Source organism: Zea mays, chromosome 3 (assembly GCF_902167145.1).
Source record: "Zea mays cultivar B73 chromosome 3, Zm-B73-REFERENCE-NAM-5.0, whole genome shotgun sequence".
In the NCBI taxonomy this organism is placed as follows: Eukaryota; Viridiplantae; Streptophyta; class Magnoliopsida; order Poales; family Poaceae; genus Zea; species Zea mays.
Genome location: NC_050098.1, coordinates 224252386 through 224393193, shown reverse-complemented (window position 1 = coordinate 224393193; position 140808 = coordinate 224252386). Strand labels below are relative to the sequence as shown.

The 140808-nt window shown below is 49.9% G+C and overlaps 7 protein-coding genes, 1 long non-coding RNA gene and 1 pseudogene across 13 annotated transcripts; 6 read left to right on the top strand and 3 right to left on the bottom strand.

Annotated features, from left to right (window-relative positions):
- Positions 1 to 11453: 11453 nt before the first annotated feature.
- Positions 11454 to 13123, top strand: LOC542715 (thiamine biosynthesis 2). The gene is made up of 2 exons (NM_001112227.2): positions 11454 to 12496; positions 12648 to 13123. The coding sequence occupies exons 1-2, from the start codon at positions 11597 to 11599 to the stop codon at positions 12813 to 12815; spliced, it is 1068 nt and encodes a 355-aa protein (NP_001105697.2). The 5' UTR covers positions 11454 to 11596; the 3' UTR covers positions 12816 to 13123.
- Positions 13124 to 38709: 25586 nt separating this feature from the next.
- LOC100274969 (uncharacterized) lies at positions 38710 to 39715 on the top strand. Its single transcript, NM_001149202.1, has one exon. It carries the CDS (start codon positions 38768 to 38770, stop codon positions 39239 to 39241), a length of 474 nt encoding a protein of 157 aa, NP_001142674.1. The 5' UTR covers positions 38710 to 38767; the 3' UTR covers positions 39242 to 39715.
- Positions 39716 to 40409: 694 nt separating this feature from the next.
- On the top strand, positions 40410 to 47573 carry LOC100276801 (uncharacterized). The gene is made up of 5 exons (NM_001150511.2): positions 40410 to 40578; positions 40696 to 40803; positions 46433 to 46600; positions 47204 to 47314; positions 47409 to 47573. The coding sequence occupies exons 1-5, from the start codon at positions 40477 to 40479 to the stop codon at positions 47448 to 47450; spliced, it is 531 nt and encodes a 176-aa protein (NP_001143983.1). The 5' UTR covers positions 40410 to 40476; the 3' UTR covers positions 47451 to 47573.
- A 1950-nt stretch (positions 47574 to 49523) lies between these two features.
- LOC103651500 (uncharacterized) lies at positions 49524 to 52432 on the bottom strand. Of its 2 annotated transcripts, XR_002268240.3 has the most exons (4): positions 51936 to 52432; positions 51745 to 51821; positions 49852 to 51593; positions 49524 to 49780 (listed from the first exon to the last, which is right to left on the bottom strand). It is a non-coding gene; the product is annotated as an uncharacterized lncRNA (long non-coding RNA). The 2 variants fall into 2 exon arrangements; XR_002268239.3 differs by having other exon boundaries at positions 51745 to 52432.
- Positions 52433 to 52815: 383 nt separating this feature from the next.
- LOC100274316 (IAA-amino acid hydrolase ILR1-like 4) lies at positions 52816 to 62926 on the top strand. The gene is made up of 5 exons (NM_001148679.1): positions 52816 to 53342; positions 54325 to 54450; positions 60438 to 60752; positions 61355 to 61483; positions 62286 to 62926. The coding sequence occupies exons 1-5, from the start codon at positions 52977 to 52979 to the stop codon at positions 62700 to 62702; spliced, it is 1353 nt and encodes a 450-aa protein (NP_001142151.1). The 5' UTR covers positions 52816 to 52976; the 3' UTR covers positions 62703 to 62926.
- A 3261-nt stretch (positions 62927 to 66187) lies between these two features.
- LOC100282381 (cysteine sulfinate desulfinase/cysteine desulfurase and related enzymes) lies at positions 66188 to 71950 on the top strand. 2 transcript variants are annotated; one of them, XM_035965850.1, is made up of 6 exons: positions 66188 to 66636; positions 69425 to 69641; positions 69829 to 69945; positions 70062 to 70211; positions 70574 to 70632; positions 71530 to 71950. In XM_035965850.1, the coding sequence occupies exons 2-6, from the start codon at positions 69465 to 69467 to the stop codon at positions 71663 to 71665; spliced, it is 639 nt and encodes a 212-aa protein (XP_035821743.1). In that variant the 5' UTR covers positions 66188 to 66636; positions 69425 to 69464; the 3' UTR covers positions 71666 to 71950. The 2 variants fall into 2 exon arrangements, with proteins under 2 accessions (XP_035821743.1, NP_001355878.1); NM_001368949.1 differs by having other exon boundaries at positions 66293 to 66636; positions 69450 to 69641; positions 71530 to 71785.
- A 4525-nt stretch (positions 71951 to 76475) lies between these two features.
- LOC100275288 (uncharacterized) lies at positions 76476 to 77071 on the bottom strand (annotated as a pseudogene). Its single transcript, NR_156714.1, has one exon. The product of NR_156714.1 is annotated as an uncharacterized protein (transcript).
- Positions 77072 to 103448: 26377 nt separating this feature from the next.
- LOC100274696 (uncharacterized) lies at positions 103449 to 121645 on the bottom strand. Of its 2 annotated transcripts, none has more exons than XM_008674323.3 (26): positions 121406 to 121645; positions 119736 to 119814; positions 119566 to 119648; positions 119145 to 119466; positions 118589 to 118704; positions 117866 to 117971; positions 117226 to 117297; positions 116995 to 117110; positions 115012 to 115144; positions 114709 to 114786; positions 114524 to 114577; positions 114367 to 114437; positions 113876 to 113930; positions 113668 to 113763; positions 113246 to 113374; positions 112603 to 112685; positions 112296 to 112526; positions 112078 to 112210; positions 111896 to 112009; positions 111641 to 111772; positions 109629 to 109685; positions 105084 to 105181; positions 104950 to 105008; positions 104761 to 104872; positions 104584 to 104684; positions 103449 to 104236 (listed from the first exon to the last, which is right to left on the bottom strand). In XM_008674323.3, the coding sequence occupies exons 5-26, from the start codon at positions 118696 to 118698 to the stop codon at positions 104019 to 104021; spliced, it is 2358 nt and encodes a 785-aa protein (XP_008672545.1). In that variant the 5' UTR covers positions 118699 to 118704; positions 119145 to 119466; positions 119566 to 119648; positions 119736 to 119814; positions 121406 to 121645; the 3' UTR covers positions 103449 to 104018. The 2 variants fall into 2 exon arrangements, with proteins under 2 accessions (XP_008672545.1, NP_001142479.2); NM_001149007.2 differs by having other exon boundaries at positions 103450 to 104236; positions 119317 to 119466; positions 121406 to 121513.
- LOC118476772 (uncharacterized) lies at positions 107933 to 109113 on the top strand. 2 transcript variants are annotated; one of them, XM_035966489.1, is made up of 3 exons: positions 107933 to 108089; positions 108171 to 108289; positions 108400 to 109113. In XM_035966489.1, exons 1-3 carry the CDS (start codon positions 107969 to 107971, stop codon positions 108883 to 108885), a joined length of 726 nt encoding a protein of 241 aa, XP_035822382.1. In that variant the 5' UTR covers positions 107933 to 107968; the 3' UTR covers positions 108886 to 109113. The 2 variants fall into 2 exon arrangements, with proteins under 2 accessions (XP_035822382.1, XP_035822381.1); XM_035966488.1 differs by having other exon boundaries at positions 107933 to 108289.
- Positions 121646 to 140808: the final 19163 nt, after the last annotated feature.

The following is a 140808-nucleotide window of genomic DNA, read 5'->3' as shown; positions in this document are numbered from 1 at the left end:
TATTCATCTACTATATCAAAAGAACCAGTTCAACAGTCAGAAAAAGCAACACCGAGTCATCAAAAAGGGGGGTCAACGACAGTTCTTCATTAAGGGGAAGTTAATGAAATTACAAACCAACTCTTTGCGAGTTGGCGCTTCCCTGCTACTACTCTACATTACTACTACTACTAAATTACACTATACTACTCTACATTACTGCTACTTTATTCTAACTACACTATACTAATATCTAAAGACCAGTGGCGTTTAGCCACTGGCCTTGCTGCTGCTGCCCTTGCTGCTGCCGCCTCTGGTGCTGCCCGTGCTGCTGCCGCCTCTGGTGCCGCCCTTGCCGCCGCTGCCCCCGCCGCCGTTGTTGCCGTCGCCGTCGCCATCATCGTCGTCGTCGCCGTCGTCGTCATCGTCATCGTCATCTTCGTCCTCGCCGCCGTCCGAGTCCTCCTCGTCCGAGGAGAACTCAGACTCATCCGAGCCCTCGAGCCCGGATCGCTCGACGGCCCGGATGTACGTCCAGACCTCCGCGGCAATCCCCTGGGAGTCGTCTGAATCATCAGACGACGCCGGGGGAGATACGGGAGCCGGAGATCCCTCGGACTCGGAGGAGAACTCCTCCTCCGAGTATTCCGAGTCACCGAAATCCTCCGACGGTGGAGTCGGCTCACGCTTGCGTTTATTGTTCTTGCCCATGGTGGAAGCTTTGGGAGAGAAGAAAGGGAAGAAGCAGAGAACAGCAAAGGATGCGAAAAAACTAGGGGAGCAAAGGCATTATTTATAGAAAGGAAAGGCAACCGCTCACCTCCAACCGCGGTCACTGAACAGTCGCAAAGCATTCAATAAGCACTTCCACCCATCTGAAGACACGTCAGGCGGCTGACGCCGTTTCATGCAACTCTACACCCATTGGGACTCCAGTCAACAGTGCAAAGGATATGATTACACTCGCCGTCCCGTCACTTTACTACTCAGAAGCGACCGGTAAAAACACTCAGCGTACCAAGACGTCCCTTGCCCACACCCATTGGGGGGGGGACGCCCAGGAATTATCAGTATATTTTTCAAAACGGTCACATCCGTGCAGGGCATGCAGTAAAAACCTCAAGACAAAAATGAGATATTAGTAAGGATCAGAGGAAAGCCAAATATAGCCAGCAAAGTACAAGATATGACCGACAGAAGCGACACAATGACTAGACAGAGAACGTCCATCAAACGTCCAATCAAGTCGCAGAAGCAAATAAATTGCATCACCTAGCAAGATATGGATGGGTTGCAGACTCGGCTGCTAAAGACAAAATAGATGCTGACCTCTGCAGCAAAATATTGATGACATAATGCTGACCTCCAAAGCATAATGCAAATAGCTTCACGCCAATTTTTACAAGCAAAAGGAAGACCTTCGAATGGATTATCCTTAAAAAATCCATTTGAAGGTCAGGGGCTACACCCATTGGGTGCACCTCCGGTGCACCCCATGGATTACCATTCCAAACCAAGAAAGTACCGACCTCTAAGGCGTGAGACAAGATTAAAAGGCCAAACCTCAACCAAAACGCAGGAGCACCAATGGAGATAATCTTTGAGGAAGACCTTCGAGTAGATTGTTTTCTAAAATCTACTCGAAGCTCGGGGGCTACACCCATTGGGTGCACCTCCGGTGCACCCAATGAAGTCCAGAATCTTACAATCCAAAATGCCGACCTCTAAGGCACAAGCACAAAGCTAAACTTTGGTCAGACGAGTGATCAGAGCAAGAGAAGACAGCAGGGAATCACTTCTTGGACCTTGGATCTTTGAGTTGATTACCTCTAAATCAACCCAAAGATCGGGGGCTTGTGGGGGATAGATATCCCCTGGGTCCACTAAAGAAGTAAAAGGCCACACGAAAGGCCCAAGGGCCCAATAATTCGTAAGGTCGTTCTTTCGTGGGCCTGGGGGGGAACAACCAGCAAGGGAGAACGAAATGAGGCCAGATTGGTGCAAACTCGGATGGCCCACATCGTCGAGCAAGCGGCTGCAACGGAGACCCGACTTTCCCGCGCTGGAGCTCCCATGCAACGAAGCCGTGCGAGGATAAGTCGGGGAGGATCACGCAGGATAAACTTGAGAGGTTCTCTATCTTTTAGTTACTTGTAGCTATCATACCCACGTGTACTGCCCCACGGTCGAGTATATAAGGCCTAGGAGGCACCCCTTCAGAACGATCGACTCTATTCTTAGCCACCCACGTAAACTCTCTGTGCCCTCAATCCAGAGAGTCCTCTTGTAACCACGCTCATATACTCACCAGGACGTAGGGTGTTACACACTTCTAAGCGGCCCGAACCTGTAAATCTTGTCCATTGTCCCTCGTGCGATCGGCACGAACCATTTTGCTACAGTCGTTGACACCGTCCTACTCCTAAAAACACCTCGAGGGGCAACCCCGGGTGTGTGGTCGGACCCAAAACACCGACACTCTCGGCACTGGATGATCTCCCCCAGGGGGAAGGATGACACCACAGTTACCGGATGAGACTCGAAGTAGTGTCGCAACTTCCGCCACGTCAGGATCACCGCGTACAGCAGCTTCTGAACTTGTGGGTAGCGGATCTTGGTCTCGGACAGTACCTCGCTGATGAAGTAGACTGGCCTCTGGACGGGCAATGCATGCCCTTCTTCTCATCTCTCAACCACGATCGTGGCGCTAACCACCTGAGTGGTCGTGGCGACGTAGATCAAGAGGGCTTCTCCGGCAGCGGGGGGCACCAAGACGGGCGCGTTGGTGAGGAGCGCCTTCAGGTTCCCGAGGGCTTCCTCGGCCTCAGGGGTCCAAGTGAAGCACTCGGCCTTCCTTAAGAGGCGGTACAGAGGCAGACCTCTTTCGCCGAGGCGTGAGACGAAACGGCTCAGAGCCGCAAGACATCCCATGACTCTCTGTACGCCTTTCAAGTCCTTGATGGGCCCCATGCTGGTGATGGCCGCAATCTTCTTCGGGTTGGCTTCGATGCCCCGCTCGGAGACGATGAACCCCAAGAGCATGCCTCAGGTAACCCCAAAGACACACTTCTCGAGATTAAGCTTCTCGCCTTTCGCCTTGAGACATCGGAATGTCACTTCAAGGTCGGAAAGGAGGTCGGAGGCTTTCCTCGTCTTGACTACGATGTCATCGACGTAGGCCTCGACCGTCCGGCCAATGTGTTCGCCGAACACATGGTTCATGCACCGCTGGTACGTCGCACCCGCATTCCTCAAGCCAAACGGCATGGTGACATAACAGTACATGCCGAAGGGTGTGATGAAAGAAGTCGCGAGCTGGTCGGACTCTTTCATCCTGATTTGGTGATACCCTGAGTAGGCGTCGAGGAAAGACAGGGTTTCGCACCCAGCAGTGGAATCCACGATTTGATCGATGCGAGGCAGAGGGTAGGGAACCTTCGGACATGCTTTGTTTAGACCAGTGTAGTCTACACACATCCGCCATTTCCCTCCTTTCTTTCTCACAAGCACAGGGTTGGCAAGTCATTCGGGATGGAATACCTCTTTGATGAACCCTGTCGCCATTAGCTTGTGGATCTCCTCGCCAATGGCTCTACGCTTTTCTTCGTCGAATCAGCGCAAAGGCTGCTTCACGGGTCAGGCTCCAGCTCGGATATCCAGCGAGTGCTCGGCGACATCCCTCGGTATGCCGGGCATGTCCGAGGGACTCCACGCGAAAACATCGGCGTTTGCGCGGAGAAAGTCGACGATCACTGCTTCCTATTTGGGATTGAGCTCGGAGCCGATCCGGATCTGCTTGGAGGCGTCGCCGCTAGGGTCGAGGGGGACGGATAGGGATGGCAACGGGGAATTCCCCGTCGGGGAATAGCTCCCCATACCCGTCCCCGCGACGAAAAAATTTCTCCGCGGGGATCCCCACGAACGCTTGCGGGGAACATTTCTTCCCCATCCCCGTTCCCCACGAGGATAAATCCCTAACGGGGATCCCCATCCCCATTAAAATTATAATTAATACATATGTTCTTTGTTATTAATGTTAAACATTATCACTTATACACATTGTCAGATGTAAGAAATCATTATGCATACATCAAAATGAACACATTTATACAATTAGTGGTCTCTTGACAAGGTAATTATTTATTTTTGTTGTTAACCGGTACACAAAACATAGTCACGTGCAAGTTAACGGGTCCCCGCGGGGAACGGGGATGGGGAATGCTTCCCCGTCCCCATCCCCGTTTACCCGTCGGGGGATAAACTTTCCCCGTTTATATCCCCGCGGGGGAAGTTTCTTTCCCATCCCCATCCCCTAATGGATGAATTCCCCGTGGGGAATCGGGGATCGGGTCCCCATTGCCATCTCTAGGGACGGACTTAACAGTCTCCGCTGGCTCGAAGTTGCCGGCGTGACGCTTCACGTCTGGCACCTCCTTAGAGAGGCTCTCCAGGTCGGCGATGAGGGCCCCGGACTCGGCGAGGGCCTCGGCGTACTCCACGCACTCCACGTCACATTCGAACGCGTGTTTGTACGTGGGGCCGACAGTGATGACCCCGTTGGGGCCCGACATCTTGAGCTTGAGGTAGGTGTAGTTGGGGACGGTCATGAACTTCGCGTAGCATGGCCTCCCCAATACTGCGTGGTAGGTTCCTTGGAACCCGACCACCTCGAACGTGAGGGTCTCCCTTCGGAAGTTGGAGGGTGTTCCGAAGCAGACGAGAAGGTCGAGTTGTCCGAGGGGCTGGACGCGCTTCCCGGGGATGATCCCGTGGAAAGGCGTAGCGCCTGCCCGGACCGAGGACAGATCAACATGCAGGAGCCCGAGGGTCTCGACGTAGATGATGTTGAGGCTGCTGCCTCCGTCCATGAGGACCTTGGTGAGTCTGACGTCGCCGATGACGTGGTCGACAACGAGCGGGTATTTCCCCGGGCTCGGCACGTGGTCGGGGTGGTCGGCTTGGTCGAAGGTGATGGGCTTGTCGGACCAGTCTAGGTAGACTGGCACCGCCACCTTCACCGAACAGACCTCCCGACGCTCTTGGTTGTGGTGCCGAGACGAGGCGTTTGCCGCTTGCCCGCCGTAGATCATGAAGCAGTCGCGGACCTCGGGGAACTCTCCTGCCTGGTGATCCTTCCTCTTGTCGTCGTCGCGGGCCTTGCCACCCTCCGCGGGTGGCCCGACCCTGTGGAAGTGGCGCCGAAGCATGGCGCACTCCTCAAGAGTGTGCTTGACGGGCCCCTGATGATTGGGGCACAGCTCCTTGAGCATCTTGTCGAAGAGGTTGGCACCTCCGGGGGGTTTCCGAGGGTTCTTGTACTCGGCGGCGGCGACAAGGTCCACGTCGACGGCGTCGTGTTTTGCTTGCGACTTCTTCTTGCCCTTCTTCTTGCCGCCGCGCTGAGTTGACGCCTCGGGGGCATCTACCGGTGGGTGGCCCTGGGGCTGCTTGTCCTTCCGGAAGATAGCCTCAACCGCCTCCTGGCCATAGGCGAACTTGGTGGCGATGTCCATCAGCTCGCTCGCCCTGGTGGGGGTCTTGCGACCCAGCTTGCTCACCAGGTCGCAGCAGGTGGTGCCGGCGAGGAACGCGCCGATGACATCCGAATCGATGATGTTGGGCAGCTCGGTGCGCTGCTTCGAGAATCACCGGATGTAGTCCCGGAGAGACTCTCTCGGCTGCTGCCGGCAGCTTCGGAGGTCCCAGGAGTTCCCAGGGCGCACGTACGTGCCCTGGAAATTGCCGGCGAAGGCTTGGACCAGGTCGTCCCAGTTGGAGATCTGCCCCGGAGGCAGGTGCTCCAACTAGGCACGAGCGGTGTCGGAGAGGAACAGGGGGAGATTGCGGATGATGAGGTTGTCATCGTCAGTCCAACCCAGTTGGCAGGCCAGCCGGTAGTCCGCAAGCCACAGTTCCGGTCTCGTCTCCCCCGAGTACTTTGTGATAGTAGTCGGGGTTCGGAACCGGGTCGGGAACGGCGCCCGTCGTATGGCGCGGCTGAAAGCCTACGGACCGGGTGGTTCGGGCGAGGGACTCCGATACTCCCCGCTGTCGTAGCGTCCCCCACGCCTGGGGTGGTAGCCTCGGCGCACCCTCTCGTCGTGGTGGGCCCGACGGTTGCGGTGATGGTGCTCGTTGCCGAGGCGTCCCGCGGCCACAGGCGCTGTGTTGCGCGTGCGCCCGGTGTGGACCGAGGCTTCCCGCATGAATCGGGAAGTCACGGCGCGATGTTCCGAGGGGTACCCCTGCCTTCGGGAGGCGGAGCTTTCGGCCCGTCGGACCGCGGCGCCCTCCAGGAGATTCTTGAGCTCTCCCTAGATTCGCCGCCCCTCGGTGGTTGATGGCTCTGGCATCGCACGGAGAAGCATTGCTGCTGCAGCCAGGTTCTGGCCGACCCCACTGGAAGCGGGTGGCGGCCTTACCCTGACATCGTCGGCGATGCGGTGCTGGATACCCTGGGGTAGATGGCGCACTTCTCCGGCCGGAGGTTGGCCCGCCCATTCCTGCCCGACGTCCCGGCGGATCGACTCAAGCGCTCCTGCTCCCTCGTCGAGCCTGGCCGACACCCCGCGGATGTGCTCGAGCTGTGGGTCATGACCCCTCGCCGGATCGGGGACCACAGCTAACTCTCGTAGGATGTCAACGTGAGGCACAGGCCTAGGGAGATCACTGTTCTCCGGCATACCAAGATGGTTGCCTTCGGAGGGACCCTCTAGATCGACGTGGAAACATTCGCGACTTGGGCCGCAGTCCTCGTCGCCGAGGCTGCGGCTACCGTCGGAACAGTCGGAAAGGCAGTAGTCGCATGCGGTCATGAAGTCCCGCACGGCACTAGGGTTACCAAGTCCGGAGAAGTCCCAACAGAAGTCGGGCTCGTCATCTTCCTCGAACCCCGAGGGCCCGTAGGTCGAGACGTCCGTCAGCCGGTCCCAGGGTGACCGCATACTATACCCCAGAGGGTTCGGACTCGCCTCTACGAGAGCGCCCGCCAAAGCGAAGCCGCTCGGCGGGTCGAGGCTGAATCCAAGAGGCGTGAGATGGGAATCGATCGGTACCTCTTGGTCGACGGGCGGTGATGAAGTCACGTCAGGGACTGACTGCACCGTCGTCTCAGGTACGAAGGTGACACCCAGCAAGCCTTTCGCGAGCATGCTGGCGTCGTCCGTTTGCTTCGAATTGGCGTGTTGCGGGGAGATGACACTCGCCTTCGTCTCAAACGCGAGGTCGATGCTCGACGCGCCCCCCGTTGGGGCGCCGGCGCCGTCGACTCGCTCGACAGCCGACGAGGTGCCGCCTCCTGCTTGGCCTTGGTTGCCCCGCCTCCTCCTCCGTCGGCGGGGGAGAGGGCGGGGTGAGCTCGAATGTTGTTCTTCCACCACGCGGAGAAGACGTCGTCGATTCCGCCACCGGCGGGCGGGCTGTCGGTCGCCATTGTCGCTGTCGCACGGCGGGGGAAGGAGCATCATGTCGTAGCTGCTGTCGAGGGACATGAACTCAAGACTCCCGAAACGGAGCACCGTCCCGGGCTGGAAAGGTCACTGGAGACTGCCCATCTGGAGCTTGACGGGAAGTTGTTCGTCAACACGCAGCAGGACCCTACCTGGCGCGCCAACTGTCGGCGTTTCGAGACCGGGGGGGTCCCTGGCCCGACGAGTGAAAATGTCGCCGCGTGCCCCAGCCCAGATGGGTCGGCGCGAGACGGAGCGCGAAGGGGGGGAAGAACAGGCGGCCGGAGCGAGAGAGAGAGGTGGAAATCCCGCGACCTTCGTGTTTGTCCCGCGCCCAGGTCGGGTGCGCTTGCAGTAGGGGGTTACAAGCGTCCACGCGGGAGGGGGAGCGAGTGGCCTCACGCGAGCGCCCGTCCCGTCCTCTTTCCCGCGCGGCCAACCCTCTGTAAGAGGGCCCTGGTCCTTCCTTTTATAGGCGCAAGGAGAGGATCCAGGTGTACAATGGGGGTGTAGCAGAGTGCTAACGTGTCTAGCGGAGGAGAGCTAGCGCCCTAAGTACATGCCATCGTGGCAGCCGGAGAGGTTTTGGCACCCAGTTCGTGTGGTGTCGTGGCCGTCGGAGGAGCGCTGGAGCCTGGCGGAAGGACAGCTGTCGGGGCTGTTGAGTCCTTGCTGACGTCCTCTTGCTTCCGTAAGGGGGCTGAGAGCCGCCGTCGTCAGAGAGCGTGCGGGGTGCCATCATTACTTGTCTGGCGGAGCGAGCCAGATGGGACGCCGATCTTGTTCCCCGTGGCCTGAGTCAGCTTGGGGTAGGGTAATGATGGCGCCTCCTGTTGACGTGGTCGGTCCGCGCCCTAGGTTGGGCGATGTGAAGGCTCCTCCGAGGTCGAGGTCGAGTCTGTCTTCCGTGGCCGAGGTCGAGTCCGAGCCCCTGGGTCGGGTGAGGCGGAGACCGTCGGCTGAGGCCAGGGCTGAGTCCGAGCCCTGGGGTCAGGCGAAGCGGAGTTCGTCGTCTTCCGGGGATGAGCCTGAGTCCGAGCCCTGGGGTCGGGCGGATCGAGGTTCGCCGTCTTCCGGGGCTGAGCCCGAGTCCGAGCCCTGGGTCGGGCGGAGCGGAGTTCGCCGTCTTCCGGGGCTGAGCCCAAGTCCGAGCCCTGGGTCGGGCGGAGCGGAGTTCGCCGTCTTCCGGGGCTGAGCCCGAGTCCGAGCCCTGGGTCGGGCGGAGCGGAGTTCGCCGTCTTCCGGGGCTGAGCCCGAGTCCGAGCCCTGGGTCGGGCGGAGCGGAGTTTCCTATGGTGCCTAAGGCTGGGCCTGACTGCCTGTCAGCCTCACTATGTCGAGTGGCACAGCAGTCGGAGCGGCGCAGGCGGCGCTGTCCTTCTGTCAGGCCGGTTAGTGGAGCGACGAAGTGACTGCGGTCACTTCGGCTCTGTCGACTGGAGGACGTGCGTCAGGATAAAGGTGTCAGGCCGCCTTTGCATTAAATGCCCCTGCGATTTGGTCGGTTGGCGTGGCGATTTGGCCAGGGTTGCTTCTTGGTGAAGACTGGGCCTCGGGCGAGCCGGAAGTTCGTTCGTCGCTGGAGGGGGGCCTCGGGCGAGACGGAGATCCTCCAGGGTCGGCTGCCCTTGCCCGATGCTGGGCTCGGGCAAGGCGTGATCGAGTCCCTCGAATAGACCGATCCCTGACTTAGTCGCACCCATCAGGCCTTTGCAGCTTTGTGCTGATGGTGGTTACCAGCTAAGAATTAGTAGTCTTGAGGGTACCCCTAATTATGGTCCCCGACAAAAGTGTTTAGAGTGGTTCGGACCACCAGACCGTAATACCCTACATACATTGTGTGTTGTATTGCTGAGAGTCAAGATGAACTTAGATCCGATAGGGCATGAGGGAGCTTGAACTTTTGTATCGCATGTGCCCTCCTTTTTATTGTGCATTATGTGCTGTCAAAGTGTATGGCATCGCATCAAAATGCTGATCTGGATTCCACGGCAAGCCAAAAAAAACGATGAGCATTGGGGACATTTTCTATTTTAATCCTAAATTGTCAAAATTTTAATTAATTCACTCTTTCCTCCTGCTTGAATACATAATTGGCTAATTCAGTTATTATAATCTAGTAGTTATACGTCGCTCATGCTTGATGCGTCCTGATGAAATATCTAATGTCAAGGTCATTTGGACAGTGGTCCGAAAGATCTAGATGTCGGGGGTCGCGCTCACAACATAGGCAGAAAAGGAGAAATGGACAAAACATCATCCTTTCATAGAAAAGTCCTTTGGATGCAAGGTCGCTTTTATGTCATGAATCATATGGGGCCAAATCAGGGGGGGCTCAGGATTTGGAGGATGATATTCGGAATTTTAGTGGGCATATTTTTTAACCGTCTAAATTTATTATTCATGAGAACGAATAATTATCCATCGGGTATATATATGGTATAATTTGTTATTCACACATATGAGTATAAATATAATAAGGTATCCATTGATAAATTTTTCATGGGTATGGTATATCATATCCATAGCTGTTACCCGATGGGTATTTGATATGAGTACAAATCTATACCTACGATTGTATATGAGTATGAGTATGGATTCAATTTTGTCTCGCATTTATGGATTTGTGAACCATATACTCGTGTCCCAACCGCACAATTGCTATCCCTAGTCATACGGTAGGAAAATGAAAAAGACCGGCAAAAAGCGAAGTTTGGACCAAACATCTGTAAAACAGTGTTATTTTATGTTTTTACAATATTTCAGTGTATAGATATAATATGTATACATATATATAAATTTTGTTACAAAAAATAATGAGTATTTAACTGAATACCTTTGCTTGTAAATGGACCGGGCCAAATCCCAAATATATATGTCGCTCAGATATTTGAGGGGACGTGACCTATTTTGTGGTACAGTTGAGCCCAAGAAGCTTGCGTCGTGTCTCCTGTCTTGGCTGCATGGCATCTTTCTCGCAGGTACAGTTGGTGGGATTTGCTTACGAGGCGTGATAGCTACTTCAACGGTCACAATTTAGAGCTGTTTTTTATGTTGTTCGTTTTAGATTAAAGCCAGAGTAAAGCTGTAGATTAAAGCCAGAGTAAAGCCGATTTATCTCCTGAATTATAGTTCATTTAACTTTTTTTTTGCTAATTTTGACCAACTTATCGTATTTAGTTTTTTTAAAAGATAAAAAATTCAAAACAATATTTAAAGTATGTTATTATATGGTAAACAATATCAGAGTGAAAACTAAAAATAATTATGAATTTTTTTTTAAATAAGACGAGCATACCAAATTTAGGTAAATAAATCACACAAATTATAAATTAGAACAAGAGAGTATAGTCTAATTACAACAGTCAATGATTCACTTATATGGTGTTACAATAAACATTTGCTATTTTTGAATTAATTAGGCATAAAATTTTTGTCTCCGTGTTAAATATTTTGTTGTGTGATTAGTTTTATAATTAGACTATATTTAATACTCGTAATAGACATTTAAAATATTCGATGTGACATGAGGCTAAACTTTATTATGACATATACATTTGAAAATGATGTGAAAATATCACCCGAAGGAGACACAAAGATATGATGATTCACCTGACGAGTGGACGATGTTGAGAGCACCACAGATATTTTGCTTTACCGATGGGCTAAATCAGCCGAGGATCGCCAAGTTGTTATTGGAGGGGTGTTTGGTCGTTAGTCCATCATCATCGTCCACTGGTAGAGAACTGATCTTCAGTACAGTATATAAGTAGGAAAGTTTATGTACACTTGCTCCATAAAAGTATACTACGTCTCGATCTAACTAGTCCACCAATCCACCCTCCAAAATATCTGCATGCACGCCAAGCACCAGCTGCTGCTACAGGTGGGTGCCACGCTGCTGCCAGCGAGCCCAGAGTGCCCCGTGACCAGTCACGCCCGGCCCCATCTGCAAACACGTTACACGTAGCCATGCATATGGCGCCAGCCAAGATATTTGTTGCAGCCGCCTGCCGCCCTCGTCCCGTGCGTCCCCTTCTTAAACCTTGGCAGTGCAAGCCCAGGCAGCCTCATCCCCTCAGTCCTCAGTCCCTCACACACTCACTATACACTGCTCTGCTGCAGCAAGAAGGAAGAAGCTAGCGCCTCCCTAGCTCTCGTTGTCAGCAATGGCCACCACCGCCGCGTCCAGCCTCCTCAAGTCCTCCTTCGCGGGCTCCCGGCTCCCTTCGGCCACGCGCACCACCACCCCGTCGTCCGTGGCCGTGGCCACCCCGCGCGCCGGCGGCGGCCCCATCCGCGCGTCCATCTCCTCCTCCCCCACCCCGCCCTACGACCTGACGTCCTTCCGGTTCAGCCCCATCAAGGAGTCCATCGTGTCCCGCGAGATGACCCGGCGCTACATGACGGACATGATCACCCACGCCGACACCGACGTGGTGATCGTGGGCGCCGGGTCCGCGGGCCTGTCCTGCGCGTACGAGCTGTCCAAGGACCCCACCGTGAGCGTGGCCATCGTGGAGCAGTCCGTGTCCCCGGGCGGCGGCGCGTGGCTGGGCGGGCAGCTGTTCTCGGCCATGGTGGTGCGCAGGCCGGCGCACCTGTTCCTGGACGAGCTGGGCGTGGGCTACGACGAGGCCGAGGACTACGTGGTGGTCAAGCACGCGGCGCTGTTCACGTCCACCGTGATGAGCCGGCTCCTGGCGCGGCCCAACGTGAAGCTGTTCAACGCCGTGGCGGTGGAGGACCTGATCGTGCGGCGGGGGCGCGTCGGCGGCGTGGTCACCAACTGGGCGCTCGTGTCCATGAACCACGACACGCAGTCGTGCATGGACCCCAACGTGATGGAGGCCAAGGTGGTGGTCAGCTCCTGCGGCCACGACGGGCCCTTCGGCGCCACCGGCGTCAAGAGGCTCCAGGACATCGGCATGATCAGCGCCGTGCCCGGGATGAAGGCGCTCGACATGAACGCCGCCGAGGACGAGATCGTGCGCCTCACGCGCGAGGTCGTGCCCGGCATGATCGTCACCGGGATGGAGGTCGCCGAGATCGACGGCGCCCCGAGGATGGTCAGTCATTAATTGAGGAAGACAGCTAGCTAGCTGCTGCTACTCCTTAATTGCCCACCGATTGATTTGATTGGGAAGACAGCTAGCTAGCTGCTGCTACTCCTTAATTATCAATTCACTGATTAATTTGGTGTTGGTTTGCATGACGCAGGGCCCGACGTTCGGCGCCATGATGATCTCCGGCCAGAAGGCGGCGCACCTGGCGCTGAAGGCACTGGGCAGGCCCAACGCCGTGGACGGGACCATCCCCGAGGTGTCGCCGGCGCTGCGCGAGGAGTTCGTGATTGCGTCCAAGGACGACGAGGTCGTGGACGCCTGAGCGAGCATCCACGCGCCAGCATGCAAGCAGCGTCTTATCTGGGCCGGCGCCATCACGGGGTTTCTTCTTTTAATCTGGGACTTTGTTGTTGTTGGACGAATGAATTCCCTTCGATCGGTTAGCTTTAATCTGTCTCGTTAGTGTGTCGTGTTCGTGTAGCACCATGCCACAGCTACGCCATGCCGTGTGCTCTGTCACGTGGGGGCCACTCGTGGGGTCTCCTGCTGCTGTCAGAACGAATAAGAGAAGATGGAATTGTGGTGAAACAATAAAAATGCATGGTTTAAATTGTCTTGTTGGTGTTGCTTCTCTGTTCTGTTCGGCCCAGTAACCGTAATCGCTTTCAAACCGTGACTCGCAGATAGAAGGGCGCCCAGTGCGCCAACGTTTCGCTTCGGCGTAGAGTTGTTGGATCGACAAGAACAAGGACCGCAGCAAGGATTGCTACAGCCCATTACAAGTCTTGGCAAGTTATACAATCCAGACAAATACCGTACGATGCTTTGGCGCACCCGTTTGTCGTTTGGTTTGATACATATGGCTAGCTGGGCCCTATATGTCCGATCACGACAACTCGCTGCGTAAACACTGTAGCAATAGAAAGCAGCCAACGGCATTTGGCTTTTTTGAACATGTTTCTATTTTTTAGAAATTACAAACTGAACCGAATGCTAGTGCTACTACTTTAAAAGGAAATAGCTTTCCCGTGTACAGATTTGAAAGCAATTTGGACGTTGCTTTTTGGTGCTTATCCAACTTCGACGTGTTTATAAAGAGATATGGCAAATAGAAAGTAAACTAGGAATAAAAAATAATTAAGTACTATAATAAATGGTGTAAAAATATTTTAAATAAAAATTCAATAAAAATTGAATTGTATAATTTATTTATTTATTTCTCTACTATATTAAAGCACAAGTTTCAACGGTCGTCCCACGTCAATTTTTTTTAAAAAAAAACCTATATTTTTTAAAATCAACTTGTACTCCTATAATCTCTTATCTACTACTATAATAGGAGAGTTTATGTAAAAATAAGGTTAAATTATGTATAAGTGAGTATTTAAACCTTGGTTGTTGGCTTTATATTCACACCCACCTAATCAATAGAAAACATATATATTGTGCTTTATTAAAACAAAATTTATCCTATGTCATATATATATATATATATATATATATATATATATATATATATATATATATATATATATATATATATATATATATAAACCGTAGCAATGCACGGATATATGACTAGTAATACTTTAATGAAGAGGTACGGTAATAGAAAACACAAATGGAATGTAAAAGAATTAAGTGTTACAATAAATAAAATAAATATATGTTTTAATAAGGTATATATAGCAGGTAGAGTCTAGTTTCAATTGTTAAAGTATTACAAACACAAATGTGAAAATCGGATTTTTAATTAGATACATTAATTAAGAGATATAGTAAAACAAAGTGTATGTAAATAGTATACAGTCTGTTTACAATAGATAGCTCATATGGTTAAATTAAACGACTTTTAGATTTTCTGTAGCAAATAATTTACAACAACTTTTCCATATATATAACTCACAACATTTTTTATAGCTCACATTTGAACCAAACACATTCTAAGGGGTTGTTTGGCAGGAATCTAACTTACAAAAAAACGTTTCTCGATCTGGATTTTCTTGAAAAACAATTTTTAGCCAAGTCCATTTCACATATCTTTTGGCAAAAAGAACTTTCTTTAATTTTATAGAACACCCCTATATTAAAGTGAAATTTGGCCATGTTTTGTACTGTCGGCGTTTCGAACCCGGGGGGTCCCTGGGCCGACGAGTAAATTGTCGCCGCGTGCCCCAGCCCAAATGGGTCGGCGCGAGACGGAGCGCGAAGGGGGGAAGAAGCCGAAGGGAGACAGGCGTGAGAGGTGAAATCCCGCGGCCTTCGTGTTTGTCCCGCGCCTAGGTCGGGTGCGCTTGCAGTAGGGGGTTACAAACGTCCACGCGGGAGGGAGCGAGCGGCCTTGCGCGAGCGCCGTCCCGTCCTTCCCCGCGCGGCCAACCCTCTCTAAGAGGGCCTTGGACCTTCCTTTTATAGGCGTAAGGAAAGGATACAGGTGTACAATGGGGGGTGTAGCAGTGCGCTAACGTGTCTAGCGGAGGGGAGCTAGTGCCCTAAGTACATGTCATCGTGGCAGCCGGAGAGGTTTTGGCACCCGGTTCGTGTGGTGTCGTGGCCGTCGGAGGAGCGCCGGAGCCTGGCGGAAGGACAGCTGTCGGGTCCTTGCTGACGTCCTCTTGCTTCCGTAAGGGGGTTGAGAGCCGCCGTCGTCATAGAGCATGCGGGGCGCCATCATTACTTGTTTGGCAGAGCGAGCCAGATGGGACGCCGGTCTTGTTCCCCGTAGCCTGAGTCAGCTTGGGGTAGGGTAATGATGGCGCCTCCTGCGACGTGGTCGGTCTGAGCCCTAGGTTGGGCGAGGTGGAGGCTCCTCCGAGGTCGAGGTCGAGTATGTCTTCCGAGGCCGAGGTCGAGTCCAAGCCCCTGGGTCGGGCGAGGCGGAGACCGTCGGCTCAGGCCAGGGCTGAGTCCGAGCCCTGGGGTCGGGCGAAGCGGAGTTCGTCGTCTTTCGGGGCTGAGCCCGAGTCCGAGCCCTGGGGTCGGGCGAAGCGGAGTTCGTCGTCTTCCGGGGCCGTTCCCGAGTCCGAGCCCTAGGGTCGGGCGATGCGGAGTTCGTCGTCTTCCGGGGCTGAGCCCGAGTCCGAGCCCTGGGGTCGGGCGATGCGGAGTTCGTCGTCTTCCGGGGCTGAGCCCGAGTTCGAGCCCTGGGGTCGGGCGATGTGGAGTTTCCTATGGCGCCTGAGGCCGGACTTGGCTGCTGTCAGCCTCACTCTGTCGAGTGGCACGACAGTCGGAGCGGCGCAGGTGGCGCTGTCCTCTTGTCAGGCCTGTCAGTGGAGCTGCGAAGTGACTGCGGTCACTTCAGCTCTGTCGACTGGAGGGCGCGCGTCAGGATAAAGGTGTCAGGCCACCTTTGCATTAAACGCCCCTGCGATTCGGTCGATTGGCGTGGCGATTTGGCCAAGGTTGCTTCTTGGTGAAGACTGGGCCTCGGGCGAGCCGAAGGTGTGTCCGTTGTCGTAGGGGGTCCTCGGGCGAGACGTAAATCCTCCAGGGTCGGCTGCCCTTGCCCGAGGCTAGGCTCGGGCGAGACGCGATCGCGTCCCTCGAATGGACCGGTCCTTGACTTAATCGCACCCATCAGGCCTTTGCAGCTTTGTGCTGATGGGGGTTACCAGCTGAGATTTAGGAGTCTTGAGGGTACCCCTAATTATGGACCCCAACAGTAGCCCCTGAGCCTCGAAGGGAGTGTTAATACTCGCTTGGAGGCTTTTGTCGCACTTTTTTGCAAGGGGACCAACCTTTCTCGGTTGCATTTTGTTCCGGTGGGTGCGCACGAGCACACCCGCCGGGTGTAGCCCCCGAGGCCTCGGAGGAGTGGTTTGACTCCTTCGAGGTCTTAATGCATTTCACAATGTTTCGGTCGGTCTGGTCGTTCCCTCATGCGAGCTGGCCGTAGCCCGGGTGCACGGTCGAGTCCCAAGTTCTCGGTCTGGTATGTTGACGTTGTCAACGGTTTGGCCGGAGCCGGGTTTGCGAGAGCAGCCCCCGAGCCTCCGCACAGGGCGAGAGGACGGTCAAGGACAGACTCGACTTTTTTACATACGCCCCTGCGTCGCCTTTCCGCAAGGAGGAGGGGGGAAAAGCGCCATGTTGCCCTTGGAGGGCGCCGAACATGGTGTCTCCAGTGAGCTGCTGATGGGTAATCCGAGTGGACGCTCGTGCCCCATTTGTTAGGGGTCGGCTAGAGGCCCGGAGGCATGCTCCAAAAGTACCTACGGGTGATCTGCCGGACCCGGTCCCCTTTTGACGGGGTCCGAGGGCTCGATGCCTCCCTCTGATGGGATTCCATTACAAGATCATTCCCGCTGGTCTCGAAAATGTCCTAGGGTACCTCGGGAGCGTAGCCCGAGCCTTGGTTATGTATCGAACGTACCTAGGCTCATCCCTCGCTCTATGTCTGAGGCGGCTGTGAACCCTTCGAGGGCCAGCCTACGAACCCCTGATCAGTAGTGGGCGCGGAGCCCGAGTGGCCTAAGGCGGTCGTTGAACCCTTCCGAGGAGCTGGCCTTCGAACCTCTGACCAGTAGTGGGCGCGGAGCCCGAGCGCTCTGAGGCGGCTGTCGAACCCCTCCGAGGGGCCAGCCTTTGAACCTCTGATCAGTAGGGAGGCTCGGGGCCTGTTTCCTTCGCGGAGAAGGATCCCTTTCGGGGTATCCCCCTTTCCCGGTCTCTGTTGTAAGAGAGAGAAAGAGGAAAAGGGAAAGAATACGAAATTGAGATGACGTGGCGCACCTTTTTTGACGCGGTCATTATGGCGAAGGTGAAGCGTCGCTCGCTTCTCCTGCCAAAGGTGCCGCCTGTCCCGCCGCGGAGTTAATGCGACGGGGCGAGTGGTTTGCAGGGCAGCCGTTGCACGTACATGGGCCGTTCGAGGAACGGAACACGGGCGCGTCGTCTTCACGCCGTGAGAGAGGGTTCTCTCGCTGTCCCACGAGGTGACGTGAGCTTGGCTGACGACGTGACCGCTGCTTCTACCCGCCTGCCACCGCCATTACTGCCGACCCATTTTTGGCCGCATGGACCGTCGCGCCTTCTCCCACAGCTGACTGGCCCGTGATCGATGCGCCTGGCTGGCACTGTTGGGTCATACGCAGGGTTGCCTCAAGTCGCGGTACTGGTTCCGCAGTCGAGGAGGAGCGGTAGTGGCGCAAGGGGCGGTGCAGTTGCTCGCACGTAGCAACCGGCGCGTCGGTTGCATGACGTGTGGGCTTGGGCCTCCATGATGGGCGTGTTGGAGTCGAAGGGGTGCGCCCACTTGGCGCGGTTGCATGCCGACTGCATGGCTGTCCGCCCTTTCACCCGCTGGTCTGGGCGAAAGTGGAGGAATGCTTGTAACCGCTGGGCAGTTGCATGCACCGCACGCGGCGGTTTGGCTTCTTCTGCCCTGGGCCAGCTTGCATGACGCGTGGGACCCAGCCCCCGTGTCGCAGGGGGAGGACCTTGGAGCGTGTTGGAGAAGACTCAGCCCGCGATGGCTGAGGATGCAGGTGGGAAGAGTCGCCTTTAAAAGGAGGGTGATCCCCTTGAAAGGCGACCATGTCTTTGCGCTCCCTTATGCATCGCGTCTTTCCACCTTCCGAGCCCCCGGATGGGGAACACCCGCAATCCTTTCGTCTTGTCGTCGGAGGAACGCAACTTCATGGGAGTTGGTGCCTTTCAGCCATCGTTCGACTTCAAGGATTTTCATCAAGCGGCCCGGCCGCATCCCCTCGCTGGTGGTCACCCAAGACGGTGACCACCAGCCCCTGGATGGGGAGAAGCAAGCCGGGTTGCGGCCCCCGCCCCTCCCTCAGCTTCAAGGATGTTCATCATCCTTGCTGGGGCAGAGAGCGAGGCGAGCCGGGGCTCTACCTCCTGCACTGGTTGGCTGGCCACCTCCTCTTCCAGCTTCTGGTGGTGGAAACCATCCTCCAGCTCTGCGGAGGAGGCGTCCTCCAGCCATGCCGGGGAAGGCGAACTGTTGCTACCCAGCTAGGATGCAACATTCCGTCCTCTTCCTCGCTTTCATGGCGAGGACGGAAGCGAGGACCTGCTGGTGCGCTTTGGAGCGGCCCGCGTTCGCCGGTGCGGCGTTGGTGGAGAGGCGGACGCCGCCGTCGGTGCTGACGTGGTGGCAGCCGGGGGAAGCCTCCCCACCGTCGAGGCCATCAGCGCCGCCTACGGGCCGGCCTCCGGCTCTTTGGCTTTGATGTCTGGTTCGCGTCCCTTGAGCGGGGACGCGAACGAGAGCCTTCCGATGGCCGCGTCCGCCCTGGGACCATAGCTGCTGCTGCAGAGGTCGCTGGCGAGTCGCCCGGAGCTTGTCGCCCCGCAGGCTCCCCGGTGTGGAGGTTGTCCATACCCGCGGGGACGGAACCTTTGTTCCGTTTGTGATGGCACCTTGAATGTCGGCGTCATGTTCATTGCGGCTGTCGGGGCCTAAACATGTATGTATTTTCGGCACGAAGCCGTGTTTTTTCTTCATTTCGAGCACTAAGACTCGCCTGTCGGCTATCTGAACCGCTTCACCAAGCGTGGGTCGCCTCGTGCAAAGGTGACGAGTGAGGTATCCGTATCCCGGAGGCGTAGGAATCCCTCAGCTCGGTCGGCCTTGCCGTCCGAGGCTTCTCTTGCTTAGTCAAAGGAAACCCTCGTCCGCTCTTCGATGAGCCGAAGCTAGAGGTAGCGGTGTCAGCACGAACAAAGGCAAAGTTGGCTTCGAAAAGAAGATTTGGTCGGCCGGAGCCTAGCCGAGTCGTCCACTGGCGGGACTAACGCCGGAGTCGAGTTGCCGAAGCCACAAGCCGAGCCGATGTCCTCGAGGGACAGCTGGCTGGGGCTTCGGGGTGACCGGCCCGAGCCATCTGCTCGAGCCGGATTCCTGGAGGAGGCCCTGGCAGTGATGGCTCGGGCGTGGTGCTGATGTCGTCCTTCAGAGTGGAGATCCTCCGACCGCGTCGCCATCCGAGGCTAGGTCGGACCTCGCCGAAGGTGTAGTTGACGCGAGGGTGATGTTGCTCCCTTCAACTATCAAGATCCGAGCCTGCAGGATCGGATTATCTTGTAGTGTGTTTATGTTTTTTGCGGCCGCCGAGGCCCAAACACACCATCGTCGTGTTGTAAAGCTGCGTTTCTTTTCCCCTTGTTTCGAGTATCTTGACTTATTTGTCGGTAACAGAATTGTTTGTGCGAGCGAGAGTTACTTTTCACGGAAGGTGATGAGTGAGGTATCCGTATCCCGGAGGCGTAGGAGTCCCTCGGCTCGGTCGGCCTTGCCGCTTACGCGCACTCTTACTCGTACATAGGGTTCTGTCACCGACGTAGTCGAGAAGGCCCAAAAAATCGTTTCGGCAGAGGAGCTTTCTAGCGTGAAGACTTGTTCGGTCCGCGGAATCACCTATCCGAGCGCGAGTTACTTATCGCAGAAGGTGATGAGTGAGGTATCCGTATCCCGGAAGCGTAGGAGTCCCTCGGCTCGGTCAGCCTTGACTGCTTACGTGTACTCCGTCGTTTTCAGGATCCACTTTCGAAGTAGTCGAAAAGCACGAAAGACATTCTGGCAGAAAAGATCTTTTTCCGAGGAAAATTTCGACGCAGAGGGGGTTCCCCCCTTTTTGCCACCGAGGGAGGGTTGGGCTTTGCCGAGGCAAGGCTGACCCTTCCTTGATGACTAGACTTTGTGTGTGAACGAGGCGTATGAACGACTTGAAAGCATCTTAAGGGTAGAAGCGACGTAGCTGTTGGATGTTCCAAGCGTTGCTGTAGACCTCGCCTTGACTGTTGGCCAGCTTGTATGTTCCGGGCTTCAGAACCTTAGCGACGACGAACGGCCCTTCCCAGGGAGGCGTGAGCATGTGCCGCCCTCGGTGTCTTGTCGCAGCCGAAGCACCAGGTCGCCCACCTGGAGGTCTCAGCACCGAACCCCTCGGGCGTGCTAGCGTCGCAGGGACTGCTGGTACCGCGCCGAGTGTAGTAAGGCCATGTCCCGAGCCTCTCCCAGCTGGTCCAGTAAGTCTTCTCGGTTAGCTTGATTGCTTTGGTCGGCGTAGTCCCTCGTCCTCGGGGAACCGTATTCTAAATCTGTGGGCAAGATGGTCTCGGCCCCATAGACTAGAAAGAACGGTGTGAAGCCCGTGGCTCGGCTCGGCGTTGTCCTCAGACTCCAGACCACCGAGGGGAGTTCCTTCATCCATCGCTTGCCGAACTTGTTGAGGTCGTTGTAGATCCGAGGCTTGAGTCCTTGCAGAATCATGTCGTTGGCACGTTCTACCTGCCCATTCGTCATGGGGTGAGCCACGGCGGCCCAGTCCACCCGGATGTGGTGATCCTCGCAGAAGTCCAGGAACTTTCTGCCGATGAACTGGGTACCGTTGTCGGTGATGATGGAGTTCGGGACCCCAAAGCGATGAATGATGTTGGTGAAGAATGCCACCGCCTGTTCGGACCTGATGCTGTTTAGGGGTCGGACCTCGATCCACATGGAGAATTTGTCGATGGCGACCAACAGGTGCGTGTAGCCCCCGGGTGCCTTCTGCAAGGGGCCGACTAGGTCCAGACCCCACACAGCAAACGACCAGGTGATGGGTATGGTCTGCAGGGCCTGAGCGGGCAGGTGGGTCTGCCTTGCATAGAACTGACACCCTTCGCAGGTGCGGACAATTCTAGTGGCGTCGGCCACTGCCGTCGGCCAGTAGAAACCTTGTCGGAAGGCGTTTCCAACAAGGGCTCGAGGTGCTGCGTGATGGCCGCAAGCCCTCGAGTGTTTCTCTTGTAGGAGCTCCTGGCCTTCGGCGATGGAAATGCATCGCTGGAGGATGCCTGAGGGGCTGCGGTGGTAGAGTTCCTTACCGTCTCCTAGCAAGACGAACGACTTGGCGCGCCGCGCCAACCGCCGAGCTTCGGCTTGGTCGAGGGGTAGCTCTCCTCGGTGGAGATATTACAGGTACGGGGTCTGCCAGTTTCGATTAGGCGTGACCCCGCTCCGCTCCTCCTCGATGCGCAGTGCCTCACCCTCGGGGGCCGAGGGTACCTCAGGTCGAGCCGAGGGTGCCTCGGGCCGAGCCGAGGGTGTCTCGGATTGAGCCGAGGGTGCCTCGGGCTGGACCGAGGCCTTCTCGGGCTCGGGCGTGTCGTCGGTCTTGACGGAGGGTTGATGCAGGTCTCGGGAGAAGACGTCCGGGGGAACCGTTGTTCGCCCCGAGACTATTTTAGCCAGCTCGTCCGCAGTCTCGTTGTGGCGTCGGGCGATGTGGTTGAGCTCGAGCCCGTAGAACTTGTCTTCCAGGCGCCGAACCTCATCGCAGTAGGCTTCCATCTTCGGGTCGCGACAGTGGGAGTTCTTCATAACTTGGTCGATGACGAGCTGCGAGTCACCGCGAGCGTCGAGGCGTCGGACCCCTAGCTCGATGGCGATGCGCAACCCATTGACCAGAGCCTCGTACTCGGCCACATTGTTGGATGCCAGGAAATGGAGGCGTAACACGTAGCGTAGGTGCTTCCCAAGGGGCGAGATGAAGAGCAGGCCTGCGCCTGCTCCTGTCTTCATCAGCGACCCGTCGAAGAACATGGTCCAGAGTTCCGGTTGGATCGGAGCTGTTGGGAGCTGGGTGTCGACCCATTCAGCCACAAAGTCCGCCAAGACCTGGGACTTGATGGCCTTCCGAGGGGCGAACGAGATCGTTTTGCCCATGATTTCCACTGCCCACTTTGCAATTCTACTCGAGGCCTCTCGGCATTGGATGATCTCCCCCAGGGGGAAGGATGACACCACAGTTACCGGATGAGACTCGAAGTAGTGTCGCAACTTCCGCCGCGTTAGGATCACCGCGTACAGCAGCTTCTGAATTTGTGGGTAGCGGATCTTGGTCTCGGACAGTACCTCGCTGATGAAGTAGACTGGCCTCTGAACGGGCAATGCATGCCCCTCTTCTCGTCTCTCAACTACGATCGCGGCGCTAACCACCTGAGTGGTCGCGGCGACATAGATCAAGAGGGCTTCTCCGGCAGCAGGGGGCACCAAGATGGGCGCGTTCGTGAGGAGCGCCTTCAGGTTCCCGAGGGCTTCCTCGGCTTCAGGGGTCCAAGTGAAGCACTCGGCCTTTCTTAAGAGGCGGTATAGAGGTAGGCCTCTTTCGCCGAGGCGCGAGATGAAGCGGCTCAGAGCCGCAAGGCATCCCGTGACTCTCTGTACGCCTTTCAAGTCCTTGATGGGCCCCATGCTGGTAATGGTCGCGATCTTCTCCAGGTTGGCCTCGATGCCCCGCTCGGAGACGATGAACCCCAAGAGCATGCCTCGGGGAACCCCGAAGACACACTTCTCGGGATTGAGCTTCACGCCTTTCGCCTTGAGACATCGGAATGTCACTTCAAGGTCGGAAAGGAGGTCGGAGGCTTTCCTCGTCTTGACTACGATGTCATCGACGTAGGCCTCGACCGTTCGGCCAATGTGTTCGCCGAACATGTGGTTCATGCACCTTTGGTATGTCGCACCCGCATTCCTCAAACCGAACGGCATGGTAACATAGCAGTACATGTCGAAAGGTGTGATGAAAGAAGTCGCGAGCTGGTCGGACTCTTTCATCCTAATTTGGTGATACCCTGAGTAGGCGTCGAGGAAAGACAGGGTTTCGCACCCAGCAGTGGAATCCACGATTTGATCGATGCGAGGCAGAGGGTAGGGAACTTTCGGACATGCTTTGTTTGGACCAGTGTAGTCTACACACATCCGCCATTTCCCTCCTTTCTTTCTCACAAGCACAGGGTTGGCAAGCCATTCGGGATGGAATACCTCTTTGATGAACCCTGCCGCCATTAGCTTGTGGATCTCCTCGCCTATGGCTCTGCGCTTTTCTTCGTCGAATCCGCGCAGAGGCTGCTTCACGGGTCGGGCTCCAGCTCGGATATCCAGCGAGTGCTCGGCGACATCCCTCGGTATGCCGGGCATGTCCGAGGGACTCCACTCGAAAATGTCAGCGTTCGCGCGGAGAAAGTCGACGAGCACTGCTTCCTATTTGGGATCGAGCTCGGAGCCGATTCGGATTTGCTTGGAGGCGTCGTTGCTGGGGTCGAGAGGGACGGATTTAACCGTCTCCGCTGGCTCGAAGTTGCCGGCGTGGCGCTTCACGTCTGGCACCTCCTTAGAGAGGCTCTCCAGGTCGACAATGAGGGCCTCGGATTCGGTGAGGGCCTCGGCATACTCCACGCACTCCACGTCGCATTCGTACGCGTGTCGGTACGTGGGGCCGACGGTGATGACCCCGTTGGGGCCCGGCATCTTGAGCTTGAGGTAGGTGTAGTTGGGGACGACCATGAACTTGGCGTAGCAGGGCCTCCCCAGTACTGCGTGGTAGGTCCCTCGAAACCCGACCACCTCGAACGTGAGGGTCTCCCTTCGGAAGTTGGAGGGTGTCCCAAAGCAGACGGGTAGATCGAGTTGTCCGAGGGGCTGGACGCGTTTCCCGGGGATGATCCCGTGAAAAGGCGCAGCGCCTGCCCGGACCGAGGACAGATCGACACGCAGGAGCCCGAGGGTCTCGGCGTAAATGATGTTGAGGCCGCTGCCTTCGTCCATGAGGACCTTGGTGAGCCTGACGTTGCCGATAACGGGGTCGACAACGAGCGGGTATTTCCCCGGGCTTGGCACGCGGTCGGGGTGGTCGTCTTGGTCGAAGGTGATGGGCTTGTCGAACCAGTCTAGGTAGACTGGCGCCGCCACCTTTACCGAACAGACCTCCCGACGCTCTTGCTTGTGGTGCCGAGCCGAGGCGTTCGCCACTTGCCCACCGTAGATCATGAAGCAGTCGCGGACCTCGGGGAACTCTCCTGCCTTGTGATCTTCCTTCTTATCGTCGCCGCGAGCCCTGCCACCCTCCGCGGGTGGCCCGGCCTTGTGAAAGTGGTGCCGAAGCATGGCACACTTCTCAAGGGGTGCTTGACGGGCCCCTGATGATAGGGGCACGGCTCCTTGAGCATCTTGTCGAAGAGGTTGGCACCTCCGGGAGGTTTCCGAGGGTTCTTGTACTCGGCGGCGGCGACAAGGTCCGCGTCGGCGACGTCGCGTTTCGCTTGCGACTTCTTCTTGCCTTTCTTCTTGGCGCCGCGTTGAGTTGACGCCTCGGGGACATCTTCCGGTGGGCGGCCCTGGGGCTGCTTGTCCTTCCGGAAGATGGCCTCAACCGCCTCCTGGCCAGAGGCGAACTTGGTGGCGATGTCCATCAGCTCGCTCGCCCTGGTGGGGGTCTTGCGTCCCAGCTTGCTCACCAGGTCGCGGCAGGTGGTGCCGGCGAGGAACGCGCCGATGACATCCGAATCGGTGATGTTGGGCAGCTCGGTGCGCTGCTTCGAGAATCGCCGGATGTAGTCCCGGAGAGACTCTCCCGGCTGCTGTCGGCAGCTTCGGAGATCCCAGGAGTTTCCAGGGCGCACGTACGTGCCCTGGAAATTGTCGGCGAAGGCCTGGACCAGGTCGTCCCAATTGGAGATCTGCCCCGGAGGCAGGTGCTCCAGCCAGGCCCGAGCGATATCAGAGAGGAACAGGGGGAGGTTGCGGATGATGAGGTTATCATCGTCCGTTCCACCCAGGTGGCAGGCCAGCCGATAGTCCACGAGCCACAGTTCCGGTCTCGTCTCCCCCGAGTACTTTGTGATAGTAGTCGAGGTTCGGAACCGGGTCGGGAATGGCGCCTGTCGTATGGCGCGGCTGAAAGCCTGCGGACCATGTGGTTCGGGCGAGGGACTCCGATCTTCCCCGCTGTCGTAGCGTCCCCCACGCCTGGGGTGGTAGCCTCGGCGCACCCTCTCGTCGAGGTGGTCCCGACGGTTGCGGTGATGGTGCTCGTTGCCGAGGCGACCCGGGGCCGCAGGAGCTGTGTTGTGCGTGCGCCCGGTGTGGACCGAGGCTTCCCGCATGAATCGGGAAGTCGCGGCGCGATGTTTCAAGGGGCACCCCTGCCTTCGGGAGGCGGAGCTTTCGGCCCGTCGAACCGCGGCGTCCTCTAAGAGATTCTTGAGCTCTCCCTGGATACGCCGCCCCTCGGTGGTTGATGGCTCCGGCATTGCGCGGAGAAGTATTGCCGCTGCAGCCAGGTTCTGGCCGACTCCACGGGAAGTGGGTGGCGGCCTTACCCTGACATCGTCGGCGATGTGGTGCTGGAAGCCCTGGGGGAGATGACGCACTTCTCCGGCCGGAGGTTGGCCCGCCCATTCCTGCCCGATGTCCCGGCGGATCGGCTCAAGTGTTCCTGCCCCCTCGTCGAGCCTGGCCCGCATCTCGCGGATTTGCTCGAGCTGTGGGTCATGACCCCCCACCGGGACGGGGACCACAGCTAGCTCCCGAAGGATGTCAACGCGAGGCACATGCCTAGGGAGATCACCGTTCTCCGGCATACCAAGATGGTTGCCTTCGTCGGGACCCCCTAGATCGACGTGGAAACATTCACGAATTGGGCCGCAGTCCTCGCCGCCGAGGCTGCGGCTACCGTCGGAACAGTCGAAAAGGCAATAGTCGCACGCGGTCATAAAGTCCTGCATGGCACTGGGGTTACCAAGTTCGGAGAAATCCCAACAGAAATCGGGCTCGTCATCTTCCTCGGACCCCGAGGGCCCGTAGGTCGAGACGGCCGTCAGCCGGTCCCAGGGTGACCGCATACGATACCCCAGAGGGTTTGGACTCGCCTCTATGAGAGCGTCCACCAAAGCGAAGTCGCTTGGTGGGTCGAGGCTGAATCCAAAAGGCGCGAGATGGGAATCGGTTGGTACCTCTTGGTCGACGGGCGGTGACGAAGTCACGTCAGGGACTGACTGCACCGTCATCTCAGGTACGAGGGTGACGCCCAGCAAGTCCTTCACGAGCGTGCTGGCGTCGTCCGTTTGCTTGGGGTTGGCGTGTTGCGGGGAGACGGCGCTCGTCTTCGTCTCAGACGCGAGGTCGATGCCCGACGTACCCCCGTTGGGGCGCCGGCGCCGTCGACTCGCTCGACAGCCGACGAGGTGCCGTCTCCTGCTTGGCCTTGGTTGCCCCGCCTCCTCCTCCGTCGGCGGGGGAGGGGATGGTACAAGCCCGAATGTTGTTCTTCCACCACGTGGGGAAGACGTCGTCGATTCCGCCGCCGGCGGGCGGGTTGTCGGCCGCCATTGTCGCTGTCGCGCGGCGGGGGAACGAGTATCATGTCGTAGCTGCCGTCGAGGGACATGAACTCAAGACTCCCGAAACGGAGCACCGTCCCGGGCTGGAAAGGTTGCTGGAGACTGCCCATCTGGAGCTTGACGGGAAGCTGTTCGTCAACACGCAGCAGGCCCCTACCTGGCGCGCCAACTGTCGGCGTTTCGAACCCGGGGGGTCCCTGGGCCGACGAGTAAATTGTCGCCGCGTGTCCCAGCCCAGATGGGTCGGCGCGAGACGGAGCGCGAAGGGGGGAAGAAGCTGGAGGGAGACAGGCGTGAGAGGTGAAATCCCGCAGCCTTCGTGTTTGTCCCGCGCCCAGGTCGGGTGCGCTTGCAGTAGGGGGTTACAAGCATCCACGTGGGAGGGAGCAAGCGGCCTTGCGCGAGCGCCGTCCTGCCCTTCCCCGCGCGGCCAACCCTCTCTAAGAGGGCCCTGGACCTTCCTTTTATAGGCGTAAGGAAAGGATCCAGGTGTACAATGGGGGTGTAACAGTGCGCTAACGTGTCTAGCGGAGGGGAGCAAGTGCCCTAAGTACATGCCATCGTGGCAGCCGGAGAGGTTTTGGCACCCGGTTCGTGTGGTGTCGTGCCCGTCGGAGGAGCGCCGGAGCCTGGCGGAAGGACAGCTGTCGGGGCTGTCGGGTCCTTGCCGACGTCCTCTTACTTCCGTAAGGGGGTTGAGAGCCGCCGCCGTCATAGAGCATGCGGGGCACCATCATTACTTGTTTGGCGGAGCGAGCCAGATGGGACGCCGGTCTTGTTCCCCGTAGCCTGAGTCAGCTTGGGGTAGGGTAATGATGGTGCCTCCTGCGACGTGGTCGGTCTGAGCCCTAGGTTGGGCGAGGTGGAGGCTCCTCCGAGGTCGAGGTCGAGTTTGTCTTCCAAGGCCGAGGTCGAGTCCGAGCCCCTGGGTAGGGCGAGGCGGAGACCGTCGGCTGAGGCCAGGGCTGAGTCCGAGCCCTGGGGTCGGGCGAAGCGGAGTTCGTCATCTTCCGGGGCTGAGCCCGAGTCCGAGCCCTGGGGTCGGGCGAAGCGGAGTTCGTCATCTTCCGGGGCTGAAAGTCGCCTGGAGGGGGTGGATAGGCGAAACCTGAAAATTAAAACTTTATCCCCCAACTAGATCCCTTGATTAGTGGTTAGAACAAGATAAACAGTTATCGGAGTATAAAAGCTAAGTCCTTTGCTTGTAAAGAATGTTGCTTTGAAATAATGTGGAATTGATAATCAATACAACTACTTGATATATGGATAGTAAAGCAAGAAGGCTTAGATGAGAAGAGCAATAAGTCAAGTTTCTTTCTTGCGAAGTTTTGCTTCACTAAATGAGAATTTAACTTGAAGCAACACTAAATGATATTGACAAAGAATAGCGCAAGAAAACTTAGAGAAAGGAAAACAAACAAATCACATGCAATAAACACAAATGACACGGGTGATTTGTTTTACCGAGGTTCGGCCCTCAAAGGCCTAGTCCCCGTGGAGGAGTCCACTTAAGGACGGGTCTTTTTCAACCCTTTCCCTCTCTCCACCGATCACCCAAGGATCGGCGAGCTCTTCTTCTTCTCAAGGATCACTCTTGATCCCGCAAGGACCACCACACTCTTTGGTGTCTCTTGCTAGCTTTTACAAGCCTCCAAAACTTTGGAGGAAGTTCAATGGGAGTCAAAACTCCATGCGCAAATGATCACAAAGATGTAGCACACACTATCTCTCAATGAATCTCACAAGGCACTAGTGCTAAACTCAAATGAGTAGCTCTCTATTGCTTGCTCTCTCTTTTGTGGCACTTGTGTTGGTTGTAGTGATCTAGATCTTGTGTATAGGATGTATCAATGAATATATGTGGTTGGGAGGGCTTGAGTATGTCAACTAGATGACTTGGAATGTTGCTTGGACTCCCTCACTTGAAGTGGCCGGTTGGGGTGGTATTTATAGCCACCAACCTAAATGTAGCCGTTGGAGAAGGCTGCTGGCGATGGGCGCACCGGACAGTCCGGTGCACACCGGACAGTGTCCGGTGCGCCAGCCACGTCATCCTATCTGTTGGGGTTGGAGCTAGTCGACCGTTGGAGGCTTTGTCCTCATGTGGCACCGGACAGTCCGGTGCCCCTTTGATTCTCTGCTCTGACTTCTGCCGCGTGTACTGTTGTGCACTGTTCACTGTCAGAGTCGACCGTTGGCGCGAGGTAGCCGTTGCTCCGCTGGCGCACCGGACAGTCCGGTGAATTTTAGCGGAGCGACCTTCCGTTTTCCCGAAGCTGGCTAGTTCGGAGTCGCTTCTCTCTGGAGCACCGGACACTGTCCGGTGGTGCACCGGACAGTCCGGTGAATTATAGTGGGCTGCGCCTGAGAAACCCGAAGGTGAAGAGTTCGAAGGCAATCCTCCCTGGTGCACCGGACACTGTCCGGTGCCACACCGGACAGTCCGGTGTGCCAGACCAGGGAGCACTTCGGTTTCTTTTTGCTCCTTTGTTTTGAACCCTGTCTTGTTCTTTCTATTGGTTCCTGTTGAATCTTTGACACCTGTAGAACATGCAATCTAGAGCAAACAAGTTAGTTCAATTATTTGTGTTGGACATTCAACCACCAAAATCATTTAGGAGAAGGTTCAAAGCCTATTTCCCTTTCAATCTCCCCCTTTTTGGTGATTGATGCCAACACAAACCAAAGCAAATATATAAGAGCATAATTGAACTAGTTTGCCTAAGGTAAATGCAAAGATTGCTTGGAATTAAACCAATATTGATTTCATAAGATATGCATGAATGGTTTCTTTATATTTTTGACATTTTGGACCACGCTTGCACCACATGTTTTGTTTTTGCAAACGCTTTGGAAATTCTTTTCAAAGACTTTTGCAAATAGTCAAAGGTAAATGAATAAGAATTTTGAGATTTTCTCCCCCTGTTTCAAATGCTTTTTCTTTGACTTAACAAAACTCCCCCTTAATGAAATCCTCCTCTTAGTGTTCAAGAGGGTTTTGATATTAATTTTGAAGAGGGTATACCAATTTGAAATTATATCACAAGTAAGATACCAATTTTGAAAATACTTCTTTAAAACCAAATTGAAAGACTATACCAATTGAAAATTCATCATTTCAAGACTTTTTAAATTTTGAAAATTGGTGGTGGTGCGGTCCTTTTGCTTTGGGCTAATACTTTCTCCCCCTTTGGCATGAATCACCAAAAACAGATACTTTGAGTGAAATATAAGCCCTCTCTATAAGTTGTCTCCCCCTTTGGCAAAAAAATATATATGAGTGAAAGATTATACCAATGGAGAGCTAGTGTGGAGTGATGGCGAAGGATAAATAGTACCGATAGAGTTGAGTGGAAGCCTTGTCTTCGCCGAAGACTCCATTTCCCTTTCAATCTACGACTTAGTATAGAAATATACTTGGAAACATATTAGTAGTAGTCATGGTACGAGAATAATAAGATATATGCATTTGTACCAAAATGAAAGAGATATGATCAAAAGATATGTCAATTAAGCATGATCATAGTTCTATATGATATAGATTTCTCCCCCTAAATATGTGCCTTGAGAGGAATACATATTTTGGCCTTAAATGCCAAGTGCACATAATTAGGTTAATGAGAACAAATCTATATCATAGAGAAAGTGAAGTGCATTGTGCCATAGTATAGGTGTGATGCTCATGACAGATTATGCACTTATGAAAGCATGAAAAAAACTTAAGCATTTTCCCTTAAGGATTTCAAAGAGGCTTAAGGACCATCCACCTTTGGAACAAAGGCAGCTTATCCTCGTTACAAGGTTAAGCTTTAAGCTCTTTGACAATAAGATTACTTCATCCAGTTTTAACAAAGATGCATAAATGCAGGAATGAAAATGTTTTAGAGGTTAAACTAGATATGAAGCAGGGAAAAATGCATGGACATGCTTTCTCTTCCTCTTATACAAGATGTGCAAAGAGTGTACATAAGAGGAAGATTTAGGTACATATGTAAATGATAGGAATTAGTTTTACCCTTTTGTACCTTCACATAGAGACGCTCTCTTCATTGTGCTTGTCCTTAGTCTTAGTTGCTTAAGACCTATACTCAAGACAATATATGAAAATATTTTGCACAAGAGGGAGTTCTTACAACTAGTGATCCTTTTCTAAGTCATAGCTAACATATATCAAGTGAATCACAGATTGCATAAATGAATCATGAATTCTCCTTTTAACTTAGTGCATATCAAGAGAGATATTGATTTGAAAGAATATGAGGCACTAAGTGTCACTTGATGTTATTCTATGATCAAACAAACAATGGATACGATCAAGAGAGTAACATATTGAAATATGAATTAAGCTTAAAATAGGAAAATCCAATAAGCATGCTACTTTAGTAATGAAAGCAACAATCCTTGATAAAAGCGACATTTGATGAGTAGTAGCATACTTCATGAGAAACATTTGTTCTTATGCAAGAGACTATATGAAATTACTAAGATAAAGCAATAGTCTTAACATAATCAAAATGTAAGAATGGACTCCCCCTAAAGATATGCATCAAGTAATTGAAGGAATTGATTTCAATGCATTCACTATTAAAGACATAAAGGGAGGCCCATTATACATCTTGATCGAGGCTTATAAAATTTGCAGTAAACAACCTAAGCCTGGTAATCTCACAATGAAAAAGATTTAGAATGCTTACAACCACACCATTGATTGTTGTGAAGACCTTATTGTCCAAGTAGGTGTTGTTGTCCTTGATGTTCTTCCTTTTTTTTATTTGAGTGTCCTCCCTTGTAGTTGTCTCTTTTTCCTTTCAAACTTATTGAAAATACTCAAGAGAGATGTTAACAGCGCAAAGGAGTATATGATGAAGGATGATTTCTTTAGATAGTTAATATGCACAATTCATCATCCACAAGTCACACAGACATGAAGTAAAATCCTTATTATTAGTGCACATCATTAGAAAAGAGGAATATGCACCTTTTAACATTTTTGATTAATCATAGGAAGTTTACTTCTTCATATTGAATTTTAATATCATACCTTAGAAGCATATCAATATGAAAATAAATACAGCAAAGGCATGAATTAGATTCTAATGGACAAGTGCACTTATGAGAATGTGATTGAATGCACTTCTAGACAAATTTAGTCCAATAAAGAATCTATTCTTCAAGAATGATAATTTAGAGTAAATAACCATTAAAGGGAACTATATTTAATTAAGAGGATGAGTTCCCATACCTTTGCTTTTACCTTTCTTCCTTTGGGCAACGAGTAACCCTTTAGGCTTGTGACCTGCACTTATTCTCTTGTAGATTTTCATATGTAAGCTCAAGAGATATGTTATTAGCAACACAAGCACTAGTTTCCCTTTTTGTAATCATTTTGATAAAGAATGAAAAGTGGATTACTAAAGCATGGAAACTTTATAATATGAACTAGATTAGTCCATGAAGAATGCTTAGTTTTGACTTATAAAACAAGCATAGTTAATTCCTTAAGATTATGGGAATAAATCTAATTCATAACATGGAGAGCGATAAATGTAGAAGAATCATATCCAATTTAAGCAATAAAACATGCAACATAAATTATTGGATTGATTTTTCTTGTTATGATGGATTACGCATTTCCATAGAGAAACTTATTCTCTAAATGTGAGACTACTTGGGTTACTTAGATAAAAACATTAGTCTCACTATTCTAGACATAAAGAAAGATTCCCTTTTTTTTATAAGTGTCCTTAGGATTTGAATTCCTTACATGACACTTTATTCTTTTAAGAACATGTAATCTTTTTCTATATCTAGATCATGGCAACAAAGGATAATTAAAGTAAAATATGCCATGGGAACTTGCAACAAAATAAAGCATGTAGATTGCCATAATATAGAAATGAAGAATATGCAATCTACCATATGAGAGGAATTTCTTCAAAGAATGGTGACATAATTTTAAAAACATCTTAGGTGCTTCCTTTTTCTATGTGACTACACAAGACATATAAGAAATGATAATTTGAGATACTTGCACTTAAAAGTATAAGAGTTACCATCCTTTGACATTCCTCCATGTTGTAGGACTTGATTTTCCGCACATGATGATTCTTTATTTCCTACAACATTAATATCTTCCCGAGATGATATGAGTTTTGAATATAATAAACTGAAATAACTTTGGGTCAATCTTGAATATATAGATCATTTGAAGATTCATAGCTTGAGTTAATAAGAATTGAATTAACTCGCTTAAGCACCCCAAAGCTTCATACCATCTCCTTCTCCTACAAAGCTTGTCAAGCACATTTTGGTACCCATCGCTTGATGGGTCCGTTAAGGTTAGTGAACAAAGATCTAGGAACCCAAGTGTCCTTTGTGCTAGCGCTTGGTAAACTCGTTACCTTTCTAGCACAAGTTGCTATCTTGGGTTGCCTAGTTATATATGAATCAAATGACAAGTTAGGAGTGGAAGAGTTACTAATGGGACAATCCTTGCATTGATGTCCCTTCTTTCGGCATGTGTAGCGTAGGCGTTTTCTAACTTTTGAAGATTTCTACTTTCCTTGTTTGTTGCTTGCTACATGGTTAGTAAAAACTTTCTTTTCTAACATCATGCCTTTTTGTTTTAAATAGGGACAAGATTTAACTAAGTGACCCTTCTTTGAGCATTTAAAACAAAGTCTATCATCCTTGTTAATAATCAAGCCATTAATGTAGGGACATGACCTAATCAAGTGTCCCTCTTCAAAGCATTCACTGCACTTCTTATTTATCTTAGTGTGAAGTGTGGCTTGATCATTACCTTGGATGTTACCTTTTGTGGAGGCGAGGTTGAGGCTTTTGGAGGAGGTATTGAATTTCATCTTTTGTTTCTTTCTCTTGGCAATCCTCAAGTCCTTGACATTTTCTTCAAGGGATGTAGTGCATGCCACGGTTGTTCCCGTCTCAAGCTTCTTCACCATGTGATCACGGTTATCTTGAGAAGGTCGAGCAATGCACTTCCCTTTAAGTTGTGTCAAGCTCATCTTTAGCCTCTCATTTTCTTCTTTGAGCTTTTGATAGGTATCATCATTTGTTCCTGCAAATTATAGCTCAAAGGAAGATTTGCTTGTCGACGGACAACAAGCATTAGCACATGGTAATATAGTTTCTATTTGAATACATGTGCATGATTGAGGTTGTTGGGATTTTAAGTTTTCTATTACAACCTCATGAGCAATGTTTAATATGATATGATCATCTCTAAGATTTTCATGAGAACATAGAAGCATATCATATTTTTGTTGAAAAGCTAGATTTTCAATTTTTAGCTTTTCTACTTGGTCCTTAAGCAAGGTATTCCTATTTACTAATTGAGCGATACAATGTAAAGCATTATCTTGCTCAATTGAAATAGTTTCATACCTTTGGACCAAATCAACATGAGAGCACTTTAGCTCCTCATGTCCTTTAGTCAACTCGTAAAAGTGTAGCATTTTTATGGAGAGAACATCTTCTATCCTTTGACGAGCTTCGCTTTGCTCTCTCGCTCTTTCTAGAAGTTTAAGCATGACCGCCTTATCTTCTTGGTTTAGGCGAGCGTAGAGTTGCAAGAGGCTTCTTTCTTCCTCCTCATCCTCATTTTTGCATTCCCTATCATTTTCATTAGCCACACAACATATGTGGGAATCAAAATGGGAAGACAAACCTTTTGGAGAGGTGGATTCATCGTTTGGTCTCCATCGTTCATTTTCTTCTTCTTCCTTGCAAGGGTTAGTATCACAAATACCAAAGGAAGTAGAAGCACAAAATGGACTATCATAATAGGACTCATCAAATTTGCTTCTAATTCTAGTCCAAATATCATGCGCATCATGGATTGATTCGTCATAATTTGATATGAAGGCACGAAAATCTTCTTTACTAAGAGAATTAGTTAAGATGTCAAAAGCTAGATAGTTTAAGCGATAACATCTTTGATCCTCCTCGGAATTAATTTTTCCATTGAAATTAGAGGGAAAAATACTCTTGTCTATAATTTGTTCTAATCGTGGATCTATGGTTCTAAAAGCATTTATCACACTAGAGGACCATGAGTCATAATTAGAACAATCATCAAATAATACTTCAAGAGTTACCTCCTTTTGAGTTGCGTTCGATGGAGGAGTCTTCTTGTTCTTTTGGGATCCTCTACGAGCCATCACTTCGAGTTGTTAGACTCAAGATGAAGTGCCTAGCTTTGATACCAATTGAAAGTCGCCTAGAGGGGGGGTGGATAGGCGAAACCTGAAAATTAAAACTTTATCCCCCAACTAGATCCCTTGATTAGTGGTTAGAACAAGATAAACAATTATCGGAGTATAAAAGCTAAGTCCTTTGCTTGTAAAGAATGTTGCTTTGAAATAATGTGGAATTGATAATCAATACAACTACTTGATATATGGATAGTAAAGCAAGAAGGCTTAGATGAGAAGAGCAATAAGTCAAGTTTCTTTCTTGCGAAGTTTTGCTTCACTAAATGAGAATTTAACTTGAAGCAACACTAAATGATATTGACAAAGAATAGCGCAAGAAAACTTAGAGAAAGGAAAACAAACAAATCACAAGCAATAAACACAAATGACACGGGTGATTTGTTTTACCGAGGTTCGGCCCTCGAAGGCCTAGTCCCCGTTGAGGAGTCCACTTAAGGACGGGTCTTTTTCAACCCTTTCCCTCTCTCCACCGATCACCCAAGGATCGGCGAGCTCTTCTTCTTCTCAAGAATCACTCTTGATCCCGCAAGGACCACCACGCTCTTTGGTGTCTCTTGCTAGCTTTTACAAGCCTCCAAAACTTTGGAGGAAGTTCAATGGGAGTCAAAACTCCACGCGCAAATGATCACAAAGATGTAGCACACACTATCTCTCAATGAATCTCACAAGGCACTAGTGCTAAACTCAAATGAGTAGCTCTCTATTGCTTGCTCTCTCTTTTGTGGCACTTGTGTTGGTTGTAGTGGTCTAGATCTTATGTATAGGATGTATCAATGAATATATGTGGTTGGGAGGGCTTGAGTATGTCAACTAGATGACTTGGAATGTTGCTCGGACTCCCTCACTTGAAGTGGCCGGTTGGGGTGGTATTTATAGCCACCAACCAAAATGTAGCCGTTGGAGAAGGCTGCTGGCGATGGGCGCACCGGACAGTCCGGTGCACACCGGACAATGTCCGGTGCGCCAGCCACGTCATCCTATCTGTTGGGGTTGGAGCTGGTCGACCGTTGGAGGCTTTGTCCTCATGTGGCACCGGACAGTCCGGTGCCCCTCTGATTCTCTGCTCTGACTTCTGTCGCGTGTACTGTTGCGCACTGTTCACTGTCAGAGTCGACCGTTGACGCGAGGTAGCCGTTGCTCCGCTGGCGCACCGGACAGTCCGGTGAATTTTAGCGGAGCGGCCTTCCGTTTTCCCGAAGCTGGCTAGTTCGGAGTCGCTTCTCTCTGGAGCACCGGACACTGTCTGGTGGTGCACCGGACAGTCCGGTGAATTATAGTGGGCTGCGCCTGAGAAACCCGAAGGTGAAGAGTTCGAAGGCAATCCTCCCTGGTGCACCGGACACTGTCCGGTGCCACACCGGACAGTCCGGTGTGCCAGACCAGGGAGCACTTCGGTTTCTTTTTGCTCCTTTGTTTTGAACCCTGTCTTGTTCTTTCTATTGGTTCCTGTTGAATCTTTGACACCTGTAGAACATGCAATCTAGAGCAAACAAGTTAGTTCAATTATTTGTGTTGGACATTCAACCACCAAAATCATTTAGGAGAAGGTTCAAAGCCTATTTCCCTTTCAGGGGCCGTGCCCGAGTCCGAGCCCTGGGGTCGGGCGATGCGGAGTTCGTCGTCTTCTGGGGCTGAGCCCGAGTCCGAGCCCTGGGGTCGGGCGATGCGGAGTTCGTCGTCTTCCGGGGCTGAGCCCGAGTCCGAGCCCTGGGGTCGGGCGATGCGGAGTTCGTCATCTTCCGGGGCTGAGCCCGAGTCCGAGTCCTGGGGTCGGGCGATGCGGAGTTCGTCGTCTTCCGGGGCTGAGCCCGAGTCCGAGCCCTGGGGTCGGGCGATGCAGAGTTTCCTATGGCGCCTGAGGCCGGACTTGGCTGTTGTCAGCCTCACTCTGTCGAGTGGCACGACAGTCGAAGCGGCGCAGGCGGCGCTGTCCTCTTGTCAGGCCTGTCAGTGGAGCGGCGAAGTGACTGCGGTCACTTTGGCTCTGTCGACTGGAGGGCGCGCGTCAGGATAAAGGTGTCAGACCACCTTTGCATTAAACGCCCCTGCGATTCGGTCGGTTGGCGTGGCGATTTGACCAAGGTTGCTTCTTGGTGAAGACTGGGCCTCGGTCGAGCCGAAGGTGTGTCCATTGCCGTAGGGGGTCCTCGGGCGAGACGTAAATCCTCCGGGGTCGGCTGCCCTTGCCCGAGGCTAGGCTCGGGCGAGGCGCGATCGCGTCCCTCGAATGGACCGATCCTTGACTTAATCGCACCCATCAGGCCTTTGCAACTTTGTGCTGATGGGGGTTACCAGCTGAGATTTAGGAGTCTTGAGGGTACTCCTAATTATGGTCCCCAACATGTACATTCCGGTTTTCCCTGGAAATAACATGGAGGGACATCTCGTTTTGATCAAGGATAGGTTGTGTCCAATAGATCGTGTATATGGTGGTGCAAAATACTATTTTACACTATAAATATCACTCTTTGTAGATTGAAGTTTAAAATAGGAAATATGGTAGGGGATGAGAGATTTGTCGGTTATTCAAATACGACCAAATCCATAGATTAGGTGAGTGTGAATGACGAGGTATGTTGTGTGCGGTCAGACAAGATAAAATTTGTTCTCGTTTTTATACGCTCATGAGACCAGAGACGACGAGGTAGGAGGTATTGAACTATAAATTGCCAAATAGATTGTGTATAGTAGGTCAGCCCAATGCACGACCCATTTAATAGCGCCACGTCTGGATCCTACACGATTTTTATTTTCCAATTTATTAATATATATATAATATTTATGCTTTGTACAACGCAAACCAATACAAAGCCGCCGTTAAACACTTTTTTCTTACGAGAGATGTGGCCGGACTCCCATTTAAACCAACTCCAGCAGCCATTATTGTACTCTGCATCCGCATTTTGCATGGTCTGAGGCAATGTTTATCGCTCTAACAAACTTGAGAGCATCTTCAATTGAATCTTCATTTTTGACTCTGTATTTATCTTTATGATTTCATAAAAATTATACTTTATATATAGCATCTTTATTCCAACAGATTATCTATCTAGTTTGACTAGTCAGGTGGCTAGCCAAATTTGGCTAGTGAGGGAGCCATTTTGGAGAGTCGGATAGCTTAGCGAGTCAGATAGCTAGTCTGTTGGAGAGTTATTTTGTTGTTGAATGGCTAAAATTTGGCTTGATGAGCCATTTAGCTAGTCTCTTGAAGATGCTCTCACATCCTTCTCTCCATAATACATGCCGGACAATCACACACTCATTTCTTATATTTTCTCTCTCCTCTTCGCACAAGTCTTTTAAAGAGGGTAATAAAAAGTCTGCACACATGTGACCTAGCAGCCAACCTAAGAGTATCTTTAAGAGCTTCTAAAAATGACTCCTTAAAATCAGTTTGAAGAGGCATCTAAAAAATAGTGAGGTAGATTTTAATTCTTTCTCCAACAAATCTTTTAAAACGACAGATTGTTCTAGAGAGCCAAAAAACCTTTCATTTGTAGTTATAAATAAATGAGTGAGTTTTAAGAGCTATAAAAAATTTAGGAGCGCTTTAGGGGACTATCGGAGACATGTTTTTGTGGTTTTTTTAAAAAAACTTAATTTAGGTGAGACTTCTATTAAGCTCTTAACAATAGTGAATGAGACGCGGAAGGCGATGGAACGCGCCTCGTACGGCAACCCACGCTTGCTAAAAATACGGATGCAGATCCGTCCTTACTATTTCCGGTGTCAACCGGTGCGTTCCTGTTTTACATAACCTTGCGTTCCTGTTTTACATACTGGTTCGACCGTTGCCTACGAAATCTACCAGCCCATCAACACCGAAAAGGGATCGCGGAGAGGAGGCCCAAGCAACCCAAGCGCTTGCAATCCACTTGACATTTTCTCCTCCTCGTCTCCTCACCTCTCCGCCGCCATGTCCATCCCCGGTAACGGGCACCTTCCCGCGTCCGATTCCCTCCCGGACCACTCCTCCGCCTCTGACTCCGACGCCGATCCGGAATCCGACTACCGGCCAATCACCGCCGCCGACTCCGACTCCGACTCCGACCCCGACTTCGACGCCGCCTTGCCCCACCACCGCATCGAGGAGACAGGAAACGGCGTCTCCGCGCTGGATCTCGCGTCCGACGAGGACGAAGCGGCAGAAGGCGCGGAGGAGGACGATGGGGACGGAGACCCGAGGCCCGGGGCGGCGGCGGCGGCGCGGGCCTTCTCGGAGGACGAGCGTCGCCGCCGCGCCCCGCTGCCCGCGGGCGCCGCGGCGCGGATCGTGGACGCGATGCGCGGCGTCGAGTTCCCCGGCGCGCCGCCGGCGTGGGCGGGCAGCGTCCCCGAGGACCAGTGGCTCGACCGCCTCCAGTCTCTCCGTGCCGGTCGTCCCAACTGATGTGTTGAGCAGATCAGCAGAACACAATGGGTCTTCTTTCGCATCTGATGTGATGGCCGATACAACAGCGTGCAATTTGTATGCCAACTTTGATCTAGTTTATTGTTATTGTTATCGTGACTGGAGGACTGCAGCTCATCGGCCATGAGGTTCATCATCTGTTGGAACTTTGATCTTCTCATCTTGACCCTCTAGGAGGGTCATAAAGTATATGTTTGCAAGCTCAAGACTTTCAGACAAGTTATATCTTCTTATTCTTTAGTATAAATGATGTTCTTGATGGTATCTCAGATGCCAATGTGTCGTAAAATGCGACCGCAAGCATCTGTTATCTTTGCTGAAATGAGGGTACTAGCCCAGTGGGGCAAGGTAAAGACTAAAGAGTGAACTGGATGGCGCTTAAGCATTTCACCTTCCGTGTCATCGTGTTCTTAGTTTATTTGTGGTATACTATTATATGTTTTTTTGCCAAAATTATTGCTTAACTGATGCTTTGTTTGATTGGCTTGATGGACCATCAAAACTTAAGATTTGACTATGGGCAATGCAGACCGGGCACATGTTCTGTTTGATTTACCAAACGGTGGCAGATTTAGCTAAATTTTCTTGTAGTTTGTTGGAGGGTCCATTTACTTTACGATCCTCTCATGTGGGCTTCATAAGTTGGGCCTCCATGACTGATATTAGCTGTATCAATAGCTACCCTATTTTTATAAAGGATTTCTGTTTTTTTAAATGAACTGAGAAAATATTTTTTTTTGGAAAAATAGAGTTGCGAAACTCCTCGGTTATTCTTCCATGCTCATTTTTGTTCAAAGTCGACGGCTGGGTTCGTGTTTTTTTCGTTGCTCTGCCAATCGTTAGTTTTTTTGCACGAAATTATCATCATAAATATAAAAAAACAATGGTCAAAAGTCAGGAGTATGTTTTATTTCTGAATTACGATGAAGTCCATTTCTGCCAACCAAAGGGGCTGTAGGAGTTGGTAATCCCGTCGAATCGGATTCGCGGGCCCCAGGGGCCACTCAGCCAGTACTCAATGACTAAAGTGCCCTCCCAAGTTCCGCAATTCACGCGCGAAGTCATTCTCGTAATCTCGTCCAAAATGTCGCACAAGCACTGTTTCGTCCTTCGTATTGCCCTTCCTATAGCCGCACGCATGGCGAACCGAAGCGAAGCCAAAACGCCCATTCCCCTTCGCCCTCTTCGACCCTAGCAAGAAGACGGCGGCGGAGATGGTGTACTACGCGCTTTTGGTGGGCGCAGAGCTGGACGGCCTCACCAACCTGCAGCCCAGCGGCGGCTGCGACGACCCCAGCTTCCCCTACTACCTCAAGGTCCGTGTCCCCATTCCCTTCTCCTCCCTTGGCTCGATCGGCTCCGGTCCGCCTCATATCGATCGCGAAAGGCGATGATCGGGGTTTGCTCGCCTGTTTATCCTTGCTGGATCGCAGCTCAAGTGCGAGAACTGCGGGGAGGTCACCGCCAAGTCCACCTACGTCACTCTCAGCGAGCAAGTCGACCTGCCCAAGGGACATGGCACCGCTCACCTCGTCCAGAAGGTAGCCTCGCAGAAATCACCTTCCTCCTCCTCATACCTCTGGACGGATGGATTTCGCTTCCCTCTGCAGTGATGTTGGTGTGCTTGATGAGACTGGCATGTGAGGAGTGCTCGGCATTAGATTGGGCGTGGAGACTGGAGAGTTATATTCTGTTTAGTGTTCTAAGTATATATGCTTTTAAGTGAGCAAGGAATGCATTTTTTAGAGGAAATGTGATTGCCCTGTGCTTTTTGTATGATTGATGAATTCATAGTTCTTGTTAGTGTCGATATCAGCTGACTTTCTATTAGGATTTTTGATGAACTAGCATGGTATGTGGACAACAAATGAGATGACCATTGTTTTCAGGTCGGTCGACCAGCTGGTCGTTCCAGAGGACCGACCAGGCGCCTAATCGCGATTAGGGCGACGATTAGGATGCCTAAGGATGCCTAATCGGTCCTGGTCGACCTGTGGTCGTCCCCTAACCGTCCCATATATTTTGGACATATGCATATATAATATGATATATGTATATATAAGCAATACTGCAATAGGCATTATATAAGTCTGAAAGTCTCAGATTGAAACTGAGTAATAGACTGAAAGACAATATAGGCATATAGCACTATAGCAGAACTGAAATTGAAATATTGAATACAAGGCTACAATCAGTAATGCAGTACCTACTACCTAGAGCATATCATCATCCAAGCAAAAAGCAGCAACAGCTTATCCAACAGATTCAGATTCATCAGAATTCAGACATTAGGAAAGGGGGAGAAGGGGGGAACCTTGAGATGAGGAGCTCATCTCGTAGATAGTGTTTTGGAGCTGCTGCTGGTGTTCTAGAGCCGCAGCCTGTGTTCTGGACTCGGCAGAGGAGAGTAAAAGTTTCAAGGGGTGACAAGGGGTGGCGGCGCATTGCCTTTATACTACTGTAGATGGGCCGAAAAAATAGAAGCCCAATAGCCCACTAGAAAACCCTAGCCGCCTGGATAAATCCTGGTCGATTTACCATCTAGTCGGACGACTAATCACCCCTAATCGACGACTAGTCGGACGACCTGGACGACTTGATACTCTAGTCGAGTCGTCCGACTGATCAACCACTACCAGGCGACCTGCCCGACTAATCGTGACTAATCGCGATTTTCGAACGACTTGAAAACAGTGGAGATGACTGATTCCATTGGTTAATTGAGATTCCTTTACTCTTCTGGATTTCCTTCTTTTATGTTATTTATTTAATAGGTTGGGATTGAGTTCTTTGAGGGGTATTGATTTCATGATTAAAATGGGGGATTGAATTGGGTGGATGGGAGGCATGTTTCCGTAAAAGGACAACAACATATAATTGTTCATTTGTTCCTTCTCAAGGGTCATGCTATTTTGCAAACTAGGTTGTCCATGAAAATATATGCTTTAGGATTCACAAGTAATGGGATTTCTTTTTTGTTAATATGATTTCTTGTATTGTGATCATTGGCACGGTGATGGTCTTTCCATTATCGGTTCTTTAGTGATAATATAGTTTATTGGTTTCTCTCATAAGGTTCTGTCTACCTTTATTTAAATCATAGTTATTAAGGCGGTAAGGCGACTGACCTTTTTTTTACCTTTTAGGCGAGGCAACTAATTCAAAGTTAATAAGTAAGCCGATACCAGATTGATAGGATTGCGGATCCTACCGGGAATGTGGCGTAGGGAATAGGGGTGAGGCGCAGGGGACCGACGACGATCACGACGTTGGGCGTCGTGGCTTGGCTCGGTTGAAGGAGAGCAAGAGAATAGAGGGTGCTACAACACTCGCGCTATAGTACCAGCGTTGTTGTTGGATTAGGGCTGCCAGCGAGAGGAGGAAGAAGGGGGTGACGACTAGGGCTCCCAGCTCCCCGAGGGAAGCCGACAACAAATAGGTTGCTTCTGTTTAGTTTCCCTAGGTACAAACTAGGCCATTTATGTAGAGATGGCTTCCTTCTGCTAAGACCGGTTCATAACCAGATCTCCTATTTTTACTCTAATACTTATCCAATTTATCTCTAACTAGATCTCATATTTCTTCTCCCCGATCTGCCTTATCTAATCCTATTTTTACTCCAATAATTATCCAATCTGTCTCTAACTAGATCTCATATTTCTTCTCCCTATTTTGATCTGCCTTATCTAATACTAAAATGATTCCTTATTGGGATCGGTTGGCTGAGCCCTGGCCTCTCCGATCAAAACATCTCTCTCTGCCTGCGAAAACAGCTCGTCCTCGAGCTGAAAGTTGGGTAGAGGCATCGAAAATTCATCCACCCGAATTAGTACTTGCCACAATGTTGTGGTCATTAAGATTTGTTGCAGCAGAGATGTTGGTTGGGATATCGTTGTCCACGAAGTAGGTCGACTCCAAGTAGAAGAGGCGTCGTTGACAGACGTGGCCGCAGACATATGGTTCGTCGCAATTGTAGCAGAGTCCTTGACGCCTGCGTTCTTGTTGTTTAGCTGGAGAGAGACGACGAAACTGGCGAGCAAGGCCGCCGGTTTCTGCAGGGGCTTGCGCACTGCCCAGGTGCTGGAGTGGCATTTGCTGCAGCGGCGCGCCCAGCGGGGCTCGACTTGGCGCAGACTGGCCCTGGCGCGGCGGGGGTTCAATGCCTCGTGCTGTCGGGGTCGGCGGCGACGCAGCTACGTGGGTCTCGAAGGCTCGGGCCAAGTACATGGTCGACTGGAGGTCTTGTGGCTTGCGAAGCTCGATGTTGATGCAGATGTGGTTCGGGATCCCACCCATGAACAACTCGGCCTTCTGGGATGTCAAGAGGTTGCGGGAGTGGCACAACACTGCGTTAAAGCGGTCGACGTAGTCCTGCACTGTGGAGGTGAACGGAAGGCGCACTAACTTGGAGAGGCGTGTACCCCACACGGTTGACTCAAAGCGGAGGGAGCACAGCTCCCGAAAGAGCTCCCATGAGGGCATACCCTCGTCCTACTCAAGGGTATAGTACCATGTCTGGGCTGCGCCTGTGAGGTGGTAGGAGGTCAGCCATGTGCGATCCGAGGCCATCGTCTGTTGTCCTCGGAAGAACTGCTCGCACTGATTGAGCCAATGGAGGGGATCTGCAGAGCCGCCGTAGGTGGCGGAACTCTAGCTTGTATAAGCGCGGTGGGGCGAGGACGAGGTTTGGATCCGGAGCGACGCCGTGGGAATGCGTGGCCGGAATGCCATGGTATCAGACGACCCATCGTACACCAGGGTGCCATCCACCCCACCATAGAATACTCCGCTGGTGCTAGGGTTGGGTGGCACGAATGGGGTTAGGAGCGTCACCATCGTGAATTTGGGGGAGGGTGTCTGGGCGAGGGCGTATGATGGGATGGGCGAGGGCGATGGCGGCATAGATGGGAACTGGATGGGGACGGGGCGTTGGGTGGTCGGATCGAGCCTGGAAGGGGGAGCGGGGCCGATGCCGGTGGTGTCGGCAGTGCATGCTGCGGTGGTGGAAGGGTGGTATGGGACGTGTCCCTAGCTGTGGAAAATCGATGGAGAGGAAGGCGGTGATGGTCGCCACTGAACGACCAAGATCGGCAAACGCCTGGGCCACAGCTTCCAGGGTAAGGGGCGACGTTGTTGAGGGGGATGTGAGGACAGGGGCTGTGGCGGTCAGTGGCGGCGAAGTGGTGGTGGGTGGAGGACTTGACATAGCCGTTACCAGATTGATTGGATTGTGGATCCTATCGGGAATGTGGCATAGGGAATAGGGGTGAGGCGCAGGGGGCCGACTACGATCACGGTGCTGGGGCGCCGTGGCTAGGCTCGGCTGAAGTAGAGCAAGAGAATAGAGGGTGCTACAGCACCCACGCTGTTGTTGGATTAGGGCTGCCAGCGAGAGGAGGAAGAAAGGGGTGGTGGCTAGGGCTCCTAGCTCCCTGAGGGAAGCCGACAACAAATAGGTTGCTTCTATTTTGTTTCCCTAGGTACAAACTAGGCCATTTATATAGAGATGGCTTCCTTCTACTAAGACCAATTCATAACCGGATCTCCTATTTTTACTCCAATACTTATCCAATCTATCTCTAACTAGATCTCCTATTTCTTCTCCCTGATCTGCCTTATCTAATCCTATTTTTACTCCAATACTTATCCAATCTATCTCTAGCTAGATCTCCTATCTCTTCTCCCTAATCTGATCTGCCTTATCTGATACTAAATTGATTCCTTATTAGGATCGGTTGGCTGGGCCCTGGCCTTTCCGATCATAACACCCCCACTCTCCCGCGCCGCCGCCGCGCCTTGCCTTACTCTCGGGAAAGGTGATAGGACGGCTTACGAGTCCAAGCTGGTCGTACCCCTTAAGCGTCGCTTCGACGCCTTAATAACCTTGTTTTAAATATGTTAAGGCTAAAAAACCTTTTCCAATTTCATTTTCAATCATTTAATTTTATTTACTGTTCAAGGCTTTGTTGTTGTTGTTCATTTTATTTACTGTTCAATGCAAACTAGTCTCAGCACTCTTTCATGGTACTGTGCACCTTTATGTTGTTGTAGTTATGTATGCACATAATATGTGCCAGACCTCATAATTCCATTTTTGACTTGGAAGCTTAAGAATTTCTTATTTTGTGTCTTGACAGTAGATGTAGAATCCTCACTATATTTTTTGGTCAAAATAGCTTTTTTGTTCTAGCAACCAGTGATTGCAAGTTGTCCGACTTAATCGCGATTAGTCGGGCTGGTTGCCTTTTTATACTCGATTAGTCGGACGACTCGATTAGCTTGTCTAGTCGTCCTGATCGTCCGACTAGTCGCCGATTAGGGCGATTAGTCGTCAGACTTGTAGTTCCTGATCGCCATTCGCCAACATCTAGGGGTTTTGCTGATATTACTTGGGCCAATGTGGATGAAGTTGTTGGTGCAGCAGAGGGTCTAAGGGGTTGTAACTTGCCTCGTGCTGCTTCTACACGTGTTGCTGCAGTTTCTAGTCATATTATTTCTTATTCTCGGTCTAGAAAGCATCAAAGGGACACAACCCAACAGTCTGAAGGTGATGCAACAGATGAAATGGATGAGGACAATGATGATGAATCTGGATCTGCTGAAGTTGCTGATGCAGGCTTCCATTTGGATGATGATTTGGTTTAGATTATTGTAGGCTTCAAGCAGGCTGTTTGCTGCATTTTTGTTCCTGCTTAGTGCTCATATCTTTTGTGCTATTTATATATATACCTATATAAGTATAACCACTAGTCTAAAAGGTCTAGGACGACCAGGGACCGACTAGAGGTCGACTAGTCGCCCTGGTCGTCGCCTAATCGCGATTAGTCGTCTGGTCGGTCCTAGGGATCAACCAGACGACTTGCAATCATTGCTAGCAACCCACTTCATGAATTGATTAGCGATGATTTCTTAATGGCTTTCTGCTCAATAATCAATTTGGTCTCTCGAGGTTCTTTGTCTAAATTTTCTACTTGAGCTTTCTAATAAAGGCATTAGAGAGGGAAAAACTTGTTCCAATACATATAATAAGGTTCCTTTTTATTTTTTCCATGAGGTATCTAACAAAGGCATAAAAGAGAAAACAAACTGTTTCAGTAAGAGTGTGTCGACTGTATATTTTGTTGTACCATGTAAGTTATGTCCTGTGTATGATGTTTTGTCTTCTCTCAGTGCAAGCTTTGTGGGAGAGATGGAACAATTGTGATGATTCCTGGTCAGGGGACGCCACTTACTATTGAGCAGAGCCAGAAAGAAGAGAAGACTTGTTTGATGGTGTTTGACTGCAGAGGCTATGAACCTGTTGAGTTTTCTTTTGGAGCTGGCTGGAAGGCTGAGTCTGTATGTTTTTTCTTGACCTATCATGAATGTTAATGACTGCTTACATATACAAAACCAATGTATTAGTTGTAAATAATTAATATTTTCATAGTTATGTGTGCTTTTATTTTGAATTGGCATAGGGTTTCACATGTATATGTATGTATGACATCTGAACTATGAATGTACTCCCTCCAACCCAAATTATAAGCCTACAATATTGGATCTGCCCTTTTTGTAGTTTTTTGCTATGTACTTAGATATACACTATGTCTAGAATCTCTAGATAAATAGTAAACGCAATGTATCTAAAAAAGTCAAAACATCTTCCTTAAATTGACACACCAATTATTTTTGTTCATAGTTCACACATACCGATTGGCTATCTTCTTTCTCCAAGAAGAAATGAAATGTCTTTGATTTCTTTCACAGTAACAAGTCTATGACTTGTTTTAAATTGCTTTTGACAAATCTAGAAAGTTTCACCTTTTGAGGAAATTAGTAGTTTAATTTAAAACCATCTTTTTTTTTTTGCCGATTTTAGTTTATTGCTAGTGCTGCATGTACTAAATATTGCAATTGTTTAGCTTTTGCTGTGATGTGCTAACAGTGTCATTTTTTAAGGTGCATGGGACTCCTTTTGAAATTGACTGCTCTGAAGATGAATTTTCTGAGTATGATGAGAAGGGAGAATGCCCGGTTGAGCTAAGCAAGCTGCAGTCAACATTCAAAGTGGTAAGCAGGCAGCAACCGCAATCATAATATAGTCCATATTTATCATCATCTCTATTCCTCCATGAAGCTTTGACATTATTGTAATTGACAACAGGTGAAGAAGCATGAGAAGGGTGGTAAGACAAGATTTGTCTAGATCCAGTGACTTGGAGTCTGTCGGGTATTGGAATCGGAGGTGTATAAATGGTACATTTGGGCTAAAAGGTTGTGCGTAAGACGTACCTTCTCTGTCTATTGATTTTGTGGATGCCGTGAACCATGTGAAGCTTTCAGTGACAGTGTCCACAGAGGCATTGCCCTGGACCGATTACTATTGTTCTGTGGTCTGAGGTCATCGGAACCGATCTTTTTATCTTCTGCTAATGCTTGAACATGCTGCTGATTTTTTTTTGAGCATTGTGACTGATGGCTCTGAAGACATCTCACGAATTGGAGGCTCCCAACGATTACTAGCCAGATTGCTTCTCCAATTTATACTCATTTCGTTATAATTTATAATTCATTTGACTTTTTTTATCCTAAGTTTGACCGGGTCATCTTATTAAAAAAATATATAATTATTATTAATTTTTGCTATGATATCGTTTAACATATAATATACTTTAAATGTGTCATTGAATTTTTCATTTTTTTCTCAAAAAAATAGGACGCGTCGATGATAAAAAAAAGTCAACGAATTCTAATTTGAGATGGACGAAGTATAAAAACATCTCCAACAACATGACCCGCTTTAAAAATGTCTATATTTTTATAGAATTTAGGGCACCAACAAAACATCCCGCTTCAACAGTAAAGCCTCAAATCTAGATTAAATGATAGCTCACTACGATGTAGTATATTTGAGGCACTTAAGAGTATGCCTTATAATTTTTTTGATCAAATTTTATGAAATGAGGCAGTGTTGGACTAGTTTTTTCTACGTAGAGCCTTATATTTTAATTTAAGCCACCAGTTTGAGGCATTGTTGAAGATGCTCTTATTTTGATGAGCTAGAACAAATTCTGGTCCATTCCCCATTCCTAGACAAACAAATGGGCCCTAAAAAGACATGTAGCTATCTTTATACATATCAACCTTCTTAAAGGATGTTTGATTTCTAGGGACTTATTTTTTCAGTCTCTTCATTTTATTATATTTTATATTTTAGTCGATAAATTGCCAAATACGGAAATTAAAATTATGTTTAAGTTTTTGTATTTGGCAATTGAGACAAAAATGGAATAAAATGATGGGACTAAAAATTAGTACCTAGAAACCAAACACCCCATAATTTGTGATGGGTAAGATAATGTAAGACCGTGTTTTTCGGCTATTACAAAGCTGAAGAAGTGGAATATGGAAAATAGTTTTTGTCAAGGTGCCATAAAATTCCTACCAAAATTACTCTAGCTAAGTTTTAGCAAAAAGTAATTAAGTTAACTCTTCATTCAAAATATTTCACATATGAAGTTATCTAAACCACAAAGTAAGGGCAAAATATAAAAGGAACAATTGTATAGTTGCCCCTGCTCACGATTCTAGCTCTGTTTTTACCTTGGTTTTTCAAACATTGCATCGTTCTCTTTTTTTTTTAAAAAAAACAAAACTTCCATTTGCCCCTATTTCATTATAAACACATACCAGTGTTAACTCAGCCTATAAAAAATGTTCATATCCTTTCACTATTGCCTCTCTTATTATCAACTGTTTACAAATTTACTCCCACTTTGATATAAAAGTTTAGAATATAAGTATAACATAAATGCAATCATAAATTTGTAAAATAATTATTTCAAATGTTTAGTTGGTAGATGAATCATTATTTCAAATGCAAGCATGAAATTTTCACCTTTGTTTCCTAGGTCTACCAGCAGCCCTCTGTAGTGGTAGAGGAATCATTTCAAACCCAACATCAACCTTTGGCCATCCAGACTTGTCACTCATTGGATTAATCTGAAACTGATACACCATCTTGAACCTCTCTACTAAATAGTAGTCATGCACAAAATCCTCAATGTTTAGTTGTCTAATGCGCTGTTTCACTGTCCCAAATAAGTATATAGCATGAGTACATGGTTTCCCTGACAACTCCTATTATCCACAACCACATTCTCTTTTACAGTAGAGCATAACGCCTCCACTCCAACCCTATTTCCCTTAAGCAAGACATGTACAAATATCAACCTATAAAATGCATTCTGAAGCACCATAGTTGCACACGTTACCTTTCATTAAAAAAAATCAAAAGTGGAATACTAAGTTTGCTAATTCATCTACTCAATGATGAGCCTCTGACAGAAACCACCAGGTGAAATAGTAGCCATTTTTCTAGTTGTTACACCTGGGCTAGTTGGAGATAGAGACGCCATCCTTCTAGTAGTTATCCCTGCACTTGAATGAGGCATTGGAGATGGTTCAACAACTGACGTGGATGCCTGAGCATCATATCTAGAGGCTTCAACAGCTTCATCTTCATGATTGCTTTTCCTATGAGGGACAAATTGAATTAATGAAAGAACACATTGCAACACATACAAGAAACAAAACTATCAAATTACCTTGGGTTTTTTCCTTTTTTGGACGATGTGGTGGAAGCTAATTCAGCTTGAGTTGCATTACAACCCTTCTCAACGTGTCCAAATTGAAAGCACCTTTTGCATTGATGTGGTCCTCGTTTTCCTGGCTCTCCACTAGCCTTGATCCTTTGCTTCCTAGGTATACCAGCAGCCCTCTGCAGTGGTAGAGGAATCATTTCAATCCCAACATCAACCTTTGGCCATCCAGACTTGTCACTCATTAGATTAATCTGAAACTGATACACCATCTTGAACCTCTCTACTGAATAGTAGTCATGCACAAAATCCTCAATGTTTAGTTGTCTCATGCGCTGTTTCACTGTCCCAAATAAGTATATAGCATGAGTCCATGGTTTCCCTGACAACTCCCATTATCCAGAACCACATTCTCTTTTGGCAAGGTCAACCCCATACCTCCAAGTCTTCCCTTCCTTTATTGTACCTGATATTTCAGCTGACATGGGACCACTTTTCTTGATATCATAGTGCAGCCCTCGGCTCTTCATGTTTAGCCTTCCTTAATGATTAGATTCTCACTATGATGTGTTGTGTGAGGCACAACACAATCATCTATCATAGTAAACTCATCTTCAGGAACACATTCAGTATCGAAGTCTATGTCTTTTTTTTTCTGCACCTCTATTGGATTTGCATCATGAAACACAGAATCTAAATTTTTGTAGTACATCCACTCTTCATCTATTCCAGTTGGCTCATCTCCATGAGGATCACATCCAACGGACATGAACAGTGCACGATTTGTTTCCTTCTTTGGCGAAGCCGACCGTTGAACCCTCGGTCCCCTTGGCACACCGGACACTGTCCGGTGCACACTGGACAGTCTGGTGCGGCCTAGTGACCGTTGCCTCTGGCCATGCATCCCCGTTAATTGCGCGCCGATCGCGCTGCCGACCGTTGGCTTGGACGTTGTTGGCTCACCGGACAGTCCGGTGCCCACCGGACACTCCGGTGAATTTTAGCATCAGCGTCCTCGGCGATTCCCGAGAGCAGCGAGTTTGTTGCTGAGCCAGCCTGGGCACCGTACATTGTCCGGTGCACCCGCAGCTGGTGCAGTACTCGTTTCAGCTGAACTCCTTTTGCTCTTTTTGGACTTGTCTTAATTGAGTTCCTGTCACTTTGCTTAACATTTGTTAGTTCTCACCAAGTGTGTTGTGCTTCCAATCATCAAAACAATATGGAAATGACCTAAGGGCATATTTTTCTTTCAATCACATCCAACAGTCATGAAGTGTTCCTTTTCGTCCTCTTCAACCATCAGTGGACCTGCAGTTGTTTCTCCATATTCTGCTACTTCTGCCCATTTAAATTCCCCAATTTGCATATCCTCAACAACATTCGTTGCACTAGGTATGTCCTCGACATCATGTTCACTGCAACAGGCATCTCATTCCCCTCACACCTGCTCACTATCATTAGGAACTTCACTAGTTGAGATGCCCTTAGTAAGTCAATAAGCTGACTATCTGAAGTTAAAAAGCATGTCAAATCAGAACCAGTTAGAACCCAGAAATTTGCCTTATGATTGTCGTTCCATGTAAAGTATGGAGTGATATCCTTTTCCAGATCAATGATGGCATACTCTTCTGAATCAACAACCCAGCTCACAATCCTACCTCGATCGTACACCTTTCTTTTTTCCATCTTTAAAGCTGAAGTATGCATTGACATTGACCTCAACTCTACAAGCATTCTTCGGATAGATCCTACAATGCAAGAACAAAACAAATAGACAGAAATGAGCAAACAATTTCAGGTCCTTCTGGTTCCCTTCACACAACCATATATTACCACATACAAATACTAGAAAAATAAGTACAAATCGGAGGAAGAATATAGAGGACCAGAGGAGATTACCTTTCAGGAACTTCGTCGACATCCATCCCTGCTCAAATCCCCACTGCCTTGTCTTGGCATTGCAAAATCCCCCAAAACTAGGTTTTAAATCAAGAAACCAGAGCACGAGAAGGAGAGTAACAAGAGGCAAAATGAGGGAAGGAAGCAGAGGTGTGCATCATGGAGAATAAAAGATAAAGAGCAGCTGCAACCTCCGAGGAAGCACGCCGCGGGCCGTCGCCTTCGTTTCCTGTGCGGCTGGTGCGTGCGTGTTTCCAGGATGCTTGCATGAGTGGGCTGGGTTTGAGGGTGTTTGGTTTCTAGGGATTAATCCCTCTATTTTATTTCATTTAGTCTCTAAATTGTTAAATACAGAAACTAAAACTTCTAAGAATTATTCCCTAGAAAACAAACACCCTCTTAGGCTACAGGTGTGTGTGCGCGTGAGTTTTTTTTTCTAAGTTTCCGTATTTGACAATGTAGAGTCTAAAATAAAATAAAATAAAATAAAGAGACTAAAAATTATTTTCTAGAAAACAAAACACCCCTTAGGCCTAACGTGTGTGCGCGCGGAGTTTTTCTATTTTTAATTGATTTTATTATATTTTCATCAGATCAAACGTTGATTTAACGTGGATGGTAGAAATCTATAACGGAGCAACTTTTCAATGCTACTAATATATAGTTTAATATTTTGGTGGTATTTTTTCTATATTGTAGATCTTTTAATGTTATAGATCCATTTTTTTTGTAAAAATAAAGATAAAGTTATGAGCAGAGCAACCATGTAAATATCTCTTAATATTTTGATAATCGTTCTTACAAGTGTGCTCTTACTCCTATTTTACCCTGCATCCGTCACTACTAGGTAGACTGGGAGACGTGCCCAACTACCCCTGAGCAAGTGCCACCCTGCAAATGGCTGGACAACAAGAACCAATCGGTCGACTATTCCATCAGTACAACCAGCAGTCGTAGATAGACGCCTTGAAACAAAAGACTACCCGAGAGGGCCAGACAATGAAAAGCAGAAACGATCGCGCACGCACGGCAGCAGGATCGGCACACGAAAAACGCAGTTGCATCGTGGCATGCATTTGGAAATATCGTAATCAAAATAAACCAGCCGCCGCCCTCGTGCGGGCCTGCGCTTGCCTTGGCCTCGTCAAAAGCAAGGCCGCCCCACTCTAGGCTCACCTGATTCCTTCCGCCTTGTCAGCGCAGCGATCCAGACCCACCCGAGCCAACAACCCATGGCCGCCGCGACGCCGCGTCTCCTGCTCGCGGTCGCGGGCCTCACCCTCGCCGTCCTCGCCGCCGCGGTCTCGCCGTCTCTGGCGGCGGGGCCGCCGGTGCTGCAGGACCCGGCGGAGCTCCTGCGCCTTGCCAAGGAGCCGGCCTTCGCGGACTGGATGGTCGGGGTGCGGCGGCGGATCCACGAGAACCCGGAGCTGGGATACGAGGAGTTCCAGACCAGCGAGCTCGTGCGCCGGGAGCTCCACGCCATGGGGATCCCCTACAGGCACCCCTTCGCCGTCACCGGCGTGGTAGCAACAGTCGGCACCGGCGGTCCGCCCTTCGTTGCTCTGCGGGCGGACATGGACGCGCTGCCCTTGCAGGTCTGTAACTGTAACCGCCTTCCTTTTTTTCTCCTCTGCTTCTTGATTTCGCTGCGGATTCTGGAAAAGAAATTATTGCTTGCTTTTTTCTAAGGATAAAGGCAAATGTCTCTGCTCTGGTTATCGAATCCGTTTCTGTTTCAACCGCGAGCTTGGAACTTGGATTATTTAAAACGAACTGCGTACTTCTAGTGGCCACAAAACTAAATTTGACTAGTCAAAGGGAAGAGGAACGCCAGGGATTCAAAGAACTCGTGCTCACCGGAAGGCTAAAACTTGTTCACTGGTTATTCTTTTTAGAATTCATTATCCATTAAAATTTGTTGTGGCGCAATACAAAGTAAGGACTAGTGACCATCGAGGCCAGCACGTGCCATATGGAAATGATCAATTGAAGTATCGAGTATGCATGTATATAGTTCATTCATGGCAGAATGGCAGATGTGAGATGTCCTAGTAACCGGTAAGAAAGGGAGGAATAGGTCTGCACCTGCTACGCATGGGAGTATGTGTATCTGTAACAGTCGTGTGGTTCGTTTAAAGAAAAAGTCTTGTGAGACTTCGGTCATGTCCCAGGTGGTGATTGACATGGCAAATATGTGATTTCTGTGTATGGCATAATTATTGGGTTCTTGAACCTGATTGATATGGTTAAAATTTATTGCACGCATGTGCTGGTTTCTTCTCTTGGTCAATGTGAAAATATCCTAATTCGCTTTTGTTTTACTAGCTCTCGAAGACCCCGCTATTGATGTGTTTTAGATGTATTTTTCTGGTGACATAGTTCCATGTTTCGTGCAGTGGGATTGATTATATGTTAGGTTGCTTCTGGATGTACTGATCTCCAAATTTAAATATTATTGCGGGATCAATTTTCAATTATTTTTTCTTGATAATTTAATTGTAGTAAACTATATCTGCTCAAAGAAGTATGATTATCTTGTACTTGTCCACCAGTTAAAATTGATGTCCTGTTTTACAGGAAAGTGTGGAGTGGGAACACAAGAGCAAAGTCCCTGGGAAGATGCATGGATGTGGACATGATGCACATGTTGCTATGCTGTTGGGATCTGCTAAGATTCTTCAGGAGCATCGTGATGAGTTGAAGGTTAGTTACAGTATTTTTCTTATATAAAGCAATGGGAATTTCTCACTGTATAATGAAAAGTTTTGAAATAATTGAAATCCTCTCTTCAAACTTTGAGTGAGATATCTGAATAAATTTAAATATGATAAATCATTGATTGTTGGAGTATTGAGTATTAGCAAGGGTCAGTTGGATGTCCAATCCTTCATTTTGGCAAACATGGATGTCTATTTGATTTGATGTATTGTTTTTTTGGTCGTATATATACATTTTGATGGTTTACCTAGCACCTGTTCTGTATTTGTTGCAATGATAAGAGAGTTTTGTTGATTAAACAATGATAGAAGAGCCTTAGAAAATTATATAAGATGTCTAACATTTGTATATTTATATCCTTTCCTTGCTTTAATTGCATTAAACTACATGTTCCCAATCCTTTGTAGCTTTGAGCAAATGATAAAGATGAAAACTCTGTATTTTTGGAGTTCTTATTTGTTTGAAAAGAAATATCTAATCTAGTAGTTATTACCCAATTTTACTTTTTAATTTCTTGACCCCAAGACTACTGAGTATATCATAATATTATTTATTGGTAGCTTCCTTATATTTTGTATAGGTTAAATGGATGCTATGTTATCTAAGGAAGTCATTTCTTACTCAATTACCGAGTAAGAGATAGCTTCAGTTGGAATGGAAGCCCTAACCCTAATCAGGGTTGGGTGTAGTATTAATAGACTTAGGTAATTGGGCCTGGCCCATTACAAAGGGTTGAGATAGTAATTACATGGGGAAGACCCCAAACCCTAGACAGGTAATCTAACACCCCCCGCAGTCACAACTCTATCCTGTACAGATGTTGAGACTGGATCGAAAGTCTGAAAAGACACTCGACGGTAACCCCTTGGTGAAGATGTCGGCGAATTGCAGCGTGGTGGGGACGCTGAGAACCCGAACGTCACCGGCAGCGACACGCTCGCGGACGAAGTGCAGGTCGATCTCCACATGTTTCGTGCGCTGATGCTGCACGGGGTTGGTGGAGAGGTAGACTGCGCTGACGTTGTCGCAGTAGACGAGGGTGGCGCGCTGGAGGGGACTGTGGAGCTCGTGGAGGAGCTGGCGCAGCCAGGAGGCCTCTGCCACGCCGTTGGCCACGGCACGGTACTCGGCCTCAGCGCTGGAGCGAGAGACGACGGGCTGACGCTTGGCGGCCCAAGAGACGAGGTTGGCGCCCAGGAACACGGCGTAACCTGAGGTGGACCGATGCGTGTCGGGACAGCCAGCCCAGTCAGCGTCGGTGTAGACCACGAGCTCCGACGCCGGGGATGGTCGGAGAAGGAGGCCGTAGTCGAGGGAGCCGCGGAGGTAGCGCAGAATTCGCTTGAGCGCGGTGAGATGGGGCTCCCGCGGAGTGTGCATATGCAGGCACACCTGCTGGACGGCGTATGCGATGTCGGGCCTGGAGAAGGTGAGGTACTGGAGCGCGCCGGTCAGGCTCCGGTAGGACGTCGCATCGGCGACCGGAGGCCCGTCGTCCTCAGAGAGCTTCGCCTGAGTGTCGACAGGCGTGGAGCAGGGCTTGCAGTCAGACATGCCAGCCCGCTCCAGGATGTCGATGGCGTACTGGCGCTGGTGGAGGAAGAGACCCTGGGGCCGGCGCTCGGCGGTGATGCCGAGGAAGTGGTGTAGGGGCCCCAGGTCCTTCATCGCGAACTCCCGCTGAAGGGCGACGATCGTGCGGTGAAGAAGGTCGGCGGTGGATGCCGTGAGCACAATGTCGTCGACGTAGAGCAGGAGGTAGACGGTGTCGTTGCCACGCCGGTAGATGAACAGGGACGTGTCCGACTTGGCCTCAACGAAGCCGATGGAGGCCAGGTAGGAGGCGAAGCGACTGTACCATGCCCGTGGCGCCTGCTTGAGGCCGTACAGGGACCGGTTCAGCCGGCAGACCAGATCCGGACGGTCAGCGTCGACGAAGCCGGTGGGCTGGCTGCAGTAGACAGTCTCCGACAGAGTGCCATGGAGGAAGGCATTCTTGACATCGAGCTGATGGATCGCCCAGTCGCGGGAGAGGGCGAGGGAGAGGACGGCGCGAACAGTGGCGAACTTGACGACGGGGCTGAAGGTCTCGTCGTAGTCCACTCCGGGGCGCTGTGTGAAGCCCCGAAGGACCCAACGGGCCTTGTAGCGGTCGAGGGAGCCATCCGAGGTCAGCTTGTGGCGAAAGAGCCACTTGCCGGTGACCACGTTGGTGCCTGGTGGACACGGCACCAGGTCCCAGGTGTGGTTGGCCAAGAGGGCCGCGTACTCCTCCTCCATAGCCCGACGCCAATGTGGGTCAGCGAGGGCAGTGCGAACGGAGGAGGGCACCGGGGAAGCGTTGGGGGGGGGTGCTGGACGTAGTAGCTGCCAGGATCAGCCGGTCGACGGGGCGGAGAACGCCAGCAGCGCGCCGAGTCACCATCGGGTGGACGTGCCCAGGGTCGCGGTGGATGGCGACCGGGTGGTAAACGGACGACTCGGAGTGAACCGCCGGAACGTCGGGAGCGGCTGGTGGGGCCGGCTCGCGGCGGTGATAGACGACGGCGGGGTCAGCGAATCGGGCCGCGCTCGTCGACGGGCCCGAGTCGGGGGGCGCCGAGGTAGTGGCGTTGCCGCGGCGATGGTAGACGCGGGCGGGGTTGGCGAATCGAGCCAGAGTCGACGGGGCCGCGCGTGGCGCAGGCGGGGTCGACGGGGCCGCGCGTGGCGCAGGCAGGATCGACGGGGCCGCACGTGGCGCAGGCGGGGTCGACGGGGCCGCGCGTGGCGCAGGCAGGATCGACGGGGCCGCGCGTGGCGCAGGCGGGGTCGATGGGGCCGCGCGTGGCACAGGCATGAGCGACGTGGCCGCGCGTGGCGCGGGCGGGGTCGACGGCGCCGCGCGTGGCGTGGAAATGGGCGCGAGCTGTGGCGTCGTGGCTGTACGAGGAGCAGGTAACGGCGCAAGACGGGGCGCCGGGGGTGGGGGGGGAACCGGGTCGGACTCGAGGAGGGAGTCAAGATCGGTGGGTGGGGTGGAGCCTGCAAGGGGAAACGCATCTTCGTCGAAGACGACGTGACGAGAGATGATGATGCGGTGGGAGGTGAGGTCCAGGCACCGATACCCCTTGTGGTCAAGGGAGTAGCCGAGGAAGAGGCAGCGAGTGGAGCGAGGGGAAAGCTTGTTAGGGGCGGTAGCGGAAATGTTAGGGTAGCAGGCACAGCCGAACACGCGCAGGTGGTCGTAGGAAGGGGCTGTGCCGTACAAGGCGAAGTGAGGTGTAGGGTGGCTCACCGCCTTCGAGGGAAGACGGTTGAGGAGATGCGTGGTGGTATGAAGGGCCTCTGCCCAGTAAGTGGCAGGGAGAGACGCCTGAAAGAGGAGGCAGCGGATCATGTTGGTGGTGGTGCGAATCATGCGCTCGGCCCGACCGTTCTGAGCAGAGGTGTAGGGACACGAGAGACGCAACTGGACGCCGTGAGTGAGGAAGAAAGAGCGGGAGGCGTTGTTGTCGAACTCGCGGCCATTGTCGCACTGCAGGGCACGGACCGGGCGCCGGAACTGGGTGGATACCCAGGCGAAAAAGTGAGTGAGGGTGGTAAACGTGTCGGACTTCAGCCGAAGGGGGAAAGTCCAAAGGAAATGGGAGTAGTCATCCAGAATGACCAGGTAGTATTTGTAGCCGGAGAGGCTAAGGACAGGAGATGTCCAGAGATCACAGTGGACAAGATCAAAGGCCTGAACAGCCCTGGACGTGGAAGTAGAAAAAGGAAGACGGGAGTGACGGCCGAGCTGACAAGCATGACAGAGGCGCTCAGAAGAGCCCCGAGTATATGATATGTCGGAGTGGCCGGAAAGCTGGGACATGACGTCAGGTCCAGGGTGCCCGAGGCGACGGTGCCAAATGGCGGAGGAGGTGGTGGTAGTAGCAAGAGCATGTGATGTGGTGGTAGTAGTAAGTACAGGAGATGAGACTACTCTGGTGTGGGGAGTGGAGGGCAAGTGAAGAGAATAGAGGGGGCCGGAGCTGTCACAGCGGGCGAGCACAGCATGTGTGGGAAGGTGGCGTATGGTGAGGCCCCAGGGGTCGAACTCCATAGAGCACTGGTTGTCACTAGTGAAGCGACGAACCGAGAGGAGGGGATGAGTTAGTCCGGGAGCAACAAGGACGTCGTTAAGGCAGAATGGTCCTGGGAGAGCCGATGTACCTACTGAGGTGACCGGGAGGGTGGAACCGTTGCCGACGACGATGGAGGTAGGATGTGAGGGGTGGGGTGGATGAGAGTGGAGTAACGAACTAGTGGTGGGGGTAGTGTGGAAGGAGGCCCCGGAGTCAACCACCCAATCGGTGGTGGTTCGGGGAGGTGGTGGTGGCGAAGGTACGGTGTGAGCGGAGAGGGCCAAAGAAGGTGCCCCGATAGAGGCACTAGGAAGGGAGGGAGATGACACGGGCTCAACCGCTAGGGAGGCGATCGCAGTACGTGGAAAGACAAGCGGACCAGGGACGTGACGGCCCGCCTGAGGGTGGACCTCGACGCAGTCCCGAAGAATAGGGTTCCAGACTGAATCGAAGGACACGAACGTGCCCCGGATGAGCTGGCCGTCGTGGAGGAGGACACGCATAGTCACGAGAGCGGCGGGCGAGGTAAAGCTCATGTATGGCGGGGGTGACGCCATGGATCCGATGTGGGAGGAGATAACACTGGTAGGAGAAGCGCAGCTGCGCGAGTAGTGATGGGGGTCGTCAAGAAGGGCGCGCGCAGCCGCTAGGATCGGGTCGGGCGGCGAGGCAGGGAGCCGCGGCGGGGAGCGCACGCGGCAGGGAGAAGGGCGGCTGGGGACCAGCGGTCGACGGAGGAAACCGGCAGAGAGGGCGCGCACGCCGGGGTTGGAGGAAGAAGGCGAGGCCAGGAGCAGCGCGGCCAAGCAGAGGAGGTGCGACGTGCGAGCCACGGGGTCCGGTGCAGGGCGCCTGGGCGCGGCTCAGGACACGGCTGGACGCGCGGATCCGGACGTCCTGGGCGACGCGACACGACGAGGCAGAGAGGGCGCGGTTGGCAGGCCGCAGGGCACCGGGGTCGCGGTGGGGAAGGGGCGCGCTCGGCGGGCGGGGACGGCTGGCGGCCAAGCGCACGGGCGCGGCGCGAGCGACGTTTCAGCCGCCGGGACAGCACGAGCACAGGGGCGCCGGGCCTGGGCTACGCGCGGTCAGTGTCGCGACGGGCGCTCGGTCGCGGTCCTCGACCTGGCGCGTCGGGGCGTGACGCGCGACGAGCAGGAGGCGGCGGCCGGCTAGCAGAGGTGCAGAGCGCGGCGGCTGCAGGAGCTCCTGGCGGGCGCAGCCGGGGAGGGTGGAGCCGCGCGTCGCCGGTGGGAGAGCCGGGCGGAGGCGGCTGCTGGGAGGCCGGCGGCTGTGGGGAAGCAGCCCGGCGGCTGTGGGTGGGAGGGAAGAGAAACTGGCTCTGGTACCAAGTTGGAATGGAAGCCCTAACCCTAATCAGGGTTGGGTGTAGTATTAATAGACTTAGGTAATTGGGCCTGGCCCATTACAAAGGGTTGAGATAGTAATTACATGGGGAAGACCCCAAACCCTAGACAGGTAATCTAACAGCTTCTTTTAGTCTAAGGAAGTCATTTTTTTGTCACAGGTGTAGATCTATGAAATGCGATACTGCTATTTCTCTGCCTTTTTATTGGTTACAGTAGATGCTTTTGGTCAATTGCTTATGTTTCTGTTTGTAGGAAAATCATGCATCCACATTTAGTCACACAATATTAATTAAGTAATTATGTTTAGGCAGCACATTACTAATCCTAGAAGTCCACATTGAGCAATCTTCTTAATAAACCGTTTAGTTTTTTTGAACGATGATTAAATCACTTAGTTCAGTTTCGCCCATATCAGTTATATGAACTGTCTTGTGATCTTTGAATTTTTATCACCCTATGAATTTCTATGGTTATGAATATATTTTCTTTATCAATGTAGGGTACAGTAGTTCTTGTCTTCCAACCAGCTGAGGAAGGTGGCGGTGGGGCCAAGAAAATGATAGAAGACAGAGCTGTGGAAAACATAGATGCCATTTTTGGGCTTCATATAGCTGACTCTGTGCCTATTGGTGTGCTGGCATCCAGGCCAGGGCCTATTATGGCTGGGAGTGGATTCTTTGAGGCCGTAATAAGTGGAAAGGGAGGACATGCTGCACTTCCTCATCACACTATAGATCCGATATTGGCTGCCTCAAATGTTATTGTGAGCCTTCAGCAACTTGTTTCTCGAGAAGCTGATCCCTTGGACTCACAGGTACCGTCCCTATCCTTGGATGACTTAATTTTTTGTTATATGCAATAAATTGCCAAGCATGGAACCATTTTGTTGATTGGCATTATCTATATCTATCTATCTATATGATCTACATAGCTCCCTTTATTGGAACTTCTGCCCTGTTGGTCTAAATTACAGAACCAGAGCAGAACAAACAAGGTAGAATTATTCTTCCATGTGTTGCGAGATCTATATGAAATTTGTCAAGGTCTTGTTGAACTTTTAATCATTGTCCTAACATGGAAACTACCAAGGAGGACGGCCCTAATTTACCTGGACTTGTTATACCTAGGCAGCACAGAGTATTTCTTACACATTGCTGTATACTATTCAGAACTTAAGCTTTAAGCTCTTAAATTGTTCAATATAGAAATTGTAGTTTCATATGCAAAAATGATTTTGCATAACAAGAATTATATGATTCTTTTATTCAGTACATTACTCCTAGGTTCCCATCATTTTGTTAAGTGCACTGACTGTTGTATTTTTGTTATGTTGAACCTTAGGCAATTTATCCTTATTTACACTCCAGTAGTCCACTTTATGTTTTTTTTTATTTGGATCCATTCTGTGTTGTGCAGGTTGTGACAGTTGGAAAGTTTCAAGGAGGTGGAGCCTTCAATGTGATCCCTGATTCGGTAACTATAGGTGGCACCTTCCGAGCCTTTCTGAAAGAGAGTTTTAATCAATTGAAGCAGCGGATTGAAGAGGTAAGGAACTTTGTGTTACTCATTCAGTAGTCAATTCTTAATTATTTTCTGTGATTAGGTTCTCTTAGACAAAAATAAAGGACTCAAAACTGCATTCGATATATGGCTACTTGAAGTTGCTAGATAATCTGTCACTATGCCTAACTACAGAAGTAAGTTTAAATAGATCGATCTGCATATTTCATCTATAGCTTTAGAGACACGTGCTTGCAAGTGGCCTATAGCTTTAGAGAAGTGGGTACTTGTAAGTGGCATGTCATCCTCTGTGCTGTCACCTAATTTAATAAATATATACTACGACCAATGCTACCGTAAACAAATAAGCTGGTGCATGTCTAGATTTTGGTGCATTCCCTTATTCCGCATTTTGCTAGATTGTAGTGCTGTTATAAGACAAGAGCAGTTCCTGGCGCTTGTTCTCATGAATAAGCTCAATTTTTTGGAAATTCTATGGATACAGACCCACATGTAAATTGTTGTTTGAGTACACATAATAGATTTCTTTTTATTTCAGATTTTCCTTTCAATGAAAATTACAGCTGTAGCTGTAGGCTTGTAGCTTTCACCTTGGTAATGGTTTTATTGCACCTAAAAGCAAGTTTCCTGATTGTTATTATGGGTCGTTAGATTTGTAGATGAAAGTATCTGGGTCAGAACTCTTGACAGTCACCTACTCACCTGCCCTGAGTTCCCAGCTATATTCTTCTCTGAAGTCACGCAATTTTTTAGTTTCAGTGTGGACTGTCGTGCAGAGGAGACTGCGAGTGGACCTCAGTAAGCTACTCTGTTTCTCATGTCTCAGGTGATTGTGTCTCAAGCTAGCGTGCAGCGCTGCAGCGCTGCCGTGGACTTCCTCAGCAAGGACCGTCCTTTCTTCCCGCCGACCATCAACAGCCCCGAGCTCCACGACTTCTTCGTGAACGTGGCCGGCGAGATGGTCGGCTCGAGGAACGTGAGGGACAGGCAGCCGCTGATGGGCGCCGAGGACTTCGCGTTCTACGCCGAGGCGGTCCCTTCCACCTACTACTACTTCGTGGGCATGTACAACGAGACGCGCGGGCCGCAGGCGCCCCACCACTCCCCCTACTTCACCATCAACGAAGACGCCCTTCCCTACGGCGCGGCCGGGCAGGCGGCGCTGGCAGCTCGCTACCTACTCGAGCGTCAGCAGCCTGCTGCCGCCACCGCTGATAAGGCAGAAACCCATGATGAGCTGTAGATAGTACATGATGTTTGCGTCCCTGTCCCTGTGTTGATGGAATTAGATTGAGCAATAATTTCTTCGCCAAGTTTATTCAGCGGCTGTACATATCCTGGTATCTCCATGCTTTGGTAATGATCGGTTGGGATCAGTCAGCAAATAGTCTGAGAAACATGCTTTAGTCTGAGAAACATGATTCCATCCCTTGATCAACGTCGCAGTAACTATCTTCTGCTGATTCCAAATTACTGCATTGCTGCTCACGATCCCTCCTGGCCCGGCCCGGCCCGCCACCTGTGTGCACGAGCACGATGCTGAACACAGGATGGCACAATGGCAGCGGGGGCACTCCTGCTCTCCAACTTGGACGGTGCTGGACATTGCCCAATTGTTAAATGGGCGATGATAAATTTAAATATATATATATATATATATATAATATACATCAAGTATTATATGAACTTATTAATTATTTAAAACAAATTTAGTTTGAAAAGGAAGGAGTACCTTTTATTCTCTCCATACACTTGAGTTCATTCACTTCCTAACAATTACCAAATTAGAATCTGGAACTTTGAGGATTGCTTCATAAATTATCTAAAGGCTTCGATTATTGATACTCTGATGACATGTTGTATGTAAAAAGAAATTGTATATTGTCTTCCCTGCCTTTCGTATATTTTGTAGACAATATTCCAGGCTTTCTTTGGATAAGGCTCTTCAATGTAAGCTTTGTGACGTACAATAGATATTATCGCCAAGAGCTTTAAAGAAACAAGCGAAGTTTACATGTTAAATGCAGCCATGTGCTGTAAAGTCTATTAAGGATGTTATTGGATTGAGTTGTGGCTTTTGAGAAAAAAAAAGAGTTAGGCCCTGTTTGGGAACAAAGTTTTTGAAAACCACAGTTTTTGAAATACTACAGTATATTTTAGTCATGACAATACCACAATTTTGGAAACTGAGGTCCAGATCTAAGTTTAGAATACCTTAAAACAATTATAGTATTTGCAATACTTCAGTTTTGAAAACAGAGATTTTAGCTAGCTTTCCAAACATCATTATGTATATAATACTGCAGTATTTGAGAATACTGCAGTATTCTTCTAAAACTGTGAAAAAACTTCACTCCCAAACACCCCCTTATAGGCTACAAAAAAAGTTACTTTGAGATATAAGTTGTGAAAATATTAATGACCCATTTGGTAGGACTCATATTCCTTTGAAAACAGTTCCAGCTCATTTGGAACTGCCAAAGACGGAGTTGCCCAAAGAGCCATGTCAAAGGGGTCCTAAAAGTCGTTTAGCTGAACAGGTTTAGGCCTCATTTGGAACAAAGGAAAAGTGAAGAAAATTTGAAGGATTGAAATCCTATATAAAATTTTCGGTCCTTTGAAACAAAGGATTGAATTCTTACAAAATCCTATAAAATTTCTATGAAATGGACCATTGTAGTGAGAATTTGGAGGATTTCTAGAAATTTCCTATGGAATTGCAAGTGTCATGCAACTATAATTCTACACTTTTCTTGTCCCTATGCTTGAAAAATGCTGCATTCTAAAGTAGCCATTAGCTTTTGAAAAAAATCTTGTAAATGGACAATATATGTCATCCACATTTCTCACTACTCAAATATTTCCCTCTCTCACTCATAAGTGAACCTTGCTCGTCAGCTCCTCCTCCTTCATTATGTAGAGTGTAGACAGTGTAGGTCACGCCGAGAGATGGCAATAGATGAAGACCCGCTGGATTTTGCTATTCCAGACCCGACCCCGTTAGACTAATAAATACTTCTCGCTCCAATACACATACCCGTACATGGCTACAATTCCATATCCATAACCGGACCCGCCAGGTATTCTATATCCGAAGGGTACCTGTACCCTCTAGAGTGGTGGAGCTACACTTGTTTGCCCGACTTTATTTTTTGTCAAATGGTGAGCATCGAGCAGCAACGTCCGACCTTCCGTCTTCCATCTTCCAAGTGCGAGCGTGACACGTGCCTTTATGTGACTTGGTCGCTTGAATTACGCATTAGCGAAGAGTGGCATCACAAAAGCTTGGAGTTTTGGATTTGCTTTACTATTTTGATCGATTGTCTATCTACTGCTGTCATGTGTCCTAAGGCCTATGTAGTTGTGCTCAGGAGTCAGGAGCCCAAGACAAATCATTGAGCTAGAATAAAATTTTAGAAAATAATATTTCGGTATTTTGTACCATGGATACACGGGTACAAATTTAATTAGTACGTACATGTACCCGTTCTATCATTGGGTCATCTTTTCTTCTCCTTAACCGATTCATAGGTATAAAATTACGAGCCGTCTTTAGTCGTGCCGGTACCAATCGTACCATTTATGTCACACCAAAGCTGGCTACATGGGGGCTATTCACGCCGCCACTCAGGTAGGCCACGCCGCTATCGTGGATGGAAAGTAGTCTTGTGTACGGGAAAAGTAAAAAAAAAGAAGCTACTATTTTTCATAACCAATGACATGTGAGTAATTTCCATGAATAGTTAAAAGTCAAAGGTAGGTGAAAATAGGGATAAATGTGCTTTTAAATTTGTATTAGTTCTGGTCGTGACTTTTGTCAAGAGACAACTATTTTTTATTGATTTTTAGCTTTTATAAAAACCAAAGCATGTTGAAAAGCTAAACCAAAAAGCCCGAAGAATCCTTCTTAAACAAGAAACTGAACTGTGCACATTATTTTGGTGCCTAGTTCATCGACACTTGGTATGATTTGTTGTTTGGACTACGTTCACAAAATACATCTCTATTTGTAGATGACATATCCTATGACTTAATATTTGTCTTTTTAGATTATAATCTGTCTAGATTATATAATCTAACTTATTCTAAATTAAGAGCCAGTTTAATAACCATATTTTTTTCAAAGGATTTTCATTTTCTTAAGAGAAATTAGTTCATTTTTCCTTGGAAAAAATGGAATCCCTTGTTCCCAAACTAGTCTAAGAGGTTGTTTGTTTGGTATTATAATTTACATAGATTATATAATTCAATTTATTTTGAATTAAGAGTTAGTTTAAAATAAGTTAGATTCTATAATTTGGGAAGATTATAAATTCCAAATAAATATATTCTAAGTTAGTTTAAAATAAGTTAGATTATATAATCTAGACAAATTATAATTCAAAAAAACATGCCCTAAAATATAGGTTTACCGAAAATACACGGAGTGACGATTTTTTTTAAGTTTTTGAGGTATGCTTGCATCACTCATTCAGGTTCATGAGTTGGAACTTTAGCATAAAAAAATCCTAGATCAGAGCTGGATATAATGAGAGCGCTTCGATAATTCATGTACAAACTAGCTCCACCAAACCAAACAAGCATGTACTGTACACGATAAAAAACGTAGAATACCGCGGCAGCCGGCAGAGAGTAGGCAAGCAAAGATGGTGCGCCACCTGTTATCCAAAGGCGTCCAGTCCATCTCCTCCCCACCCGCGCACCAGCACCACAGCAGCCAGCGAGGCCGCCAGAGGAAGCCACCAAACCAGCCAAGTTGCGGCCTCAGCCCAACTGGTACCGTGCCGTGCCGTCTCCTCTCCTCTCTCCTCTCTCATCCCCAGGTCTCAGCCCACCTAGCAATGTTCTCCTCCTCCCCTTCCACATGACCAGCGCCGCGCCGCGCAGCGCAGCCATCCTTGTTCTGTCCCGGGTACGCCGCCACACACATCGCTTCAAGCGCTTCCCTCCGTCCCTCCTCTTTGTGGATTGGAATCGACGCCTGAAAGTGGATGACGATGGCGGGTTCTTGCGCCGCGCCGCCCGTTGCCTGTCTTCCCTCGTTGAGGACGCTGCCGCCAACTCACGTCAGACTTAGCGGCTTCTTGCCCTGTTCCGCGGCCGCGCGGTGTCGCGGCGCCGCCGTGCTGGGATGCGCTCTGGGGGCCAAGAGGCAGACGCCGGGTGTTCTGAACCGGGTACTTGCTTCCTACAGATAAACTTGATTTGTTGTTTGGTCTGCATGATTCGTGGGTTGGACTAGAACCTTTTCTTTTTCTGGCTTTGTTGTTAAACTGTTTCAGTGTTTCTCGATTGCATTGCTACTGTGATGACAATTTTGTCATGTTTATTATTACACCTTCAGAGATCATTCAATAGATGACAGACTATATGGTCACAAATTGAGTATGTATCGGTATCGGTTGTTATCGTAATTCCATGTGTGCCAAAGGATTTAACAGTTATTCTTGTTTTTTCAAGTCCAACCTACACGCATGCTGAATATCAGCAATGTGCAATAACCAAGATTTGTAGTCACATCAAATTGCCATATCTGTCTGCGTCACCGAATTTCCAGTGTTCACACAAAATTCTTATCGTAAAAGCAGTCAAATTTTGATTTGTTTTTTTTTTTTTTTGCGATCAATGGTAATGGTTAGTCCTACTTGTGTTGCTGGTATCTGCTGCTTAGATCATGTGCCTAAAGTTTGGACAGTGCCAATTCACACCTTTCTTGCATGCGAGCTATGCCTGCTAAATCACATAGCAGCTTGGGATCAATACCGACATCAGTTGTTAGGGAACTTTCTGGCTGGAAATGATAAAAATAATACCATACAGAAAGTTAACCATTTTTCACATATATTATGTGGCTACTCTCATTGCATGTCAAAAGTGATCGTGCTATAGCTTTTCTCTAGCATGGCTCAAAAGGTGAACAATGTAGCTCCGAGGATAAAGTAGAGCTCCTGTTTGATTCTCCATTGGAATCATCCTGACCCCATTTATTCAGAATCCAATACTTGGGATTATTGTCAGGTTTGTTATTGTCTTTTATTCAATATTTTCGTAATGCCTCTGGAGAGTTGGGTTTAAAATGGATAGCACATGTATAAATCCACCTAATGAATTTTGGTTGTGCTTTAAATTTTTTTTATTCTCGAACAACGCTGGCTGCCTGCCATTTCATTAAGAAAGGAATAAAGGTACAACAAGAGGGGGTAGACCTCGCCTCAAGCCCTCAACCCAAAAGCAAGTGGTTACAACTCACTCCCTAAACAACACAAAACACGACCCTACCAGCTGCTCAGGCATGCAGCTAAGAAGCCCTGCCGAGCAGCTCCTGGAGCACCTTGTCTCCAGCCATAACCGAAAGCCTACTCTCAGCTTCTACCTCCTGACAGATTACCGACACACTGGGATCCCGACCATCGAACACACAAGCATTCCTATGTTTCCATAAAGACCATACTACCAAAATAGTTAGGGAATTGATCCCTTTCCTTTTCTCTTTAGGCACCCTTCTTACAGCTCTGCTCCACCACACTGAAAAACCAGTGGCGTCATGGTTAGGTGCCAAATCCACCAGACCAACACATAGCAGGATTCTTGTCCAAGTATCCCTGGAGAAAATACACTTCAACATAATATGCTGAATGGTCTCTTGCTCTTGATCACACAGGGGGCAAACACTATGATGTGGCAGCCCATGTTTAAGTAATCTCTCGGCAGTCCAGCACCTGTTCTTGATTGCCAGCTTAGGGGGGGCCCAAGACTTCCAAATCTGTTTCCAAGGTGGGAACTTAATAGATCTAATAAAGAAGGAATTGTAAGCAGACTTGGCTGAGTACTGCCCAGAATTGGAAAGCTTCCAAGTGTGCTGATCAGGCAGTGAGGGCTGCTAAATAATCCCATCCACCAAACCCCAAATCCGTAGATACTCCACTAACACCTGCACTGTGAGAGCTCCCCGGATATTAGAAATCCATCTTCTATTATTTAGAGCTTGCGAAACAGTGCGCTGCCCCCCTAGCCCTTTTAGGGATAAGCTGAATGAGATTAGGGGCTAGCTCAACAACTGTAGAACCATTAATCCACCGATCATCCCAGAATTTAGTATTCTCCCCATTCCCCACCTCTGTAACCACAGCCATAGCAAAAAGAGCATGTGCCATACGAGGCACATGAACCGGTAGCCCTTCCCAGGGCCGAGCATGATCAGTTTTCTGCAACCATAACCAGCGAGTACGTAATGCCCAGCCCATAAATTGGAGGTTGAGGATCCCAAGCCCTCCATACCGCAGCGGCCGATGTACCTTCTCCCAAGAGACAAGACAATTACCCCCATTAGCATTCTGACGACCGGTCCACAAGAAACCACGCTGAAGCTTATCAATAACTCTTATTCCCCGCTTAGGAATGTCCAAAGCCACCATAAGATGCATAGGAATGGCTGTAAGGACAGGACACACCACCACCAGTCGTCCGGCACGATTTAACAAAGAGGCCTTCCATTTTGGGAGATTGGCTGCTATCTTATCAATCAAAGGTAGCAGGTCAGATCTAGTTGGCTTCCTGAGAGTGAGAGATATCCCAAGATATTTACAAGGAAAATCCTTGATTTCACATTCCAATAACTCAGAAAGCAACAACAGATCATCAGAAGAACAATTGATAGGACAAATTGAACTTTTAGACAGATTGGTGTGGAGACCTGATGCATGCCCAAAAAATTTCATCATTTGAGATATGAGCAGAATGTCATTACGTGCTGGCCTGAGGAACATTATCACATCGTCTGCATAGAGAGATATCTGATGTTGCTTTAAATGGTTGCAGCTTCTCTTGTGCTATGGTGTTACTGTAGATACATTATTACTTGATAGCTAATTTTGAATAATTGGTATGGGTTCAACCTTTTTTAAAAAAATCTTTTATTTTCATATACTACAATATATTTGGTTTTCACTAATGATTTACTGCCAGGGCTGTTTTTATTGTGCTCCTATAGTTGCTCTGTGGATACATGCGAAGAGATGGGCATGAAGGAGATGTAAGCTGTCAAGGAAGGGATGGCACTGTTATGTTTGGACCAGACGATGATGGTGTAAAGATTCCTACTCAGGTAGAGACTCTTGTAAAGGGCACTGCAATGGTTGCTGAACCAGAATACAAGGCTAGCCCAGATCTAGATTACCTACAGGTACCTTTTTGTGATCATTTTATACCGAACTGATTTTCCTATTAAAAGTTAACTTTAGTGGTTTTTAAACCTTTTCAAGTTAGTATGATACAATCAGAATTTTGATAATGAATGCTACTTAGCATATATGAGCTTTATGAATTGATTTATCCTATGAACTGATCTCATTTATTTTGTGGTCATGCAGGAGCTGCTGGCTATTCAGCAGCAAGGACCTCGTGCAATAGGTTTCTTTGGAACCCGCAACATGGGATTTATGCATCAACAGCTTATTGAGATCCTCAGCTATGCTATGGTCATAACAGTATGTTCCTATGTGCTGTTGTCATCCATATGATCTCCCTGATTTATATGCCAGTGTGTTTTATATGATCTTATATCCTTCTAGCATTGTTAATAATGTTTGTGTATAATTTGCAGAAAAATCATATATTTACATCTGGTGCTTCTGGAACAAATGCAGCTGTTATCAGGGGTGCTCTAAGAGCTGAAAAACCAGAGCTGCTTACTGTAATTTTACCTCAAAGCCTAAAGAAGCAGCCTCCTGAAAGCCAAGAACTGTTGTCTAAAGTAAGAATTCCTGGTATTTCTATTCTGAAATGAAACTTCCTGACGTTTCTATTATGAATTGGTCATTTTCTAGTCTACTTAGTTCCAGACTTGTTGCTATACATAGGGCCCTATGCATGCAGTTTACCTTTTGTTCTATATATTTAGTATAAGCATTTAGTAATATCTGGGATTCTGGCTAGAATATAAAGATATGCAGCTCTCTTGTGCGTAAGAAAATAAAAGCCATATCATTAAGCATTCACTGTCATATGTGTTAATTCTAATAGCATGCCTTGCGAATTTAGTAGCATCCTGCCTATGCATTTTTTCCACATGATAAATTTGAAATGCTCCAATAACATTTTGTAATTTTTTTATAGGTACAAAACTTGATCGAGAAACCACAGCATGATCATTTGCCACTAATTGAGGCTAGCAGGTCTGTGAGCTACCTTTTCAAACTGCTCATAGTTTTCCTATCCCCTCTATTTTTGTCACCAGTGGTGTTGCAGTGTGGATATATACCTATTTGGTCCATGCGGTGTATCGTTTAGTAGCACCTCTTCTCAGAGAGCGCACAAGTGCAGGTGCTATGCATCCTTTGTTTTTGGACAAAACAGATTGCACTTTGTTTAACTCAAATAGATCATTGATGGTTCGGTACAATCCAGAACTTCATTACGCTGCACTGAACCAAACACTATGTTCTGCAGATTTTGCAGTAGTTTCTGGCTTTCTGCTTCCTCATTTACAGAACTATTGCATGAATAAAAGACACTGAATCAAAACCAGCAGGTGGACAGGTTGATGCCATGATTAATATTTGATAACTCTAGATTCGGGTCTGTCCAAGGGTAGATACTGTACTGTTAGCTTGACCAAGTGTTTTTTTGTTTAGTCAGTTGTATTTTAGAATACCAGCGTCTGCCTTTTTGCCAATTTGTTAGAGTGTATAGATATCTTGTACCTTTCCACCACCCCTTTCAGTTAGGGGTAAATTGATGGAGATTGAGGGCTGATTTATAGTAACCAGGCAATTGAAGGGGATCGGGAGAAATCCCCTTGCTATCCAAAATTGAATAGCCCAATGGATTCCTTCCAATTTTCTGGTCGCCAAACCAGCCCTAAAGGGGATTAAATCTCTTTTTATTCAAAATTGTATGAAAAGGATTAGATCCCCTCAATCCCCTCCAATTGAGATGCAACCGAACATGGCCTTAGCCGGCTCAAGGACATGGATTGAAAGAGGAGTCACATTTATTTTTATCTCTGTATTAATATGTATTGTGACTAGAATACCACCTTTATATCTAGTGGCAACTGTTGCAATCTTCAGGTTATGCAATATGGACATCATCTCCAAGGTCCAACAGGTGATCTGCTTCGCGTTCCATGACAGCAAGCTGCTGATGGAAACATGCCAGGAGGCCAAGAACCTTCGGAAGATCGTGACACTCTTCTACTTGGATTAGCTCCTTCGACAGGGATCTATTCTCCTTTTTTTTTGTTCGTGGCGTAGGCTAATGTTGGGGGGATAAAAAGCAAGCTGGACGGTTTAGTTAGTTTCGAAATATACTGGATAGGTGGTGGGATGACCTTCCATTGGAGGAGAAAGTCATTTTGTTTCGCCCATTGTTTTGATTTTTGTCACAAAGAAACCAATAATCTTGTCGATATGCCTAGTCGAAGGGATTATAATCTGGCTTTATTTGTTGTTGATCTCAGGCTTATAATTAGTTCGTGCTCCAGTTTTTCCACCTCTTTTATGTCTGTTTCCCGCTTTTGATTTGATGAGATGTAATCTTGATTGATAACTTAGGCCATGTTTGAATGCATTAGAGTCAATCCTGATAGTTCAGTTATTAGCTACTTTTAGTAAATTAGCTAATAGTTAGCTAGTTATTTGTTAGCTAGCTATTTTTAGAGCTAGTTTGAGAGCTAGAAAACCGGAGGGAATTGGAGAGACTATAATCTCCTTCTTATGGCTAGTTTGGGAACTCCATTTTCCCATTGGATTTCTATTTTCTCAAGTGAAAATGAACTAATTTCCTTTGGGAAAATGAGAATCCCTTGGTAAAATGTGGTTCCCAAATTAGCCCTTATTCAAAGAATAAGAAGGAGATTCTAGCTCCTCCAATCATCTCCGGTTTTGTGTCTTTCAAACTAGTCCTTAATATAGCTAATAATTAACTAGTTATTTGTTAGTTAGCTAGCTAATAGCTACTTCAGGGAGATCTGTAACTTTTTTGTTTTGAAATATTTTCATTTAATGTTATTTAATCGTCAAGAAAATAATATAAAATTTAGCAGTATATAATCATTACTAAAATATGTTACCAAATGAAGATACTTTATATATGAAACTTATAGGTCTCTATGGGATGTACAAATTCCTAGTTTTGAGTTTTATCACATGTGATTGACAAGATGGTTATGCCAGGTATCTCAAGAGTTTTTCTAAATTTCACTATCTATTTATTCATTTAGAGTGTCATTTACATAAAAATTACTTTCTATATATTTCCAATCTTTAATGGCTTTTTTATATCTTATTTGCACTTCATAGAGCCATTCATCTTATTTATCTTTCGCTAGCGAGAAATCCGTAATAGAAGATAGTTACGTTGAGATGATCATTTACATAAGCTATTGGAAGTTTTTTTTTCAAAAAAAAAACTTTAATCTTATTAAGTAGAAGGAATGTAGAGAGTACCTTGAAATTGCTCTAAGACACCTTGTGTAATTGTCAGTTTGGAACTGGATGAGACAGTTATAGCTTTAAGAAGCTAAAAATACATTTTAACATTTTAGGAATGTAGAGAACACCTCGAGATAACATTAAAAACTGTTAGTACATTTTTCTTAATATAATTTAAGATTTCTTATCTAATTAATAATTAGTATTTCTATTATTTTTTCTTCTTTTGCCTCTTATATTAATTATTGCCTACTAAACTTCTACTTAACTAACTTATTATGCTTTCTTTTCTGTTATCCCTCCGAATTGGTTGATCTCTAATATAATAGTTTTATATTTTATTTAGGGTGTGTTTGGTTTGGCTTTTGCCCCCTAAAAGCCAAAAGCCAAACCAAAGGACTGAATTTAGGAAGTAGTTTTTTTCTTTTTAAAAGTCGACTTTATCGCAGTGCAAAACTGAAAACACCCTTAGACCTGTTTTTAGTGCCTTTCGGATGAAACTGGGAAAAACATATATCGAACAACTTTTAACGGCTTTTAGTGGTTTTCACCAAATGGTTTTTAGTTTTTTAACAACACATAGCTCACAACAGTTTTTTTTCACAGTTTACAACAATTTTTTTCACAGTCACATCTCAACCAAACAGACCCTCAGGGTTAGTCTTTCGTTATCTTCTTTATTTATCTTGCTGCTCCTGCTTGTTACCGTGCTTCTTTTTTCTGATACAAGAATTGTATTCATCACATAAACGCTAGACGCAAGGCTAATTGATTTTATCCCTTTTTTTTCTCTGAGTTAATAGCTATAGTATTGTTTTTTTTTCTCTAGACACAAAATATTTGTTTGGCTGTTATGTATATCCAGTAGTGGCAGAACAACCCACGATCCGTGCTCAAAATCCTGCAAAATCCTGATCCCGTGTCTCGCCATCTCTATGTATTCCACGTACTAGTAGCCTAGTAGGCAAGGGGCTTTGCCAAGCACATGGTAGGCAAGGGGATCAATAGCGCAACGTCTTTTGGCACGTATATACTCGAGAAATTTGCCGAAGAATCTTGCACTTGGATCGCGATGCGGATGTTGATGGGTGGCGGGGGCGTGGACCAGTTGGTCACAACGAACCCAACCGCTGCCCATGTGCTGTCCTAACAGGTGGCCAACCGCCGTACAGGCATCTCCATTGCACACACAGGCACGGATACAGCGTGTGTGCGCTTGCTTTTTAGGCTTGAAGCTACAAGCTTCGTCCTCTCCTCACACGTTACGCACCGCACAAATTCCATTTCAAATCACTCATGCTATCTTTGCCTACGGACACGTGTTAGAGGATACCTTAGAAGACATCGCCGTGCCCTTCATGCCACAGTGGTCACTGCACCACCATCAACACTGGCTACATCACATATGTTGGCACCACATGGCACCACCACAATCGGCGGCGGCACCAACACTGGCATCTTCATTATTGGCACCGAAGTTGTCATGTTATGTGTGCAACTTTAGCCCGTACCAGTTGCCCGATGTTGAGTCGATGCTCTCAACACTGACTCCATCCTTGATGAGAGTGGTTCGCAACTCCTTCGCACCTTCGGCACCATACCATCGCCGATGAGGACATCACATATGTTAGATTCATTGTGCATGTTGATGTGCATCGATGTCAATTCAATGCTCGTAGCTCCGCCACCATGGGTGTGCACCAATGCCACTGATGTTGTTGCCAACCATCATTGAAAGGATCTAGATGCCCAAGGGAGGGGGTGAATTAGACTTCTCTAAAATTTCTTGCAAAAAATTAAACATATAATGAGCTCACTTCAGCTCTTGTGACTAGGAAGTGTTTCTATCTAACAATCAAAAGTTTTGTATCCTAGATTTCAATCATATATTAGCATGGCAATTCTAGCAATATAAATACTTGAAGGTGATTGCTCAAAGTAAAGTAAGAATTAGAAACACCTCGGTGTTTGCTTGAGGCTCTTCTTCGCCTCCGAGGACATCTTCAGTGGTTAATTTAATCAAAAAAAACTTTAAATGGATAAATTGGATGGGTCTAATTAGCCTCAAGGCGAGCAACTAGATGTTGGCCCTCCACTTAGCATTCATAGCGCCACAAGACATGTTCGGTGTGCACCAACTCTCTACACTGTACACATCCGATCTAATGGTTTCAAAAATTAGACATTATTGTACAAATATTTGATGCTCTATCTGATGCCTCACCAAATGTCTCGTGAGTGTACCACTCAAATATATAGTTTCAAAACCTCTCTGAGTACTCAAGTGAGTCTCATATACAAGTTATCTAGGTGTCATGTCTAGTGCACATAAGACACTTGTTTCAACTCTATTTCAAACATGGTAGTACACTATGTGATGCATGTTGGTGTTTCTTAGCCTATTAAATATAATATATGCAAGCAAATAGATAATGTTATAGCCTTTCAATCAAGAGTATTCCAGGGTATTGAAATCCACGATGAATGAGGAGTAAAGTAATTGTTAGTGTTTATTAGTATATTAGATATAATTCACAATTGCATAGATATACATTGTAGGCTTTCACATAAACAAATAGATAACATGTCTAGTAAAAGTTTATTAGTATACCAGATTGCGAATTGCAAAGTGAGCAGCGTAGGTTCATTACTTCAATTATACACTCAACTTTCTAAGCTCTATATCGCCATCTTTATTTACTTTTACTATTTTCCCTCTTTTTTACTTTACTGATTGACAGTTTTTCGGAACTATAGACAAATACTCGGGCAAATCATCAGCTATGCAGATAAATCGTTGTGCCCGTTGATTAAGTTAATGTTTGATTCTGGAGCTAGTTAAGATGGAACGGCTTCATTCTAAAGGTTGATTTGTAGGGAACACGGGAGATTGGAGGAGATTGAAGGGAAATTAGTTTATTTTTATCTCAATCCTCTCCAATTCCACCGTGATCCTCTTGTCACCAAATCAACCCTAAAGAGTGGCTCCATACCGAAGATTTTAATGAGCCAGGAGATTCAACATTTAAACATAGCTTTTTTTTGAGCCATTCTATCTTTTATAGAACCAATTCAAACAACAACAAACTGAAACATAATTTTTCCTTTTTAAGCCATTCTATCTTGTATAGAATTAATTCAAACAACAACAAATTAAAACAAATTAAAGCGGAGACACTATCTAAAGTCGGGCTCTTGTTTCAATAGCTGATTTTTTTAGAAACAAAAATCTCCTCATTTTTAAAGGAAGCCTCCCTTTAACTGGAAATACATTTCCTAGGGGAACCTATTTTTAAAAAGAGGGGAAGTTAGGAGAGAACCGAGAAAAGTCCCTCGTTTGATAGATCTTCAAGTCTCGTTTAGTAGATTTTTTGAGAACCTGTTAGAAGAGCCTTCCTCTCTTGGGAGGGTGAAGAAACGCTGGCCTAATTAATCAAGCCCGCTGCACACCCTCTTGGGAGGGTGAAGAGCAAACTCGCACTCGTTCGGGATGTGGGATTTTTGCGACAATTTTCTACCATCGGGCGAAGTATCAAATTGCAACTACAAACTGTTTCATAGGATTGCACAAAGAAGACGCAATAACATAAAACATCATAAATCCATAATAATAATCCCTCGTAGCCGGTGAGCAGTAGGTACAGAAACGCACATAATAAATAATAATAGTAATAAACTAACACCAATCATACTAAATCAAATCCAGCATCAAAATGAAAAAACTCTCCAAACGCCCAGATTCATCCATCCACCCACCACGTGGAACAAAACCAAATGCCTCATCTTCATAACACTATCACCACCGCTACGATACCTGCGACTAACATTAGACTGCAACTCTCACTACCACTGTACCACTAGATCTGAAGACGCGCACGCAGACGGGGCGGCCTCACCGCTCAGTGGCGGAGGAAAGCGGCGAGGAGCGCCGCGAGGCAGCCGACGGAGAGCTGCGCTGAGAGGGCGCCCGCGCCGGACATCGGGGCGGGGGCCGGTGCCTCGGTGGCGGAGGCGGCTGTGAACAGCGCGTCAACGACAACGGCGGCGGTGATCACGGCGGCAACGACGGCGGAGATGCGGGCCATCGAATCGATGCGGTCGGACGACGAGGTGGCGGCGTCGGAGCGAGGGCAGCTTAGGGTTCTTCTGTTGGAGGCGTGGAGGCGGCGTGAGGAACGGGGCTGGTGCAGAGGCCACGGGGTCGGATTTATAGGAGTGAGGGCGGTTAGGATTATTGACCCCAGTTTTTTGTGGGAAGATATTTAGTGCGGTTGACAGATATTCTTGCGTAATTATAGTTTAACTAGATGAACGCTTGCTACGGAAACGAACATATTATGATAACATATATTGAAATTTAAAAAAATTAGTCAGCTAATGTTCTTATTTAAAGATTGCTCGACATTTATAAAACTAGATAGTATGGTATATTTAGTGTAGGATGTATGAGACAGGTCTTTCAGCAATATACCACCTTACTTTACTATCTTTATTACAAATTTAGGTCATACATACACAGAGAACAAACTCAAGGCAGTTTTATCCAAGTATGATGTGTAGATTCTTCTAATTTACTTGTGAAGTGGATCCATAGTAATGAAATTGCGCATGATGTTTTATATTGTTAGGGCATCTGGGTTTCATGTCCTTAAAATGCGTAGCCGTGGTGGAATGCCTCTAGCTTTTCTGATTTTACAGATACCTATCTATACCTTTGGGGCTTATTCGTATCCTAAGGAATGGTCACCCGTAACCATTCCTAGCCAGCTTATTTGTCTAATTTATATAGGGTTTGATCAATTGGAACAATTCTGGGGTGAATTCTGGCTCAAACGAACATGCCCTTATCGATTTAGCTAGAGAGAACGAGGAACACTGAAGCGTCCCGATCCTTTGGGACTCAAATGTGATACAATTACTAGTCCCAGGAGGCTAGTAACCACATTCCTTACTTCAAATAGTACAGAGTTCGAATAAATGTTATTACAATACCAGAGTACAAGCTCGAGAGAGCCAGAAATACAAAGCGCAGTAGAAGATAAACTAGCCCAAGCCATAGGTAGAACTGGGTGTAGACACCGTACGAGTTCAGATTGAGTGACTGCCCATAAAGTCTCGAGTGGTTGTACTTAACATGAGTACAGGTAGTGAAGGATGATAAACCGGTCCTTATATGAGGGGACAATCCTTCTGCTCACACCTAAACCAGTTGAGTCATCACCTTAGGCCCTCCCCTAAACCAGGGAGTCCCTGATCATCCCACTCACAAGGTGATGAGTGTGAATACCCTTCATCATACACTTTTTGAAAACATCGCTTAGTCAAAACACTACCCTTTTCTCATCCCACATTTTGTACTCAAAAGATGTTTGTTAATGCGGGCTATCTCTCTGCTCACAATGCAAATGTTCCATCCCTTAATCTCGGCTTAGGTAGTGGTAGAAAGAATAGGTAAATTATGCATCAAGGGAAGGATGAACTTGCCTTCGTCGAAGCTTTCCTGGCACAAAAGATCTATTTCAGAGGGGTCGGGTTCCTGCCCTTCTTTCGGAGCTACAAATTCCGGAGGATCGGATCCCTCTTCCGCTAACAAACACAGATAAGGAACAATACATCAATCATGGTGACTTGGTGGGGTGTGCCAATTATTATACATTATTATTTTTGTGCCCTATAATTTATGTAAACTATTTTTGGTGCATAAAATATCAGTATATGAATATATATATATATGAAAATAGGAAAAAGAAATGGAAAAAGGAAAAAGAAAAGGAATTCTCAGCTAGCTGGGTCGGGGGGAATTTCGGCCCAACGAGCGCGGGCGCGCGCGGGAGTGGGCAGGCGGCCCAGCCGACCCACGGAGGAGCGGAGCGGCGCGGGCGAACGCCGTGGGTGCGGGCCCACACGTCAGCGAGAGGAGGGGGGTAACGACATGGAGCGGGCAATGGAGGGAGGGGGCGAACCGGTCGGGCTCGACCGCCGGTGAGGTTCGCGGCGGTTCTCCGCCGGGAGCTCGGTTTTGTGACGGAGGAGTGGTGGCGAGGCACGGGCGGGGGTAGGGGATCTTGGGGGTAGGGCCAATTTGGCCGGAGGGTGCCTGGGGTGGCCGGTCCACGGCGCTCGCGGCGGTGAGGTCGCTGGCGAGGCTGCCGAGCGCAATAGGAGGCGGGGATGGGTGCATTGTGTTTGTGAGGAAATGGCGAAGCTCAAGAACTATATGAATTAGACTGGAACTTAGCAGAGGGAGAAACGCGAGGCTCATCGGAGTAGGGGAAGGACGCGGCAGCGCTGGCTCAATCGAGCTCGGGGAAGGAGGAAGAGGGTGGCCGAGGCTGGTGTGAGGGATTGGGGAGCTCGGGGTGGTCCTTTTATAGGCGCCCGGGGCGGGGAAGGGGCGAGAGGTGGCGTGCACCGGCGAGCTCGCCACGTCAGGGATGGTGGCGCACAGTGGCGACGACGAGACGACTCGGGCAGGGGGTGACGGGATGGCTCGGCTGCCGCAAGGGGACAGAGGCACAAGGCGCCAACCGGGCAGGCGAGCGAGTAATGGCGAGACGACGGGGCGGTGGCGACCGATGGCGATCGCGTCGCTAGCCCTGGTCACGGGCGCGAGGAAGGCGCTGACGGGCGGGGCCCGCTTGCCAGGGAGGGAGAGATCACGAGGGAGGGGAGTGCAGGCTGACGGGTGGGGCCGAGTCGACAGTGGGAGAGCGACGAGAGAGGGAGAGGGGGGCAGCTGACGGGTGGGGGCGGGATGTCAGAGGCGGGTGCGGGCGCGTAGCGATAGGCCGCTTGGGCCGCAGAAGGGAGAGGAGTGCGGGCGCGCGCGCGAGGGAGAGAGAGGCCTGGGCTGGAAGCGGCCCAGCCGGGGGGTTCCTTTTCTCTTTTTTTCTTTTTCTATTTCTTATTTCTATTTTCTATTTATATTTCTTTTATCTCCTTTTCTTTTGAACAAATAAATAGCTAGATAATCTTGGGTGCTAGAAAAATAATAATCTATGTGATGTGCTTCTAACAGTCAAATGTATGCATATGATGAGATGACCTATGGGGTGGAATTTAGGGAGAGAAAAAAGGAGGGGTTAGGAGATTAGGGTTCCAAACCTTGGGTTGAAATTTTGGGATGTTACAAACACTCTCATTAGTATTGTGGTTTTGGTGGCGACGTAGACAAAATAGAGCAAAAGGCACGTCAGAGGTGGAACTCAAGTCGGTGTTGACAATGGCGTCACACTTCCTCTCGAGTCTCGGTCATGCCTGGCAGCACAGCGTGCGTGACCTGCGTGACACCCTCGACGTTGACCTAGATCAGGTCGCGCATCAACTCCTCGTCCGCCTCATGGAAGTAGCATGTGTACGGATAATAAAGCTCGTCGTGACCTTGGATGGAGTCTTGAGCGCCTCGACGCCGGTGAGAGCACCTAGAGAGGGGGTGAATAGGTGATCCTGTAAAAACTTGAACTTTAACGCCACAAAACTTTGTTAGGAGTTAGCACAATAAAACCAAGTGGCTTGAGAAGAGTTCTTGCAAGACACGATAACCACAAGAAGATCAACACAGATAGACACAGTGGTTTATCCCGTGGTTCGGCCAAGTCCAACACTTGCCTACTCCACGTTGTGGCGTCCCAACGGAAGAGGGTTGCAATCAACCCCTCTCAAGCAGTCCAAAGACCCACTTGAATACCACGGTGTTTTGCTTTGTACTATATCCCGCTTGCGAGGAATCTCCACAACTTGGAGCCTCTCGCCCTTACAATATGATGTTCACAAAGAAGCACGGAGTAAGGAAGGGATGAGCAACGCACACAAGTCACAAAATCAGAGCGACAATACGCACACAAGTCACAACACGAGCTCTCAACACAACTCAAAGAGTTCTCTACTCAAATGGAGCTCTAGTTGCTATCACAAAGAATCGAATGCGCGGAATTGAAGTCTTGGTGCTTAGGAATGCTTAGAGAATGCTTGGTGTACTCCTCTATGCGCCTAGGGGTCCCGTTTATAGCCCCAAGGCAGCTAGGAGCCGTTGAGAGCATTCCAGGAAGGCAATTCTTGCCTTCTATCGCCTGGTGCACCGGACAGTCCGGTGCACCACCGGACACTGTCCGGTGCGAATTTCTTTCCTTCTTTGGCGAAGCCGACCGTTGGAGATTCAGAGCCGTTGGCGCACCGGACAGTCCGGTGCCCCCTTCTGACTGTTGGCTCTGCCACGCGTCGTGCGCGGATTACGCGGCCGACCGTTGGTCCGATCGACTGTTGGCTCACCGGACAGTCCGGTGCACCACCGGACAGTCCGATGAATTATAGCCGTACACCGCCGTCGAAGTCCCGAGAGCAGCCAGTTGACAGACGCCAGCCTGGCGCACCGGACACTATCTGGTGCACCCAGACCGAGCAGCCTTTTGGCTGTACACAACCAACTTCTCCAAAATTGTTTCTCCTGTTTCTAGCACTTAGACACAATACATTAGTCTTCAAAACAATGTACTAAGTCTAGAAACATACCTTGCACCTCTTGAGTCCTTGGCACAATTTAACACTTAGGCACTTGTGTTGGACACTTAATCACCAAAATACTTAGAAATGGCCCAAGGGCACATTTCCCTTTCAATCTCCCCCTTTTTGGTGATTTATGCCAACACAATAAAAAGCAACTAAAAGAAGTGCAACATCACTGCAAATGAAAACTCAGATTTGTTTTGATTCAAATTTGGCATATTTGGATCATTCTTTGCCACCACTTGGTTTGTTTTTGCAAATCAAACTCAATTTCCTATCTCTAAGTCAAACACACTTGTTGAGACATAAAGAGAGTTGTCCCAAGAGAAATTGATCAAAGATTTCAAAAACTCCCCCTTTTCCCATAATCAACCATTCTCCCCACAAGAGGCCAACTTTTGACAAAAGGGACAATAAGAGATTTTTGACACACAAAAAGCTCTATTCTACTATTTTCAAAATTCTCAAGTGGTAGCTGATCCATTTGTTGCTTTGGCCTTATTTTCTCCCCCTTTGGCATCAAGCACCAAAACGAGATTAATCTTGGCCCTTTAACCTCATTGCCTCACCAAAATCGTCAACTAAGAGTAAAAAGGCAATAAGAGTGCAAAGATGAACTTGGAAAGCAGTTACTCTTTCATCGGAGTGCAGTGGAAGTCTTGCATGGTACAAGTCCACCTTTTCCCTTTCAAACCTCCTTTGAGACTAAATTACGCAAACTCAAGCACACAATTAGTCTCAAAGGGTCAAGTTGTAGCACATCTCCCCCTAAATATGTGCATTACTTGCAAATGGACTTGTGAGGTCCGGGAATGCTTGTACAACTTGAGCACCATAAATAAACAATAAAATGCATTAAGGAACATGATCAAGGCATAAAACACATGTATGTTATAAATCAATCCAGGTTCCGCGAATCTAAGACATTTAGCTCACTACGCAACTTGCAAAAGGTCGACTCATCTAGAGGCTTGGTAAAGATATCGGCTAGCTGGTTCTCGATGCTAACATGAAACACTTCGTGTCGGGGACCATAATTAGGGGTACCCTCAAGACGCCTAATTCTCAGCTGGTAACCCCCATCAGCATAAAGCTGCAAAGGCCTGATGGGTGCGATTAAGTCAGGGATCAGTCCATACGAGTGACTCGATCACGCTTCGCCCGAGCCTAGCCTCGGACAAGGGCAGCCAACCTCAAGGGACTTCCGTCTCGCCCGAGGCCCCCCTTTTAACGGCGGACACATCTCCGGCTCGCCCGAGGCCTTGGCTTCGCTAAGAAGCAACCCTGACTAAATCGCCGCACCGACTGACCGAGTTGCAGGAGCATTTAACGCAAAGGTGGCCTGACACCTTTATCCTGACGCGCGCCCCCCGGCAGAGCCGAAGTGACCGCCGTCACTCCGCCGCTCCACTGACCGGTCTGACAGAAGGACAGCGCCGCCTGCGCCACTCCGACTGCAGTGCCACTTGACAGAGTGAGACTGACAGGCAGTCAGGCCTTGCCAAAGGCGCCATAGGAAACTCCGCTCCGCCCGACCCAGGGCTCGGACTCGGGCTAAGCCCCGGAAGACGGCGATCTCCGCTCCGCCCGACCTAGGGCTCGGACTCGGGCTAAGCCCCGGAAGACGGCGAACTCCGCTCCGCCCGACCCAGGGCTCGGACTCGGGCTAAGCCCCGGAAGACGGCGAACTCCGCTCCGCCCGACCCAGGGCTCGGACTCGGGCTAAGACCCGGAAGACGGCGAACTCCGCTCCGCCCGACCCAGGGCTCGGACTCGGGCTAAGACCCGGAAGACGGCGAACTCCGCTCCGCCCGACCCAGGGCTCGGACTCGGGCTCAGCCCCAGAAGACAACGAACTCCGCTTCGCCCGACCCCAGGGCTCGGACTCCGCCCTGGCCTCCGCCGAACGACCTCCGCCTCGCCCGACCCAGGGGCTCGGGCTCGGCCTCGGCAACGGAAGACAGACTCGACCCCAGCTTCGGAGGAGCCCCCACGTCGCCCGGCCTCGGGCGCGGGCCCGCCATGTCAACAGGGAGCGCCATCATCACCCTACCCCGAGCCGACTCGGGCCGCAGAGAACAAGACCGGTGTCCCATCTGGCTAGCTCCGCCAGATGGGCAATGATGGCGCCCCACAAGCTCTGTGACGACGGCGGCTCTCAGCTCTCTTACGGAAGCAGGGGGACGTCAGCAAGGACTCGACCGCTCCAACAGCTGTCCCTCCGCCAGGCTCCGTTGCTCCTCCGACAGCCACGACATCACGCCAGCAGGGTGCCAAGATCTCTCCGGCTGCCACATTGGCATGTACTTAGGGCGCTAGCTCTCCCTCCGCTAGACACGTAGCACTCTGCTACACCCCCATTGTACACTTGGATCCTCTCCTTATGCCTATAAAAGGAAGGACCAGGGCCTTCTTAGAGAAGGTTGGCCGCGCGGGGACGAGGACGGGACAAGCGCTCTCTTGGGGCCGCTCGCTTCCCTCACCCGCGTGGACGCTTGTAACCCCCTACTGCAAGCGCACCCGACCTGGGCGCGGGACGAACACGAAGGCCGCGGGATCTCCACCTCTCTCACGCCCGTCTCCGGCCACCTCGCTTCTCCCCCCTTCGCGCTCGCCCACGCGCTCGACCCATCTGGGCTGGGGCACGCGGCACACTCACTCGTCGGCTCAGGGACCCCCCGGTCTCGAAACGCCGACAGTTGGCGCGCCAGGTAGGGGCCTGCTGCGTGCTGACGAACAGCTTCCCGTCAAGCTCCAGATGGGCAGTCTCCAGCAACCTCTCCGGCCCGGGACGGTGCTTCGTTTCGGTAGTCTTGAGTTCATGTCCTTCGACGGCAGCTACGACATGATACTCCTTCCACCGTCGCGCGACAACGACAATGGAGGCCGACATCCCACCCGCCGGCGGCGGAACCGACGACATCTTCCCCGCGCGGTGGAAGAACAACATTCGAGCTCGCCCCGTCCACTCCCCCGCCAACGGAGGAGGAGGCGGGGCAACCAAGGCCAAGCGGGAGGCCGCGCTTCGTCGGCTGTCGAGCGAATCGACGTCCCCAGCACCCCGACGGAAGGCACGCCGGGCGTCGACCTCGCGTTCGAGACGAAGGCGAGCGCCGTCCCCCCGCGACACGCCAATCCCGAGCAAGTGGACGACGCCGGCGCACTCGCGGAGAGCTTGCAGGACGTCGCCCTCGTACCTGAGATGACGGTGCAACCAGTCCCCGATGTGACTACGTCGCTCCGCGTCGACCAAAAGGTACTGACTAATTCCCATCCTACGTCTTTTCGACTCGGCCTCAACCCGCCAAGCGACCACGCTTTGGCGGGCGCTCTCATTGAGGCGAGTGCAACCCCACTGGGGTTTCGTATGCGGTCGCCTTGGGACCGATTGACGGACGTCTCGACCTACGGGCCCTCTGGGTCCGAGGAAGATGACGATCCCAGCATCTGTTGGGATTTCTCTGGATTTGGCAACCCCAGTACCATGCGGGACTTCACGACCGCATGTGACTACTGCCTCTCCGACTGTTCCGACGGAAGCCGCAGCCTTGACGACGAGGACTGCGGCCCAAGCCACGAATGTTTCCACGTCGAGCTAGGGGATCCCTCCGAAGGCAACCATCTTGGCATGCCGGAGGATGGTGATTTTCCTAGGCCGGTGCCTCGCGCCGACATCCCGCGGGAGCTAGCTGTGGTCCCCGTTCCGGCGGGGGGTCACGACCCACAGCTCGAGCAAGTCCGCGGGGCGCAGGCCAGGCTCGACGAGGGAACAGGGGCGCTTGAGACGATCCGCCGGGACGTCGGGCAGGTATGGGCGGGCCAACCCCCGGTCGGAGAAATACGTCACTTGCCCCAGGGTCTCCAGCACCGTGTCGCCAACGATGTCAGGGTCAGGCCGCCGCCCGCATCCAGCGGGGTTGGTCAGAACCTGGCAGCCGCAGCGATGCTCCTCCGCGCGATGCCGGAGTCATCAACCACCGAGGGTCGGCGAATCCAGGGAGAGCTCAAGAATCTCCTGGAAGGCGCTGCGGCCCGACGGGCCGAGAGCACTGCCTCCCGAAGGCAGGGATACCCCTCGGAACCTCACGCCGCGACTCCCCGATTCATGCGGGAAGCCTCGGTCTACACCGGGCGCACGCGCAACACCGCGCCTGCGGCCCCGGGCCACCTCGGCAACGAGCACCACCGTCGCGACCGTCGGGCCCACCTCGACGAAAGGGTGCGCCGAGGCTACCACCCCAGGCATGGGGGGCGCTACGACAGCGGGGAGGATCGGAGTCCCTCGCCCGAACCACCCGGTCCGCAGGCCTTCAGTCGGGCCATCCGACGGGCGCCGTTCCCGACCCGGTTCCGACCCCCGACTACTATCACAAAGTACTCGGGGGAAACGAGGCCGGAACTGTGGCTCGCGGACTACCGCCTGGCCTGCCAACTGGGAGGAACGGACGACGACAACCTCATCATCTGCAACCTTCCCCTGTTCCTCTCCGACACTGCTCGCGCCTGGTTGGAGCACCTGCCTCCGGGACAGATCTCCAACTGGGACGACTTGGTCCAAGCCTTCGCCGGCAATTTCCAGGGCACGTACGTGCGCCCCGGGAATTCCTGGGACCTCCGGAGCTGCCGGCAGCAGCTGGGAGAGTCTCTCCGGGACTACATCCGGCGATTCTCGAAGCAGCGCACCGAGCTGCCCAACATCACCGACTCGGATGTCATCGGCGCGTTCCTTGCCGGCACCACCTGCCGCGACCTGGTGAGTAAGTTGGGTCGCAAGACCCCCACCAGGGCGAGCGAGCTGATGGACATCGCCACCAAGTTCGCCTCTGGCCAGGAGGCGGTTGAGGCTATCTTCCGAAAGGACAAGCAGCCCCAGGGCCGCCCATCGGAAGAGGCTCCCGAGGCGTCTACTCCGCGCGGCGCCAAGAAGAAGGGCAAGAAGAAGTCGCAATCGAAACGCGACGCCGCTGACGCGGACCTTGTCGCCGCCGCCGAGTACAAGAACCCTCGAAAGCCCCCCGGAGGTGCTAACCTCTTCGACAAGATGCTCAAGGAGCCGTGCCCCTACCATCAGGGGCCCGTCAAGCACACCCTCGAGGAGTGCGTCATGCTTCGGCGCCACTTCCACAGGGCCGGGCCACCCGCAGAGGGTGGTAGGGCCCGCGACGACGACAAGAACGAGGATCACCAAGCAGGAGAGTTCCCCGAGGTCCGCGACTGCTTCATGATCTACGGTGGGCATACGGAGAATGCCTCGGCTCGGCATCGCAAGCAAGAGCGTCGGGAGGTCTGCTCGGTGAAGGTGGCGGCGCCAGTCTACCTAGACTGGTCCGACAAGCCCATCACCTTCGACCAGGCCGACCACCCCGACCACGTGCCGAGCCCGGGGAAATACCCGCTCGTCGTCGACCCCATCATCGGCGACGTCAGGCTCACCAAGGTCCTGATGGATGGGGCAGCTGCCTCAACATCATCTACGCCGAGACCCTCAGGCTCCTACGCGTCGATCTGTCCTCCGTCCGGGCAGGCGCTGCGCCCTTCCACGGGATCATCCCTGGGAAGCGCGTCCAGTCCCTTGGACGGCTCGACCTTCCCGTCTGCTTCGGAACGCCCTCCAACTTCCGAAGGGAGACCTTGACGTTCGAGGTGGTCGGGTTCCGAGGAACCTACCACGCGGTACTGGGGAGGCCATGCTACGTGAAGTTCATGGCCGTCCCCAACTACACCTACCTGAAGCTCAAGATGTCGGGCCCCAACGGGGTCATCACCGTCGGCCCCACGTACAAACACGCGTTCGAATGCGACGTGGAGTGCGTGGAGTACGCCGAGGCCCTCGCCGAGTCCGAGGCCCTCATCGCCGACCTGGAGAACCTCTCCAAAGAGGTGCCGGACGTGAAGCGTCATGCCGGCAACTTCGAGCCAGCGGAGACGGTTAAGGCCGTCCCTCTCGACCCCAGTGGCGACACCTCCAAGCAGATCCGGATTGGTTCCGGGCTCGACCCCAAATAGGAAGCAGTGCTCGTCGACTTTCTCCGCGCAAACGCCGACGTCTTTGCGTGGAGTCCCTCGGACATGCCCGGCATACCGAGGGATGTCGCCGAGCACTCGCTGGATATTCGGGCCGGAGCCCGACCCGTCAGGCAGCCTCTGCGCCGATTCGACGAGGAAAAGCGCAGAGTGATAGGCGAGGAGATCCACAAGCTAATGGCAGTAGGGTTCATCAAAGAGGTATTCCATCCCGAATGGCTTGCCAACCCTGTGCTTGTGAGGAAGAAAGGGGGGAAATGGCGGATGTGTGTAGACTACACTGGTCTCAACAAAGCATGTCCGAAGGTTCCCTACCCTCTGCCTCTCATCGATCAAATCGTGGATTCCACTGCTGGGTGCGAAACCCTGTCCTTCCTCGATGCCTACTCAGGGTATCACCAGATCCGGATGAAAGAGTCCGACCAACTCGCGACCTCTTTCATCACGCCGTTCGGCATGTACTGCTATGTCACCATGCCGTTCGGTTTGAGGAATGCGGGCTCGACGTACCAGCGGTGCATGAACCATGTGTTCGGCGAACACATCGGTCGCACAGTCGAGGCCTACGTCGATGACATCGTAGTCAAGACAAGGAAGGCTTCCGACCTCCCCTTCGACCTTGAAGTGACATTCCGATGTCTCAAGGCGAAAGGAGTCAAGCTCAATCCTGAGAAGTGTGTCTTCGGGGTGCCCCGGGGCATGCTCCTGGGGTTCATCGTCTCCGAGCGAGGCATCGAAGCCAACCCGGAGAAGATCACAGCTATCACCAGCATGGGACCCATCAAGGACTTAAAAGGCGTACAGAGGGTCATGGGATGTCTCGCGGCCCTGAGCCGCTTCATCTCATGCCTCGGTGAAAGAGGTCTACCTTTGTACCGCCTCTTAAGGAAGACCGAGTGTTTCGCTTGGACCCCTGAGGCCGAGGAAGCCCTCGGGAACCTGAAGGCGCTCCTAACAAAGGCGCCTGTCTTGGTGCCCCCAGCTGATGGAGAAGCCCTCTTGGTCTACATCGCCGCTACCACTCAGGTGGTTAGCGCCGCGATTGTGGTCGAGAGGCAAGAGGAAGGGCATGCATTGCCCGTTCAGAGGCCAGTCTACTTCGTCAGCGAGGTACTGTCCGAGACCAAGATCCGCTACCCACAAGTTCAGAAGCTGCTGTACGCTGTGATCCTGACGAGGCGGAAGTTACGACACTACTTCGAGTCTCATCTGGTAACTGTGGTGTCATCCTTCCCCCTGGGGGAGATCATCCAGTGCCGAGAGGCCTCGGGCAGGATCGCAAAGTGGGCGGTGGAAATCATGGGCGAAACAATCTCGTTCGCCCCTCGGAAGGCCATCAAGTCCCAGGTGTTGGCGGACTTCGTAGCCGAATGGGTCGACACCCAGCTACCGACGGCTCCGATCCAACCAGAGCTCTGGACCATGTTTTTCGACGGGTCGCTGATGAAGACGGGAGCCGGCGCGGGCCTGCTCTTCATCTCGCCCCTCGGGAAGCACCTACGCTACGTGCTACGCCTCCATTTCCCGGCATCCAACAATGTGGCTGAGTACGAGGCTTTGGTCAATGGGTTGCAGATCGCCATCGAGCTAGGGGTCAGACGCCTCGACGCCCGCGGTGACTCGCAGCTCGTCATCGACCAAGTCATGAAGAACTCCCACTGCCGCGACCCGAAGATGGAGGCCTACTGCGATGAGGTTCGGCGCCTGGAAGACAAGTTCTTCGGGCTCGAGCTCAACCACATCGCTCGGCGCTACAACGAGACTGCGGACGAGCTGGCTAAAATAGCCTCGGGGCGAACAACGGTTCCCCCGGACGTCTTCTCCCGGGATCTGCATCAACCCTCCGTCAAGATCGACGACTCGCCCGAGCCCGAGGCAACCTCGGCACGGCCCGAGGCACCCTCGGCTCGGCCCGGGGCGTCCTCGGTTCAGCCCGAGGTACCCTCGGCCCCCGAAGCCGAGACACTGAACGTCGAGGAGGAGCAGAGCGGGGCCACGCCTGATCGAAATTGGCAGGCCCCGTACCTGCGATATCTCCGCCAGGGAGAGCTACCCCTCGACCAAGCCGAGGCTCGGCGGGTAGCTCGACGCGCCAAGTCGTTCGTCTTGCTAGGCGATGAGGAGGAGCTCTACCACCGGAGCCCCTCGGGCATCCTCCAGCGATGCATCTCCATCGCCGAAGGTCAGGAACTCCTGCAAGAAATACACTCGGGGGCTTGCGGCCATCATGCAGCGCCTCGAGCCCTTGTCGGGAATGCTTTCCGGCAAGGCTTCTACTGGCCAACGGCGGTGGCTGACGCCACTAGAATTGTCCGCACCTGCGAAGGGTGCCAATTCTATGCGAAGCAGACCCACCTGCCCGCTCAGGCTCTGCAGACGATACCCATCACCTGGCCCTTCGCTGTATGGGGTCTGGACCTCGTCGGTCCCTTGCAGAAGGCGCCCGGGGGCTACACGCACCCGCTGGTCGCCATCGACAAATTCTCCAAGTGGATCGAGGTCCGACCCCTGAACAGCATCAGGTCCGAGCAGGCGGTGGCGTTCTTCACCAACATCATCCATCGCTTCGGGGTCCCAAACTCCATCATCACCGACAACGGTACCCAGTTCACCGGCAAAAAATTCTTGGATTTTTGCGAGGATCACCACATCCGGGTGGACTGGGCCGCCGTGGCTCATCCCATGTCGAATGGGCAAGTAGAGCGTGCCAACGGCATGATTCTACAAGGGCTCAAGCCCCGGATTCACAACGGCCTCAACAAGTTCGGCAAGCGATGGATGAAGGAACTCCCCTCGGTGGTCTGGAGCCTGAGGACGACGCCGAGCCGAGCCACGGGTTTCACGCCGTTCTTCCTGGTCTACGGGGCCGAGGCCATCTTGCCCACTGACCTGGAATACGGCTCCCCGAGGACGAGGGCCTACAACGATCAAAGCAACCAAGCTAGCCGAGAAGAATCGCTGGACCAGCTGGAAGAGGCTCGGGACAAGGCCTTACTACACTCGGCGCGGTACCAGCAGTCCCTGCGACGCTACCACGCCCGAGGGGTCCGGCCCCGAGACCTCCAGGTGGGCGACCTGGTGCTTCGGCTGCGGCAAGACGCCCGAGGGAGGCACAAACTCACGCCCCCCTAGGAGGGGCCATTCGTCATCGCCAAAGTTCTGAAGCCCGGAACATACAAGCTGGCCAACAATCAAGGCGAGATCTACGGCAACGCTTGGAACATCAAACAGCTACGTCGCTTCTACCCTTAAGATGTTTTCAAGTTGTTCATATACCTCGCACCCACGCAAAGTTTAGTCATCAAGGAAGGGTCGGCCTCGCCTCGGCAAAGCCCGACCCTCCCTCGGGGGCTAAAAGGGGGGAGACCCCCTCTGCGTCGAAATTTTCCTCGAAAAAGGATCTCTTTTTAGCAGAATTTCTTTCGTGCTTTTTGACTACTTCGAAAAGCGGATCCTGGAAACGACGGAGTACATGTAAGCAGCCAAGGCTGACCGAGCCGAGGAACTCCTACGCCTCCGGGATACGGATACCTCACTCATCACCTTCTGCGATAAGTAACTCGCGTTCGGATAAAGTGATTCCGCGGACCGAACAAGTCTTCACGTTCGGAAGCTCTTCTGCCGAGGCGGTCCTTCAAGCCTTCTCGACTGAATCGGTGACAGGGCCTCATGGACGGGCGAAAGTACGCGTAAGCGGCAAGGCCGACCGAGCCGAGGGACTCCCACGCCTCTGGGATACGGATACCTCACTCATCACCTTCCGCGAGAAGCAACTCTCGCCCACACAAACATACCTGTTACCGACGGAAAGTCCAGATGCTCGAAATAAGAGGAAAAGAGACGCGGCTTTACAACGCAGTGAGGGTGTGTTTTCTGGCCTCGGCGGCCGCAGAAGGCACACGCTACAAGACAATCTGATCCTGCAGGCTCGGGTCTTCACGCTGAAGGGGGCTGTAGCACCCTCGGCATCGACGACGCCTTCAGCGAGGTCCGACCCAGCCTCGGACGGCGACGCGGTTCAGGGACTTCTCCGGGAATCCGGTCCGAGCAGGCGGCTCGGCCGGTTACCCCTGGGGCCTCGGCCAATCATCTTCCAAGGGCGCCAGCCCGACCCGAGGCCTCGGCTGATCGACTCCGGCGTCGGCCCCGCTGACGGGCAACCCGGCTAGGCTCCGGCCAACCAGGTTCCCATTCTCGAGCCAACTCCGCCCCTGTTCGTACTGATATCGCTACCCCTGGCCTCGGCTCATCGAAGAGCGGCCAAGGGGTCCCTTTAACTAAGCTAAAGGAGCCTCAGACAACAAGGCCGATCGAGCCGAGGGACTCCTACGCCTCCGGGATACGGATACCTCACTCGTCACCTTGACACTGGGCGACTCATGCTTGGTGAAGCGGTTCAGATAATCAACGGGCGAGACTTAGTGCTCGAAAATGAAGAAAAAACACGGCTCCGTGCCGAAATTACATACATGTTCAGGCCTCGACAGCCACAATGAACAAAAACACCGGCATTCGAAGTGCCATTACAAATGGAACTCCGGTTCCCCCTCCGCAGGTACGAACAACCCCACTCCATGGGGAAGGCCTGCGGAGCAACGGAAGACTGACGAGCGGCTCGCCGCCGCCCGCTCTGACTACGACGACAACGACCCCCCACTTTTGCCCAGACCAACGGGCGGAAGGGGCGGGCAGCCATGCAGGCGGCATGCAACCGCGCCAGGTGGACGCGCTTCTCCGACTTCTGACACGCCAGCTTGGAGGCCCAGGCCCACGCGTCACGCAACCAGCGCGCCAGTTGCTGCATGCAAGCAACCGCACCGCCACTTGCGCCACCGTCGCACCTCTTCGGTTGCGGAACCTATGCCGCGACTCGAGGCGACCCAGCGCACGACCCAGCAGCGCCAGCTTGGCGCGACGGTCAATGCGGCCGAAAGTGGGCCGGCAGTAATGACGGTGGCAGGCGGGCGGGAGCAGCAGTCACGTCGTCAGCCAGGCTCACGTCCCATCTAAGGGCAGCAAGAGAGCCTCCTCCCACGGCGTGAAGACGGTGCGCCCGTGATCCGTTCCTCGAACGGCTCGCGCACGCGCAACGGCCGCCCCGCCAACCACTCGCCCCGTCGCATTAACTCCGCGGCGGGACAGGCGGCGCTTCTGGCAGGAGGAGCGGGCGACGCTTCACCTTCGCCGTAATAACCGCGCCAAAAAAGGTACACCGCGTCATTCGATTTCGTATCCTTTTCTTTTTTTCCTCTTTCTCTATCTCTTGCAATAGGGACCGGGAAAGGGGGATACCCCGAAAAGGATCCTTCTCTGTGAAGGAACCGGGCTCCGAGCCCCCCCTACTGATCAGAGGTTCGAAGGCTGGCCCTCCGAAGGGTTCAACAGTCGCCTCAGATCGCGTGGGCCCGACACCCACTATCTTCAAAGCCGGGAGGTTGCTCAACATAGACCTCTTCCTTGATTGGTCCGTTGAGGAAGGCACTTTTCACGTCCATTTGGTAAAGCTTAAAGCCATGGTAAGTAGCATAGGCAAGTAAAATGCGAATTGATTCTAGCCTAGCTACGGGTGCATAGGTTTCACCGAAATCCAAACCTTCGACTTGTGAATATTCCTTGGCCACCAGTCGGGCTTTGTTCCTTGTCACCACACCATGCTCATCTTGCTTGTTGCAGAAGACCCACTTGGTCCCTACAACATTTTGGTTAGGACGTGGAACTAAATGCCATACCTCATTCCTAGTAAAGTTGTTGAGCTCCTCTTGCATCGCCACCACCCAATCCGAATCTTGTAGTGCTTCCTATACCCTGTGTGGCTCAATAGAGGACACAAAAGAGTAATGTTCACAAAAATGAGCAACACGAGATCGAGTAGTTACCCCATTTTGAATATCGCCGAGGATGGTGTTCACGGGGTGATCTCGTTGAATTTCTTGATGGACTCTTGGGTGTGGCGGTCTTGAAACTTGTTCATCTTCCTCATCTTGATCATGGGCATCTCCCCCTTGATCATTGCTCTCTTCTTGAGGTGGCTCAACTTCTTGGTCTTCTCCTTCATCATTTTGAGCCTTATCCTCATCTTGAGTTGGTGGAGATGCTTGTGTGGAGGAAGATGGTTGATCTTGTGCATGTGGTGGCTCTTCGGATTCCTTAGGACACACATCCCCAATGGACATGTTCCTTAGTGCGACGCACGGAGCCTCTTCATCACCTATCTCATCAAGATCAACTTGCTCTACTTGAGAGCCGCTAGTCTCATCAAACACAATGTCACAAGAAACTTCAACTAGTCCAGAGGACTTGTTAAAGACTCTATATGCCCCTGTGTTTGAATCATATCCTAGTAAAAAGCCTTCTACAGCCTTAGGAGCAAATTTAGATTTTCTACTTCTTTTAACAAGAATAAAGCATTTGCTACCAAAGACTCTAAAATATGAAACATTGGGCTTTTTACCGGTGAGGAGTTCATACGATGTCTTCTTGAGGATTCGGTGTAGATACAATCGGTTGATGGCGTAGCGGGCGGTGTTGACCGCCTCGGCCCAAAACCGATCCAAAGTCTTGTACTCATCAAGCATGGTCCTTGCCATGTCCAATAAAGTTCTATTCTTCCTCTCCACTAGACCATTTTGTTGTGGAGTGTAGGGAGAAGAGAACTCATACTTGATGCCCTCCTCCTCAAGGAAACCTTCTATTTGAGAGTTCTTGAACTCCGTCCCGTTGTCGCTTCTAATCTTTTTGATCCTCAAGCCGAACTCATTTTGAGCTCGTCTCAAGAATCCTTTCAAGGTCTCTTGCGTATGAGATTTTTCCTGCAAAAAGAATACCCAAGTGAATCGAGAATAATCATCCACAATAACTAGACAGTACTTACTCCCGCCGATGCTTATGTAGGCTATCGGGCCGAATAGATCCATGTGTAGGAGCTCGAGTGGTCTGTCAGTCGTCATGATGTTCTTATGTGGATGATGATCACCAACTTGCTTCCCTACCTGACATGCACTACAGATCCCGTCTTTCTCAAAATGAACATTTGTTAGTCCCAAAATGTGTTCTCTCTTTAGAAGCTTGTGAAGACTCTTCATCCCAACATGTGCTAGTCGGCGATGCCAGAGTCATCCCATGTTAGTCTTAGCCATTAAGCAAGTGTCGAGTTCAGCTCTATCAAAATCTACTAAGTATAGCTGACCCTCTAACAATCCCTTAAATGCTATTGAATCATCACTTCTTCTAAAGACAGTAACACTTGTATCCGTAAAAAGACAGTTGTAACCCATTTTACATAATTGCGAAACTGAAAGCAAGTTATAATCTAAAGAATCTACGAGAAAAACATTGAAAATAGAATGGTTAGGGGATATAGCAATTTTACCCAATCCTTTGACCAAACCTTGATTCCCATCCCCGAATGTGATAGCTCGTTGGGGATCTTGGTTTCTCTCATAAGAGGAGAACATCTTCTTCTCCCCTGCCATGTGGTTTGTGCACCCGCTGTCGATGATCCAACTTGAGCTACCGGATGCATAAACCTACGAAACAAATTTAGTTCTTGATTTTAGGTACCCAAACGGTTTTGGGTCCTTTGACATTAGATACAAGAACTTTGGGTACCCAAACACAAGTTTTTGACCCCTTGTGTTTGCCCCCAACATACTTGGCAACTACTTTGCCTGATTTGTTGGTTAACATATAAGATGCATCAAAAGTTTTTAATGAAATGTTATGATCAATTGATGCAGCTGGAGTTTTCTTTTTAGACAATCTAGCATGGGTTGATTGCCTAGAACTAGATGTCTCACCCTTATACATAAAAGCATGATTAGGGCCAGAGTGAGACTTCATAGAATGAATTCTCCTAATTTTGCTCTCGGGATAACCGGCAGGGTACAAAATGTAACCCTCGTTATCCTAAGGCATGGGAGCCTTACCCTTAACAAAGTTAGACAATCTTTTAGGAGGGGCATTAAGTTTGACATTGTCTCCCTTTTGGAAGCCAATGTCGTCCTTGATGCCAGGGCGTCTCCCACTATAGAGCATGCTTCTAGCAAATTTAAATTTTTCATTTTCTAAGTCATGCTCATTAATTTTGGCATTAAGTTGAGCTATGTGATCATTTTGTTTTTTAATTAAAGCTAGGTGATCATGAATAGCATCAACATTAATGTCTCTACATCTAGTGCAAATAGAAATATGCTCAACAGTAGATGTAGAAGGTTTGCAAGAATTAAGTTCAACAATATTAGCACGTAAAATGTCATTCTTATCTCTAAGATCGGATATGGAAGCATTGCAAACATCTAATTCTTTAGCCTTAGCAACTAATTTTTCATGATCATTTCTAAGGTTAGCAAGGGAGACATTCAATTCTTCAATCTTAGCAAGTAAATTAACATTATCATCTCTAAGATTGGGAATTGAAACATCACAAACATTTGAATCAACCTTAGCAATTAAACTAGCATTCTCATTTCTAAGGTTGGTAATAATATCATGGCAAGTGCTTAGCTCACTAGATAATTTTTCACATTTTTTTGCTTCTAGAGCATAAGCATTTTTAACCTTAACATGCTTCTTATTTTCCTTAATTAGGAAGTCCTCTTGGGAGTCCAAGAGTTCATCCTTCTCATGAATAGCACTAATTAATTCATTTAATTTTTCTTTTTGTTGCATGTTTAGGTTGGCAAAAAGGGTACGCAAATTATCCTCCTCATCACTAGCATTGTCTTCATCACTAGAGGATGCATATTTAGTGGAGGATTTTGATTTTACCTTCTTCTTTTTGCCGTCCTTTGCCATGAGACACTTGTGGCCGACGTTTGGGAAGAGGAGGCCCTTGGTGACGGCGATGTTGGCGGCGTCCTCGTCGAAGGAGGAATCGGTGGAGCTCTCATCGGAGTCCCATTCACGGCATACATGGGCATTGCCGCCCCTCCTCTTGTGGTACCTCTTCTTTTCTCTCCTCTTTCCCTTCTTGTCGTTATCCCTGTCACTGTCACTAGATAGTGGACATTTTGCAATGAAGTGACCGGGCTTACCACACTTGTAGCAAACTTTCTTGGAGCGGGGCTTGTAATCCTTCCCCCTCCTTTGCTTGAGGATTTGGCGGAAGCTCTTGATGATGAGCGCCATCTCCTCATTGTCGAGCTTAGAGGCGTCGATGGGTTGTCTACTTGATGTAGACTCCTCCTCCTTCTCCTTCGTCGCCTTGAATGCGACCGGTTGTGCTTCGGGCGTGGAGGGGCCATCTTGCTCGATGATTTTCTTTGAGCCTTTGATCATCAACTCAAAGCTCACAAATTTGCCTATTACTTCCTCGGGAGACATTAGTGTATATCTAGGATCACCACGTATTAATTGAACTTGTGTAGGGTTAAGAAAAACGAGTGATCTAAGAATAACCTTGACCATTTCATGGTCATCCCATTTCTTACTCCCGAGGTTGCGCACTTGGTTCACCAAGGTCTTGAGCCGGTTGTACATTTCTTGTGGCTCCTCCCCTTGGCGAAGCCGGAAGCGACCGAGCTCCCCCTAGATCGTCTCCCGCTTGGTGATCTTGGTCACCTCGTCTCCTTCGTGTGCGGTCTTGAGCACGTCCCAAATCTCCTTGGCGCTCTTTAACCCTTGCACCTTGTTATACTCCTCTCGACTTAGAGAGGCGAGGAGTATAGTGGTGGCTTGAGAGTTGAAGTGCCAGATTTGGGCGACCTCGTCCGAATCATAGTCTTCATCCCCCGGTGATGGTACTTGTACTCCAATCTTAACAACATCCCAAATGCTTGTGTGGAGTGAGGTTAGATGATGCCTCATTTTATCACTCCACATATTATAATCTTCACCATCAAACATAGGTGGTTTGCCTAATGGGACGGAAAGCAATGGAGTACGTTTGGAAATGCGAGGGTAGCGTAAGGGAATCTTACTAAACTTCTTGCGCTCATGGCGCTTAGAAGTTACGGACGGCGTGTCGGAGCCGGAGGTGGATGGCGACGAAGAGTCGGTCTCGTAGTAGACCACCTTCCTCATCTTCTTCTTGTTGTCACCGCTCCGACGCGACTTGTTGTGTGAAGGGGATCCCTTCACCTTGTTGGCGGACTCCCCGGATGGAGCCTTCCCATGGCTTGTGGCAGGCTTCTCGCCGGTCCCGATCTCCCTCTTCGCGGATGCTCCCGACATCACTTCGAGCGGTTAAGCTCTAATGAAGCACCGGTTCTGATACCAATTGAAAGTCGCCTAGAGGGGGGGTGAATAGGGCAAATCTGAAATTTATAAACTTAAGCACAACTACAATCCGGGTTAGCGTTAGAAATATAAGCGAGTCCGAGAGAGAGGGTGAAAAACAAATTGCGGGCAAATAAAGAGTGAGACACGATGATTTGTTTTACCGAGGTTCGGTTCTTGCAAACCTACTCCCCGTTGAGGTGGTCACAAAGACCGGGTCTCTTTCAACCCTTTCCCTCTCTCAAACGGTCACTTAGACCGAGTGAGCTTCTCTTCTCAATCAAACGGAACACAAAGTTCTCGCAAGGACCACCACACAATTGGTGTCTCTTACCTCGGTTACAATTGAGTTTGATCACAAGAAGAATAAGAAAGAAAAGAAGCAATCCAAGCGCAAGAGCTCAAATGAACACAAATGTCGCTCTCTCTAGTCACTATTTGATTTGGAGTGATTTCGGACTTGGGAGAGGATTTGATCTCTTTGGTTGTGTCTAGAATTGAATGTTATAGCTCTTGTAATGTGTTGGAAGGTGGAAAACTTGGATGCCATTGAATGTGGGGTGGTTGGGGTATTTATAGCCCCAACCACCAAAAGTGGTCGTTGGGAGGCTGTCTGTCGCATGACGCACCGGACAGTCCGGTGCGCCAGCCACGTCAGCGGGCCGTTAGGGTTCGACCGTTGGAGCTCTGACTGGTGGGGCCTCTGGGTTGTCCAGTGGTGCACCGAACAAGTCCTGTAGACTGTCCGGTGCGCCAACTGCGCGTGCTCTGACTCTGGCGCGCACTGTAGCGCATTGAATGCGGTTGCAGTCGACCGTTGGCGTGAAGTAGCCGTTGCTCCGCTGGCACACCGGACAGTCCGGTGTGACACCGGACAGTCCGGTGAATTATAGCGCAGTGGCCTCCCATTTTCCCGAAGGTGGCAAGTTCGGCTTCGAGTTCCCTGGTGCACCGGACACTGTCCGGTGGCACACCGGACAGTCCGGTGCGCCAGACCAGGGTGCCTTATGGGATGTCTTTAGCTCTTTTTATTTGAACCCTTCTTTGGTCTTTTTATTGGCTTGTTGTGAACCTTTGGCACCTGTAAAACTTATATACTAGAGCAAACTAGTTAGTCCAATTATTTGTGTTGGGCAATTCAACCACCAAAATCAATCTAGGAAAAGGTGTAAGCCTATTTCCCTTTCAGGCACAAACTTGCTTGGGCTTAAGTGGCTAGCAGAGCATAGCTAGTGTCTTTCGCTGCATTTACCAGGTGCACGGGGTCGATCCCCTCCCCAGCACAATAATTTTGGACCGTTTTTCTATAGACATCGAGGGCAGGGGCATGGTTCCACATAAGTAGTAATCATAGGGGGGCACGTGGACCGTGTGTTGTTCACCACAAATCACAAGAGTCAGGGTGAGGGGCGAGACCACGAGAGGTGGTAGTGTTGGGTGCTGAAAGGATTGACGGTGATGGGCAGGTCACATGAGATGACCCACAAGTCTAAAATAATGGTTAATTAGTTGTGTGTCATTTTTTCTAGTTTTAATATATGCTACTGAACTTTTTTAGCTGGTAACGTTGCCATTACACTTCTTAGATTTGGAATGCGTCATTTTATAACATTTTTACTGAATCATGTCTATGTATTTTTGTACGCTTGTTTATTTCCCACCGCGAGCCATACACCGCTAAAAACCAATCGATTTGTGTTTTGAAATTCGAAAAATTCAAATCGCCGATTCACTGCTAAAAACATTGGAAAACCACTATTTTGATCGCTTTTTTATGTTTCTTTGTGGTTTTCAATTTTTAACCGGTTTGTATTCACAAATTTAAATAAATCGGTTTTGAAAGATTTATCGTAGTAAACTGGTATTCTCATCGCTTTTTGCTGTTTTTACCGATTTATTAAAAGTTTGTTCAAAATTTATTTTTTAAAAACAAATCACCGGTTTCAGGAAACCGAGCAGTTTCTTGCTGAAAATCTTCGCTTTTGTTTTCCTTGGGCAGGATGGACAATGCAAAAATACACATACCTACCTGTGGACGTGATTCAGCGAAATCATTATAAAATGGCGTGTTCCAAATCTATGAAGGAGTTTAATGGCAAATTTACCGGCCAAAAAAGACCAATGGCATATAGCAAAATCAGAAAAAGTATAATGGCACACAACTAATTAACCCCCAAAATAATTGGACAACGACGCCTTCCTTTCGAATTTCTTTTGCTCTCTTCTGGTTTAAAGTAAGTATGGTTCTGTTAGCTGAGTTGTGGCTTCTTAAAAAGTATCAATTAGTTGTAGGTTGTAGGCTATGGAAAAGTTGTTGTGCAGCGAAAGTCATTTGGCTAAGCAGTTGTGGCTTTTAAACAAACTTTTAAGTGAACCCTTCTAGGGATCACAATTTTACTCGTGGGTTCGGACATCAAATTTAACCGACGGTCTCGTTTTTAACCGACCCATGATAAAATCGGTTCGGGTACGAATTTTACCTCTTACACGCCGGTTTCCTGTGGATATTTGAAATCAAGGACTCACCCACGAGGGCAGTGTTGTACCCAGTCTAATGTTTTCCTTTTCTGATAGAAGAATACATGGACAACGTGAATGTTTTGGGGCCAGGATGAGTGATATTTGGTACATGCACACGATAACTTGCTGCCTTGGACTATGCAGCAAGGGGACATCAAATTTGTCTGGGGCCCATGTAGCCCATGTATGCACCATCAGTACTCGTTGCGCCTGATTAATGCATCACAATCTCCAGCAGTCATGCTTGCTCTACAGCGAAAATGATGCTTGATCAAAGGATCCCAGGCACCCATGGTGTCCCAGCAAAGTCTTCTCTCTTCTTCAATCATCTGCAAGGACAGCAAGCCTACATCAGATGGATCGTGAGCTCCAGCTTAAAATCATTCTTTGAAATAGGAAAAAGAGTGTGTACAGAGTAACTAATAACTAGAGATGCTAACAAAAGTAAACCAATGTGTATCTAGCTCCCAAGTACCAGAAACCATATGTGCTCCGCAGCGCATATTCGGACGAACAAACTTAGACTGTGTTCAGCGGTTCCTCCTAAATTTTTCTCCCTATATCTCACTCACGTGCCACGTCAGCGTTCTCTCCCCCTATATCTCCACGCTCTACAGCGGTTCCCCCTATATCAAACCTCTATACCCCACCACATCCATAAAATATTATTTCCTATACCAATTTATCATCCATTATAATTTTTTTCTCTACTAACTATTGTTGTCGGCACAAAATCCAAGATCAGCACAGTGTAAGGGGGATGGTTGCCGCACCCCAAATATGGTGGTTCACTTCTCCTCCCTCTAACACTGTAGCTCGTAGAGGGAGTACAAGGGGGCAGCGATGAACGCCAAAATGTGTTCCTGTTGCCGCTATTTGAAGGGAGGGGGAGAGGAGACGTGAACCGTTGAAGAGAGTCTTACTACAAAACTAGTTGCGCAAGGGACACTTTGCGTGTGTTGCTGGTCTATTGAATGGGCCAAGCAGAACTATACATGTGTGTTGGGCTATTTTTATACCCAACAAGTACCTGATACCTTGTAACGCCCTAAATTTAGGGTATAAATTTTCGTCTCCAATATTCACCAAATTCAGGTGTTACTCTCTTTTCTCTTCCTGTTTTGCTTCTTCTTCCTATTTTCAAAGCAATATAGAGACTTGTGTCTATATCGCGTGTAAACAAAAACCTAAGTTGACATGGTTGTTGCATCATGCTGAAACATATTTATTTTGTCTGATGTGGTGTATGATCACGCGTTCGTCTTGTTTCGATTTTCGACTCGCGATTTAATTTTCAATTAGAGCCAAGCAAGAGTGAGCAGTGAGTTGTCGGCCCGGCCCGTGGCTCACCCCAGCCCGGCTCATGTGCGCCCCCACCCCCTCTCCTCCTTATTTTTTCTTTCCTGCTCAGCAACTTCACTCTTCTCCCTTTTACCTCTCTTCCACCTCCCCTTGAGCGGTTACCGCCAATCGTCGAAGCCCGAGATGAGCTTTTCCTCTCCTCTATTCTCTCCCTCTTTCCCTCCCCTCTCCCTGCGCGCAGCACCCTGGTAGCCCCTTCCCCCGAACCGCGCGCACCCCGACAGCCCCTCCCCGACCCGGCCCAGCTCCTCGGCGCGGATCCCGGCGTGGCGGCGCGCCCCCGGCACGGCCGGCCCTGCCCCGGCGCGCGTTTGGAACGGGGAGTTTCCTTGGTTTGGAGTCTAGTCTACTGCCTACGGACGTCCGACGATGCAGCCATCAAGGTCAGCAGACCGCCAGACTAGCACAACCATTTTCTACGAATCTAGGAACCAGGATCAAGTTGTACAATCTTCCGTCCAAGATGTTCATAGGTCTCTGTCTGTGTATACTCCATACGCTGTAAGCATCTACGTTACGCTATGTAATTTTAAAAATAGTATATTTAATCGAAAGCAATTTCAGCATTCAGACCCTGTTTCCTTTAATGAGATCATGGGAACCTTATTAAATTTCTACGTGTTTTGGTAAAAAAAAACTGAAGTATTTTTCTTAAAGTCAATGTATTGATGATAGCATAGTTAGGTTAGGTTGTATTTCTTGAAAGACATTGAATTGAAGAAAAAAAATAACTTAACACTCACTATGTAATGTTCCTACCTGCATATATAGAGGTGTACATTTGGGCCGGGTCTGATGGGCTGGCCCGTAGCACGGAAAAAAAAGCATGGCCCAGGCACGACACGACCCGAAATATTTTAGTGTCGGGCCGGGTTTGGGCCGAGGTCGCGGCACATGGACGGGCACGAGCACGGACCGTTTAAGGCAGGCACGAAATGGCCCATATAGAGGCACGAAAAGGCTCATATATTTATTAAAACTATACTTCATTCTACACTTTCATGTACTTGATAAAGAACACAAAGCTAGAGACAATGTTAGTTAGATATTTTTTGTAGCTTTGAATTAGAGTATGTGATGTAATTTTATTTTTGTTATGAACATTAGATAATGAACTGAACTTACAACAATATATAGAGCTGATTATACTCTAATTCTTTCTAACAAAATGATTTATAAACGAGGTAGTCATTGCATAGCTCTGGTAACTTAATACAAATATTAAGTTTGCTTTTGGTCAAATTTATCTGTCTTATCTTTTATTTGTTTTATTAACTCTGATGTGAATTTCGGGCTCTGATGTGAATTTCGGGCCAAAAATTGAATTTCGAACCCTAATATGAATTTCGTGCTTTTATAATTTCGGACCGCCCGAAATAAGTCCGACACGTTTAAGCAATTACGGGTCGAGCCGTGGACCGAGGGTTAGGCCCGTGGGCTAGTCTAACACGGCCCGAAATTCAAACGGATCAGCTCAGCCCGAAATTCAAACAATATGGGTCTTTCGGGGCTTGTGCCGGACGACCCGAATGTACACGCATAAACCATGACAACGTGTTTTCTGAAATTGTTAAATGAGAGAAGGATCCAATTTGTCTGAAACTGGGTTAACAACACTTCGTATTATACAAATGTGAGTGCATTTATATAGCCGTCGGTTGGACAGCTGTTAGCAAAACAACAGCAGAGGCATGGTTGTACCCGAATGAACTTTGGGCCATATTGGGCTGGAAAATCAAATCATTTCATCCTTCTATTTCAGAGATATCACTGAGGCGTGTTGTGGCCTTCTTTTGATAATCCAAGGCATAAAAAATACAAATGCAAGTCAGAGCAAGGTAACATGGGTCACTATACAAGTATGATTAATAAATGTAACATTATGGATTTTTATCTTCAAATCCGACAATGCATGCTTTTCAACGCATCCCAAATGGAATAGATCAAACACCCAGGGTTAACATTGATCATTATTTGTCATGACAACTGGAATACAGTTTCTATGTTTAAGATTAACTAATTTACAATGTCGAGGACCAAATGTTGCAGTAGCACAAAGGATCAAGACAAACCCCCCCACACACCAAACTATCCCGAAACAAATAGATGAAAGTTTTAAAAGGTTTAACCTTGTACACCTGCTTTGTGCCAAAATTTTGTAGTCCAAAAAGAGAGGGAGCACTGTTTCAAACGAATGGTCACACCCTGATATCGCTAGGCAACAAACGCTGTCACAACTTCACCGTAATTGAGACGGAAGATTTTTTTTCTTTCCCTGTCTACAAAATGGCAACAAAAAGGTACAGGCTGGAACCAAGACAATAACCTGACTGGACACCTCAGCTCCCAATCAATAATATACTCTTCATATGTGATGTGCCGACAACTACTTGCACCAGAGCACTTTGTTCCCCTTGTTCGTGTACGCTTTGGTTAATTGGGTACTGGCTCCAGTTCTAAAATGTTGTGTTCCAGTTGTGACCATTCAGCAACTTGTTCGTGCATTACCGAATGCTTAGGCTGCTCAAATCATCTACAATATGCAGAGTCCCATTCAAACTCCCTTGTTCTCCATCTTTTGATTTCAGATGAGGGTTTGAAGCAATTCCATTTTCTGGTGGGCTCTCGAGACTATGGTCAATGGCATAGGTTGAAATAGCGCTCTTGATGCCTTCAAAGTACGTCGAGTACGGAAAATATTCCGCGCACCGTGCCTTCCACCCTGTTGAAAAACAGGGTTATTCCTGGTAATGTAAAAAGAACAAACATCTATAGGCACGCATTACTAGTAGGTGCATGCCAAGAGCATCCAGCATCAGCATCATGATGTACAAATCTATTTAACATGCATCACATTAATTAGGTCACCGCACTAATGGTTCTAGCTACTGGAATAAAAATCCTCAATGCAGCCTTCGTGCAATACTAAGCACCTAGTGATATATGTATCATGTAGTGTCAAATTAAAATACCTAAAACAGCAACAAAAGAGAAGGAGAAAGTCCAACCTCATTTCTAGCAAAACAATGTAGCATGTGACACTATGGGTACAACGATTTTGAAACTTACTATTTGCAACATTCTGATCACCAAAGACTGTCTCCAGCAATTTATGAACATCAATACAATCTTGAATTTGCCATGTTTTTACAGGACCAAGCAAACTATGCCTGCGAAAAAACAAGAAAATATGAACATCCATACAATGATATGTACCCTGATGATAGAAGTTTTTTTGTTCTTTACCCTGATGATGTAATATTTGTTGAATCTTCAATTAAATTAATTGCCTCCATCTTCTTATTTGGCTCTAAGAGATACATCATTTCAGCACCAGCTGCTCGGTGCATCAAGGAAGCTGTCAAAGAGTATATCAAGAAAGAGTAAGATTCCTGATCTGTACAATACCCGCTAAGACGAGATTAGATTAGTTACCATTGTGTTTTTCAAGGAAACTTCTGTTTACTTCAACGAGGGACTTTCCATGTAATTGCCTGTAGGTTGTTGGTACTTGTTAGTCAGATAAATTAATCATAAACACAGTGATTGAGCAAGTGCCGAGTTAGAACCTCATGTCAGGTCGTTCAGCTTCCAGAACATTCCAAATTAGCTTCTCAGAATCAGTCACAGGTCCAGGAAGACTGTTTATCTTGTGGAAGAACTTTATCTGCGAAAAAACAAATAAATAACACAATAAAATGATCAGGTTTATCTAGACTTAATCAGGTGAAGTATTTAAAAAGTATCACTAATGCAGTATGCTGGCATTCAACTACAAGCTCACTTTGATTTAGAGCCCTGTCTTTGAATAACTAATAACATAAACCACTGTTGTAGCTTCTAATCACCATCACCTAACATAATCAACATAAACATGCCAATAAAGGTACCAACAATTCTATATAAATTAAGTGTTATCAGGAAGCAAGAAAGCACTAAAAATATATTTTCATGACCATGAATCCATAGACTCAAGCAGCCATAAACTCTTAGTGGCCCTGAGTTCATAGACTCAACAAAACATTAACTTGTAATGCAACAATTTACTCAACATTAATTCCTGAGTGGACAAATAGAGAACTATAGACCACTGTTCAAAAGGCGTCGCCTAGGCGTCCAGGCGGCGAGTGGAGCTAGGCGTCGGCGCCGCCCAGGTTAAAATGTGTATGTCGTCCGCCTTGGCGAGGTAGGCGTCCGCCTTGGCGTAGTAGGCGTCCGGGCGACGCCTTAGCCTCCCTGGGCGACGCCTTAGCAGCTAGGGTTTGTATTGGGCTAGGGTTTGTACTGGGCCTCGCGTTTTGGGCTTTCTGTGAGCGCGCGGCTCTCCCTGGCGCCGCAAATTTGGCTCCCTCTTCCCTGCGCGCGGCAAACTCTTCCCTGCGCGCGGCAAACTCTTTTGCTCCCTCTCCCTGCGCGCGCTCTCTGCTCCGGTGCTCCCTACGCGCGGGCGCGGCTACTCCCTACGCGCGGGCGCTCGGCTGCTGCTCTCTCTGCTCTGGGCGCGGTCTCTGGGCGCGCTGCTCCTGCTGCTGCTCTGCTCTCTGGGCGCGCTGCTGCTGCTCTGTGCTCTAGGGTCTGGGCGCGCTGCTGCTGCTCATCCCCTGGTTTGCAGACCGTGCAGCGAGCCAGCGAATAGTTTGTGTCAAGTGTCAAGACTCAAGACTGCAGCGAGTAGCGACCAGCGACAACCGACAACCTAATGTCTTCTCGAAATGAAGCTCCATCTTCTGTGGCTGGTGAGTACGACCCGAAGAGCGATCCTACCCGGAAGCCACGGAAGTCTACTGATCCAGGGTGGAAGTATGGATTTTGGCCGGATCTTCAAAATAAAGATAAGGTGGAATGCACCCTATGTGGTCAGGTTGTTAGTGGAGGAATAAAGAGGTTAAAGCAACATTTGGCAGGGGCATATGGAGATGCAAAGTTATGTCCCAAGGCTAGCAGTGCATTAAGAAAGGAGATGACAAGTTATTTGGAGGCAAACAAGAGAAAAAGACCAATGTTTCTAGATGAAGATGAAGAAGATGATGAAGTGGTGGAGGTGGCAGCAGCAGATGGGGCAAATGATACATCTGCTGTGGAGTCTCAAGCATCCAAGGTGCAGCCCAGTTCTGGTACAGCAGCCAAAAAAAGACAATCAACCTTGCAATTTAAGGCAAATAGTAAAGCACAGCCAAAGACAACCAAGTCCGTAGTTGAGATGTTGCGGAGAACACCAGAGGAGGTGGTGGATGAGAGACTTTCAGGCTCTTATCAGCCCACAATCTTGGCTAGTGCAAAAAGCAAGGAGGACAAACACTATGTGGACATGCAGTGGGCTTTGTTCTTCTATGAGTGCGGTGTACCTTTCAATGCCGCGGCAGCTAGGCAATTTCAGATTGCAATTGAGGCCACAGCACAGTTTGGTTCAGGGTATAAGCCTCCAACACCGTACCAACTAGGCGAGCCATTGCTACAAGAGGCTGTGAAGTCAACAACTACAATGAGGGAGGAACATGAGCGTGCATGGAAACACTATGGTTGCACACTCATGTCTGATGGATGGTCTGATAGGAGGGGACGCCATCTCATTAACTTCTTAGTGAACAGCCCAGAGGGCACTTACTTTTTAGAGTCCGTTGATGCATCTAGTGAAGTACATGATGCATACATGCTTGCTGATTTGCTTGAGAAAAAAGTTGACGAGATTGGGAGAGACAAGGTTGTACAAGTTGTTACTGATAATGGTGCCAATTACAAAGCTGCAGGCAAGCTTCTAATGGATAGGATTCCTACATTATTTTGGAGTCCATGTGCTGCACATTGCTTGGACCTAATGTTGGAGGACATAGGAAACTTGAAGGAATTCAAGAAACCAATTGCACGTGCAAGGCGTGCGACAACTTTCATATACCGACATGGGAGAATTCTTGCTGCCATGAGAGAGAAAACTGGTGGGGCTGATCTTGTGAGGCCTGCCGCCACTCGTTTTGCTACTTCCTTTCTCACATTGAAGAGCTTGTACAAGCACAAGGATGCTTTGAAGGCTTTATTTGCAAGCACAGCTTGGACTGATAACAGGTTGTCAAAGACAAGTGCTGGATTGGATGTGTATAACATTGTCTTCTCCACACAGTTTTAGAATTCAGTAGAAGATTGCCTTAGAGCTTCAGGGCCACTACTTATTGTACTTAGGGTGGTAGATGGAGATGAGAGGCCAGCTATGCCAGAGGTCCAAGCATTGATGAAATGTGCAAAGGAAAAGATCAATCAAAGCTTTGCTGTCCAAAGCAAGAAGAATTTACTCAAGAAAATCATAACTATAATTGAACGGCGTTGGGAGAAACAGATGGATCACCCATTGTATGGGGCTGCAATGTATTTGAACCCAGGAAAGCTGCATCCTCTCATAAGAAATGATGATGATGCTACTGTTGGTCAGCTAAGAGGTTGCTTCCTTGATGTGCTTGCAAGAATGGTAGATGATGAGGAAACTAGAGACAAGATCAATTCTCAAGCAATGGATTACGAGTTTCTTAGAGGAGCAGCTTTTTCAAATAAGATGGCCAAAGATAACCTACAAACTATGACCCCACGTAAGTGTTTGTGGCTGTTACTAGTTTACTACTTACTAGTTGTTGCTAGTAGCTTGCTAAATTGTTGTGATGTTATTGCAGTTGAGTGGTGGCGTTCGTATGGTGGTCGTGCTATTGAGTTACAGAGATTTGCTAGACGTTTGGTGAGTCTTTGTGCGTCTTCATCAGGTTGTGAACGCAATTGGAGTACCTTTGAATTTGTAAGTTATTATGTGTGCCTCCTCAAGTCCTCATCCACCTACTTGGCTACTTTTGTATCCAATATTTCAGGATTAAATGACCAAGTGTTTTCTCTTTTCTTATTTTGTAGATCCATACAAAGAAAAAAAATCGATTGTTACATAAGAGGTTGAATTCTATTGTCTTCATTTCCTACAACAGAAAGATGAAGGCTAGGTTCCAAAAACTACGCCAGAAGAAGGGGAAAAACTTTGATCCATTGGTTCATGAGGACTTCAACTGGGACAATGAGTGGGCTGATTCTTTGCATGTAGTCCCTGAAGGTGGGCGTGGGTGTGAGTGTGACCTTACATGGGACCTTGTGGATAATGCCATTGGAGCATCACAAGCACTCCGTGGCCGAAACTTACCAAGAAGGGCCCATAATGTGTATTCAAGAAGAAATTCTGTTGCTGCACAAAATATGTCAGAGGCTGAAGAGGAAGATGAAGATGAAGAAGATGTTCCACATGATGATGCAGAAATCACAGATTGTGAAGATGAATCTAATGGTGGCAATGATGGTGAAGAAGGGGAGGCACCCAATATCCCAGGAGAGTTTGATGATGATTTTTGAGCGACGGGAGAGTAGCTATTGCTAGATTGCATTAGCATATTTGCTGCATTACTAACTGCAGCTAGTTACTATTAATTATGCCATTACAAACTATTTATGTGGCTATTTCAGATTTGGTATTGTGCTGTTTTAAATTTTGTGACTTGCTATTGTTCCTTTAGAAACTACTTTGTGGCTATTTCAGATCCACTATTGTGCTATTGTGAATTTGTGATGATTTCTAGTTTATGAGCTGTAACATCTGTTTGGTACTTTAGTTGCTTGGTATTTTGTTATAGGCTAACAGCTGTTTGTAACAGCTACTAAGGCGTCGCCTAGGCGCCCGCCTAAGTCGCCTAGGCGGTCAGGCAGTGGCTGGGCGCCTAGTTCCGCCTAGCCGCCTTTTAAACCATGCTATAGACTTCTCCTCACTGACTTTACCCAAACAAAAGAAAAAAACTATCAGATTTCAAATTCACCCGATGTGTGGTGTGGTATGCAGCAATCCTACTATACATTGACCAAAAACAAGCTCAAAACCAAGGTACACTGAAGAATAGCCTTCAGTTTGCCCTTATCGAAGATATCCTGGGCTCAAGGCAGAATTACCAGAACCATAAATTCATGAACTCAGAAAAAACATGACTCTGGAATCTCAATATCTGTTAGGTCATTAGTGTACTGTAAGAAGAGAATTTATTTTGACATGTTGCATAATTCAAGAAAACAAAAAACTTAATGGTAGGTATAGTTTTCAAACTTACCAAACAACGGTGACTGTCTGGATTATCTTCATCCAATTTAATGAGCTGTTTAACTGCCTGAAAACATAGATGGATTGCGAAAATTAAAGCTGATGTACAACAGAAGGCAACAAATTAGCGAGTTAAGTATAATAATACTAACCCGCATGCTTTCAACTAGATAAATTATCAGCATTGTATTGAAATATTGATTAACATGCAATGATTAGGGTATCCTTCTAGTTATTGTAGAAGATGATGCTCAATGATTGAAGGAGCATTTAGGAAACAAATTCATATATATCACAGTGCTGATTCACTCCTGACATGTTTAGAAGAGTCCTATTGGCAGAGGGAGAGAAAAGGCTAATACATGAGAGAACGATGGGAGATAAAGACTGCCAGACTGGCATCTATGAACCAGATAGAGAGATAAGTGTTTCACTGCTTTTTTATCTTCACACAAGTTGCTTTTCCTATGCACAAATTGGATATGTACAGCTTTTGCAACTTGATGAGGACCTTCCTTAGTTCCTTGCATACAACACTAAGAGGGATCTTCTATGGCCACCATGGTTTTAAAGGTGTCGCCTAGGCGTCCAGGCGCCCCAAAGTGGCTAGGTGTCCCCATCGCCCAGCGAAGAACCAGCAAGAGGGAGGAGATGGGGCACGTTGAATCGGGGCGTCGACGACCAAATCAGCTCAACGGTGGCTCGAATCGGGGCGGCGGCAGCCCGAATCGAGGTCGGCAACGCCAAATCTAGGGTGCTGACGGCTGCTTCGAGGGCAGGGGCGGCCCCATCGGCAGGAGGAGGGCAACAGGGAGGATATGTGGGCTAGATGGTGGGCTGGGCCTGCTACCCCTTTTTTTCTTTTTCTTTTTTCTTTTTCTTCCTCTCCATGTTAGTCTTGCTGGTTCTTAGATAGATAAGACGTCGCCTTACCGCTTTAAGAACCATGATGGCCACATAGGTTTAAGCTTATAATATACTCTTGTTTCAATTTAATTGTCATTTTGGCATTGTCCTTATTCAAACATTTACATCTTTGACCAACAATTCCTACAAGTTCATACAGCTTAACAACATGCAAATTATATGCTATGAAAGTATTTCTCATGGTTAATCTAGGAACTTAAATCGTACGATAATAAACTACGAATTTCTAGAAATTGATGGTTAAAGAAAGAAAGGTTTGTCTTTGGACAAATGCTGGAATGACATCTGCACCCTTGCCCTTGATGAATTCATACTACTGCAGCTATAGTTAGGGGTGGTAATGGACCGCGATCCAAATGTTTCTTCACAATAAGTTAGGGCCCTTAATAAATTTAAGTTCAAAAATGAATAGGAATAGAGCCCGATCCTAATCTGATTTGATCCTTAAATTTTATAGTGTACAATTTAGAGCCCATTACCACCCCTAGCTATAGTGCGGAAGCACTGCATGTTACTCCCTCCATTCCAAACAAAGACATTTTGGCTTTTCTACATGTGTAGTTTGTTATGCACTTAGATATACACTACGTCTAGATACATAGTAAAAGCAATGTATCTAAAAAGCCAAAATGTCTTATAATTTGAAGTGGATGAGTACAACACAGCTTTTATCCAGGACTGGCCTAGACTTAATAGTGAAGAACTGTTGAATCCACCACCCACCTTGCTTGGCAATGAAACATGCAGTTTTCAGAATTAGCACATATCTAACACTTTCTTTATACATGAACTTCTTAAAAATGATTTCGAATATTTAGTTTCAAACTTTCAATTACATTGCCAGGATACAGGCAACAAATCTGCCAATTCTCTGTGATGTTGCTACCAGGGAAATTGTTAGCTTATAATCATAATATTTATTATTAGGAAGAAAAATATATAACTACAGATAGCAGCAGTGTGATTAGCATCAATGAATTTACATAGATATGTATGCCACAGCCTATCAGGATGTAAACAGAGTGGAAAAATCATAATGGGTGCACCTAGAGTAGCCTAGGGCTAGATAAGTAATATTACACAGAAATAACATACCTGGAAAGCAAGTAAAACCTTTTGCTTTCTCATGCTTAGCTCAAATGAAAGTATATGGGTCTCTAATGAGTCTGACGAGTTATTCTGCAGAAGCTTCAAGTATTTTGTGGCTTCTGCAAGCGGGTCTTCAATCTGCAAAAAAAAAAAAACATAAACCAAGGTAGAACTTCTAGCTACCACAGATAACTTGCAACCTGTGAGTACAAAAAACTGATAAATACCACACAAAAATACAAGGCCATGCAGTGCACATACCTGGATTAATTTTTCACCATGTGGATCCAGATCAACTGGTCTTGCATGTTGTTTCTTGCCAGATTTTGAACTGTTAGATGAAGCTGTTTCATCCTCTTGTTTCTCTTCAGCCTCCTGGAGGAATATGGGACAAAATCAGAAAATTAGGTAAACAGTGATCCTATGTGAGTGTCTGAGATTACCCTTTTAGCACGCGCTTCTGCTTTCTTCTGCTTTTGCCTCAACTTCTTCCTCTGAGCAGGTGGCAGTTTTGATATCTCATCATTCTCTTCCTTAGAAGATTTTGTTGGAGAATCATGTAGTTTCATATAGCACCTGCAGTTTGTGCCAGCAGCATCACCAACTATCCTGGATAGAGGGACAATCTGATGAAAACAAAACACCAGAAGCAAACCATTACCTGATAGCTCCAGCAGCAGCCTTGTGGAAGTATTCATGAGCATGCAAACGATCCTGAAACTTCAGCATAGAAACATATGCTCGAAGTGTCATTTTCCGCAAGCAATATGAATGGAAGTCAAATTGATCTTCAGTCATATCAGCGTAATGCTTTTCAACTGCCAAGAAATTTTTTAGGGCCCGGCCAAGATCACCTTGACGGTAATAGCTCTCCCCAGAAGCAAGCTCATACCTTAAGTGATATATATCATGTAGTTAGATAGAGAATGAACATAACAGATAGATAGCAGAGGAGAAAGAGCACATACCACATGCACTGCATGTCATGAAGATTATTGTGTTGATCACCATCTTTTGTAAACAAGACAGCAGTCTTCTCGGCAAGGCCAACCTTCATGCAGCACAGAAACCAGATAAATGCAAAAGAGCGTGCAAGTATATTGCCAAGAAACTCCAGTGCTTTCTTTTTGGATAAGTGCTAGTCTACCCATATATTCCCTTTTCTTGAACCCAGCACTGTCATATCAAAATGGCCTCCAATACACACATTTGACAATAACCTATTTAAAAACTATAATGGAAAAAAAAGTATTATATGATTCATGATGTCAAAGATACTTTTTCCACACATTAAATCTAAATACTTATATGCATATGAGTAGTCAAGTTAATATGTTGACTGCAGTGCTCTGAAGCATGGGCGGACCTAGGTATGGCTGAGTGAGGGCACAAGCCCTCGCCCATTTCTTTGGTGCAAGAAGTAGAGACTAGATTTTCACTATAAGGTCCCCTGCTCAGTTCAATTTAGATGCCCCTGCTCTGGTGTTTTAATGCTTGTCTTCACAAGTGTGCCCTCACTCTTATTTTACTCTGGGCCCGCCCCTGCTCTGAAGCAACATTGATGATTAAGTATAAAGGCCACAGAGAAGTGGTTTGTTCCTAATTAGCTACCTGGTCAGCCTGAAGCATCTGCATAACACACTCGCTGTTTAAATAACGATCAGCAAGATCCATGGACCTAGCTTCATCTGCTAATGCGGCTGCTGCTGTGAAATTTCCAGCATGTTGCAATATCTTTCCCTGGAAAGAAAGTGTGAGTATTAGCAGAGTTATAAACAGCATGTGACTTAGATATTGGTATGATATAATCAATTAAACATTTAACCCAACATAAATTAAGAAATCATAATGGTTCTGGCAAGATTAGATGGTGATGAAAAAACAATGTTGGTTCACTACATGTATATAAATAAGATATCACTTAAATTAACAGGAGACATTAGCTTCATAGTAAACAAATACGCAACAAAACTACGTCTAAACAAAACATGTGTGAGTGCACATGCAGGTGTGGGCAAATGTGAATGAGACACCTTTACTGAATATAGATCGATGACAGTCGGTGTATGTGAGATAGCCTCATCGATTTTATTCAAAGCAATGTCATATTGCCCTCTTCTGTCGTAGTGCTGCATTAGACAAAGTGGGGAGGAAACATGATTATTCAAGTTCATGATATTCTTCTATATAAAAATGAGAAGTTTATCACAAAACATGTAAAATGGCACAAGAAATGCAGACCTGAGAAATCAAAAACAGGGTCCACAACAGTGTGGAAGGAGGCTCCTTCTGTGGACTGCGAAGCAAGACAATGAAAAAAAAATAGTAATCGCTGGCAATAACTCAGTTACCAAGCTAGTTATAATGGCTGCCTTCTTGAGCAATATGATTGTCACAGGTAGTTAACAAGCACAATCTTGAAAAGTGGGGAAACACTATCTAGTTACAGCTTGTTGCATTACAGTAAAATGCTGTTTCGCAATTTTGGTATGTGTAAGGAACACGTAAATATTTTGAACAGCTTCAATGAGTAAGATCAGGTGCCTATTGATGGTTATGTATTTAGAGTTGGAAGTTTCAACAAAAGGCCATGTATTTATTTAGGGAATCTGGTTAAGACATCAAATACTCCATGCATTGCAAAATGACACGACAGAATGGTCGGCTAACCAGCAATGAGTTGATAAGCAAGCAACATGCATTCACAATAGTTGTCGGGCACTAAGGATTACCATCCAGGAAAGCATCCAGAATCCCTAATTGAATCTTCTAGTTTAAGAAATAACTGCTCCAGTATGTTTGCCTGTCAACAGTATTTAGAATTTGCATATGAAGTGGCTTGCTGACTTACATGACCAGTTTACGAAACAAAGCACAAAATAGTGTTACCTTGCCAGGATGTTCATACAGTGGGCTTAAATCGGAAAATAGTGAGGGCACACCCTGAGAAAAAAATATGGGATGCAGTATAACTGATTATACCAACCTAATGCTGAACGGTAATGAACAAAAATAAAAATAACCACAGATGAAATACCATATATGTAATATCTGCAAACTAGACTAGCACTTACCTTTGTTAATAGAGGTCTGACATAGTTGTCTGCTGCCTCCTGGAACTTCTCACCTTCCAGAAAATCAAGAGGGATACGCTGCCGCACAGGGAAAAATGCACAAATTTAGACCACAGATTCTCAAGTATATGCCCTGCTTACTACAATACATGCAGGGAAAGTAGAGTTTAGGTTAAAACCAGGCATGTACATGCCAATGACATTATTTTGTATCACTGGTAAGTTTAGTAGTGAATATAAGAACAAAAAACAAGAGCATAACAAAAAATATGGTCGCATTTTAACATAGATTTATTAGTTTACCTTCACAGCAGATGACCAAGCATACTTCTCTTTAAGTGAGTTGTACAATGCACTTAAGCGCTCAACATCAGCAGCAGAATATTGACCATTATCAGAGTATAAGCCAAGGCACTTTTGCACAGCAATGAAGTATCTGAGTGGAAACAGTGAGAACCCATTCATTCATAGGAGTAACAAAAGGTAGGTTATAAATATAATGCCAGTACAAATAATGTTATTGAAAGTACACAGATGTGTGTAGTTTCATAGCACAAAAGAAATCCACTCATATTTTCAAGATCAAATGTTGCGAATCCAAAATTTGATATAATTACAAGACAGTGTGACTGTTCTTTACCTAATGCTCATTCCTACTGGCTACTGGTAGCAGTAGAGGTAGATTAAGAAATTACTAGGCAACAATGATTTCAAGTCGCCTGGTCGAACCCTGGGACCGACCAGCTGACTAGTCGCGATTAGGTGATGATCAGGGCGATTAGTCGACCCCTTAGGATTAGAGCAGCAGCAGCCATTAGTTAGGCACTGGCACCGACAGAGGTAAGTCACAAAGACACAGACAGAGTCACAGAGCAGAACTACAGGGAAGGGGAGCAGGGGGGAATCTTGAGATGACAAGCTCATCTCGTCACTGGTGTTGGAGACGCCGGTGATCTGGAGCAGCTGCCGCCCGCCGGTGATCTAGAGTTATGGACTGGAGCTGTGAAACTGGAGCAGGCAGATGAGGAGGGGCAACCGGTGGCAGAGGAAAAGGAGCAGAGGGGCAGCTCGGGGCAGAGGAAGAGGGGTAGTCGGCGTCGAGATATGGCCGGCAGCCGGCCAGTGAGGAGGGGCGGCGGCGCGAGGAACCAGGCGGCGGCAGGAGGCAACGCCAACGCCATCACGATTAGGCGACGACTAGTCGGACGACTGAACGACCAGGACACCTAATCGCGTCGCTACACCTAATCAGGCTACAGAAACCGACCAGGCCGACTAATCGCGATTAGTCGGACGACTTGAAAACACTAACACTGCTAGGCAAATCCCGTCCATGGGAACAATACACCTTCCATTCACTCAAGAAGTGCTAATGTCATTGGAGTGGATAGCACCCATGATACACAAAAAAGGAGCAACCACACATTTCGGTGCGTGTGCATACCATGCACCTGTGTAGGGGGGAGGGGTAGTGAAACATCAAGCAACATGTTGGAAACATCTAGATCATACTTAAGCCTTCCTCCTTGATTCAGCTTAAGGGTTGATTTGGTGACCCGGGATCCCGGGAGGATTAGAGGGGATTGAGGGGGAAATTAGTTTATTTCCCTCTCAATCCCCTCCAATCCTCCCGGGATCCCCTTGTCACCAAATCAACCCTAAGGTGTTAGCTAAGAAATCGTTTATCATGGTGGCACCCCAAGTTTTCAATCAGACCAAAGTAACCATGTGAGGGGTAACATGCCCGCTCATAATATATTGCCACCACAAGTGTGGCTGATATAAACCACATATGTTCAACTGCTCAACACATGGGCATCACGTAAACAGGCAAAACAATTCACTGCACAAATTTTCATTAATCAACTTCAGAACAGTCAATTTGACATTTTGTCTATTCATTCATAGATAATGTAGACAGAGGACACCAAACAGATTGATGAAATTGCAATGCCTAAAACCACATATCCGAGTTGAGAGGAAAAGCATGACATTTAAATGGAGTAGTTGGTCCATGGCTAGATGCCCTCAATCAACATTGCCATTTTTTGTGATGCCTGTAGTTCATTTGGTTAGGCTATTTTTCTAGTTAATCCTAAGCCAACCATGGGCTAACAAAACCTTATGCAAAATTTAGCCTAGCAATTGTTCTGACAACGTCAGTTGTAGCACAAACCAAACAATAGCAGCACAGGTTGTGTCAAATGTCAAGACTCATGCCCATTTACAGTGGAGCAAAAATAAGGATGAACATGTGCAAGTAAAAAGAGGACACGAGTAACTCACTTGTAGTTATCAGGATTCATAAAAAGCAGGGATCTGTATATGCTCTCAGATTCATCAAAGCGGCCAAGTTTGAACAAGACGGATGCCATTTGTTCTTTGAATGATAGCTTGTCAACCTAGCAGACAAAATTGACATGAACAAGCACAAAACATAATTATTCAGACATCACCTTCAAAGGTCCCCAACAACCACCACATACAAGCAACATAAAATAGAAGGATATGACTCACAATTTTGCTCTCCTTCTTCTGCATTTCCTCAAGGGCTCTGTCTAGCATCCCACATTCTTCAAACAATGATATCTGTTAAAAATGACAATAAGATTACACGGAATCATGACTGCAACATATATTTGCATTATAGACGCATAGCATGAACTTGTAAGTTATCAGCAGAATAATAGCAAGCTAAAGAAATGAACATGGTCATAACGTGTGAACCAATGCCATCAAAAATAGAAAATAATTAGGTACCACTTATTTGAGTATTTCATAACTCAAACCACAAGCTTCACACAACATGGAAGGTGGATGTAGAGCAATTGAACAGAATACTATACGGTGAACAAAAACAGACACCAAATGCTAAAAAGTATACTAAACTAAAATAATAAATCAACAAATCTAGATGGCATGAAGTTAAAACAAAAAGAAATATTGCATCCTACCATCAACAATAAGCAAAACAAATGAGCACAAGTTCTCGATTAACATCTAGTAATACAAAATTGGCAATCAAATATTATTTTATAGCAAAAGCCAAAGGACATAAATAGAACAATGGCCAGAAAGAACATGAACCAATGCTAAACATTTTTTCTGATACAATACTAATAAAAAGAAATTGCAATCCTATTCAAGAAACACAAACCTTATACAGCAGCATTTCATTGTGTTCATATCGCTCATTCTCTGGAGGATAATCATCTTCCAGTGTTCCCTCGTATGCCTCCAATACTTCTACTGCCTTGGAAGAACTGCAAGTGACAATCAGTATCAGTTCCAAGTCAAACAACCACGTTAAGTGATTAATTCTTTCATGCAGTAAATGCTTTGTCTTAATCATAAGCTTTAGCACATAGATCACAAATAAATGAACAAGTTTATCCATCTGATATAAAAGAATACAAACAAAATCGTAAGTCGTCAGGTTTGGATCACAAGAAAAATATCTTCAGGCTGTACAGCTCAATTATAAGAAATAAGGTATATACAAGTGAGGCAGAGACATCTGTGCAAACCCTGGACTAATGGACCTTTAGGCTATCTACACACTTAAAAGAAAAGAACACCAATATGCCAAAAAATGAAAAAGCCATATATTATACAAAGTATGTTTTGCAATGATGACAAAGAGCAATCAAATAATTGACATGATAAAGGAACCCATGAGCCAAGAAGATTGTATTCAGCTCGCACTTTATACCGTGTACTACTTCAATTGCTTACAGTGCACACTCAACAATGTTCGGGAATCGGGATGAAGTTTGCTACCGTACTTTCACCATAGCATATGTAGCATATAAAAATTCAGTAGTGTTCCAAGACATATTATGCATTGGTTCTAATCGACATCGACTAGAAAGTGGCATACTTAGAATTCAAATGATGAGCAACCGCAAAACCAATCCAGTTCATGCGGTGATTTGGCTTTAACGACAAAAGTTGTTGCCTAGTCTCAACAAAGCCAGACAAGTCCCTCATCTGTGCCTGTGTAAAAGATGAAAAATAAAATATTAGAGGGCAAAGAAAATTCTGTTCTTAAAATAAGAACTGAAGTCTAGATAAGCATTATACATTTTAGAAGGATAACAGTGATGAGTTCAAACAGAAATCTGCAGTTGTGTATAAAGTAGTGGTGCCAACACAAGTTACAAATTCGAACAGCAGCTATTATGTATTATCTGTCTTTAGCTTTACATGTTCAGCAATAAGATAATGAACAAAATCATGTGCCTTGACCAAAACAAAAATGACGAAAATGCTTAGTGACCATTTCATGATAGTAATGAGCTATGCACAGAACATTAAGTGAGTCATATATGACTGGAATGTGGCACATCTTAATTGGTAGTGGTTCATTGAGGGTTTGAGGCTACACTTAAGGAAAGTAGGAAACTATTGTGTCAAAAGAAAAAAGAAGGGCAGACCCAGTGACGGAGGCTCCCACATGAGTGGAGTCTGGGGGAGGGATAAACCGAGTCAAGCTTTCCCCCCACAAATGCGGAGAGGCTGCTTCGAACCCGTGACCTGGTGACTCAATGGGAATGCTCTCACCACTGCCAAAATATAAATAAAAAACGCTTGTTAATTTACGCCAACCTGGAGAAGGGACAAGTCACGAAGAATTTCTATGTTATCTGGATCAATCCTCAATGCATTTCTGTAACATTTTATAGCTTCTCTGTATTCTCTATCTGACCGATAAAGCAAACCATAAACATGCCAACAGACATGACTCTTCAGATCATTCTGCAAAAAGTTTATTATTAGTTAGTTCTGAGTTCTGAAACTTGTACCCCATTTAATCATCACATCAACAACAGAGAATTCATTGCAATAATTGATAACCTTCAGGCCTCGTCGAACAAGCTCGTACGCTTCAGATTTTCGGTCCATGCAGTTTAGCGTCAAACCTTTCATTGATAGTGTTTCTACATGAAACGGGACATAGAGGGAAGTTACAAGTGAATACAACAGTATGAGGTAATAATAGAACCAGAACATATCCTTCAACATACCACCATGCTCTGGAAACTTTTTTAATATGGAATCTGCAGCCTTAAGCCCTTTCTTATATTGCTTAGTCTCGTAGGATTTCTGTGGGAAAAAACATTGACACAAAGTTTTAGAGAATTAAACAAAAGACAGCTACCATGCAACACACGTCACACTGATAATCTGATATTGAGAACAGAACATAGTGGACTAGCTTATATAGGCATCAATAAAAATTGTAGGACATATCAAGAGTATGAACAGTTACATTTCTCGTAGGTGCAGAAATTATGCACGAACTGAAGAACATAATGAATATCGTCCTCAAATACCCAAAGCACTAAAGCACAACAAAGGCTACAGTAAATCTCCAAAGCCGTGACCACTTATTACCATCAACATTGTGAAGCAGCTAGTCATAGTTGCTAAGGCGAGGTAAGGGGACTGAACCCCTTTTTAACTTTTAAGGGTTAAAGCGTAAGACGAGGCAACGCCTTATATTTGAGAAAGTGTGTAGGACAAAAATACTAATAAAGAAGAGAAAAATGATGAAGAAAAGGAAAATAATAGTCTAACCAGTCCAAATCAGCCCACTTGGCCCATTAAAATTAGGTTACCCACTTATTCACTCACTCCCAGCCCTCTCCCAGCCGCACCCATCTTCCCTCAGCGCTCTCTCTCCCCCACCCCACTACTCCCTCTCTCCCAGCCGCTTTTCCCTCTCTCCCAGCCGCCTCTCTCCCAGCTGCCGCAGAGGTGAGGGGTCAGGGGACCTCGCCGTCGCAGCTGGAGCTCGCGGTCGCGGAGGGGAGCGGCCACCGCCACCGCTGCTGATGGCACTCTCCAGAGACACAGTTTCAAATTGCATGTTCAGGTCAGGATCCAACCTACATCACTCCAAGGCGTCCTCATAGCGTAGCCTTAGAACTCTCCAAGGCGTCAGAGCGACACCCTACTGTCCAAAGCAGACGCCTTAGGCTCCGAGATAAGGCGACCAGGACTCCTTAAGGTTTTCGCACGCCTTAGCGCTTAGGCATCGCCTAAGCGACGCCTTAACAACTAAGCAGCTAGTCCAAAATTTTAGACCCAAAGAGACAACTTAGCGATTTTTTCAAACTTCAAGTTAGTTGTTTTGATGCTATGCTAAAAACCTAAAATCATGCCAGCATGCTAAGATTTTGAGGCCATCCAGCCTATTTACAATGTGAACTCCATGTCACAGCAAAGCTGTGTGCCACCTATGCACTAGGATGCCGATATTAGAATCCACTTCTTAAAACAGTACATGTAGATGTAGTATCAAAAAAATCCACTACTCACTACAATCAATCAATTAAGTCAAGACAACATTAGTCACCAATCACTGTCGGTATGAAATCCCTAAACAAGGTGATAGACTTGCACGGTTAAGCACAGCTCATATTCAAGCTACGAACACTGTTTCCCGAGCTAACATGCTCCGCTTGTTTACCACGAGGCACTCGTTCATCGAGTTACAAACAAACCACAGGTTCATAGAGCGGACAAGAAAACCAGATAAATCCATGCGTCCGGAGACTCCTGGAGCAGCTCGGATCGCCAGCATATCGAATCGAGCGGAACCGGACCACGAAGCCAGCAGATTTGCGGGGGGCGGATCGTCTCGAATCTAGAAGGGTGGAGACGAAGTGGAGCGGGGATGTGGGGTGCTTACGACGATGACTTTGAAGAGGTTGGCTTCCTTGGGCGGGAGCGAGGACCCCATGGCTACGACAGGGTCAGCGCGGCGGCGCGAACCCTAGGGCGGGGCAAGGAAGGGGAAGGAGGGAGGGTTTTGGAGTCGCAAGGCGGAAGGTGGGCCGTGGTGGGTGTGGGTGTGTAGCGGGAGGCGTAGAGCCGTAGAGGCATGCGAGGTGTTGTGACCGCTTCGGGCCGCAAGGAACCGACGAACCGTACCCCTTCGTGTTCGGTTGTTGGAACTGAAAAGGAGGCTATTTTGTTCCTGTGGCAGATAGATTTTGGCCAAACAAAACATGCAGCTAACATAACAACATGCCGCGGCAAAAATGTAATAATAAATAGATAGATAAATAAATAAATTCTCTCAGTATAAAAAACAAGTATTTTAGGTTATACTAGTCGGTTGCTCGTGTGTTACGACGGATTACAATAATACCCACGTAAACTATCCACCAAAAAAATCTCAATATTTTTTATTGATTGTCTCCGCTCTCCGTATAATATTTTTTGATTTAGCTAAATGATGTTATTGTTTACTTCATCCAATATGTCTTGGTACAACACGACCAATGAAGTGAGCGATTAGAAGAGAGTTCACATCGACTGACTGCACGAACAGAGATTATAGAATGACATAATTTCATCCTACAGAGACCAAATAAGAGAAAGTTTGTGAGCTTAAGTTTCTAAAATAAATCATATGAACTCAAACTTATTAAAAAGATAAATCAAAATATATAGTGATTGTTAAAGTCAGTCATCAATAAAAAATGGATGTGTTCCATATAAATATGTTATTTCGTAGCAATTACTAACGTTTAAGACTAACAAATAATCTTTCATTTTATTGTTAGTGTGATAAATCATTGTTGCTTCGTCAAATTCAGCAACATCAAACACCATGGAGTTCATTGCGTCAATGTGGTCTCAGAAACGACCTAATACTTGCAAGAGTCAAGAACGTTGTATCGTGTTTGGGTCGTAGCCTCGGCTCGTATGGCATGTTTGGTTCACTGCCTCAGTTGCCACACTTTGCCTAACTTTTCTACCTAAGGTTAGTTATTCAATTCGAACGACTAACCTTAGGCAAAGTGTGGCACATTTAGTCACAAACCAAACAGGCCCGTAGTGCTGACCCGACACGATTATATATTTTTATTTTACAAAAATACGTATATACATATATACAATTTATATTCAATATTAAAAACATCTGAGTATGATATTCTATTGGTTAGAAACAACTTCATCTAGTGTCTCTCGTTCTTCTTCCATCAGGACATAGGTTCAAATACCACTGTTTTTTAACATTTTACGTTTATTTAATCAAATGGTCTGACAGACTAACGGGCCGGTCTGGCACAGTCAGCATATCGGTATGACGTGCCTAGACCAAAGTTGTGGCCCGCGGGCGTCTGGCCTGTGTCGTGCCGCCGTTTGGTCATCTATAGGCGTGCAGCGTGTTAATTTAAAATAGTTGTGAGAGATTATTTGTAAAAAGATAACGATGGACGACCGTTAAAACTGGTGCTTTAATTATAGTAGATATATACAACCTCATTAATTAGGGGTCTTTAAACACATTTATAGAATGTTTTTTGTGCAAATTCTGGGTTTTCCATGGAGAGCTCGTCTCAACTATTCGCTCGATGGAGAAGAGTCGGAGCCATCTCGGGTTGTATCTTTTATACGTGTTGTTTTTTTTTTGTTGATTTGATAATGATTCTGACTAGACATATATGTGTACTCTCAAACTATTGTCTAAATATATATGCGTACTCTCAAACCACAAATGGACAGTAGTCTAAACTACAAAAACGGAGATAGCTACTAGTACACGCAAATACGAGAGACATGAAAGAAAGAGGATAAATCAGACATTACACTTTTAATTAGATCGGCATTTTATTCTTTGGCTTCTCAATGTTATGTAGGATAGCTCATGTAATGTTGTCACTACAATATTCTATCATATTTTATTTGCTTGTCGAACATAGAACCTTACGAGAAACAACTAAAAACAGGCTTCTCTAGATAAACAAGTGTATGGTAGATATGAGAAGTTTTTTACATCGGACTTCTATACTATTCCGGTAGGTACCATAGATTTGGGAAGTTTTTTTTACAGTAGACTTCTATATTATACTTCAGCGCACCGATGACATATGACATATGGGTAGATGCTTCTCCCTGGTTGGAGGCCGGAAGAGGTGGGGTTGTTTCTTTGTATTTTTGGGAGGCCTTGATATTCATGTAGATCGTGTAAACAAGTTCCCTCTCATCTTACATACGTCTCCCTGCTCTCTTTTTTTATTATCATCGTTTTATGTATGCCAACATGCACATGCATACGAATACATTTTGTTGAGTAAAGTAGTGTTGCTGAAAATGATGGTTTGTTGAGTTCAAGCGGAATATTTGTTCATTTATATATCTATATATCTACTATAGTTAAAACACAAGTTTCAACGGTCGTCACGCGTTATATTTTTTTTTAAAAAAAAAACTCACATTTATTTCAAATTAATCTGTTGCACGCTCGTCCTCTACGCATAACCAACACATCTCCGTATATAGATGGTCAAACGGCGGTCCAGCACGGGCCGACGCGTGCAGGCCGCAGCTCCGGCCTAGGCACGGCACGCCGATGGCCCGGCACGGGCCCGATGTGTGCGGGCCGCAGCTCTGGCCTATGCACGGCACGCCGACCTGCTGACTCCTGTCGGGGACCATAATTAGGGGTACCCCCAAGACGCCTAATTCTCAGCTGGTAACCCCCATCAGCATAAAGCTGCAAAGTCCTGATGGGTACGATTAAGTCAGGGATCAGTCCACACGAGTGACTCGATCACGCTTCACCCGAGCCTAGCCTCGGCCAAAGGCAGCCGACCTCGAGAGACTTCTGTCTCGCCCGAGGCCCCCTTTTTATGGCGGACACATCACCGGCTCGCCCGAGGCCTTGGCTTCGCTCAGAAGCAACCTTGACTAAATCGCCACACCGACTGACCAAATTGCAGGGGCATTTAACGCAAAGGTGGCCTGACACCTCTATCCTGACACACGCCCCCGGCAGAGCCGAAGTGACCGCTGTCACTCCACCGCTCCATTAGCCAGTCTGACAGAAGGACAGCGCCGCCTGCGCCACTCCGACTGCAGTGCCACTCGACAGAGTGAGTCTGACAGGCAGTCAGGCCTTGCCAAAGGCGCCACGGCGAACTCCGCTCCGCCCGACCCCAGGGCTCGGACTCGGGCTAAGACCCGGAAGACGGCGAACTCCGCTCCGCCTGACCCCAGGGCTCGGACTCGGGCTAAGACCCGGAAGACGGCGAACTCCGCTCCGCCCGACCCCAGGGCTCGGACTCGGGCCAAGACCCGGAAGACGGCGAACTCCGCTCCGCCCGACCCCAGGGCTCGGACTCGGGCTAAGACCCGGAAGACGGCGAACTCCGCTCCGCCCGACCCCAGGGCTCGGACTCGGGCTAAGACCCGGAAGACGGCGAACTCCGCTCCGCCCGACCCCAGGGCTCGGACTCGGGCCAAGACCCGGAAGACGACGAAACTCCGCTCCGCCCGACCCCAGGGCTCGGACTCGGGCCAAGACCCGGAAGACGACGAAACTCCGCCTCGCCCGACCCCAGGGCTCGGACTCCGCCCTGGCCTCGGCCGGACGACTTCCGCCTCGCCCGACCCCTTGGCTCGGGCTCGGCCACGGCAACAGAAGGCAGACTCAACCTCGGCTTCGGAGGAACCCCCACGTCGCCCTGCCTAGGGCACAGACCGCCACGTCAGCAGGAGGCGCCATCACCATCCTACCCCGAATCGACTCGGGTCACGGAGAACAAGACCGGCGTCTCATCCGGCCAGCTCCGCCGGAGAGGCAATGATGGCGCTCCACAAGCTCTATGACGACGGCGACCCCCAGCTCTCTTACGGAAGCAGGACAACGTCAGCAGGGACTTGACCGCCCCAACAGCTGTCCCTCCATCAGGCTCCGCCGCACCTCCGACAGCCACGACATCACGCCAGCAGGGTGCCCCGATCTCTCCGGCTGCCACATTGGCATGTACCTAGGGCGCTAGCTCTCCCTCCGCTAGACACGTAGCACTCTGCTACACCCCCCATTGTACACCTGGATCCTCTCCTTACGACTATAAAAGGGAGGACCAGGGCCTTCTCAGAGGAGGTTGGCCGCGCGGGACCGAGGACGGGACAGGCGCTCTCTTGGGGCCGCTCGCTTCCCTCACCCGCGTGGACGCTTGTAACCCCCCTACTGCAAGCGCACCCGACCTGGGCGCGGGACGAACACGAAGGCCGCGGGACTTCCACCTCTCTCACGCTCGACTCCGGCCACCTCGCCTCTCCCCCCTTCGCGCTCGCCCACGCGCTCGACCCATCTGGGCTGGGGCACGCTGCACACTCACTCGTCGGCTTAGGGACCCCCCCTGTCTCGAAACGCCGACAGTTGGCGCGCCAGGTAGGGGCCTGCTGCGTGCTGACGAACAGCTCCCCGTCAAGCTCCAGATGGGCAGTCTCCAGCAACCTCTCCGGCCCGGGACGGTGCTTCGTTTCGGGACTCTCGAGTTCATGTCCTTCGACGGCAGCTACGACATGACACTTCTTCCACCGCCGCGCGACTACGACAATGGCGGCCGACAACCCGCCCGCCGGCGGCGGAATCGACGACATCTTCCCCGCGTGGTGGAAGAGCAACATTCGGGCTCGCTCCGTTCTCTCCCCCGCCAACGGAGGAGGAGGCGGAGCCGTCAAGGCCAGACGGGAGGCCGCGCTTCGTCGGCCGTCGAGCGAATCGACGCCCCCGACGCCCCGACGGAAGGCACGCCGGACGTCGACCTCGCGTTCGAGACGGAGGCAAGCGCCGTCCCCCCGCGGCACGCTGACCTTGAGCAAGAAGACGACGCCGGCGCGCTCGCGGAAAGCCTGCAGGACGTCGCCCTCGAACCAGAGATGACGGCGCAACCAGTCCCCGATGTGACTACGTCGTTCCTCGTCGACCAAAAGGTAACGACTAATTCCCATCTTGCGTCATTTCGACTCGGCCTCAACCCGCCAAACGACCTCGTTTTGGCGGGCGCTCTCATTGAGGCGAGTGCAACCCCACTGAGGTTCTGTATGCGGTCGCCTTGGGACCGACTGACGGACGTCTCGACCTACGGGCCCTCTGGGTCCGAGGAAGATGACGATCCCAGCATCGGTTGGGATTTCTCCGGACTTGGCAACCCCAGTGCCGTGCGGGACTTCATGACCGCATGTGACTACTGCCTATCCGACTGTTCCGATGGAAGCCGCAGCCTTGGCGACGAGAGCTGCGGCCCAAGCCGCGAATGTTTCCACATCGAGCTAGGGGATCCCACCGAAGGCAACCATCTTGGCATGCCGGAGGATGGTGATCTCCCTAGGCTGGTGCCTCGCGCCGACATCCCACGGGAGCTAGCTGTGGTCCCCGCTCCGGCGGGGGGTTACGACCCACAACTCGAGCAAGTCCGCGAGGCGCAGGCCAGGCTCAACGAGGGAACAGGAGCGCTTGAGCCGATCCGTCGGGACGTCGGACAGGCATGGGTGGGCCAACCCCTGGCCGGAGAAATACGTCATCTGCCCCAAGGTCTCCAGCACCGCGTCGCCAACGATGTCAGGATCAGGCCGCCGCCCGCATCCAGCGGGGTTGGTCAGAACCTGGCAACCGCAGCAATGCTCATCCGCGCGATGCCGGAGCCGTCAACCACCGAGGGTCGGCGAATCCAGGGAGAACTCAAGAATCTCCTGGAAGGCGCTGCGGCCCGGCGGGCCGAGAGCACTGCATCCCGGAGGCAAGGATGTCCCTCGGAACCTCATGCCGCGACTTCCCGATTCATGCGGGAAGCCTCGGTCTACACCGGGCGCACGCGCAACACCGCGCCTGCGGCCCCGGGCCACCTCGGCAACGAGCACCATCGACGCGACCGTCGGGCTCACCTCGACGAAAGGGTGCGCCGAGGCTACCACCCCAGGCGTGGGGGGCGCTACGACAGCGGGGAGGATCGGAGTCCCTCGCCCGAACCACCCGGTCCGCAGGCCTTCAGTCGGGCCATCCGACGGGCGCCATTCCCGACCCGGTTCCGACCCCCGACTACTATCACGAAGTACTCGGGGGAAACGAGACCGGAACTGTGGCTCGCGGACTACCGCCTTGCCTGCCAACTGGGTGGAACGGACGACGACAACCTCATCATCCGCAACCTCCCCCTGTTCCTCTCCGACACTGCTCGCGCCTGGTTGGAGCACCTGCCTCCGGGGCAGATTTCCAACTGGGACGACTTGGTCCAAGCCTTCGCTGGCAATTTCCAGGGCACATACGTGCGCCCCGGGAATTCCTGGGACCTTCGAAGCTGCCGGCAACAGCCGGGGGAGTCGCTCCGGGACTACATCCGGCGATTCTCGAAGCAGCGCACCGAGCTGCCCAACATCACCGACTCGGATGTCATCGGCGCGTTCCTCGCCGGCACCACTTGCCGCGACCTGGTGAGCAAGCTGGGTCGCAAAACCCCCACCAGGGCGAGCGAGCTGATGGACATCGCCACCAAGTTCGCCTCTGGCCAGGAGGCGGTCGAGGCTATCTTCCGAAAGGACAAGCAGCCCCAGGGCCGCCCATCGGAAGAAGCTCCCGAGGCGTCCGCTCCGCGCGGCGCCAAGAAGAAAGGCAAGAAGAAGTCGCAATCGAAACGCGACGCCGCCGACGCGGACCTTGTCGCCGCCGCCGAGTATAAGAACCCTCGGAAGCCCCCCGGAGGTGCAAACCTCTTCGACAAGATGCTCAAGGAGCCGTGCCCCTACCATCAGGGGCCCGTCAAGCACACCCTCGAGGAGTGCGTTATGCTTCGGCGTCATTTCCACAGGGCCGGGCCACCCGCCGAGGGTGGCAGGGCCCGCGACGACGACAAGAACGAAGATCACCCAGCAGGGGAGTTCCCCGAGGTCCGCGACTGCTTCATGATCTATGGAGGGCATGCGGCGAATACCTCGGCTCGGCACCGCAAGCAAGAGCGCCGGGAGGTCTGCTCAGTGAAGGTGGCGGCGCCAGTCTACCTAGACTGGTCCGACAAGCCCATCACTTTCGACCGGGCCGACCACCCCGACCATGTGCCGAGCCCGGGGAAATACCCGCTCGTCGTCGACCCCGTTGTCGGCGATGTCAGGCTCACCAAGGTCCTGATGGACGGGGGCAGCTGCCTCAACATCATCTACGCCGAGACCCTCAAGCTCCTACGCGTCGATCCGTCCTCCGTCCGAGCAGGCGCTGCGCCCTTCCACGGGATCATCCCTGGGAAGCGCGTCCAGCCCCTCGGGCGACTCGACCTCCCAGTCTGCTTCGGGACACCCTCCAACTTCCGAAGGGAGACCCTGACGTTCGAAGTGGTCGGGTTCCGAGGAACCTACCACGCCGTGCTAGGGAGGCCATGCTACGCGAAGTTCATGGCCGTCCCCAACTACACCTACCTGAAGCTCAAGATGCCGGGCCCCAACGGGGTCATCACCGTCGGCCCCACGTACAAACACGCGTTCGAATGCGACGTGGAGTGCGTGGAGTACGCCGAGGCCCTCGCCGAGTCCGAGGCCCTCATCGCCGACCTGGAGAACCTCTCCAAGGAGGTTCCAGACGTGAAGCGCCATGCCGGCAACTTCGAGCCAGCGGAGACGGTCAAGGCCGTCCCCCTCGACCCCAGTGGCGACACCACCAAGCAGATCCGGATCGGTTCCGGGCTCGACCCCAAATAGGAAGCAGTGCTCGTCGACTTTCTCCGCGCAAACGCCGACGTCTTTGCGTGGAGTCCCTCGGACATGCCCGGCATACCGAGGGATGTCGCCGAGCACTCGCTGGATATTCGGGCCGGAGCCCGACCCGACAGTATACCCTCGGCTCAGCCCGAGGCACCCTCGGCCCAGCCCGAGGTACCCTCGGCCCCCGAGGGCGGGGCACTGAACGTCGAGGAAGGGGAGAGCGGGGCCACACCAGATCAAGATTGGCGGGCCCCGTACCTGCAATATCTCCGTCGAGGAGAGCTACCCCTCGACCAAGTCGAGGCTCGGCGGGTAGCGCGACGCGCCAAGTCATTCGTCTTGCTGGGCGACGAAGAGGAGCTCTACCATCGCAGCCCCTCGGGCATCCTTCAGCGGTGCATCTCCATCGCCGAAGGTCGGGAACTGCTGCAAGAAGTACACTCGGGGGCTTGCGGCCACCACGCGGCGCCCCGAACCCTTGTCGGAAATGCTTTCCGGCAAGGCTTCTACTGGCCAACGGCGGTGGCTGACGCCACTAGAATTGTCCGCACCTGCGAAGGGTGCCAATTCTATGCGAAGCGGACACACCTGCCCGCTCAGGCTCTGCAGACAATACCCATCACCTGGCCCTTCGCTGTATGGGGTCTGGACCTCGTCGGTCCCTTGCAGAAGGCGCCCGGGGGCTACACGCACCTGCTGGTCGCCATCGACAAATTCTCCAAGTGGATCGAGGTCCGACCTCTGAACAGCATCAGGTCCGAGCAGGCGGTGGCATTCTTCACCAACATCATCCATCGCTTTGGGGTCCCGAACTCCATCATCACCGACAACGGCACCCAGTTCACCGGCAAAAAATTCTTGGATTTTTGCGAGGATCACCATATCCGGGTGGACTGGGCCGCCGTGGCTCATCCCATGTCGAATGGGCAAGTAGAGCGTGCCAATGGCATGATTCTACAAGGGCTCAAGCCTCGGATCTACAACGACCTCAACAAGTTCGGCAAGCGATGGATGAAGGAACTCCCCTCGGTGGTCTGGAGCCTAAGGACGACGCCGAGTCGTGCCACGGGCTTCACGCCGTTTTTCCTGGTCTACGGGGCTGAAGCTATCTTGCCCACTGACCTGGAATACGGCTCCCCGAGGGCGAGGGCCTACACCGAACAAAGCAACCAAGCTAGCCGGGAGGAATCGCTGGACCAGCTGGAGGAAGCTCGGGACAGGGCCTTGCTACACTCGGCGCGGTACCAACAGTCCCTGCGACGCTACCACGCCCGAGGGGTCCGGTCCCGAGAACTCCAGGTGGGCGACCTGGTGCTTCGGCTGCGACAAGACGCTCGAGGGAGGCACAAGCTGACGCCCCCCTGGGAAGGGCCATTCGTCATCGCCAAAGTTCTGAAGCCCGGAACATACAAGCTGGCCAACAATCAAGGCGAGATCTACGGCAACGCTTGGAACATCAAACAGCTACGTCGCTTCTACCCTTAAGATGTTTTCAAGTTGTTCATATACCTCGCACCTACGCAAAGTTTAGTCGTCAAGGAAGGGTCGGCCTAGCCTCGGCAAAGCCCGACCCTCCCTCGGGGGCTAAAAGGGGGGAGACCCCCTCTGCGTCGAATTTTTCCTCGAAAAAGGATCTCTTTTTAGCAGGATTTCTTTCGTGCTTCTTGACTACTCCGGAAAGCGGATCCTGGAAACGACGAGGTACACGTAAGCAGCCAAGGCTGACCGAGCCGAGGGACTCCTACGCCTCCGGGATACGGATACCTCACTCGTCCCTTTCTGCGATAAGTAACTTGCGCTCGGATAAAGCGACTCCGTGGACCGAACGAGTCATCACGTTCGGAAGCTCTCCTGCCGAAGCAGTCCTTCAAGCTTTCTCGACTAAGTCGGGGACAGGGCCTCATGGACGGGTGAAAGTACGCATGAGCGGCAAGGCCGACCGAGCCGAGGGACTCCCACGCCTCTGGGATATGGATACCTCACTCGTCCCTTCCGCGAAAAGCAACTCTCGCTCACACAAACATCCCTGTTACCAACAGAGTCCAGATGCTCGAAACAGGAGGAAAAAAGACGCAGCTTCGCAAGCGCAGCGAGGGTGTGTTCTTCTGGCCTCGGCGGCCGCAGAAAGCACACGCTACAAGATGATCGGATCCTGCAGGCTCGGGTCTTCACGTCGAAGGGAGCCGTGGCCCCCTCGGCATCAACGACGTCTTCAGCAAAGCCCGACCCAGCCTCGGGCGGCGCCGCGGTCCAGGGACTCCTCCGGGAATCCGGCCCGAGCAGGCGGCTCAACCGGTTACCCCTGGGGCCTCGGACAACCGGCTTCCAAGGGCGCCAGCCCGACCCGAGGCCCCGGCTGATCGACTTTGGCGTCGGCTCCGCTGACGGACGACACGGCTAGGCTCCGGCCAACCAGGTTCCCATTCTCGAGCCAACTCCGCCTCTGTTCATACTGATATCGCTACCCCTGGCCTCGGTCCACCGAAGGGCGACCGAGGGGTCTCTTCAACTAAGCTAGAGGAGCCCCAGACAACAAGGCCGAACGGGCCGAGGGATTCCTACGCCTCCGGGATACGGATACCTCACCCGTCACCTTGACACGGGGCAACTCACGCTTGGTAAAGCGGTTCAGATAATCAACAGACGAGACTTAGTGCTCGAAAATGAGGAAAAAACACGGCTCCGTGCCAAAATTACATACACGTTCAGGCCTCGACAGCCACAATGAACGAACACACTGCATTCGAAGTGCCATTACAAACGGAACTCCGGTTCCCCCTCCGCAGGTACGAACAACCCCACACCGAGGGGGAAGGCCTGCGGAGCAACGGAAGGCCGACGAACGGCGCGCCGTCACCTGCTCCAGCAGTGGCGACGACGGCGACTTCTGCTCCGGGGGGCCGAACAGCGGCAACGCTGACCTCAGGGTGGATGCCGCTGCCAGGAGGCCCCCGCCCGTGCCAAAACTCGTGAGGCAAGGACGGGCAGAAGGCCGTAGAAGTTGGAGGTCAGCCCGTGGCCGGTCCCGGCCGCCGCGCCGGCGGAAGAACCTCTTCCAGCTGCCGTGGCAGACGCCGACGCCGCAAGTGGCCCCGAAGCCACTCGCGGCTAAAGACCAGGCACGCTGCAGCTGCCGGACGCCACGGGCAATGCCCGCTTCTCCCCCCATCACTGAGTGAAGGAGCGGGCCACCGCCCACGCAGGGGCCGACCCCAACTCGGCACTCTCCCCTCCCCAGCCTTGGTGATGAAAATCCTTGAGGCTGAGGAAGGGGCAGAGGCCGCAGCCCGGCTCGCTTTCCCCCACCATCAAGCTGGAGGTCGCCATCTCGGGTGACCGCCGGTGAAGGGGTGCGGCCGGGCTGCGTGATGAAAATCCTTGAAGCCGAACGATGGCTGAGAGGTACCGACTCCCATGGAGTTGCGTTCCTCCAACGAGGAGGTGGAAAGGCGGCGGATACCCCCCATCCGGGGGCTTGGAAGATGGGAAGACACGACGCTTAAGGGAGGAAGAAGACATGGTTGCCTTACGAAAGGAGTCTCCCTCCTTTTAAAGGCAACTCTCCCTACGTGCGCCCCCAAGCGCCGCGGGCTGAGTCTTCTCCAACACGCTCCAAGGCCCTCCCCTGCGACTCGGGGGCTGGGTCCCGCATGTCATGCAAGCCGGCTCAGGGCAGAAGAAGCCAAACCGCCGCGCGTGGTGCGCACGACCGTCCAGCGGTTACAGGCGACCCCCCATTTTCGCCCAGACCAACGGGCAGAAGGGGCGGGCAGCCGTGCAGGCGGCATGCAACCGCGCCAGATGGACGCGCTTCTCCGACTTCTGACACGCCAGCTTGGGAACCCAGGCCCACGCGTCGAGCAACCGGCGTGCCAGTTGCTGCATGCAAGCAACCGCACCGCCACTTGTGCCACCATCGCGCCTCTTCGGTCGCGGAGCCTATGTCACGACTCGAGGCGACTCAACAGCGCCAGCCTGGCGCGTCGGTCAAAGCGACCGAAAGTGGGCCGGCAGTAATAGCGGTGGCAGGCGGGCGGGCGCAGCGGTCACGTCGTCAACCAGGCTCACGTCCCATCCTGAGACAGCAAGAGAGCCTCATCTCACGGCGTGAAGACGGTGCACCCGTGACCCGTTCCTCGAACGGATCGCACGCGCGCAATGGCCGCCCCGCCAACCACTCGCCCCGTCGCATTAACTCCGCGGCGGAACACGCGGCGCCTCTGGCAGGAGGAGCACGCGACGCTTCACCTTCGCCGTGATAACCGCGTCAGAAAAGGTACGCCACGTCGTCCGATTTCGTATCCTTTTCCGTTTTCCTCTTTCTCTATCTCTTGCAACAGGGACCGGGAAAGGGGGATACCCCGAAAGGGATCCTTCTCCGCGAAGGAACCGGGCTCCGAGCCCCCCATTACTGATCAGGGGTTCGAAGGCTGGCCCCCCAAGGGTTCAACAGTCGCCTCAGGTCGCGTGGGCCCGACACCCACTACTGGTCAGGGGTTCGAAGGCCAGCCCCCCGAAGGGCTCCATGGCCGCCTCAGGCTACTCGGGCTCCGCGCCCATTACTGATCAGGGGTTCGAAGGCTGGCCCCCGAAGGGTTCACAGTCGCCTCAGACACCGAGCGAGGGATGACCAGGGGTACGTTCGATACATAACCAAGGCTCGGGCTGCGCTCCCGAGGTACCCTAGGACATTTCCGAGACCAGCGGGAACGATCTTGTAACGGAATCCCATCGGAGGGAGGCATCGAGCCCTCGGACCCCGTCGCCAGGGGACCGGGTCCGGCAAATCACCCGCAGGTACTTTTGGGCGTGCCTCTGGGCCCCTAGCCGACCCCCAACGAACGGGGCACGGACGTCCACTCGGATTACCCGCTCGCAGCTCACCGGAGACACCATGTTCGGTGCCCATCGAGGGTAACATGGCGCACTCCCCCCCTCCTCCTTGCGGAAAGGCGACGTAGGGGCGTATGTAAAAAGTCGAGTCTGTCCCTGATCGTCCTCTCGCCCTGTGCAGAGGCTCGGGGGCTGCTCTCGCAAAAACCGGCTCCGGCCAAATCGTTGACAGCGTCAACATACCAGCCCGAGAGCTTGGGCCCCGACCGTGCACCCGGGCTACGGCCAGTTCGCATGAGGGAACGACCAGACCAGCCGAAGCGTTAAGCGAAGTATTAAGACCTCGAAGGAGTGTAACCACTCCTCCGAGGCCTCGGGGGCTACACCCGGCGGGTGCGCTCGCGCGCACCCACCGGAACGAAATGCAACCGAGAAAGGCTGGTCCCCTTGCAAAAAAGTGCGACAAAAGCCTCCAAGCGAGTGCTAACACTCCCTTCGAGGCTCGGGGGCTACTGTCGGGGACCATAATTAGGGGTACCCCCAAGACGCCTAATTCTCAGCTGGTAACCCCCATCAGCATAAAGCTGCAAAGGCCTGATGGGTACGATTAAGTCAGGGATCAGTCCACACGAGTGACTCGATCACGCTTCACCCGAGCCTAGCCTCGGCCAAAGGCAGCCGACCTTGAGAGACTTCCGTCTCGCCCGAGGCCCCCTTTTTATGGCGGACACATCACCGGCTCGCCCGAGGCCTTAGCTTCGCTCAGAAGCAACCTTGACTAAATCGCCACACCGACTGACCAAATTGCAGGGGCATTTAACGCAAAGGTGGCCTGACACCTCTATCCTGACACACGCCCCCGGCAGAGCCGAAGTGACCGCCGTCACTCCACCGCTCCATTAGCCAGTCTGACAGAAGGACAGCGCCGCCTGCGCCACTCCGACTGCAGTGCCACTCGACAGAGTGAGTCTGACAGGCAGTCAGGCCTTGCCAAAGGCGCCACGGCGAACTCCGCTCCGCCCGACCCCAGGGCTCGGACTCGGGCTAAGACCCGGAAGACGGCGAACTCCGCTCCGCCCGACCCTAGGGCTCGGACTCGGGCCAAGACCCGGAAGACGGCGAACTCCGCTCCGCCCGACCCCAGGGCTCGGACTCGGGCTAAGACCCGGAAGACGGCGAACTCCGCTCCGCCCGACCCCAGGGCTCGGACTCGGGCTAAGACCCGGAAGACGGCGAACTCCGCTCCGCCCGACCCCAGGGCTCGGACTCGGGCCAAGACCCGGAAGACGACGAAACTCCGCTCCGCCCGACCCCAGGGCTCGGACTCGGGCCAAGACCCGGAAGACGACGAAACTCCGCCTCGCCCGACCCCAGGGCTCGGACTCCGCCCTGGCCTCGGCCGGACGACTTCCGCCTCGCCCGACCCCTTGGCTCGGGCTCGGCCACGGCAACAGAAGGCAGACTCAACCTCGGCTTCGGAGGAACCCCCACGTCGCCCTGCCTAGGGCACAGACCGCCACGTCAGCAGGAGGCGCCATCACCATCCTACCCCGAATCGACTCGGGTCACGGAGAACAAGACCGGCGTCTCATCCGGCCAGCTCCGCCGGAGAGGCAATGATGGCGCTCCACAAGCTCTATGACGACGGCGACCCCCATCTCTCTTACGGAAGCAGGACAACGTCAGCAGGGACTTGACCGCCCCAACAGCTGTCCCTCCATCAGGCTCCGCCGCACCTCCGACAGCCACGACATCACGCCAGCAGGGTGCCCCGATCTCTCCGGCTGCCACATTGGCATGTACCTAGGGCGCTAGCTCTCCCTCCGCTAGACACGTAGCACTCTGCTACACCCCCCATTGTACACCTGGATCCTCTCCTTACGACTATAAAAGGGAGGACCAGGGCCTTCTCAGAGGAGGTTGGCCGCGCGGGACCGAGGACGGGACAGGCGCTCTCTTGGGGCCGCTCGCTTCCCTCACCCGCGTGGACGCTTGTAACCCCCCTACTGCAAGCGCACCCGACCTGGGCGCGGGACGAACACGAAGGCCGCGGGACTTCCACCTCTCTCACGCTCGACTCCGGCCACCTCGCCTCTCCCCCCTTCGCGCTCGCCCACGCGCTCGACCCATCTGGGCTGGGGCACGCTGCACACTCACTCGTCGGCTTAGGGACCCCCCCTGTCTCGAAACGCCGACAACTCCTCTCCGCACAACCAACCTAAACAGCCCAAAACAAACCTCGTTAGTTCGTCGGGCAATTTGGTTAAATCAGAAAAAATGTTAAAAACGGTCCAGGAGGTGGGGTTCGAACCCACGCCCTGATGAAAGAAGGGCAAGAGATGCTAGATGAAGTTATCTAATTAGTAGAACATTATGCTTAGGTGTTTTTTATATTCAATATAAATTATACATATGTATATATGATTTTTGTAAAATAAAAAATATATAATCGTGTCGGGTCGGGCCAGCACTACGGGCCGAGGCTACGGCACGACGCTCGTGTCGGGCTAGCCTAGACGCTATTAAATGGGTCATGTCTTGGGTCGGCCCTCCAGACACGATCCATTTGGCCATCTATACCTCCGCACGATAATGATGGTCATCACCTCAGTTGCCGCCACCTCGTTCGCCATCCTGCCTTCTTTTCTCTCTCACCTTACGTCTCTGCCTTCGTGCCACCCCATTCTCGGCAAAGGGCGTGAGAGAAGGCGCCTCCTCCCCGTATCCGTCTGACACTAACCCCGACACCGACCCGCGCGGCTATTGCACGTCCACGAGGACGTTTCACAGCTTGCGCGCACCATCTCTTTTGCCGTCGTCGGACGTCCCGTTCATCTTCTCGACCTTCGCCATGTTCTTCCTCCCCAACCTACTGCCCCCGTCCACGGTCACAGTCGTGAGCCGACGAAGCTCGTCGACGCGAGTATGGGGCAACTCGGTCTTGCTCCTGGCCTTTCTTCGTGCATGTCGCCGAGGAGGACATTGTGGTGTTTGCCACACTTAGGTTATCTTGGGGATGAGAAGTCTAGGTTTGAGATAATGGACAAACAAGGCTCGTAGTGCGGTAGCAGTCGGCATATGCTACGGAGTTGGTGGTGGTGTTGTGTCGCCTCAGCGGGTCCAAGTCTCGGAAGGCACTCGCATTCTCTCGCCCTTCTCGGACTGGCGCATTGTGCGGGTGCCTCTCGGTTTGGAGCTGCTCCGAATGGGCTTCTTTCTCCGTTTGCGTGCTCTCTCCCTATATGTATCTAGCGGTATACTACTTATGCCGCCTCCAGATGCCCAAGTCTTCATCGTGTCCTTCTCCGTCAATGAACAAGTATGTCCGCCTCTTCCCTTCCCTTTCTGCTCTATGAAACCTTGGAAGTGGGGAGGCGAGGGATGGGGGTCCCTGATTTGCTGCCTATGGCACCTGTTCGATGGCTGGGCATCGCCAGTCTACATTGTCTTTCCGTTACCACGGTGTCGACTCGGTATGCTTCTACCTCTTCTATGTACCTGTCGGGGACCATAATTAGGGGTACCCTCAAGGCTCCTAATTCTCAGCTGGTAACCCCCATCAGCATAAAGCTGCAAAGGCCTGATGGGTGCGATTAAGTCAGGGATCAGTCCATTCGAGGGACTCGATCACGCCTCGCCCGAGCCTAGCCTCGGACAAGGGCAGCCGACCCCGGAGGATTTCCGTCTCGCCCGAGGCCCCCCCCTCCAGCGGCGAACATATTTCCGGCTCGCCCGAGGCCCTGTCTTCGCCAAGAAGCAACCCTGACCAAATCGCCGCACCGACCGACCAAATCGCAGGAGCATTTAATGCAAAGGTGGTCTGACACCTTTATCCTGACGCGCGCCCCCCAGCCGGCAGAGCCGAAGTGACCGCCGTCACTTCGCCGCTCCACTGACCGGCCTGACAGAAGGACAGCGCCGCCTGCGCCGCTCCGACTGCGGTGCCACTTGACAGAGTGAGGCTGACAGGCAGTCAGGCCCGGCCGGAGGCACCATAGGAAGCTCCGCTTCGCCCGACCCAGGGCTCGGACTCGGGCTAAGTCCCGGAAGACGGCGAACTCCGCTCCGCCCGACCCAGGGCTCGGACTCGGGCTAAGTCCCGGAAGACGGCGAACTCCGCTCCGCTCGACCCAGGGCTCGGACTCGGGCTAAGTCCCGGAAGACGACGAACTCCGCTCCACCCGACCCAGGGCTCGGACTCGGGCTCAGCCCCAGACGACGACGAACTCCGCTCCGCCCGACCCAGGGCTCGGACTCGGGCTAAGTCCCGGAAGACGACGAACTCCGTTCCGCCCGACCCAGGGCTCGGACTCGGGCTCAGCCCCAGAAGACGACGAACTCCACTTCGCCCGACCCCAGGGCTCGGACTACGCCCTGGCCTCAGCCGACGGTCTCCGCCTCGCCCGACCCAGGGGCTCGGACTCGACCTCGGCCACGGAAGACAGGCTCGACCTCGGCTTCGGAGGAGCTTCCACATCGCCCAACCTAGGGCGCAGACCAGCCACGTCGACAGGAGGCGCCATCATCACCCTACCCCGAGCTGACTCGGGCCACGGGGGACAAGACCGGCGTCCCATCTGGCTCGCTCCGCCAGATAGGCAATGATGGCGCCCCGCATACTCAGTGACGACGGCGGCTCTCAGCCCCCTTACGGAAGCAAGAGGACGTCAGCAAGGACTCAACAGCTCCGACAGCTGTCCCTCCGCCAGGCTCCATCGCTCCTCCGACGACCACGACATCACACCAGCTGGGTGCCAAAATCTCTCCGGCTGCCACAACGGCATGTACTTAGGGCGCTAGCTCTCCTCCGCTAGACACGTAGCGCTCTGCTACACCCCCCATTGTACACCTGGATCCTCTCCTTACGCCTATAAAAGGAAGGACCAGGGCCCTCTTAGAGAAGGTTGGCCGCGCGGGGACGAGGACGAGACAGGCGCTCGCGTGAGGACGCTCGCTCCCTCTCCCGCGTGGACGCTTGTAACCCCCTACTGCAAGCGCACCCGACCTGGGCGTGGGACGAACACGAAGGTCGCGGGATTCCCACCTCTCTCACGTCGGTCTCCAGCCGCCTCACTCTCCCCCCTTCGCGCTCGGCCTCGCGTCGACCCATCTGGGCTGGGGCACGCGACGACATTCACTCGTCGGCTTAGGGACCCCCTGGTCTCGAAACGCCGACAGTTGGCGCGCCAGGTAGGGGTCTGCTGCGTGTTGACGAACAGCTTCCCGTCAAGCTCCAGATGGGCAGTCTCCAGCAACCTCTCCAACCCGGGACGGTGCTCCGTTTCGGGAGTCTTGAGTTCATGTCTCTCGACGGCAGCTACGACATGATACTCCTTCCACCGCCGCGCGCCAACGACAATGGCGGTCGACAGCCCGCCCGCCGGTGGCGGAATCGACGACATCTTCCCCGCGTGGTGGAAGAACAACATTCGAGCTCGCCCCGTCCTCTCCCCCGCCAACGGAGGAGGAGGCGGGGCAACCAAGGCCAAGCGGAAGGCAGCGCCTCGTCGACCGTCGAGCGAGTCGACGGCCCCAGCGCCCCAACGGGGGGCGCGTCGGGCATCGACCTCGCGTTTGAGACGAAGGCGAGCGCCGTCTCCCCGCGACACGCCAACTCCGAGCAAACGGACGACGCCAGCGCGCTCGCGAAAGGCTTGTTGGATGTCACCCTCGTACCTGAGACGACGGTGCAGTCAGTCCCTGACGTGACTTCATCACCGCCCGTCGACCAAGAGGTACCGATCGATTCCCATCCCACGTCATTTGGATTCAGCCTCAACCCGCCTAGCGACTTCGCTTTGGCGGGCGCTCTCGTAGAGGCGAGTCCAAACCCTCTGGGGTTTCGTATGCGGTCACCTTGGGACCGGCTGACGGACGTCTCGGCCTACGGGCCCTCTGGGTCCGAGGAAGACGATGAGCCCAGCTTCTGTTGGGATTTCTCTGGACTTGGCAACCCCAGTGCCATGCGGGACTTCATGACCGCATGCGACTACTGCCTTTCCGACTGTTCCGACGGTAGCCGTAGCCTCGGCGACGAGGACTGCGGCCCAAGTCGCGAATGCTTCCACGTCGATCTAGGGGGTCCCTCCGAAGGCAACTGTAACACCCCTGGTGTTACTCTAACTAAAACCTGAGCATGGCATCATGAGCATGGGCATTGTATATGTTTGTCACACCTAGAGTGCATTCACTAGGCAAAAATTTCAAACAAGTTGTATTGTTTTAAAGTTTTACAAATAGGACCCTGGTTTAAGGACTTAACCCTAAATAGTGGTTAAAGGGGTAAAACTTAACCCAAGTTGAGAAAAACTTTAGGGTTTGTGAGAAAAGTCATAAAATATCCCCAAACACTAAGTTGAATCACATTTATACCCCTGGGATGCCAGAAACCCTAATTGGAACCCTGGAAAACCCTAAATCAAACCCTAGGGGCTTATGTGCAAAATTAGCCCACTTTTGGGCTAAAGTGCAAAAACCAAGCCAAATAGGTTTCTTAAGTCCTTTGGTTCACAAAAATGTGGACTTGAAAGCAAAACCCAAGGTTTTGGACCTAAATGCAAAATGGACCTCATTTGAGTTCTACACTAAGTCTGAAATTCAGTGTTAAAGGCTCCACTTTAGGGCTTTGTAACTTGCAAAGCATAGGGTTTTTGCCCTAGGTCACCACATCAAAATTGAAGACCCATTATAGGAGAACAACTTTGCTAAAGAGTGTGAGCTTAGTTGTTATGAGAAATTTGGAGAAAAACCCAATCCAAAACTGGCTGTCAG

Excerpts from the sequence above, each read along its gene's own strand:
- LOC100282381 (NM_001368949.1), top strand. The coding sequence starts at position 66,451 with ATGACGATGGCGGGTTCTTGCGCCGCGCCGCCCGTTGCCTGTCTTCCC. Across the intron at positions 69,946-70,061 it reads GCTATGCTATGGTCATAACA|AAAAATCATATATTTACATC; the intron begins GTATGTTCCTAT and ends TATAATTTGCAG. Across the intron at positions 70,633-71,529 it reads CCACTAATTGAGGCTAGCAG|GTTATGCAATATGGACATCA; the intron begins GTCTGTGAGCTA and ends TGCAATCTTCAG.
- LOC100274316 (NM_001148679.1), top strand. The coding sequence starts at position 52,977 with ATGGCCGCCGCGACGCCGCGTCTCCTGCTCGCGGTCGCGGGCCTCACC. Across the intron at positions 53,343-54,324 it reads TGGACGCGCTGCCCTTGCAG|GAAAGTGTGGAGTGGGAACA; the intron begins GTCTGTAACTGT and ends CCTGTTTTACAG. Across the intron at positions 60,753-61,354 it reads CTGATCCCTTGGACTCACAG|GTTGTGACAGTTGGAAAGTT; the intron begins GTACCGTCCCTA and ends TGTGTTGTGCAG.
- LOC100274696 (NM_001149007.2), bottom strand. The coding sequence starts at position 121,456 with ATGGGGTCCTCGCTCCCGCCCAAGGAAGCCAACCTCTTCAAAGTCATC. Across the intron at positions 113,764-113,875 it reads CCCTGTTTTTGATTTCTCAG|CACTACGACAGAAGAGGGCA; the intron begins GTCTGCATTTCT and ends TGTCTAATGCAG. Across the intron at positions 112,527-112,602 it reads CATGACATGCAGTGCATGTG|GTATGAGCTTGCTTCTGGGG; the intron begins GTATGTGCTCTT and ends ATATCACTTAAG.
- LOC100276801 (NM_001150511.2), top strand. The coding sequence starts at position 40,477 with ATGGTGTACTACGCGCTTTTGGTGGGCGCAGAGCTGGACGGCCTCACC. Across the intron at positions 40,804-46,432 it reads CCGCTCACCTCGTCCAGAAG|TGCAAGCTTTGTGGGAGAGA; the intron begins GTAGCCTCGCAG and ends GTCTTCTCTCAG. Across the intron at positions 47,315-47,408 it reads TGCAGTCAACATTCAAAGTG|GTGAAGAAGCATGAGAAGGG; the intron begins GTAAGCAGGCAG and ends AATTGACAACAG.
- LOC100274969 (NM_001149202.1), top strand. The coding sequence starts at position 38,768 with ATGTCCATCCCCGGTAACGGGCACCTTCCCGCGTCCGATTCCCTCCCG.
- LOC542715 (NM_001112227.2), top strand. The coding sequence starts at position 11,597 with ATGGCCACCACCGCCGCGTCCAGCCTCCTCAAGTCCTCCTTCGCGGGC. Across the intron at positions 12,497-12,647 it reads TCGACGGCGCCCCGAGGATG|GGCCCGACGTTCGGCGCCAT; the intron begins GTCAGTCATTAA and ends TGCATGACGCAG.
- LOC118476772 (XM_035966488.1), top strand. The coding sequence starts at position 107,969 with ATGGTAGATGATGAGGAAACTAGAGACAAGATCAATTCTCAAGCAATG. Across the intron at positions 108,290-108,399 it reads ATTGGAGTACCTTTGAATTT|ATCCATACAAAGAAAAAAAA; the intron begins GTAAGTTATTAT and ends CTTATTTTGTAG.